Source organism: Agelaius phoeniceus, chromosome 19, assembly GCF_051311805.1.
Source record: "Agelaius phoeniceus isolate bAgePho1 chromosome 19, bAgePho1.hap1, whole genome shotgun sequence".
Taxonomy (NCBI): domain Eukaryota; kingdom Metazoa; phylum Chordata; class Aves; order Passeriformes; family Icteridae; genus Agelaius; species Agelaius phoeniceus.
The window spans coordinates 1828669-1966603 of record NC_135283.1 but is presented as its reverse complement, the minus strand read 5'-3'; the positions used below and the strand labels follow the sequence as shown (position 1 = coordinate 1966603).

Here is a 137935-nt window from a genome sequence, read left to right as displayed (position 1 = left end):
TTCTGCCTGAACAAAGACTTTCCCCTTCCAGCTTCCACCTCTTTTTGTGGAATTGTTGTTACAATGGTTTACAAAATTTCAGGTATGGGCTTGGGGAACTGATGCAAAACACGTCTCTCCTTGGGGAGAGGGGTTGTAAGGCCTTTCTAGTACTGCTGATTCTCTGGTAAATTCCAGCCCACTGTGTTTGGCCAGTGTCAACAGAGCTATTTGCTCCCTGCCCTGACCTGGGTGTGGAGGAGCTGCACACGTTCAGTGGCATCCAGAAGCTCCTGCTCAGCCAATTTCCTCGACCGCTCCGTCTGTTCCAGGGCTGCCCGGAGCTCCTCAATTTCAGCCTGCAGCAGGTTTGCTCTGCGCTCCACCATGGCCACCTGCTCCTTCAGGTCATCCTGTGTCCTGAGAGCATCATCCAGATGGATCTGGGTGTCCTGGATAGAAAGAGAAAAGAAATTAGTAGGTGTAAGTGTGCACTTGAGTGGCATAAACATCAAGGATCTCATTTTTGCTTTTCTGTTGCTTTGCTGAACGGACCTTGAGCACTCCCTGTGTATTTCTCAAGTTCTTTTGTGCCTCTGCAGCCACACGGTTGGCATGGCTCAGCTGGATCTCCATTTCATTCAGGTCTCCCTCCATCTTCTTCTTCAGCCTCAGGGCTTCATTCCTGCTCCTGATCTCAGCATCCAAGCTGCTCTGCAAGGACTCCACGACACGCAGGTGGTTTCTCTTCATCTGATCAATCTCCTCATCTTTCTCTGCTATCTTCCTGTCAATCTCAGCCTTCACTTGGTTGAGTTCAAGCTGCAGGCGCAGGATCTTCCCCTCCTCATGTTCCAGGGAGGCCTAGAAAAGTAGACACAAACATTGATAGCATTGATAAACCTACTGTTTGTTTTTTAGAAAATGATAGGATATTTCTAGAGATCTCTGCTGTCTGCACTCCCCAGACAGAAGAGAGGACAACCCAGGCCTTGTTAGCCCTATTTCCTCATTTCTTTACTGCAGACACCAGTGATTATGGTCATGTACCTCAGCTTCCTCCAGAGCAGCCTGGATTTCAGATTTCTCCTGCTCAATCTGCTTCTTGACTTTCTCCAGCTCATGAATTGCCTTTCCTTGCTCAGCAATCTGCTCCGTGAGGTCAGAAATCTCCTCTGTGGGAATAAAGATCAATGGCATGGTCAGGCACAGAGCAGAATGGGAAGGGCCCTGTCCCACCAAGGTGCCAGGCATCTCTGCAGACCTGCAGGCACAGAGCCATGAAGAATGGTGGGAATGGCTGATAGTGAGAAAGGCCAGGGAGGAGCAGAGGGCCAGGGGCTTACGCTGCAAGTTCTTGTTCTCCCGCTTCATTGTTTCCAGGTGGTCCAGGGACTCCTCATAGGCATTCTTCATCTTGAACAGCTCCGTGCTCAGAGAGCGCGACTCCTTCTGCGAGGCCTCCAGCTCAGCCTGCGTTTCCTCATACTTCTGCTTCCATTCTGCCAGGATCTGAAGAGAAACGGGGGGTGAGTAGGGCTGTGGCCATCATGGGGCCCTGCTCTGGCCAGGAGTGCTGGTGCTGGAGGCCAAAAGACCTTGTCAAAGTTCTTCTGCTTCTTATCCAGAGCAGCACAGGCAGCATTGGATCTCTCCACGTCAATCATCAGGTCCTCCACTTCATTCTGCAGCCTCTGCTTTGTCTTTTCCAGGGAGGCACATTTGGCATTGACAGCCTCAACATGCTCCTCTGCATCCTGCAGGCGCTGGGCCAGCTTCTTCCTGGGAAGTGGTAAGTACAGTTCTTAACTGAAAATGTTGGTGAATGTTGATTTTCAACTCACCAGAGCACTGAGACACTTCTTAGTATTTGGTCCTATTGCATATATTGCAGAGCCTATCTCTACCAGTCATTTTTATCCTGTTTTATTTCCCCAAGGTCTTCATAGAATCATGGAGTCACAGAATGGTTTTTGTTGTGTTGGAGGGGATAAAAAATGCACTAACTCCATGCCATGGGCAGGAACACCTTCTACTAGGCCAGGCTGCTCCTAGACCTGTCCAGCCTGGCCTTAAACAGTTCCAAAGAAGGGGCAGCAACAGCTTCTCTGCAGTCTTGCTATCCCTCTGCACTTTGCACAATCCCATATAGGTCCTTTCTCCTGCATTCTTTGTCACATAGCCTGTTTTCCTTGTGTTTTTCTGTTGCATATAACTCCTAAACCTTCTGCTAGGCTTTTGCCTTTGAAAATCTCATTGGTTTCTTTAAATTTCCCTTATTGGTGTATGCCAACCATCCATGCAATTCTCACGTACTTGGCCTCCTCAAGCTCCTCCGTGCGCTGAATCGCGTCCGTCTCGTATTTGGTTCTCCACTGGGCCACTTCACTGTTGGCCTTGGACAGGGCTCGCTGCAGCTCCCCCTTGGCCTCCTGCTCCTCCTCATATTGTTCCCGGAGCAAGTCACAGTCGTGGCGAGCAGACTGCAGGGCGTGGGCCAGGGCATTCTTGGCCTGGTGGCAAAAATATGGCGATAAGGAGTTGGTGTTTCCTGGGAAATTTCTCTCACTGGTACTTATGCACTGATAAACCTCCCAAAGAGATAGAGGTTAACTGACTGCCTCATAAAAACATGGGAGTCCTGCACTGCAAGGGCTCAGAGTGCATCATCTAAGGGGATGAACTTTTAATTGGAGCACCTTTTGAAGCCCTGAACAATTCACAAAAACCAATATTATGTCAAATATTTATTTCATATGTAATGTGAGTATCTTCACCTTTATCTCTTCCTCTAGCTGCCGCTTCAGTTCTTCAATCTGCTGGGTGAAGGCCTGTTTCCCTCTAGACAGCTGAGAAATTAAAGCATCTTTTTCTTCCACCTGGCGTCCATATTCACCTGAAAAAGTTTGCAATTGAGACAAAATTTTAAGAGCCAAGAGAGCAATTTATGGGCTTCTCCCATTTCCCAATTACAGATGGAAGGGCCGTACCAGATTCTGTCTGCAGACGAGCTCTTTGAGCACTAAGATCACTAATCATGCGCTGATTCTGCTCCTCCTTTGTTTTATATTCGCTCAGCTGGTCTTCCAGAGTGCGACACATCTTCTCCAGATTTGCCTAGATATCAATTGCACATTAAAAAAAAAAGTAAATACCTTGATCCTGCCTTTTTTTAGCAGGAAAATATGTCCAGAAGATGCAGTTGACATCTTGGGACTGTACATTCACTCAAACTTCTACATATGAGATTTAGAGAAACCATTTCTGATACAAGCTGATAAAAATTAAATCATATAAGATTAAAGAAAAAATACCACATTGCTATCAAATTCTGAATAAAAATAATTGTGTACCTTGGCTTTAGACACAGACTCTATGTTGCTGGCCAAGTCATCAATCTCCATTTTCATCTCACTTTTCTCCTTCTCCAGCTTCTGCTTCACACGTTGCAGGTTGTCGATCTGCTCGCCCAGCTCAGCTGTGCTGTCCGCGTGCTTCTTGCGCAGGGCGGCAGCCGTGGCTTCGTGCTGCAGCGTGGCCTCTTCCAGGTCACGGCGCATCTTCTGGAACTCTGCCTCACGCTTCTTGTTCATCTCCACCTGAGCTGCTGTGGCCCCTCCTGCTTCTTCCAGGCGCTCGCTGATCTCCTCCAGCTCCCTGGACAGGTCAGCGCGATGCTTCTCTGCTTTAGCGCGAGAGGTTCGCTCTGCCTCAATTTCCTCCTCCAGCTCCTCAATGCGGGCCTGCAGAACAGCAGGGACCCTTCACAGCTGTGCCCTCCCCCTGCCTGAGCTGAGCCTGAGCAAGGCAGGGCAAGGAACAGAGACTTGCCTGCAGCTCCTTGATCTTCTTCTGAAATTGCATGCCCAGAAGTTGCTCATCCTCGATCTTGCTTTGGATCTGGCTGATTTCAAAGTCTTTCCTTTGGGAACAAGTGAACCATGTTAGAACTCAAAGAAACAAGACAAGTGCTGCAGCCCAGCACTCAGGTGCCCCAGAGCCACACTTACTTCTTCAGTTTCTCTTCCAGCTGCTGCTTATCATTCTCCAAATCCATGATGCTGTCCTGGGCCAGCTTCAGGTCTCCTTCCAGTTTCCTCTTTGCTCTCTCCAGGTCCATGCGCAGTTTCTTCTCTTGCTCCAGGGACCCTTCCAGCTAAACACAACAAGACCATCAGGGCTCTGCCAGCCACGTTGGACTCCATACCTGTCCTGTTCCTGCTCTAGATCTGTGTGCTTACATCATCCACTTGCTGTTCCAGCTTGATCTTGGCCTTGGTCAGAGTATTGACTTTGTCTTCCTCTGCCTGCAGGTCATCCAGGGTTTGCTGATGGGCCTCTTGGAGGGCTTTCTTCTCCTTTGTTAACTTCACAATGGTCTCATCCAGACCTGCCATCTCTTCAGTAAGGTTTTTCACCTTTGAGAAGAAGGGAGCAAGCACAGACAGAAAATGGTGCTTAAAACTTTCTAAGACAAGATTTTCCAGAGTGTGAGTGACAGGTTCTACCTCATACCTTGTTTTCAGTGGCATGTTTTTCCTTCTCCACCTTGGCCAGTGTTAGCTCAAGGTCATCAATATCTTTCTTCAGCTCTGAACATTCATCCTCCAGCTTCCTCTTCTTGGCTGTCAGCTCAGCATTAATTTCCTCTTCATCCTCTGCTCTTTCAGTCACCTCCTTGACTTTGGCTTCCAGCTGGATTTTGGTTTTGATGAGCTGGTCGCACCTTTCCTCAGCATCAGCCAGAGCATCTGCTTCCTGGTAGGGAGATGCCATTTATAGGGATATGCTTTTTCAGGGCATATTGAGATACTTAATCTTCCTAGTGCTAGGTCTTGGATAGCAGTTTTGTAGTTTAAAATTTGATTCACGTTCCAACAGAATGACATATAGTATAAAATTGATTTTTATATTGTAACTTTTGAAACAGCCAGTTTTAAAAGCTACAACCAAGCAAATTCCTTTTCAATCTACCTGAAGATATGAGTATTTATATCTTTGTGCAGGGTATAGAGTCCAATATTATCTCATAATATCAAACATAGGATCAAAATGCATAATAAGAATAAGATATAAGAATATCTCAGCGTACACTGTAGAAAAGTGTCACCTAAGTAATATTTTGACTGCTGATACCTCACAGTCCTTATAGAAGCTAATTATACCTTTTAGAGCACCACTGAAAGAACTACAATTGAACTGAACTAAATCAATTTTCTATGTAGTTTGAAAACGTACTTGGGAATAGCAACCTGATAGTCACAGTAGAATTAGGAGAATGCCTGCTAGTGGTACTCACAGACTGAACCTGGAGCTGCAGGTCATTTTTCTCCTGTACCAGTTTCACCATTTTCTCTTCCAGCTCCTTCCGCTTTGCTTCAGACTTTGCAAGCTCCTCCTTGGTTTTCTCAAACTCCTGTTTCATGTTGGCCATTTCCTTCTCAGACTCTGCACTCTTCAGCAAGGGCTTGATCTTGAAGAACAGCTTCATCCATGGCCAGTGTTTGACATTCATGAATGCACGAATGTTGTACTGGATGCAGTAGATGGACTCCCTGAAAGATAAGTTGAATTAATATTCAATCTTTACACCGTGATGACACAGTAAGCCAAGTACAGTGAGCCTGATCTAAAGATAAGTCTACCTTCTCTCCACCATTTTCTGGTACGCCACCCTCGCCAGGAAGCCCCTGCACCTGGCCTGGGTGCGGGTGATGAGCTGTGCCAGCTTCTCATCCCTCATCTCTTCCAAAAGGCCCACCAGCCCAGCTTTGAAGAACACCTTAGGTAAGAACAAGCAAACAGATGCAGTGTCAGTAGCCTGATACCCTTCCCCCCATGACATACTCTATGGAAGTTAAAAGCAAAACCACAAAGAATATATGTAGTGGCAGACACTCTTTTATAACTCCAAGCTTCTGGTTGCTTGCAGTTGAGGAACTATAATACCCAGACATTTTTCTTTGATTTTTATTCACTCATGATTCTTTTATTTTACAACTTTGTCTTAAATAGGAACTTGATTAACCCTTAATTAAATCATCCTAATACCATGAATTTCAGTTTATTCAGAGTTGAGTAATCAAGAATCTGGTTGATTTATTTTACAATATTTCCTATACCCTATTGGATCATTTCATGTGCTATCTGGAGTATCTGAGTGTCAATATCAAACCATGCAAACCAAAACCACGTAGCACTTGAAGCAAACAATCTTTTACCTTAGTGTGACCAAATTTATATTGAGTATGGTCTATATCAATTGATCCAAGAAGTTTCTCACAAGCCTTCTTGCTGTCAATGAACTGTCCCTCTGGGATAGCACTGGCATTTAATACTTTGTATCTGAGAAAGAAAATGGAAGGACTTGCTTTGAACTCCAGAATATTAAGGGTCTTTTCCAACCTAAGTGATTCTGTGAATATGAAGGGGTCTGTTGTTGTGACCAGCTGGCAGGTACATGGCAAGAAAGAGTCTCAAGAACTATTGAGAACAAACAGTGCTTGTTAAACTGAAACTTTAGAGAAGGCTTCAGGCACAGGAGGGGAAAGTTAGATTTCAAAAGCTATCTAAGATGGGTAAGGTGATCCAATAAGAGAGTGAAGTCTGACCTCTGTTTAAAATCTGCATACAGGACTCTGTTGGGAAATCCCTTCCTGCAGATCCTGATCCCTTCCAGCACGCCGTTACAGCGCAGCTGGTGCAGCACCAGCTCGTGCTCCATGGCACCTGGCAATGCAGAGCACAAATACATGCCATGGTCTGTAATACTGTGGGGAAGAGCTGCACCACACTGAAAACCTTCAATGTACAGGTAAGTCTCTTACCAGGTGTTTTAGTTTCATTTGGAATGATGCACCGTACAAAATGGGGGTGGGTGCTTCTCAGGTTGGTCATCAGCTTATTTAAATTCTCCTGGGAGAGTCATTAAGAAAAACTGATATTAGCAAATGTCATTTCTGCTGTAGGCATCAAGTCCTCTGAAATGAGATACTGCACAAAAATTAGCAGAACCCTGAACTCAAGCTCTCTGCACCAGTTTTTCTGACTTCCCACAGATCTTTGCTATCATTAATTTAGTAATCTGAGTAATGTTTAAGACAGACTGTACTCCTAAATATACAATTTTGATACATTTCACTGACTCTAGTGGAATGCCTTCATTTGAAAAGATATCCATCTTCCATTGGATGTACCCAGAGAGATAAAGCAGTACCCCTAAAAGGCAGTGTGAAGCATTCTGCAGTAGGTATTTAGGCAGGGTCATATGGAGCACACAACATAAAAGCTTTGTGTTTTCCCTACTGAAAGCAAAAGGGACAAAACCAACAAGCTGAGTTTTAAATGTCTAGATAATACATTTATCTTGTAGGGTGTGCTGAGATGAATCCCAGCCTTAAACAAATGGAAAAACTGTGCATTCAGTGAAATGAAGTATGAGTAGATTGATTGAATTTATTCCTAGCAGAATGTGGCCCAAGAACTTCAGAATCTTTTAACAGAACCAAGCCAAAACAAGACTAGCTGCAGTAATTGGTGGGTTTACTCCTTGTCTTAGGAGGAAATAATTAATTCTTTACTGTACCCGAAAAAGAGCTGAGACAGTCTGGAAGGAAGAACCCTTCTTCTTGCCTCCCTTCTTGCCACCACCAGCACTAGCCTCAGCTAAATTGAAAATAAAACAGATTTTAGAATTTTTTTGTTGGCCTTTTTTGATTCCTTCTTGCAAGCTGTACATCAGAGAAAACATGGAATTCAAAGAACTGACCTGCATCTGCTCCACCATAGTTGGCAAAGAGTAAAGCCAGGGTCTTCACAGAAGATTTCTGGTACAACCCAATGACAGTTTCATTCAGAGGGTCCTTGTTCTTCTCCAGCCACCCAGTGATGTTGTAGTCCACTGTGCCAGCATAGTGCACCAGGGAGAAGTGGGCCTCAACCTTGCCTTTGGTAGGTTTTGGCTTCTGGAAGTTGCTGGACTTGCCCAGGTGCTGGTCATAGAGCTTGTTCTTGAAAGAGGTGTCAGTTGCCTTGGGGAACATGCACTCCTCTTCCAGGATGGAGAAAATGCCCATGGGCTGGGAGAAATCACAAGAAGAAACCAATTGATATTTATCTTTCAAGGCAATAATGATCTTCACCGAGGTGCAGTAATGGAACATAGACTGAGATACACATCAGAAAATATTATTATTTAATTCCATTTTCTTCTAGAAAGTGGGATTGATCACATTGATACCTACATTTTTGAACACAAAATTACTCATAAAAAAATAGAAATTAATTTTGTTTGTGTTGACAATGTGCTCTGTAAAATCAGGGCATACACAGATGTGTCGGACAAGTTGAACATGAGCCATTGCAACAAAGCCACCAAATCATCTTCAGCTACACCATGCTGCTAACAGCTCAAGGGAGTTAATCCTTCCCCTCTACTCAGCTCTGAGAAGAAACATCTGGAGTGATGTTCCAGCTCTTGGCTACCCAGCACAAGGGAAACATGAACATACTAGATGGGGCAATGAGAAGATTTGGAAAATGAGACCAAGATTTGGAAAATGAGACCAAGTAATTACAGAGATTCCATGCATGTAACTGATTTGAACAGGAAGGATACCTTCTCAATGAGCTCAATACAGGCAGCCAGGTCCATGCCAAAGTCAATGAATGTCCATTCAATCCCCTCCTTCTTGTACTCCTCCTGCTCCAGCACAAACATGTGGTGGTTGAAGAACTGTTGCAGTTTCTCATTGGTGAAGTTGATGCACAGCTGTTCAAAGCTATTGAACTGTAAATAAAATAAAAAAAGATGCATATTTGAAGATGCAGGAATAATTGCAAGACCTCATTTTTTTAAAATTAAGGAGTGCAGTTAATTTGATTTCCCCTGCAATTCTTCAGTCTGTTTAATGACATTATGAAAAAGAGAAAAGGATCAAATTAATTGTCCACAAGGAAATTTTTTTCATTGACAAAATTTAAAGATAAATTATACATCCTGTTTAAAATGAGGCCAAGTTACAGGGAGAAAAAACCCAAGCTTAGGACTATCGTGATTACATGTTTTTATATTCTCTTGGGCCTGATCATATAAACAATGAACTTTTTTGATTGGACCATTTTGTGCCTTTGATTTTCACATCTTGAAATAGCACAAGTCCTTTGAAAGGCCCTTTTTTACTTAAAAAAAGACAAATAGCAATAATCATATGATAATATTATGTTCTTTTTAAAAATGTGTCCTAAAGTGATCATAACATTCAGTTGTCACTCCCAAATAGCTCTTACCAAATCTTACTTACATCAAAGATCTCAAAGCCAGCAATGTCCAGGACACCAATGAAGTACTGCCTGGGCTGCTTCGTGTCCAGCTGTTCATTGATGCGAACAACCATCCACAGGAACATTCTCTCATAAAGCGCCTTTGCCAAGGCACCTACAGCATTGTGCACCTACAGAAAAAAAAAAATACTTGGAGTTACAATACAAGAGAGAGGAGAATCAAAAGGATATTCATTCTGCACATGGTTACAGGTTACAACATGTCTCTTACCTGCTGTGCTGTTTGGCCCTTGGTCACGTATTCATTCCCCACCTTGACTCGGGGGTAGCAGAGGGCCTTGAGCATGTCAGCTGAGTTCAAACCCATCAGGTAGGCAGCCTTGTCAGCAACTGAAAATCCAGAGGGAAAAGGAAGAATTTTATGTCCAGTAGGCTTTGAATCCTAGAGCATTCCCTAAAGGCTGAATGGTTCAGATTTCTGTTCTTTGAAAACTTTTGATAGACTCTCGTAGAGGGAATCTTTGTAACATCACACTTGCCATTATGCATATTGAGCTTTTCTTAAAAATATTTCTGTTTGAAATTCCTCACTGCAGCATGCAGAAAGTAATGAAGTTTCCAAAAATCTCCTGGCACAGAACTGAAAACTGAAGCTTGCTAGCCTGAATCTGTGCAGTGCACACGCAGCTCAGGAGCTGCAGAGACAACAGTCAGGTACTGATCTACATTCAGGTGATCAAAACCACAAAATAGAGAGGAACACAGAGACAATAATCTCTATTCTCCTCCAGCTCCACAGCCTACAGCCTTTTCTGAGCTTTTGTTTCTGATATTCAGTAAAACTCATTGGGCTTCATCCTGTTACCAATGGTGCTCCCCACCCACCTTGTCCTTTAACAAGGAGGCAGTGCTCACAGAGCTGAAGACAGGGATTGTAAGCCCTGTGCAAACAAAGGAAAGGAATTAAATAACACCTCTCACAGCTGACTTCCCTGAGCACCTCATAGGTGAAGGTGCATGGGAACATGGTTCCCTATCATGTTAGAACTGAATCACTGGGCTGTTTCACAATTGCAAGCCATATTCCAGCAAAGGTATGACTAAAGGAACATCCATAACTCCTTACTTCTTGAAAGAGTATGAAGACCAGTTGAAAGTATTAATTGTTCATAGCATAAGTTATGTAAATCCTTAAATCAGGGAATTTGATGTACTAAGGACAAGGGACAGCTATTTTTTCCTGGATGATTGTTTTCCTTGGAATCTGAAGCCCAACAGTGAAAAACTTTTGCTGTCTTCCACATATGTAGTGGCTTACAGAGGGTTAATTATTGAATTTGATAATACCTTCAGTGCCTTCAGGCTCTGCTTGCTCCTCTCTTGGTTTCTGCTTGAATTTCAGGTTCCCATAGTGCATGACAGCCCCTGTCAGCTTATAGATGGCTGTTTTCTCATCTGGAGTGAAGCCCAGGATGTCAATGGCACTCTGGTAATACAATGAAATATTTGCATGTTATCTGATGTATGACCTGTGTCTCTTGACCTTGGCCTCTTGTACATTACTTACATCTGTTGCCATCAACTCCTCCTTGTCATCAATGCTGGGGACAGTGATCTCACCTTGACTCACAAAAGGGTAGTCAAATGGGTTGGTGGTGATGAGGAGCATTTCTGAAAACAAATGTGTTCATAGGTTAAATTTAATTAATCTTGTAAAATAGTTGAATTATGCTCAGAGATTTTCCTCTCAAAAGCTCAGGGATGCCTCCTACCAATTAGCTCCGGCTTCTTGTTGGACATGATCTGATAAAAGATGTGGTAGCTCCTTTCCGCCTTGAGCTGGAAAGTGACTCTGGACTTCTCCAGCAGATCTGTCCAGGGAGGTAGAAAGAGTTAGACACTTGTGGGAATGTACATGGAGATGGGAATTTGGGAAGGGATGGGAGCATTCCAGGAGAATCTCTTACAAGTTTCAATATCAGCAGAAGCCAGTTTGCCTGTGGCACCAAAGTGGATTCTGATGAATTTGCCCTGTGAAGCAGAAGCAGCAGCAGGTCAGCCTGGATGTGTTCTGCTTTGCATGAAGAACTGTTCAGGCATCAGGTGTGTTGCCACAAAGGGGAGAGATTTTATGCAAAGCAAGAACTCACAAAGCGTGAGGAGTTGTCGTTCCTCACGGTCTTGGCGTTTCCAAAGGCCTCCAGCAGTGGGTTGGCGCTGATGATTTGATCCTCAAGCGTTCCCTGCAGGGACATCATTATTCAGTGACTGTGTTTGGTTGTCAGGGCAATGACATGCCAAGCATTCAGTCTGTCCTTCCTGACTCACCTGCATTTTGCCTGATGACTTCTCCTCCTTCTTCTTGTCTCCACTGGCTGCAATTGTTGCAAAGTACTGGATGACACGCTTTGTGTTCACAGTCTTCCCGGCCCCGGATTCTCCGCTGCCAAAGCCAAGAGAGAAGCAGAGGGTGCGTGGTCAGGCAGGAGGTGCCCTGGCACCGGGCAGCCCCGCAGGGACCCGCGCAGGGGGGTACCTACGTGATCAGGATGGACTGGTTCTCACGGTCTGTGAAAGCAGAGCAATGACAGATATGTTAGCAGCTGACCTGGGTAACGCTAAGCTGAATGAGAAGTAAAACAGCAAACTAAAGTTGGGGATTCTTCAAAAAGTCCAAGACTACCCAATTCCATTCTATGTCCTAGTAGTATTAAGCATAAGTTCAAACAGATATATTGAACAGTCAAAGGCATCTGGACCTGAGACAAGCTGTGTATCACTTGCCCTTCCCATAATTTTCCTCAAGAAATGAAACCAAAGTACCTACCCAAGTTCAAAACAGAAGAAAAAGTAACTTTTTCTTTCTTGTCAGTAGAAAACTGAGCAAAGTACTATTTCTGCAGTAGGAGAGTGTAGAATTTTGTACAATTAAATACAAATAATTCACCATGATAAGTTCATGAATGCTCCTATGTCAGTTTCACTTGAAATTGTTTGCTAAATAAATCGACCAAGTTCACAGTCATGCTTCTTGGTGGCTCCAGCTGGCTTCTCACATGCTCCAGTGAGATCAGCAGGGCATTTTTGATTAGATTGCTCTGAGGGAGGTCAAGCACTCACCAGTCAGCATGAACTGATAGGCGTTGTCAGAGATGGAGAAGATGTGTGGAGGGGCCTCCTGGCGCTTCTTGCCTCGGTAGGCCAACACCACCTCGGGGTTGTACACCGGCAGCCACTTGTAGGGGTTGACGGTGACGCAGAAGAGACCCGAGTAGGTCTGCAAGGAAGGGACACAGCACCTTGGCTTCCCCTGAGGCTGGCCCAGCAGCTGCTGAGGCTGCCCAGAGGAAGCTGCTGCTGCCACTTACGTAGATCATCCAGGCTGCGTAACGCTCTTTGAGGTTGTACAGCACAGCGGGTTCGTGCAGGTGGGTCATCATGGCCATGTCCTCGATTTTGTCATACTTGGGAGGGTTCATGGAGAAGACTTGGTCATCCTTCACGGTCAGGGTCTGCCAAGAAAACAGAAAGATCCTCATATGTCAGCTAAGAACCCAGTGAGGGAAACAAATGTTGTTTTTGTACCTTTTTTTTGACTCACCTCTCCCCCTTCAGTCTTGACAGTGACTTTTCCCGATTCCCTGCTCGTGATTGTCCCTTTCACAAAGGATTCTTTGGGATGAGCCACAAAGACTGATGACTTGGCATCGAAAGGTTTGTTCTGGGCTGCAATTCTCTCCTTCTCCGATTTTCGGAGGTAAGGAGCTGCCTCCCCAAAAACAGCCATCTCAGCATCTCCAGACGCCATGGCTGCCCTTTACTGAGGAGATCTCAGCAGATGAATCTGAGGAGAAAAAATATGGCACTGATTATTTATTATGTAAGATTTGGGAAAATTTCATTCTGTGCCTTGGTGTCTCTTCCTATTCAGAGTATTTTAACATGAGATAACTAGAAACTTAATTTTATGTCAAAACAAGAGGCTTTCATGATGCAGTCTAGGTCTTCAAAAATCCATTGATGACCTTTTCAGAACTGTGGATTTGGTGCTTTAATAATACTGTGCCTGTAAGACAAGAGTTTCACTAAGACATCACTATTAGGAATGGAAATAGAAGAAATTATAAAAAGGATGAACAATGAAATAAAATTACTGAAAACCTGTAGTATAGGTGACCTACAGTCTTGGAAAACAATGAATCTGTGAGATATTTACCTATTTAATGGTAGGGTAATTAATAAATTTTCCTAAGAGGTTCTCCACTGAAAAAAAAATAAAAGAGCGCAGACTTTGTGACCTTTTAATATCCTGCCACAATTAATTTGCTCTATGCATTTGTCAGACTTCACTACAATACTTAAATAATTTCAGCCCCAAAATTCTGACTTAGGTGAAATAAAATTCAGTCATTGAAACTGGAATTTCCAAGGCTTTATTAAGATCTCAAATAAATACTTATTGAAAAAATCTAGGAACACAAGAATTCTCAAAAGTTTTGATTTAATAAACTTCTATGGTATTTAAATTTAGCTAACTGACTTGAAAATCCTCTAGGCACTTTAGTAAAATTTATTCCCTCTTTATTCTTTAGGTAATAAATATAATTTTTGTCTGGAGTAAGAAAATGGATATCTAAGAAAGCTGACAATTCTGGCACTCTACAAAGGTGGTTAGAAGGTCTATATATTAGGTGATTTAATAATTAATATATTCTTAAGCAGAATACAGGAGTTTGCATTTTTCCCTGCTGTGCTTATCTGGTCCCATTCTCCTTCTGCCACAGCAAAGATGGGAAGGCAGCACTCCTTGATTTATGTAAGGTCAGTTAAGCAGAAGTGAAGAATGTCCCCATGGGGATTTTCTGCTCTTTCATCAGTACACAGTGGCTTCAAACACAGCCTTGGACACCCTCACCACTTTATACTGCAATCCCACCAGGTTTGCATATAGGGTGAACCAGTGAAACCTCCTGACACCCCACCCAAAAGGATCTGTCTCTGCCCCTAAGAATTAGTAAATCAGCTTCTTACCTCTCGTGACACCAGATGTGTGGCTTGTGGACTGGCAGCTGATCAGTGCTGTAAAACAGAAATGGCAATTCCCAAATTGCTGCTGCACAAAAATCAAGAGTGAAAACATGCAGGTGCCTTGAAAACAGATTTGTAATGGAGTCCCCTCCTGCACAGAAGCACCAGGGGCAGCAGGAATGTGGTGGCACATTAGGCTGCCATCCCCTTCCTGGCAGCCTGCAGACCCCATCCCTTACCTTGGAGCTTTCTGTGGAGCCAGGGCAGACGTGTTGCAGGGACATTTTATACGATCTCGCCTGCAGATGCTCCAGATGCCTCCTCTTTCTTCGGTCAAAAATATTTTGGCAAACCCTCTTTGGTGAAGCATTGTCTGGCAAACTGAACTAAGGGCATAATTGTCATTTGACATGACTAGATATAATTAGAAAATTTTGATGTCTTAGTGGCTATATGAATACATCTTCTATAAACAATCTTCCAAGGGTGTTAAGGAGGGAATCTGGACTAGTCAAAGCACTTAAAGAACTTGGATTCAGGACTTATGGATTTTATTGCTGCCTTTCCCACCGACTCACTGCACGACCTGGGATGGATTGCTTGGTATGTCTGTGCTGCAGCTACCCCAGTAGTTCAATAGATAAAACAGGATGTTAAAAGATAAATTAGTGTTATTAAAACCTTTTGGCAGTTTTGTTGGTTTAACCCTGAAAGCAGAAGTGCAGATATAGAAGAGGTGAGGAGGGTGGCAGGCACAGCAGGGTGGTCAGTAAACACTGCAGCAGGGAGAGGCTGGGTTCTACCTGGGCTTTTTAAGTTGATGGCTCTGACAGATGTGAGGCAGCTTTAGGGGTATCAGGGAGAGTGGGTACACACACACACACACACAGAGGCGTGTGCCTGTGTGCCTCTCTGCAGACACTTCAGATTCGAAATAAGTGGGAGATTCTCTAAAAACTGTTTTTGTGCACCCTGTGATGGGTTATACCTGCTGAAACTCCTGATCTGCAGGTTAGTGCCAATGAGCAAGATGCTCCCTGCTTTTGCTGACAACTTAACTTATCCTTAACCCTAGGAAGAATAACTGATTTGAAATGCCTTCCAAGTGAAACCAGCACACCTACTTACAAATGGTAGAAAAGTCCTCTTTTCAGTAATACCTACACAAATAATTGGATGTATGCACAAACACATCATGTCGGCATGCAGTCCCAGATGCTCTCTACCTGATACATCCTCAGCCAGGCACTTCCAGTTCATTACAAATATTTTGCACACTTAGTCCAAATCACCAGGAGCACTGGGGGTGGCAGACATGCCTGGACAATGCTGATGGAGAGGGGGGAAGGAAGGGGATTTACTGGTGGTGCTGGAGAGAGACTGGTCTTGTTTTAGGGATAGAGCACAGTCGTGTGAGCTGATTTGTGTCCTGTCAGATTTAGGCTGAAGTACTTAATACCTTCTTTGCTTCAGTCATCAACAGAAGGAGTGGTTATCCTCAGGGCAACCAGCCCCTTAAGCTGTTAGTCAGGTAGAGGAGCAGAATGGACTCCCTGCAGTCCAGGAGGAATTAGTCAACAACCTGCTGATTTTAGACACTCACAAGCAGGATTCACCTGAGGCCACTGAGAGAACTGTGTGAAGAATTTGCCCAGCCACTCTCCATCATTTATCATCAGTCCTGCCTAAGCAGGACTTTTCCTATAACCACGTGTGAGAGACTGGAAAGATTGATGTCCTGAGACATTTTGGCATGCATGAGGATATGTCAGCAGATGACTCTGAGGAGAAAAAATATGGGAAAAATAAAAATGGGAAAAATATGGGAAGGGCAGGTCAGGCCCTGCCCTGGTTAGGCAATGCACTTCCCCATGCCCCACCCCACCTACAGCCATGATTCTGTGATTTTTCAGCTGAGAGTACTGGGCTAGATCACCTGACTTTGGGGATGTTGCCTTTCCAGTGGCCAACAACAAAGCCATTCTACTCAGAGAGCTCTTTGGGTTGTTGCTGTTGTGCTGTGCAGGATGTGGCCCCAGCTGTGCAAGAGGCAGGAGTGAGGCACACTGCCAGCCAGCTCTGGGCAGGCAGCCGAGGGAAGGTCTGGTTTGAAGGGAAGCAGTCTGTGAGTTGAGGTGTCTCCAATTATTGACACTCACCAGTGATTTAGGGGTTGAATTTAGTGTCAGTGGGTCCCCGTGGACCAGTGGTAGAAAATAAAATCTTTTTTGACAATGGTCCAAATCTCAGAAGAGGGTTGTGAAGTAGAACACAGCAATGAAAGAGATTCTTTCATCCAGATGGCTTTTGAATATCTCCAAGGATGGAGATTTCACAATAGCTCTGGGAAACTTGTCCAGTGCTCAGTCACCCTTACAGGAAAAAAGTATTCCCAGATTTTCACAGGGGAAAATCTGTGTGTCAGATTGTGCCCATTGCCTCTTGTCTTGTCACTGAGCAACAATAAAAAGGACCTGGTTCCATCCTCTGTGCACCTCCAGGTATTCATATCCATGGATTCAATTCACCTGATCATTCTCTTCTCCAGGCTGAACAGTCTCTGCTCTTTGAGACTTCCCTTATGAGATGCTCCAGTCTCTCATTCACCTTACTGGCCCTTTTCTGGACCCTCTCCAGTAGTTCTGTATCTCTCTTGTACTGGTGAGCTCAGCACTGGACATCACTCCACATGTGGCCTCAGTGCTGAATTAAGGGCAGGGATCACCTCCCTCTGCCTGCTGCAGCACTCCTCCCAATGCAGACACCATTCACCTTCTTCACATAAATGACAGGTTGTTGGCTCATGTTCAACTTGCTGTCCCCCAGAACCCCCAGGTTCTTTGTTTGCAAAGCTGCTTTTCACCTGGTCAGCACCCAGCATTTACTGGTGCCTGGGCTTGTTCCTCTCCAGGTTTAGGGCTTTGCACCTGCTGTGTGTCATTGGGTCCCAGATTCACCTCAAGGTTTTGCCTCACCAGTACTCAGCTGCACACTGTCCTTAACACAGAAAGGACACACTTAATGTTAAATGGCAATTGTAGAATCACAGAGACTCAAATCTTACTGCCATGTTTATCTGTATTGCTGATTAAGTTATAAAAACAAGATAAAATGTTAAAACATCAACTACTTTCACTTGAAAGCTCTAAATTCATACCCATTTCCTTTTTTTCCTCTTTTGCATTAACGAAATAAGAACACAGAAAACAAGAACTTCTCTTTTAGTGTTTCGAGTTGTTGTTTTTGAATATCTTTTTGAAGGAAATTAGGGCTAAAGCAATGGTAGCTGTAAAAGCATGCATTGTGAATACAGGTAGTATATGAACTCTCAATATCTACAGGGGAAAGACACTAAATTTGTGGAGGCTGGAAGATGAGACAGGAGCAAGTGCAAAAAAAAAGGTTGGGCAGATAACCCAGCATTCTGTGTTGTAGTATATGACATAAAGCTCATGGAAAGTGAAGTGTTTGGTCAGCTGTCATAAGGATCCCTGAAAAGCAGTCTAAGCTACTGAGCATCTGCTTTGGATTTAGTTTAATTTATGCAGCTCTTCTCTTTCACCAGGGTACCATTTATATGACACTGGTATAGTGGTTTCTTACGAAGACGTAGTCTCTAATCTGAAATGGATGATTCAAATTTCACTATAGTTTCACTCTCTAAATCCCAAAAAATTACTTCAGGGGAAACTTTGCCATGTGTCCTCTATCCAGGTACAGCAAGGAGAAATCTGTCCAGGAAGGAATATTTTGAAAGAAATACAAGCACCTCAAAGCAAAAAAAAAAAAAAAAATAAAAAAAGAATGCAATGTTTCCTGGGAATCATTAATGTTCTGTCCATTCTATTTCCATCTCTTCAGGGTGAACTTCACAGAAGCAAAGCACAGCAGAGATAAATGGTAGGAGGCAGGCTGGAAGCCATCTCTGGATAGACTGTGCTGCACAGCAATGCAGTGTCGTCAAGGTGCACATTCCCATGGAGGAGAAAGGATTCAGTCGTGCTGAAAATAGATCCTCCTTGAGACAGAAATCAGACAGCTGCTCCCTCCCTGCCACGGCCTAAGATGTGTATTTGTTCCCCCCATCCCAGCAGTTAACTGAGAGATAAGGAGTGAGAAGGCACTTTTTAGCCAGGCTGGGGAGGGCAAGGGGAAGTTCCTGCAGGTGCTGTGTGTTGGCCACTGGGAACCTCCCCCTCCTGCCTGCTCAGACTCATCAAGTTCATAAACTGGAAACACAAGAATGGCCTGTATAGGCAACAGCAGGAAAAGGAATGGGTTTTTGTAGTCTTTATCCCTGGAAGCTATCCTCAATCTATATGGTCTGTGATTCCCTAAGACAGACAGCCCTCCAAGGTGTCCCTTCTGGCTGGGGAAGTCTCCAGGTAGCCCCTCTGTCTGGGGATGTGTCCAGGTGTCCACTCCCATGCATCTGAAGCCATGGCTATCAGTGAAATCTTTTATTTCACTTCATTCAATCAACAGACAGTTAATTCCATGGCACTTGCCCAGCACGTCCCTCCAGAGCACCAAATCCATAACACTGCTTCTCATGAACATCAGCTGAAATGTCCTCAGCAGAAAGAGCAGGCTTTTGTTGCTTTCAGTCCTTGAAGAGCAGAGTGACCTGCAGGCAGAGTCAGAGATGTGTGGAGCTCATTGGGGCAGCAAAATGCATCACATCACAGCAGGAAGGAACTCCACCAGGTGAGGAGCAGCAGGGCAGGCAGAGTACAGGAGATTCTTCTCATTACCACAGGCTGGACATATTCTCAGTGGTAACTGCATGCTGCTAACCATTTCTCCATGTCCATAAGAGGAATTTAGGGGTGTGGTTCAAATGTTTTTTTTTTCATGCCAGGCATGATTTTTCAGAAATATGTGTATGATACAGCACTATCACCTCTGTGGGTTATTTCTGACACTGAAGGAAATAAGATAGCATGATGTCCCTGCCCATGTCAGAAGGATTGGATTAGGTGAGATTTAAAGGTCTGTTCAACCCAAACCCTTCTGTGATCTGTGGGGCTCTCCGAATGGCTGTACTGGGTGAGTCCAAAGGAACAGCAGACTCTCACACCCAAGACATTTGTCATTATCCCACTCTCCCCAGACACCCAGCCTCTGCATGACATTCCACTCAGGTGGTGAAGCCTTCTAGGGAGCAAACCACCTCAAGGTGGTGAAAAATGTCATGTCAATGAAGAAAAAACAACTTACAATTGGGAAACTGTACTGAAAACCACAATGTGTTCTCTGTGTCCCTGCCAGTAATAGGAGACAGAAGCACAGGCACATTCCTACTATCTCTATATGAAGCCTAAGAAGACTTTGCCCTTCTCAGGTCTCAGTGATCTATTTGTACCCCACCTGGAGCCTGTAATGGTCATGGGATAGAGCAGATATCCTCTTCAACAGGGATCCCCTTGCACACCCTGCTAGTGAGCCCTGGGAGGCTGGAGAGAGCTCAGGGCTGCTCAGCCTCTGCTGCAGTAGGAAACCTCCTGCCTGGAGAGCAGGCTCAGGTGCTTTACACAGACAGAGGTGTGTCCTTCTGTGTGGGGACAGGTCACTGCAGCTCCTCCTTAGGTGGCCAGGGTCTCTGATGCCCGACAAGGAATTGAGATGTGCTCAGTGCCATGGGGGGCACTGGGGATGAGCAGGATCTGTTTGGATGTGTCGTAGTTGAGACAGTCGCAATACAAAGCAACACTCCATTTTCAGAAGGCTTCAAACTGTTTTTATTATAGCATGCATGCTTTTTATACACTCTTACAAAACTCATACGTTTACACTTTACTCATTGGCCAGGAAAAGATAAACAAAGTGCTAATTGGAATAGACAGATCAGGTTTCTCTTATTTATCCTTCTTTCTTTCTTGGTTTCTATGTCAATGACCTTGGTAGGAAATTCTTTCAGGCGTAAACATGGATCCTCTTCTCAGACTTCTTTCTGGCTCACAGAGGTCACTGTAAAACCTCTTCCACATGGATGTGCTGCTCCTCTGAGCACACATTACAGATAAGGTGGAAGGAAGGCAGTCCTGCATGTGGTGGGCCACTGCTGGTGATTACTCTGTCCTACTTCAACCAAACCAGCTTGCTGGGTGACTGGTGCCCAGATCCTTCCCAGATAAACCATGGAAGATATTCCATAAGATACAACCTACATCCATCTGTTCATTGTTTATATACACATTTGATGTGTTCTCAGCTCTCTTAATGCCATGTCACACAGGGAACAGACATGGTGACAAGCAGCTGTGCTTGGCCATGCTTCTCAAGTTGTGTTCCTCTTGTTAGTGTTCAGGAAGACATAATCACAGAATGTTTATATGCAGGTGCTTTTATTAAGAGCTCTGGGTGTCAGGGAACACAAACCCAAATCTGACTCCACCATGGGTTTGGACCTAACATATTTTATATTCTATCGTTATATAACTTACATATTAATTATTAAACTTACATTGTTCTATTGTACACATTGATTTCATCCAAGCATGGATTTCTCGTGATCCCCTCAAACCTCTAACATAGTTTCTCATGATTCTTTAAACAATAATTATATCTAATCACATCTAACAATTATATCATTTATCATATACTGACTATAGAGGTGCAGTTTCACACGATCTAGCAAATACAGGTCTAACATTTCTCAGGGCCTACCTTTAACATTTTCCCAGGGCCTACTAAGCCTAACTTTCTTTCTAACTCCCCGAATTTTCTGTGATTTTAAAATCTTTTACTCTCACTCTCAATGACAGTGGGTGAGACTCAGGAGTGGCACAGCCCAGCTCACAGAGCAGTGGGGAGGAAGGTAAAGCAGCAAACTTTCATTTGGGGGTGAGAACCCTCCTTTGAGTATCAGAGTTGTGCTGTTAATCAGACTCCTCATGTTCCCAGCAAGCAGCAGCGGAAGAGCTGGCCCAGGAGGTGACATTCAGGATGTCCTTTCTGTCACCCACCACAGCAGCTGAGGAGCTCCTGTTACAGAGCAGGGGAGTGGGGTGGGCAGCCTAAGACGCCTCCGGGTAAGACAAAGTCAAAACAAGGCAAGTGGCAAAAGGGGGAGGGAAGGAGAACTAGGATTAGGTGCATAATATTAGCACAAGCAGCAACTGTAGCCTAAAAAAGTCAGCAATGAGGTGGTGTCTTCCTCGGTTGGCACTCATTTGGGACAGATGCACAAATCCTACTTCTGGGCAGATTTCAGTGCTGTAAATGGAAATAAACTGGTATGGAATTTCTATAAATCTGCTCACTTTAAAAATTAGGCTTTTCAAGCTAAGACAAGCCAGTGGATTGCCACAGAATTTTCTGAGTGACACTCACTGTAGTGAAGTTGCCAACAGGATACACAGCAGACATTTCTAGTGACATTTCTGAACTAACTTGTTCTTGCAGAAAAGTTCATTTTGCTTCCTTAGGAAATTTATTAAGGGTTTCATTATTTTATATTGGAAGACAGATTCCCTTGTGGGTAAGGCTAAACATTTCTTTAATTGCTTTCTGCATTCATCTCATGTGCCAAAGAAAGAATACAATTTGCTGCTCCTGAAGCACAAATCAGTTGTACAAAGCAGAGCAGATCCAGGGTTCTTTTCCTTGGATGATCCTACATAAAACATATGTCACAGGGTGGGCTCAAAAAGAGTGACAAGCGAGGTCCCTGTGGGGTGGGGCACAGCAGCAGCTCAAAACTTGGACCAGGACCACTCTGCACCACCTGATCCACTTTGCCAGAGAGAAAAGCAGCTCCTGAGGCTGCTGGACCCCAATCTGAGCTACCTGCCCAGCCTGGGGAGCTCAGGTGAGGTCTGGATATTGGGGGCTTCCAGGCTCCACCTGTGAGTAGCCCCTGAATTCTTCAGGCCTCTGGGAAGGTCTGGATTTTCACTCTGACCCCCTCAGGACAGGCTGTGTTCCCAGGTTTGCCTGAGGATTGGTTCTCTGCAGTGCAGACAGCTCTGCACAGCACTTACACCTTCTCAGCAGTAATGAAACAACAGAATAAATGCAGAAAATTGTTTCTTCAAAACTAAAATTAGGCTTTAAAAAGAATTTCAGAGGTGGGGTATGAGTTAGTCGTTTGCAGATTATCATTGTAGTGTTTCCCAGCAGTTCCCCTCAGATTTCTCCTGACCTTTCGTCCCCAAACCTGTTCTGAGTTGTCATTTCTTCCACCCCCACATCCTCTACTGTATTATTACTTATTTCTTTTCCTTGCACACATCCATCTTGTTTTCCTCCTCCCAGACCTTTTCTGAAGTCCCCAGCACTGTTTCAAGCCCATCTCAGTTCTGTGGTTACTCTTCCACACTCTCAGCAATTTTTTTTTCTGCAACAAGAGCCACAATATATCAAGTTCAGCTGCTCAACCTCATGCATTGGGACCCAGTTCTATTTGATCTGAACAGTTCAACAGGCTGCTCCTGCTCCACTTGGCTGCGAGAGGGGACAAGACTTTCTGCAATGCTGCTGTTCCTGGAGCCTCTGCTTTCCTCACCAGGGAAGGGATTCATGAGCTGGGGCAGAGCAGAGCAGAAGATGGAGTTCTGGGTCCACAGGCATTGCATTTTTGTTGGTTTACAGAGAAAGAATGCCCCATCCACCCCAAGGAGCCCTGGCTGACTGCTGGAAGTACCAGGGCAGCTGCTGTGCTGCCCATGAGACAGCACATCCCAGCAGGGAATGGCCATGGCCACAGTGCTGGGCCCCATTCTGGTGTTTAACCTTTCAGCTGGCCATGGAGCTGTGCTGCACTGAGTCTCTCTGGGGTAAGAATAGCAGCTGCTGCCTTGGGACACAGCACACGTGTCCAGCTCCTCCAGGGCAGGCACGTTGCAGTGCCACACAGAAGGCAGCCTACCCGCCCAGGAATGTCTTCAGGCGCTATTAGTGGAAGCAGATCATCCCCACAAACAGGCACGACCCCGCACAGGAGCCTTGGGAGACTGGGGCTATTTTGGGCTTTTGACTTTGAGCATGAAAGGAGGATGGGCTGATCCTCCTGCCATGGGCCTCCTCCAAAGCTCCTTTCAGCCTTGTCCTCTCCTCCAGCAATGGCTCTTGTGGAGGCTGAGGGGCAGTTTGGTGTGGCCTGGGAGTGCAGGAGGAGAGGACAGAGGGAGCTGTGAGTTTGCTGGGAGGCAGGGCCAGCCCTCAGTGCCATCAGCAGTGCCCAGCTGTGCTCAGGGCAGGTCCTGCCTGAGGGCATGGGGCCTCCTTGCTTTATTCTCAACCACACCCATGAGAATGAGAGAGGTACCAGAGAGTATTGTAAGGCTCCAACTTGCTGAAATTGAGTATTGAAACACTAATCCTTTGCATCCAGGAGTGTATTTACTTCTTTCCACCTGAAGCTCTCCATTTCTGACTGGTTCTTCAGCACCACAAATGTCTCAGAGATCTGTTTTCCTATTCCCATTCATCACAAATTCCCTCGCTAACTTATTCCCATTAGATCCTCTTTCTGTTGCAAATTTCTTTAATTCCACATTTTTAATGTCTCATTTATTTCTGTTAAATGTGCCTTGGCCTTGCTTTGTGAAAGTTTCAGTGATTTGACAGCACTGAACCCACCACACTCATTGGTGTGTTGGCCAGGAAGTCTCAAATTAGCAAACCAAAACCACTACACTGGGGCAAGAGCAAACAGCAAACTTTGTCCCAAAAGCAGGCAAGAGGGCTGGGAGGATCACATGACAATGCCATGTAATGCCTGGATACTCTGGAATGAATAATGACAGGCTGGTAAGGGATACGAGACTTGCCTAGCAATTAGTAATTTTCTGGTGATTTTGCACAGCTACTCCTAAACAAGATACAACTGTTTTTCAGCAGGTTCAGGAAGCAGAAATTCATGTTGCACTGAGTAACCAATCATTTGACATGGTGGGCTGGGGTCAGTGACATGGCCTATGAGCACAGCAGGGCTTTGGACTGAAGCACAGCACTGTGTCATGAGCAGCTGAGAACAAGGTGCAGCTGCTCTCCTGAGAATGTGCTGCTTCTAGGCTACAGGAGCTGGAACAGAATTCCTCCTTTGGAAAAGCAAAAAGCCTGTCAAACCTCCAGGTTTTAAATTCAGGATAAAATTGGTCAAAGTGAAACAGTAAGACTCAGAACAGAAATAGAAGTAGTAAGACTCAAAGCCAGGCTTTTGACTATAATTAACTTAGTAACAAAATGAGACTCTCATTTAAACATTCACATTTGGAGCATTTGAAGTTGCAGATCTCTATTTTATTGACACTGGTACAGCAGCAGTGACAGAAAATGTTTGTGTTCTTAAACAAAGGGAAAATTACTTCCACAGCTGGAGAGGTACCTTGTAGAAGTTCTAGTTATCCCAGAGGAAGTTCATTTTTCAGTTCCTAACACCACCTAGAAAGGAGAGGCTTTGTTTAGTCTACACATGCCAAGATGAGTCTTTTGATCCCTAAAATCATCCATCTCAGGGCATCATCCAGCTAGGATGGGCAAGTGGAGCCTGAGCCAATGCAGACATGTGTGGAACCCTTAAAACCACTGTGTGAATTAAATATATGCAGATAACACCAGGATGGCCACCATCCACAGCTGAAGCATGAAGAAAAGATTAATTCCATTGTTTCACTGGCAAAATGAGGACACGTGCACTGCTAAGCTTATTCCATCTTAACAACCCCAACCCACTCAGCTTGTCTTTAAAAGCCCCTTCCTTCCAGAGCTGTCCTTTCCAAATGATGCCTGTACAAGGCACAAATCTGCTGCTAGACTCACTTGAGCAAACAGCACACCTGCAGGAAAGCCTTACCTTTGTAGCAGAGCCTTCTCTGGCCTTAGCTCTCAGTTTATTTACTTGGCTCTCAGCAATATCTGCCCTTTCCAGGGCCTCACCTATCTTATGCAGTGCATTTCTCAGTTTGGAGAGATCAGTATTGGCTTGTTCACCCTGAAATTGCAAAACAAAAATTTAAAACCATCTGGCAACATGCTGGGGCACAGAGCCAACTTTTAAACTGGCAGTCCTGGTAAATAACTATTTGCTTCACTTTAGTGACTCACAGCTTCCTCAGCTTGTTTTCTGTAGGATTTGATTTTCATCTGCAGTTGAGCTACCAGATCTTGTAACCTAACCATGTTCTTCTTTTGTTCTTCACACTGTGAAAAGAGAACGTGTAATTTTACGTCCTTGGGAGACAAAACATCAGAATTGCTTTCTATTTTTACCCACCTGAAAAGTGAGCTCTTTGAAACGCCGTTCATATTTGCAGATGTTTTTCATAGCCTCTGAGGATTTTTTATGTTCTTCCTCCAGTTCAGCTTCTAATTCTCGGATCTGGTGAATTAATCAACAATAGGCTTAAGCCCTCACACAGGACTTGGAGAAGAAAGATGTTTCTGTGTTGGTACCCACCCTGGCCTCCAGCTTCTGGATCTGCTTCTTCCCCCCCTTCAGTGCCAGCTGCTCGGCCTCTTCCAGACGGTGCTGCAGGTCCTTCACTGTCTGGTCCAGGTTCTTCTTCATCCTCTCCAGGTGGGCACTGGTGTCCTGCTCCTTCTTCAGCTCTTCTGCCATCCTGGCTGCCTTGGAAGGGAGATGACACAAGAAACTGGAAGAATGTGAAAGAACAGCACATACTGTGCACCATCACAGGATTAACTCCTGTGTCCTGCTGACCATTCCTGCCACCTCAGTTAAAAAGTTTTTTATTTTAATTCTACATAATGTATCTAAGTGTTAAGATTTCGGTTTAATCCTCTGCATCAACAATCATTAGCAGATTGGGTCCCATGACACACCAGTCCTCTTGCCTGGCTGAGCTTCACAGGTCTTGCATGGGAGGATTTAACACCAATTTTGAATGGAAATTTACAATTCTCATTTAAAAATTGGATAAATAGGATTTTTCAAAGATAACTATTAAGATACCTTAGCCACTTTACTGGTTTCAATACTGCAGGATTTCTTTGTGGATTATGTTTTCATGCAGCACTGAAGAAAGTTATTTTGTTTTTGACTAAATGTAGGTTTAGTTCTTTATGATGGCAACAGCCCCATCTGTCAGCAGGACATGTTCCCTGTTGCTCTAATCCTCCTCTGACTGAAAGCCTTTTCAACCAGGCTCACAGATGGTTCCTTGTCCAACATGTGACAAGAGTATTTACGTTAACCTCCAGCAGCAACACTGCTGGAAGCCTTGAAAATTCAAAGTGAAAACCACAGCAACATCCTCACATCTGTCATTGCCTTCTTAGCTCTTTCTTCAGCACTTTTTGCTTCATTATTAACATCCTCTATCTCTGTTTGGAGTTGTGCCATATCGGTCTCAAGCTTCTTCTTTGTATTAAAAAGGCTGGTGTTCTATGAAGTAGAGAGAGAGAGGCTTTGAGTGTCTACACATTGAGATCAACTCATCAATTCCTTCTTCCTCCATCAATCTCTGGTCCCCATAATACATCAGTCTTAGCAAAGCCAACTACCTGGGTGTGGAGGAGCTGTGCACGTTCAGTGGCATCCAGAAGCTCCTGCTCAGCCAATTTCCTCGACCGCTCCGTCTGCTCCAGGGCTGCCCGGAGCTCCTCAACTTCAGCCTGCAGCAGGTTTGCTCTGCGCTCCACCATGGCCACCTGCTCCTTCAGGTCATCCTGTGCTCTCACAGCATCATCCAGATGGATCTGGGTGTCCTGTATTTGAAGAGCCATTTTTGACCTAATGAATTTCTCGAATACTGTGCTTAAAAAATAAATCAACCATAAGGTAAAGCAAGACCTTGAGAGCTCCCTGGATGCTGTGCAGGTGTTTCTGTGCCTCTGCAGCCTGGTGGTTGGCATGGCTCAGCTGGATCTCCATTTCATTCAGGTCTCCTTCCATCTTCTTCTTCAGCCTCAGGGCTTCATTCCTGCTCCTGATCTCAGCATCCAAAACACTCTGCATTGTCTCCACAGTCCTTTCTTGGTTCTTTTTCAGCTGGTTGATCTCCTCATCCTTGTCAGCAATCTTTCTGCTGATTTCTGACTTTATCTGAGTCAGTTCTTGGTTGACACCAAGGATTTTGACTTCTTCATGCTCAAGAGCTGCCTTTAAAAGAGAAAAGGGAAAAACAAAGATGAAGGTAACATTTTAGAGAACATGATTATTGAGATGGTACTCCATGATTTCACAGAACTTCCTAAAGTTTGTTTCAATCAACCTTGCACACAGCTACTGCCAGAAAAGGGAACAGAAAGCTGCTCAGCATTCTCTTTACGATTTATGGTAATATTTAAACTAACTCACCTCTGCCTCCTCCAGAGCTGTTTGCAGACCATTTTTTTCTATTTCAGCTTGCTTTTTGGCTTTCTCAAGGTCTCTGATCATTTTGCCATTTGCAGTAATTTGCTCTGTGAGATCAGCTGCTTCCTCTGTGAGAGAAGAATGGCATCAACCAGAGGAGCTGAACTCTGTGCTTTGTTGCTGCAATCAGCACCCCTTTTGCACACATAAATATGTATACAAAAATGTACATATGTACACAATGGTACATGTGTCTGTAAATATGTACAGATAAAACCAGACACAACCAACTCATGCAGGCCAAGTGGGGCATTGGTGTGGTTTAACAGCCCTCCTTACAGAGAGCCTGGAAGGCCCCTGCATGTGTTATATCTATGGATAGGCCATCAGGGTCTAATACAGGTCCTGTCATTGTGTTCAGTCCATCTGTAAAACTCACTCTCATGAGCTGCTCAGTCTCCCACAGTCACTACCTTTGCCTGGCAATGGCACCTCAATGTCTGCAGCAGATGAGAGAGCCAGGACATTTGCTTTATTTTCTTAATCACTTTACAAACATGCTTGACAACTTTTGGTAAGGCAATGATATTCTGCATTAAGATGGAGAGCACAGGAAGGGCAGAGTGCTGTCCCTGCGTGCCCTCCTGCAGGCATGAGTGTGCTGGTGGAGCACACCTTGCTGTGCTTGGTGTGTGAAAGCTGATGGGACACAGAGCCCAACACGTACGCTGGAGAGCGGCGTTCTCCCGCTTGATCGTCTCGAGCTGATCCAAGGTTTCCTCATAGGCATTTTTCACTTTGAAAAGCTCTGTGTGCAGTGAGCCAGCTTCTTTAGAGACAGCTTCCCGCTCCAGCTGGCTCTCCTCATACTTCCCCTTCCATTCTGCCATGACCTGGAAGACATCATAGAATCATAGAACGCTTTGGGTTGGAAGGGATATCAAAGATCACCTAGTTCCAAATCCCCTGCCATGGCAGGGACACCTTCCACCATCCCAGGTTGCTCCAAGCCCTCTCCAACCTAGCCTTGGGACACTTCCAGGGATGGGGGGCACCCACAGCTTCTCTAGGCAGCCTGTGTCAGGGTCTACCCACCCTCAAAGGGAAGAATTTAATCCTAATATCCAATCTAAACCTACTCTCCATCAGTGTAAAGACATTCCCCCTTGTCCTGTCACTCCAGGCCCTTGCAAACAATTTCTCTCCATCTTTCTCGTAGCTCCCCTCAGGCACTGGAAGGCCACAATTAGTTCACCCTGAAGCTTCTCTTCTCTAGGCTGAACAATCCCAATTCTGTCAGCCTTTCCTCAGAGGAGAGGCTATCATGCTTCATTTCCTGCTGGTACTGAAAATGTTATTTGATCTCTGACTACATTTTGTACTAGATAAATAATGCAGTCTCTTAAACCAGGACAAATTCCTACTGCCATGCCCTAGAGGCTCTAGTTAGATTCACTTTGACTTCAGCACTGACTGATATACAGAGTGTTAAGTTTGGTTTTCTGGGAGGCTACTTAAAAGATACTGTGCTCATTTATGACCTTATCAAAATTCTGCTGTTTTCTGTCAAGGGCAGCTGCTGATGTGTTTGCTCTCTCTATGTCCAGTGTCAGATCTTCCACTTCCCCCTGCAGCTTAAACTTCATCTTCTCCAAGGAGGCACACTTGGAATTCAGTGTGTCTGCCTGCTGCCCTGCTTCCTGGAGACGCTGAGAGAGCTTTTTCCTTAAGGTACATAAATAAAACAAGCATATGATTAAAAAAATCATTACACTATGTGTCTCATTTTAATTAAGACTATATGCAAACTCAAAAAAAAAAGAAATTTAGGTCAGGTTACTAAAAGTGGGTCTATGTTCTGCCCAATATACATCTGGGCAGCTCATCTCATCTGTACTTGGCCTCCTCGAGCTCCTCCGTGCGCTGAATCGCGTCCGTCTCGTATTTGGTTCTCCACTGGGCCACTTCACTGTTGGCCTTGGACAGGGCTCGCTGCAGCTCCCCCTTGGCCTCCTGCTCCTCCTCATATTGTTCCCGGAGCAAGTCACAGTCGTGGCGAGCGGACTGCAGGGCGTGGGCCAGGGCATTCTTGGCCTGGTGGCAAAAATATGGCGATAAGGAGTTGGTGTTTCCTGGGAAATTTCTCTCACTGGTACTTATGCACTGATAAACCTCCCAAAGATAGAGGTTAACTGACTGCCTCATAAAAACATTGGAGTCCTGCACTGCAAGGGCTCAGAGTGCATCATCTAAGGGGATGGTTTGAACTTTTAATTGGAGCACCTTTTGAAGCCCTGAACAATTCACAAAAAACAATATTATGTCCAATATTTATTTCATATGTAATGTGAGTATCTTCACCTTTATCTCTTCCTCTAGCTGCCGCTTCAGTTCTTCAATCTGCTGGGTGAAGGCCTGTTTCCCTCTAGACAGCTGAGAAATTAAAGCATCTTTTTCTTCCACCTGGCGTCCATATTCACCTGAAAAAGTTTGCAATTGAGACAAAATTTTAAGAGCCAAGAGAGCAATTTATGGGCTTCTCCCATTTCCCAATTACAGATGGAAGGGCCGTACCAGATTCTGTCTGCAGACAAGCTCTTTGAGCACTAAGATCGCTAATCATGCGCTGATTCTGCTCCTCCTTTGTTTTATATTCGCTCAGCTGGTCTTCCAGAGTGCGGCACATCTTCTCCAGATTTGCCTAGATATCAATTGCACATTAGAAAAAAAGAGTAAATATCTTGATCCTGCCTTTTTTTAGCAGGAAAATATGTCCAGAAGGTGCAGTTGACATCTTGGGACTGTACATGTGCGCACACTTCCACACATGAGATTTGGAGAAAGCATTTCTGATACAAGCTGATAAAAATTAAATCATATAAGATTAAAGAAAAAATACCACATTGCTATCAAATTCCGAATAAAAATAATTGTGTACCTTGGCTTTGGAGACAGACTCCATGTTGCTGGCCAAGTCATCAATCTCCATCTTCAGCTCACTCTTCTCCTTCTCCAGCTTCTGCTTCACGCGTTGCAGGTTGTCGATCTGCTCGCCCAGCTCAGCTGTGCTGTCCGCGTGCTTCTTGCGCAGGGCGGCAGCCGTGGCTTCGTGCTGCAGCGTGGCCTCTTCCAGGTCACGGCGCATCTTCTGGAACTCTGCCTCACGCTTCTTGCTGAGCTCTGTTTGAGCGGTGGTGGCTCCTCCAGCCTCTTCAAGGCTCCCCCGGGTTTCCTCAAGCTCCCGAGCCAGCTCAGCACAACGCTTCTCTGCTTTTGTCCGTGTTGCTTTCTCGCTCATGGTTTCCTCTTCCAGCTCTGCAGCACGAGCCTGGACAACGAGGGAATAGCACACCAGGAATTAAATAGGGAAGAGATCATTCAGTGCTTAGGTTATTGCAGATTTTTCACAGTAGAACACCAAGAACCTTGTTTTGGAGACTGTAAGCAAAACAAACTTCCTTCAAATTTCACTGTTTTGGCGTTGTAGGTAAAGACTTACTGACAGAAAGGACCTATGGATCAACTCATTCTAGCTTTAGATCACAGCTTTCTATTGTTGAATTGAGTTTGCATGGGTTTGCACCCCTGTATCCCCCCACTATCAGGTTTTGGTAGTGTAGGTAAGGACTTACTGACAGAAAGAACCTATGGATCATCTCATTCTTGCTTTAGATCACAGCTTTCTATTGTTGTATTGGGTTTGCATCTCTGTATCCCCCCACTACCAGGTTTTGGTAGTGGGGGGATACAGGGATGGCTTCTATGAGAAGCTGCTGAAGCTTCCCCTGTGTCTGAGGGAGCCAATGCCAAACTGTGGACAAGCATTATTCATGGTACTACAATTTAAAACAAGCAAACAGTAATGATGAAGTAAAGTCTCTTGCCTGCAATTCTCTGATCTTCTTCTGCAAGTGAGTACCTGAATTTTGCTGTTCCGCAATTTTATTTTGCATCTGGTTAAAATGAAAGTCTTTCCTGTGAAGGAGATATTTTATTAAAAGAGAATAAGTCCAGTTAAAGCCAAATAATAAATTATGTACTAATTTATTTCTCATACTTCCTTAATCTTTCATCTAAATGTTGTTTATCATTCTCCAGATCTACTATGGTTTCCTGTGCAAGTTTCAAGTCTCCCTCAAGCTTTCTCTTTGCTCGTTCAAGGTCCATACACACTTTTCTTTCGAGTTCCAAAGATCCTTCAACCTGCAACATAAACATATATAAACATGACTGATGGAACAACTGAAGGATCTGCTCCTTCTCCTTGTGTTGAACATGCTCACATGGTTCACTTGCTGCTCCAGCTTGATCCTAGCTTTGGTGAGGGTATTAACTTTCTCCTCCTCTATTTGCAGGTCGTCCAGTGCCTGTTGCTGGGCTTCTTGCAGGGCCTTCTTCTCCTTGACTAACTTTGCAACAGTCTCATCCAAACCTGTCACTACTTCAGTCAGATTTTTGACCTATTGTAAGGCAAAATAGCTCAAGGTCACTAATAATTTTGGTCCTGACATTGGCCATGAATACACACAATGAACTTGCTCTTAGACTCCCAAAGAGGCTTTGACCATTTTATGGTCATACTCTACAATCTCTCTGCTTATATATCAACCCTTCAGAAGTCACAAAGAAATGCTGAACTTTAATTTTAATGCATTTTTGCATGCTTATGGGTTGGTTTCCCTGCCCAACAGAGGTGCCCAGGTTCAATACCAGGCCCATAGATCTCCTTACACTTAAGCATTCAAGTTTACTGAATCTTTACAGCCTATACATCCACAGAGCTACTGTTATTAAACATTGCAGAAGTAAAAAGCACCTTGTTTTCAGTGGCATGCTTTTCCTTTTCAGCCTTGACCAATGTTAACTCAAGGTCATCCATATCTTTCTTCAGCTCAGAGCATTCATCCTCCAGTTTCCTCTTTCTGGCTGCCAGATCAGCATTCATCTCCTCATCATCTCCCAGCTTTTCCATTACCTCCTTTATTCTTGCTTCCAGCTGGAATTTTAGTTTGATCAGCTGGTCGCATCTTTCTTCAGCATCAGCCAAATTTTCATTTTCCTTTTTACAGAGAAAAGAAATGTGTTTCATTATCACACATTGGCACTGACACTTGCATAAATCACCTTGCTTATTAAGTGGCTGGTTCATGAAATAACAGAATTTCCTTTCAGCCCTTTACTGAACACTCAAACAAAACTGATGTAATCTGAAGAGCCAAAAATTATTTAATTTACTTACAGTTTGTACTTGCAGCTGTAGGTCCTTTTTCTCTTGCACCAGAGCCACCATTTTTTCTTCCAGTTTGCTCCTGGTGGCTTCTGATTTGGCCAGTTCTTCTTTTGTTCTCTCAAACTCTTCCTTCATCATGGCCAGCTCTTTCTCAGTTCCCACACTTTTTAAGAGGGGTTTAAATTTGAAGTACAGCTTCATCCAGGGCCACTGCTTGACTTTCATGAATGCACGGATGTTGTACTGGATGCAGAGGATGGACTCCCTGAAACCAGAGTGATCCATCAGTAAATAAAGCCCATCTTTGAGCAACCAGACCTGGCAGAGGACACACACCTGTGGTCAAACATTTTTTTCAGCTCAAGTCTCCGGAGGTATCCCCTGCACAAAGCCTGGGTCCGTGTGATCATCTGTCCTAAACGTTCATCTCTCATCTCTTCCAGGACACCCAGCAAACCTGTCTTGAAGAACACCTGCAGCCAAAGAACAGACATCACTCCTTGCTGGGTTTACATTTCAATGCAATGAATGTTTTCTTATCCTATGGCAAAATGAAACATTTACCTTAGTGTGTCCGAATTTGTACTGAGTATGATCTATCTCAATGGAGGACAGCAGCTTTTCACACGCTTTCCTGCTATCAACAAACTTTCCTTCTGGAATGACACTGGCATTCAGAAGGAGGTATCTGATAAAATAAAGGGAAAAGCTCACCCATCAGTGCCATTCTAGTGCACAGGATGCCACAAGAACAGCTGTCAGTTTGAAGATACAGAGGAAGGCTGAGTCTGACTCACACCTCCAGCCTCAAATAGCAAAGCAGTAAGGAAAGCAGCAAACAGGAGCAGGTCAGTTCAGTAGGTACCAAGGATGTATTACAGCCCTCACTGAGACTGAGGGCATGCACAGTCTGTTCTCTGGACCTGAGAGACTCTGCTCATTTGTGTCACAGTCATTATCACTACTCTGGGAGTCCAGCTCATTGGGTTAGCTGAAAATTTAAAAAATTGATGGATTTTAAGAGTAGGGAAACTGCTTTTCTGGACCATATCCAGCTTCTCACATTCCTCCTGAACCATGTAACCCAGAATTAGACTTTGGATCCAGAAATGGACTTCCTAATCCTATACTGAGAGATTATTCCATACCTATTTTCAGCATTGATACACAAATCTGCCCTCCCACATCAATGGCTGGGACAATGCCTTCAGGTAGCACCCAAAACACCATTTCAGCCCTTCTCAGTGCCCTGCTCTCCAGCACACCCTGCACAGAGTTGTAAGGAGGGGGTGATTGCTTTGTTCTTAGAGATCTGACCCTACATTTGCCTTCGTTCTAACACAACAAGCAGATGACCCCAGCTGGGTTGCCCTGAATTTATAAATCTCTTATTTGCAGCAGTTCCCATGATAAGATTTTTTTGATTGTGGGGTTTTATCTATAAATGAATCTTCTAATGCTGAACAAATGTTAGCATGTAGAAATATTAACCCACTACAAAATGACAGGGTCATGTGGAACTAACTTGGATTTCCTGTTGGAGTCCCTTCTGTTACTGCAGCTCTATTTGCCAGTCAAACTTAGCATTTCATCAAGAAGTAGCATTGGATTTAACACAGTTTCCTCTTTATAAAACCATTCTAGTTAGAATTATTTAAACCACACTCTTCAAGCCTCTACTAGGCAGCAGTTAAATACAGAATGTGCATAGACCACCCTCTGTATTTTTGCTAAAACATGCTTGTGCCTAATTTGAGAATTAAAGCAAGGAATATCCAAACATTTAAATTAACAGGAATGAATTAAAAATAGGTTTTGGCATACAGTATTGAGGAAGGCATCTGGGTGGGCACTGCCCACACAGACCATGCTATTAGATATGTCTTTTGCTTTCCATGCGTGTTAAATATTAAAATAGTCTTTTCCTAACAACTGAATCATGGACTGGTTTAGCAAGAGTCTTCTTTCAAATGAGTTTGGCTCAATGCAAACACAAGAATGTTACTACTGACCTTTGTTTGAAATCCCCATATGGTATCTTGTTAGGAAATCCTTTCCTGCAGATCCTAATGCCCTCCAGAACACCATTGCATCGCAGCTGGTGCAGAACAAGCTTGTGATCCATCAGGCCTGTGACAGAGCAGCATGGGGACACACTGATTGTTCTAGCATTGCTCCTTCTGCCTCCTTCTATTCTATGTTTTAGGAATTACCTGGGGTCTTTGTTTCATTGGGAATGATGCAACGCACAAAGTGAGGGTGAGTTGTTCGTAAGTTAGACATCAGCTTATTCAGATTTTCCTGTAAAGCAGAGATCATTTCTAATCTCTATATTGTCTCAGTTCTCAGAGTAATTTGACTCTGCTGAACAGCAAAAATTCAGAACTTTCTCCTTACTCTCCTAGTGAATATTCTACAATTCTGTGTAGGCATCAGCAAAGTAAATGGCTACTACTGAAGAACTTCCCTCCTTTAAAAATGAAAGCATGGCTGTGGAGCCAGGTGTGACAGTCTCTGCCAGAGAACACACTTACCCGAAAGAGTACAGAGACAGTTTGGAAGGAAGAGCCCTTCTTCTTGGCTCCTTTCTTCTTCCCACCACCTTCAGCTGGAAAATGAGATGACAGTCCAGCTGAGGAACTGCTGCAAATCCCTTTGACAGTGTTATAATTGTGCATTTAACACACAGCACTCAAGCACTGACTCAACCCTGATCCACGTCAGGTGAGAGGTGCAGTAGGAAACCCCAAACTGGAAACATAATCCTCCAAACTTACCTTCATCTATGGAAGCAAAACTGGCATAAAGATGGCATAAAATTTTCATAGACGATTTCTGGTACAACCCCACGACAGTTTCATTCAGAGGGTCCTTGTTCTTCTCCAGCCACCCAGTGATGTTGTAGTCCACTGTGCCAGCATAGTGCACCAGGGAGAAGTGGGCCTCAGCCTTGCCTTTGGCAGGCTTGGGCTTCTGGAAGCTGCTGGACTTGCCCAGGTGCTGGTCATAGAGCTTGTTCTTGAAAGAGGTGTCAGTTGCCTTGGGGAACATGCACTCCTCTTCCAGGATGGAGAAAATGCCCATGGGCTGAACAAAAAAATGGTGTTTTCAAATAAGATCAATTCAATAATATATCTCTATAATAATGCAGAGTGAAAGACATGCTAAATTTGAAGTACTGGAGGTATTTTATAGAGAATTATCCTGGGAAGAGCAGGTAAGCAAGATTTTTGTGAGCTGGCAAGATACTTAAAAGAACTCATAAATTTTAACATACAGTTTTGAACTACCCAGACAGTGTGTGGAAAACAAGTGAAGTCAGGCAAAAACTGTGCAGTAACTTCTCAGAATACAGTAGTGACTTCTAACTCAGAAGGAACATAAAGGAAGCAGACATGAGGTTTTCTGGGATTTCAATTTAACTGAGAGAAAACCTGAGGGGAACCAATACACAAGGACAGGACAGGACAGGATGGGAGGAAGGGAGGAAGGAAGGAAAGGAAGGTTAAAATCAGTGTCTTTTTAGAAGACAGGATACATTCCCAGTCAGTGGATAATTAATTACACACATGGGTAATATTTAAAGAAACAGAGGAGGTGAAGAGACCCGAAAGCTTCCCAGAGAGATTGTATTGAAGGCAATCAGAGCAAACACTCTCAAGAACCCTCTACAGATTCAATTTCTGTGATTGCACAAGATGCTTAAGAAACTCACCTTTTCTATGAGCTCAATGCAGTCAGCCAGGTCCATGCCAAAGTCAATGAATGTCCATTCAATCCCCTCCTTCTTGTACTCCTCCTGCTCCAGCACGAACATGTGGTGGTTGAAGAACTGTTGCAGTTTCTCATTGGTGAAGTTGATGCACAGCTGCTCAAAGCTGTTGAACTAATATTTGAATGTGTGTTAATAGTGTTAAAGTGTTAATAGTGCCTCTGATCAATTTTTTTTTCACAGGGATGTCATAGCAAGGTTAGCCAGACTGACCCAAAAAGGTTTTGATAACAGTGTAAAGAATATACCACAGGTGTCCAGGCTTACAGAAAAGTTGTGCAGTGCAGCACATGATTGCTGCAGCTTGCATTGGCCATGTTTGGGTGGCCCTAATGTCCATAAATACAGACTCTGTGGGGAGAGAGAGAAAGCAGCTTCATGGCTGTGCTTCTGCCCTTTCTCTTCTCTTACAAAGTGGGTGATGGATCTACAAAGGAAGAAGCAGCTTCAGACAGATTTGCTTGAGGGCTGCACTGGGGTGAGGAGGAGGAGGAAAGGTCAGAGAAGACAAACAAACTGAAAAAAGCATTTAGAGACAGGCAGAAGTCTGAGAGTACTGCAAACCTCAAAGATCTCAAAGCCAGCAATGTCCAAGACCCCAATGAAGTGCTGTCTTGGCAGCTTCGTGTCCAGCTGCTGGTTGATGCGAACAACCATCCACAGGAAGAGTTTCTCATAGACAGACTTGGCAAGGGCATTCACTGCCTGGTGCACCTGCAGGGAGATGTCCCACACCTGTGTCAGGGCACTGCCAGTGCACCCCCAGAACAAAGCACCCCTCACCATGCCCACACACACTGCACTAACCGCAGCTGTGACCTGTGGTATTTTCAGGATCCCCAAACGAGGGAAGGAAATGATGAATCTGACTCCATGTTCTTAGAAGGCTGATTGTTATGTTATGTTATGTTATGTTTTATGTTATGTTATGCTACACTAAAGAATAGAGAAAGGATATAGACAGAAGATACTAATGAAAAACTAGTGACTGTCTCCAGAGCCCCAACACAGCTGGACTGTGATTGGTCATTAAGTCAAACCAATTCACATGAAACCAATCAAGCAATGACCAGTTGGTAAACAATGTCCAAACCACATTCCAAAGCAGCAAAACACAGGAGAAGCAAATCATATAATTATTGTTTTCATTTTACTCTGAGGCTTCTCAGCTTCCCAGGAGAAGAAATCCTGGCAAAGGGATTTTTCAGAAAATATGATGGTGACAGTGACCTGCACCATTCCTTTTCCTTAGGGAGAGGATGGTCCCTGCTGCTCCTTGATGCTCACCTGATCCACTGTCTGGCCCTTCAGCACATATTCATTTCCCACTTTCACCCGGGGATAGCACAGAGCTTTCAGCAGGTCTGCAGAGTTCAGGCCCATCAGATATGCTGCTTTGTCAGCCTCTGGAAAACAAAAGAATAATTTTAAATACTTTATTCTTAGCTCAGACACACACAGGGCATTGAAACCAGCCAGAGCTCACTCTGAACCTTGCAACTTGATTGGCTTTACCCCATCCACAAATCTTGGCTAACATTCTCCTTTACTTTTCTGAACAGCCTTATAGGACTGGTCCTCGTGACAGAGTGGCTACAGCAGCCCCATCAGATGTGGTGAAACCCAGGAGGGCACTGTTGATGGGACAACACAGACTTTTTCCCCATCAAGCCACTTCTCCGTGATGTCACCCAGGCAGAACAAGTGTGTATGTGTAACCAGGAACTGGAGAACACTACAGTGATGTGCCCCAGGCACTGGGTCCTACAGCAGAGTCATCAGGAATAAACTGGATGCACAAAGTGCCTCTATTTGATGCAGTAAGTTGAAAATCAAACCTCCTTTTTATGCTTATCAAGGAATAGTGACATCTCTCCTGGAAGACTCCCTCCATTTCCAGTGAAAAATGGCATGGAAACAGTTGGAAATACTCCTCTCCCAGCCAGGGAGGAATTACCTTCTGTGCCATCAGGCTCTGCCTGCTCTTCACGTGGTTTCTGCTTGAATTTCATGTTCCCATAGTGCAGGATGGCCCCTGTCAGCTTGTAAATCCCCATCCTCTCATCAGGGCTGAAGCCCAAAGTGTCAATGGCTGCCTGCACACCAGATAGACAAGCTGGGTTTAACAGTGGTGAGAGTCAACTGAGACTGTAGAAGTCTCTCCTTGCCAACTGTACTCACATCTGTGGCAAGAAGCTCCTCCTGGTCATCAATACTGGCCACAGAGATCTGCCCTTGGCTGATGAAGGGGTAATCATAGGGGTTGGCTGTGACAAGGAGCATCTCTGAAAGACAAACACAGGAGTGAGAGCCAGAGCCTGGCAGGGAGATGGAACAATGGCTCAGCAAGGTTTCACAGGCTCTCCTTCCTCTTGCATCCCAAACTCCTGGTTTTCTATTGAGACCAGAAAGATAGAGCAAAGCCTTTCATCTGCCTTCCCTGGCTGAGCAATCCTTCCAGTTTAATATTGTGAACTGAGAGCTGAGCACTCAGCAGGCACAGAACACAGGCCATCCACAGAAACAGCTTTTAAGAAAGAGGCTTTCAGATAAGGCTCATTTGTGCTTATCCCTCATACATGACACTCACAGAGCAGGAGCTCCACCTTGGGAAATGCTCTGTGGAGAGCTGGAAAGGATGGGCAGAGTGGACCAAGGATGAGTGTGTGGCCAAAGGGACAGATGTGGGGCATGGGTAGAGAGTGCTGTGGCAGTGGGAAGGGGGAAAAGGTCAGAGGGGTTGCACTGGAAACAGGAAATGACCTTTGCCCATGGGATGAAAAGCTCATATGAATGGTTTGTAGATCAGGGTACCTGCTCATCCTGCACCCAGAATTGCTTACCTTTCTTATTGAAGATTATTCACAGGATCTGGCCCACCTAAGTTGGAATTTCCACACCATGGATAATAGCAAGGTGCAAGGCAGAGTATATTGGTCACCCCTGCTTCTCACCTGCACACAGTTTGTGTTAGAACTTACTCAGGGAGGATAAATGGAGGTGGAGTAAAGCCCTGGTGTTATGCAGAGACACAAGTACAGCTTGGGGAACCTGGGCAGGGCCAAGGCTGCAAAGCTGAGGACATAAATCAGCACCTGATCCCTGCTCTGCAGGGACACAGGGAATTGTGCCACTGGACCCTCTGTCACCGAGCTGGTGCACGGAGGGAAATGTTTGCCATGCTGACTTTACTCAGTGCCACCAGGTGGTGGCTGTCCTTACCAAGCAGTTCAGGCTTCTTATTGGAGAGGATCTGGTAGAAGATATGGTAGCTTCTCTCAGCTTTCAGCTGGAAAGTGACTCTTGACTTTTCCAGCAAGTCTGTAATTTATATTCACATTTTAGACATTTTTCAGGTTCTTTATGTTCTAGCAAGGCTGTCAGCCCCCCTCAGTTACTCACAGGTCTCAATGTCACCAGAGGCCAGCTTTCCAGAGGTTCCAAAATGGATACGGATGAATTTACCCTGGCAAGCAGACAAAAGTGGTGGTCAGTGCAGCAATCTCTGAATGTTTTAATCTCTTCAGTCTTAGTGACAGCATCACCAGATCAGCCTGATTAACTTTCATAGATAAAGATAGATAAAGGGGAACACTTTGCTGCAGCAATGTGAGCACGAAACAGCTGCTAACACATCAGCATTTCATAAAAACCTAGAAATTGGTTAGCAAGAATATTTTTCCCAGCCCGCAGCGGGGGGGAAAGGGGGATTCAGTCACAGCTAACAAGCAGGTAAAGAGCATTAGAAACACAGGAGGGCAGAGGGACAGACGCAGGGTGACTCACAAAGCGTGAGGAGTTGTCGTTTCTCACGGTCTTGGCATTCCCAAAGGCCTCCAGCAGTGGGTTGGCACTGAGGATTTGATCCTTGAGCGAACCCTGCAGGAATAATTGAATAATTACTGAAAAACACCATGAGCTATGTGGTAGGAAGAACTGGCTCTAAGGAATGATTACATGTGCAGCCATGTGCACTTCATTTCAGCTCTGCAGTGCTACTGCTGCACCTTCTCGACTCCAGCACCAAGAACCAGCACTGGGGGTAAACAACAAATAACTCATCTTCCTCTTATTCAGAATTTCTCCCACAGTCAGAGCTCTCAGGTCTCAGCCACAGGGACAAATTGATCCATGCTAAGAAACTGGAGCCTCTGATTCTTCCTGTTTCAGCCCAGGTAAAGCTACACCTTGGCAGTGGCAGCTCTGGTGTTTGTTGTGGTCCTAACTACGCATCAGCCCCTGGTCCTACTGTCCTTCAAAGAGTGGCTGAATCTAATAAAAGACATTCTGAGGTAAGTGTGTGTCACCAGTGCTGTCCACAGGGGGATGACATCCTGAACTGCCCTTCACCAAGCCCTTCCTCCTCACACCTTCATCAGGGGCTCCTTCTTGGAGGCCGTGTCCCCGCTGGCGGCGATGGTGGCGTAGTACTGGATGACGCGCTTGGTGTTCACCGTCTTGCCGGCCCCCGACTCCCCACTGCAGGAAGAAGGCTCAGAGTGAAGAATAACCTGCCCACCTCTATAGTATTTGTAGGGATCCCCAGGGCAGGGAGGATTGGTGAGGAGGACTCCATCTTATAAGGCTAATTATTTACTTTATTTTACTATATTATTCTATGCCATATTATATTATATTACATTACATCTAAACTGAATCTGCCAAGCACTCAACCCTGCACACAACTGCACTGCACTGAAGGCTAATTAATCACTTTATCAGAAGGCTAATTAATTACTTTATTATACTATATTATTCTATACTATATTACACCATATTACATTACATCTAAACTGAATCTGCCAAGAACTTTAACCCTGCACACAACTGCACTGCACCGCACTGAAGGCTAATTAATCACTTTATCAGAAGGCTAATTAATTATTATACTATATTATATTACATCTAAACTGAATCTGCCAAGCACTCAACCCTGCACAGCCTGCACAGAATCTCGTGACTGTCAGCCCACAGTCCTGACACACACACACACACCTGGCCCCGATAGGCCAAGGAAACAAAACACCATCACTGTGGGTAAACCATCTCCATATTGCATTCTACTTCAGCACAACACAGGCACAGCAAATGATAAGAATTGTTTTTCCTTTCTCTGAGCTTCAGAGAATGTGAATCTCAGAAATATTCTTGGGAAGAATTGTGCCTTGCTTTTCTCTGTGAAGAGAAATGTGGCTACACACCTCTTGTTGGAGGCAAGTGGCAGATGCACTTACGTGATCAGGATAGACTGGTTTTCACGATCTGTTGGAGGGAAAAATACCTGGAGTCAGAGAAGCTGTAGGGAAAGTGCTGGTTCTCAGCTAGCTGTGACCTGGTGTCCATTGGGGGAATGAAACAAAATCTCTGCAGGGAAAACTGAAAATGTGCATGGTCTACTCTCCATCTCTCTGTCCCTCCCTATAGTTCACTTTTTGTCTTTTCTCCTCCTCCTTTGCTCGTCCTTGTTTGTTTTTGGTTCTGTCTTTTCCATTCTTTACCTTTCATACTATTAAATATGGGACAGGAATTTACTCAAATTAAAACGATGTGTTTTGGTGATAATATTTCTATCAGCTCTGTTCTGGATCTACCTGCTGTTCCTTGAAGCCCCATGCAGATGTCCTGCCCAGGGACTTCCCAGATCGTGTGTTCTGTCCAAGTGCAGCTGCCCTTTGCAGGGCTCTCTTTTAGGCTGCTTAGCTTAGTACTTCGACCAGAAATACAGATAATGTGCAAGCACAACAGCACACTGCTTCAAGAATAAAGAAAATATTCCAGGAGGTGGGGAAAACTGTCTGGAGCTGGTTGATAATAAAAACCAAGCAGATAATCTGCAATGTCCCACAGACCAAGCACTCTGCACGAGTTGGCCCAGGCGACTGAGCCATGGCAGTATGGAATGGCATTTGGCAGAGGCAGCAGGTCTGACACACTTTTTTACTCCAAGTCTGGTCAAAACAGAGCCACTCACCAGTCAGCATGAACTGATAGGCGTTGTCAGAGATGGAGAAGATGTGTGGAGGGGCCTCCTGGCGCTTCTTGCCTCGGTAGGCCAACACCACCTCGGGGTTGTACACCGGCAGCCACTTGTAGGGGTTGACAGTGACGCAGAAGAGACCCGAGTAGGTCTGCAGGGAAAAAACAGGGGTGGCACTGAAGTCCAGCTCCTGCAGCTGTGCTTCCTCCTTTGCCAGAAGAAGGAACTTACGTAGATCATCCAGGAGCTGTAGCGGTCCTTGAGGTTGTAGAGGACGGCGGGTTCGTGCAGGTGGGTCAGCATGGCCACGTCCTCAACTCTGTCAAACTTGGGTGGGTTCATGGCATACACATCATCAGGTTTGACAGCAACTGTCTATAACCCAGAAAGAAAGAGCCAACCTTGGTTCAGCAACTCTTGACAGTCCTTCCACAACCACAGAAAAGTAATAACATCTCTAAGGCTGCTCTAATTCATATTTTTCTTTCTGTTTAACTGTGCTAAGCAAAATATGGCTATTTCAGGGCAAACACTGCAGTCAGCCAGGAAATCTACAACACGGGTACATTGACAGGGTGTCAATATCCTGGAATTGCTGGGACCACACAGACATGATTTGGGCTGGAACAGATCTTTCAACACATTATCACTGCTTATAAACTTTAGGTCTTTGCTGCTCCTGGCTGTAAGAACCTGGGGTGCATCTTCTGGCCAGCCAACCTCCCATGACAGTGCCAGAGAGCTGGGACACAAACAGCACAGGACTCATCAACAGCAAATCCATCCTTGGGACAGACTTGTTCCACTCCTGCCTGTGGCCATTCCCAATGAAAGAAAGGCTCTGTCTCTACCAAACAGCACCGTCTGCTGGGCTCACACTGTGGGGAACCATCCTGTCCCACTGCCAGAGCGCGTGGATTTGTTCTGGGGGTGGCAGATGTTCACAGCTGGCAGCAGCTTAACTCAGCCACTGCTTTCTAAAAGCCTGGTAGCACCTACTGCCAAGATGTTGGTCATGGTTGTTCTTTGAGCTGTTGCAGTTATTCTTACAAAAGGTGTCAGGGCACAAGCTGCTAAGACATTTCAGCCTTTTGGAAGATTAACACCATGGCTGCTCCTCTGGGAAACTGCAGCCAGTGACACTGACAACTTCACATGCAAAGGCGACTTGCAAAGTTATCTGTCTGCTCAGCTACCAGTAAAGGAAGGAATTTATGAGTGGATATGACAGCGTTAGCTGAGAAAGTGTTAAAAACTAAGTTAAGACTGGCAAGGCTATGATCCAACCTGGTTTAGACCATTGCCTGATTTTTAGAGCCCAAACCAAGAATAATTATCAAATGAACACTATTATCCCAGCATCCAGAGCTATACTTTCCTGTGGAGGCTGTGCTGGTCCCAGTCAGAGGACTGGGCAGGGCAGATTTCCTGCCTGAGCTGGCCTGGTGCTGCCCCAGTTTGGCCCCAGCAGATGCCCTGGCTCCCTAAGCAGGGCTGGAGAAGGGCCAGAGGGAATGCACTTACTCTGCCATCCTCTGTCTCAACAGTTATCTTCCCGTCCTGTGCAGCCTTGATCCTCCCCCTGGTGTACTCCACCTCGGGGTCAGCCACAAAGCAGTAGGTTTTGGCATCAAAAGGCTGGTTCTGGGCTTCTATTCTCTCCTTCTCGGATTTGCGCAGGTACGGCGCGGCCTCACCAAAAATCTCCATGCCAGCGTCTCTGCTCATGGCTCTGGAAGACAGAGACCCCTGGAGCCCTGTGTGCTGCTTAGGGCAGAGAGCAGCTGAACATTCACCCCCAGCTGGCTGCTCCCAGGTCCCCCCTCCCAGCCTCAGGTGAGGGCAGAGAGATCTTGAGGGAGTATTTTGCTTTTCCAGGCTGGAGGGTACAAAGGCAGTGGAGAAGAGCCACCACCCTCCATGGCCCCAAGGAAAGGAGATCCATGTCCAAAGGAGGAGGAGGGCTCCCCAGGAAAGTGGTCAGATCTGAAGGATTCATGTAGTCCTTAGAAAAACTGAAGGCCTGAAGATTATTTTTCTTCTGGTTTTAAATTTATTACTTCCCCCACTCTCTGTTAACATGGAACCTGTCCTAATCCTCTGGTGAGCAGCCACGGTGGGCAGGAATGGACATGTGCTTAAAGGAGCTCATGGAGGGGGAAAAACAGGGACTGCCTATGGTGGGCACAGGAGAAAAGCCAGCTCATGCCAGCCTGGGCAAGCTGTTAGTGTTCATGCCTCAAATCCTCACCTTAACCATCAGCCAACAGAAAGCAGGAAGGAACCAGCTGACATCTCGTATCTCTGAAAGAGAAAGAGTCAAAGGTCAGACTTCAACTGAGCTGCAGCCTCTCCAAAGGCCCAACACCTCTCACTGCAGTTAACTGTGCCTTTTGAGGGCCAGCAAAATCCACCAGAGACCACTCCTTCCCTGCCCAAGGAATGGCCCAGCAGGGAACCTACAGCAGCATTCCCACCACAGAACTACAGCCCTGTGAGGCTGCAAGCATGGGGAGCAGGACCTGGGGTAGGAGCCTTCTGTCCCTCTGCAGGTCAGTCACAGCCTGGCCAGGACATCAGGAGCCACCAAGGGCTTTCTCCCTGAGCCTTTATAGGCTCAGCTTAGTCCCCCTGGTTCGGCCCCATCCCTATATTTGGAAGGAAGGGATCGACACTCCCGCCTGCTCACCAATTCATGTTCATTTTTTGCCATATACAGTGTGTAAAGAAAGGGCCTGCTCTTCTCTCCCAATTTTAGTAACTCTGGGATTTTGTAGGCTTTTCTTTGGTGGAGGTTTCCTTTACTGGGAACGTGCTCTCCTGCCAGTTACAACCACAGCCAGCACTTCACTCTCACCAGAATGTCAAACAAATGATAGCACAGAAGGGACCTGCCCCACTGCTCCTGCTCACAGAGTGCCTGGGCAGAGCTGCACAGTGGTGAAGGAACCCAAACCAGCTCTGTGTGGGGTGGAGAGCAAGGCCACAGGAAGGAAAAAGAGGATGAGGGCTCATGCAGGATCAGTGATTGCAATTCTTGTGGCTTACACCACTGCATGGCTCAGGGAGGACAGGATGAGAGGCCATGGCTGAAATTCAGTGTGACAAACATGGCAAATTAGAGACTAACCAGAAAGAACAACACCCAAATCTGGTCAGGGATGGATGGTTCATGGATTCAAATCATGAATACACTGCACAAGTTAAGCTTTCAATACAGCTTTGGCTGCCCACAACGTTCACTGCCCTTGCTGCCAAGAGGAGCTGCAGAAGCCCCATTACACCATGCTAAGGAGGTTCTCAGACATGTGCGACTGCAATTCCACAGGAGGATACTGGGAAGGTGGGCTTTAGATGGAGGTCTCCCAGTCCCAAACACGCTGCTTGGCTGGTACAGAGCAGGCAGGCAATGGCTGGCAGGGCAGCACTTGGCAGAACAGAGGGAGCTCCTGGTGCAGGAGAGGAAGGGTCTCCTCCATCCCGAGCTATTCTCACTGTTCAGGTCATCTGTCACTGTTGAGCAAGCCCTGTTTGCTCTCTGCCCTGCATGGACACCACCCAAGGCTGCAGGACCAGCCTTCCCTCAGCAGAACAAAGCCAACAAGCCTTGTGTGAAGCCAGAAGCCCCCTCCACCCTCCCCAGACAGCTCCTGCCAGCTCCCACAGCCCCACTCTGAGCTGGAGCACCCTGGGGCACCTGCAGCTGCTGGCACAGCCCGGGGGATGTCACCCCTTTGGGACAGGGGCTGACCCTGTTTGTGTTGGCCCGAGGGGAGCCCAGCCTGTGGGCTTGCAGCAGAGTCACTGTCCCTGGAGTTTTGAAAAACATGTTTCATGTTGCCCTTAATTTCATTTAAGGTCACTAAAAATGGACACCACGGCCACATATCTCATGAACCATGAATTCCTAGAATCCCCCTAAGCCCGGGGGATGAAGGAAAAGCTTATTTTAGCACACATCCCTTGTGATCAGCCCTTTGAACTCAGCACAGGGGATGTGCTGCAAGCAAAAAGCTGAGGCACACCAGGCCAGTGAGCGGGCTGGGGCTTTGTCCTGACACCAGATTGCCACTGGAATTCAGAAAGGACATTTCCTGCTCCCAGGCATGCTCAAGGCAAGAGGACTGGAGAGACTGAACCTCACCCACACAATCATTGGGGTTGGAAAAGACCTCCAAGATCAAGTCCACTTCTGACCAATGCCCACCTTGTCAGCCAGCCCAGAGCTCTGAGTGCCACCTCCAGCCCTTCCTTGGACACCTCCAGGGATGGGGACTCCCTGGGCAGCTGTGCCAGTGTTTGACCACCCTTTCAGAGAAGAATTCCCTCCTGGTGCCCCTGCCCTGGCCCAGCCTGAGGCCGCTCCCTCTGCTCCTGTCCCTGTTCCCTGGAGCAGAGCCCAACCTGGGGCTGTCCCCTCCTGTCAGGAGCTGTGCAGAGCCACAAGGGCCCCCCTGAGCCTCCTTTGCTCCAGGCTGAGCCCCTGCCCAGCTCCCTCAGCCCCTCCTGGTGCCCCAGACTCTTCCCCAGCTCCATCCCCTTCTCTGGACACGCTCCAGCCCCTCCAGTCTCCGTTGTCATGGGGGACCCAGAGCTGGACAGAGCACTCAGGTGCCTCAGCAGTGCCCAGCACTGGGTGGTCACTCCCCTGGTCCTGCTGGCCACACCATGGCTGCTACAGACCCAGCTCTCATTGGCCTTCTTGGCCACACTGCTGGCTAAATCCCCACACCCAGCTGTGCAAGCAGAGCAGAGAGAACCCTCAGGCAGTGAGAGCCTCTCCTGGTTTCTCCTGCTGGTTCAGGTGTCCAGAGGGAGCAGAGTGCAGGAAAACAAGTGGCACTGAGCAATGACCCATGGCAGCTGCAGGTACCTCTGCTGCTCTGTGCTGCCAGCATCACTGCACACACAGAGCTGGCCTGAGGTGAAGGTCACGAGGGTGCTGTCACCACATTGCCTTGCAAGGCTCTCTCATCCCATCCTGGGGCTGCCAGGGAGCTTTTATTGCTGCCCTTCATTCAGAAAAGGCCACACTCATAGCTCAATATACCCCTGCAAATTAAAGGTGGATTTACTGGTTGGTGTCTATCTATTTTTGCACAAAGAACTTTGGGAGAACAAGAAGGTTTTGTAAGCTGCAGCTGAGTAAGTTCCCTGGCACGCAGAAGGAACCTGCTTTATTAAACTAGTAATACACAGCTTAAAACATGGAATGACTTGGCTCTTGCACAGAGACAGGTGCAATCATTCCTGCCCAGGTCTCCCCAGCACAAATCTTCACAGCAACATGCACAACTGCTAGAAGTCAGGGGCTAGACACTCCACCACCAGTATAACTTCCTTTAAAAAACATCAGTTTCCAATTGAACCAAACCAAACTTTAAAATTCTCCTCTAGGAGGCAATTAGCTTTTTGCCTTTGCTTTTAGGCCACCGAACCTAAGAGCAGACCAGTAAAACAGGGACTTGTCAGTCACATCCAAAGTAAGGCCTGTGGCCATTCCCCCTGCAGCACAGACCAGCACATCTGCTTCACTGAGCACAGACCCACTGCCCCAGGGCTGGGGAGCTCCTGGGCAGCCCCAGCTCACCCTGCTGGAGCCACAGCTCCTGCAGGCTCCAGGTGAATCCCCTGCTTCAGCAGCACGGCTGGAAAGCCTTGGTTGCAATCAGCAACCTCAGTGCATCAGGGCAGGCTGCTCCCAGCTCTGGCTCCTCAGCACTCTGTGCTTGTTCCACCTGACTGAAAACACACACTGATTTGCAGAGAGCTGGTGAAGAGCCCAACTCAATTCTCAGCCTCCAGCTCCATCCTGCACTTCACTGAAGGCCATGTGAGAGCCTTCATGCACCCCAGATCCTGGCTGGGGGCTGATGGAAGCACATCTTAGGAATGCCAGGTCGGTGCTGGGACCAGGCAAGTCTGACCAAGTGAGAAAAGGCTCAGAAAATGTAGATATCTTCAAAGGCACTGCAGAAGGGGAGAAACAGCAACAGCATCTCCGTCCACACATAACCTTGACCCAAGCTGGAGATGAGGAAGACTTGCTTTCTTCCTCAGGCTGTGAACAAGGATGAAGAAGCTCTGGGTGACTGCAGCAGGAGGTTGGACTGCAGACTCCTGAGAGTCCTTCTTATCTGAGCCTTTCCATCATCTGGACTGAAAATGCAACACAGGGCTTTTGCAGTTGTTCAAGGTCACAGTCTCTGCACCTCTTCAGGCCCTGATTCTGCCTGTGCTGGTGCTGAGAACACTCCTAAGCAGCCAAGCTTCACCCGTGTGGCTCAAGTGTCACTCATCAGCTGAGCTCCTCCATGGGCTATGCTGGCAGCACATGAGGAATGTGCTGCCTTCCTTGGGAAGGCAAACGGAGCCAATCCTCATTCCTCAGACATCTTGTCACTGGTCCCCAGGCTGGGATGGCAGCAGCCCCTCAGAGATGCTGTTTTCCACTGCTATTGCCAGGCCAGGGCTGTGTGGGCACACACAGCAAAGCTCTGTGGGTTGGCCCTTGCCAGGACTGTGCTCTGCCCTCCCCTGTCCCTGGGGTCCCCAGGGGTCCCTGCTGGCCTTGGGGAACACAGGTTCACCACGCACAGCCCCAGGCTCTGACAAATCTGCTTTCCCAAATGAAACCTGGTGCAGCTTCCAGAGACCCACCTGGCCCTGCTCAGCCCCAGGAGAGGAGCCCTGTCACAAACCTTCCCTGCCAGAGCTGAGCTCCCTCCCTGGGCTGGGCACTGCACTTGGGCACACAGGGAATTTGGGTATGAGTACAGTTTGCTTCATTTCTAATGCTGGACTGGAAAAATACTGAAAATCCACTGACAGAGCATCTCCCAGCACCCCCAGCACTCTCCCTTCCACTCCCTGACCAGCTCTGCCTCCTCCCAGGGGAGCACTTAGCACAACCCTTGGGCCTCCTAAACACACAGAAAACACATCTGTGCTCCCTGCTGCCACTGAACAGGGCAAGGAAATCCTAACAGTTCCCTAAACAACATTTTTTGGTTTTTAATAAACCAAATAAAGAAAAAAAAACAAATGTCAAAGAACAGCAAAACCCCACAACCAACCACAAGAACAAAAATAAAACTCCTCACTTCCAAAGAAAGTTTCCCTCCTGGAAAAGCCAAGGGAAAAGTGATGGGCAAGGTCAAACTGGGAGGCTGACAAAAGCAGGACATCAGTTGCTCCCATGGCCATGAGGGAAGGGACATGTCACTCCATCTGAAACCTTCCTGGGCCTTTGCCACACTCCCCCCAGTCTGCCATAATCTTCCTGGGTCAGCTGGTTCTGCCTTTCAGGACACAGAAAAACAAGGTAAAGGACACAACAGTGCTGCCAAAACATTTGGGAGAAGCCAGGAATCCTGTATTTGTCCCTGTGGTACGAGTCAGCTGCAAATGAGCTTTAGAGAAATCAGAGTAACAGGTGACTCTTCCCAGGTCATGTGCTGATTTTGCAAAGCCTCAGGACAGAGGTTTGCCTTGTCCAAATTCTGCTTTAACTTGGCTCAGCTGTAACACCAATTCTTTCTTCTGAGCAGGTGCTTCTAACTGATTTGTTTTATTTTTACTTACCATTGCTTCATACAATCATGGTTTTCCAGACTGTCCTCTGTGCAGAAAAGGTATTTGGCCCTAGCACACTGCTGCAATATTTAAAATACAGGCCTGATGTGACAGCAGAGACCTTGAGAAGGGCAGACAAAGGCTGTTGTGCAGGGCACAGCCACAGGTTGGTAAGAGATGGGGCAGAGATGGGCCCTGAGGACTCCACAAGCACAAACAAATCACAAGGGATCAAATAAATACAGGCCTGAAGGTAAAGCCCATGGAAAAGAGCAAGTATGCAATAGATGCAAAAATTCAGGAGATGTCACTGCTCTGAAACAGGTGAAGTTTACTTGTTCTCACAATTTTGCAAAGGCAGAAATTTTCCACAGGCTTTGCACCTTCCCTTGGATGGGAATGCTCTCTTCCAACCCCCACACCCAGGAGAACCCCAGTGCTACCTGCAGGAACACCTGTGTCAGTCCAAGACCCTCTGGAACTCACACCAAGAACTGCTCTGCCTCGTCTCCTGTGGGCCCTTCTCTGAGGTTCAGCTTAAAAAAGCACATTCAGCTCCTGATGTGCATGACTAGAAATAAATACTGCTTTCAAAAAAGGAAAGCAGAGCAAGAATATGAAGTTTGACCGGTATACAAAGTTCTGATGACATTCTAGTCAAACCTAAGGAAACAAAAAGATAAATTTCTTATACAAATCAATCTTTATTTTCAAATGCTGCACTGCATAAAATGTATCTGACTGCCAGCCCTGTGCATGGACACAGCCCCCCTTCACCCTCCCCACTTCCCCTAGCACAAGCAGAGCAACTACACCATCATCTGCACCAGAAGAAAAAAACTATTTGCATCCCAATTCTCTTTTCCTTATAAGTGAACAGTGTTCACCTAGAAAAACCACCAGAAAAATACATTTCATTTCTGCCCTCAGATGAAATGATCAGGCTTGTTCCAGGGCTGGTCCCATGCGTGGAAGCAGCTGGTGCTTTCAGTGCTCTTCACCTTCTTAACCTGGATAAAGAAGCACTCTTAAGGCTCCCCTGCTTCTAACAGTGCAGCTGCCTCTCCTAGAAGGCAAAACAGTGCAGAGAAACCAGAGGGCAGAGCTCCTCTGAGAACGCCATGGCCCCATCCAGTAATGGCTTTGCATCAAGTCATCCTCCTGCAGTCACTGTTGTCCTTGCCAGACCAGCAGGGTTTTTTTACCAGCAATATTTTCCCAGCAACACACACGTTCCTCCCAAGTGAAAAGTGCTTTCCATCCTTTGCTCCCAGCATTGTTTCAGAGAAGTCCCAAATTTTATTCTGTACCCAAGATCTTGTTGGAAATGATATCCATGGGGAAGGCTCTGTAGAGATTTTTGGTAATGGGAATTTGCAGAAACTTGATTGTCTTTCTTATTTGGAAGAAAGGAGAGCTGCTTGATGGGATGTTACACTTGTGTGCTTCTGCTTTAACTCCAGTGTCCAATCACAGCCAAACCCACAGGTGACATTCACAGCAATCTTTGAGAACCACCTGTTTTAGGATCTGTATTTTCTCATGTGTGCAGCAATAGAAGAGGAAATCTCAGCACTCTTCTTATTCTGGCCATAGTAATCCACAAAATCACCATCAGGGCCGAGGAGGTACATGATTATTGTGTGATCCACCTGCAGGAGAGCACAGCGTGGTCAGAGAGCACAACAGCACAGGGCACCAGCTCAGAGGGGAAATCAGGGACGGGGATCGGGGCAGGCAGTGGGAACACAGAGAAATGCGGGATCGGGAGCGTGGCAGGCAGTGGGATACAGGGAAATGCAGGATTGGATTGGGACCAGCAGTGGGATACAGGGAAATGCAGGATTGGATTGGGACCGGCAGTGGGATACAGGGAAATGCAGGATTGGATTGGGACTGGCAGTGGGGTACTGGGAAATGCGGGATCAGGAGCAGGGCTAGAGGGAAATGCAGGATTGGGATTTGGGATCGGGACCAGCTGTGGGATACAGGGAAATGCAGGATTGGATTGGGACAGGCAGTGGGATACAGGGAAATGCGGGATCAGGAGCAGGGCTAGAGGGAAATGCAGGATTGGGATTTGGGATCGGGACCAGCTATGGGATACAGGGAAATGCAGGATTGGATTGGGACTGGCAGTGGGATACAGGGAAATGCGGGATCAGGAGCAGGGCTACAGGGAAATGCAGGATTGGGATTTGGGATCGGAACCAGCTGTGGGATACACAGAAATGTGAGTTTGGGATGGGGACTGGCAGTGGGATACAGGGAAGTGCAGGACTGGGATTTGGGATAAGAACCAGCAGTGGGATGCAGGGAAATGCGGGATCAGGAACGGCAGTGGGATACAGGGATTGGGATTTGGGATCGGGACCAGCAGTGGGATACAAGGAAATGCGGGATTGAGATTGGGATCCAGACCAACTCCCACTGGCAGTGGGAGACAGGGAAATGAGGGATTGGGATTTGGGATCGGGACCAGCAGTGGGATACAGGGAAATGCGGGATTGGGATTTGGGATTGAAACCGGCAGTGGGAGACAGGGAAATGAGGGATTGGGATTTGGGATCGGGACCGGCAGTGGGAGACAGGGAAATGAGGGATTGGGATTTGGGATCCAGACCGGCAGTGAGAGGCAGGGAAATGCGGGATTGGGATTTGGGATCCAGACCGGCAGTGGGAGACAGGGAAATGAGGGATTGGGATTTGGGATCGGGACCGGCAGTGGGAGACAGGGAAATGAGGGATTGGGATTTGGGATCCAGACCGGCAGTGGGATACAGGGAAATGCGGGATTGGGATTTGGGATCGGGACCGGCAGTGGGAGACAGGGAAATGCGGGATTGGGATTTGGGATCGGGACCGGCAGTGGGATACAGGGAAATGAGGGATTGGGATTTGGGATTGAAACCGGCAGTGGGATACAGGGAAATGAGGGATTGGGATCCGGACCCGCAGTGGGAAATGCGGGCCAGCGGCGCCCCCTGCCGGTGCACTGAAGCAGCCTCACCCAGGCACATCCCGGATATTCCAATTGCATTTATATCAAAATCAACTCCATTGCAAATTTATTTAAATAACGCTGCAAGTGCTGTCTGCACCTAACCGTGACAACATCTTTCTCAGCAAAGACACAGAGTTCTGGCTCTGGAAGCCATGATTGCTCAGGACTGAAATACAGCCATGCTCTGAATTCAGCTGCATTAGAAATGAGAAATCACAGCAGCTTTGGAACACATAGGAAAAGAGCCAGTCAAATATGTTACAGATCAGAAAGAAATTCAACCATTGCCAGGCTTGCTAGTTCCTGTGCTACTGTCTGCATTTTTGGGCTTGTTTAGAACACACTTTGGCAAGATGCTGAGCTTGTAGGAGGGCATTGTTGTTCTGAAAGGCCCCCATGCCACTGCACATGGGACTTCAGTAAAGATCCAAGAGCCGGTTTTAAAATGTACATGCTGCTCTTATCCAGTCTTTGAGTAAGCAAAGGCTGCTTTTACTCACTATGTAATCGTTGTCCTCATCCTTGGGCCCTTCGCTGTAGTACACACGGTATGCTTTAGCCACTTGGTCAATCTGTGCCTTGCTACCAGTCAATCCCACCAGCTTCGGAGAAAATTCTAGATAGAAAGAAGACATTTACACATTTTGGTGAAAAGAATCCCTTCAAGAGGCTCCTTGTTTAGTGTTCTGCACTACAAGCTATGAGGCACAGAGGAAGAAAGCAGGAATACCTTTAACATATCTGGCAATGGCTTCTTCGTTGTCCCTCTCAGGATCGATGGTGATGAAGAGTGGGGTCAGATTGGGCAAGGATGGAATTCGATCTGTGATATTAACAGTTATTATTTATTTTAGAAAACCATCTCTCATCTTCCTTCAAAAGAGCTCATAGCCATGTAACATCAATCCAAGCCCACCCCAAGTGACTAGACCACTTTGTGCAGTTTTATTTGTGTAATTTGTGAAGGAAGCAAGTGCCATGAGATACAATTCTCTGCGTCTGTGCTTCCAGACCCAGAATTCCCTTACCAATTTCATCTACCACTGCAATCATTTTCTCCAGCTCATCGGGACAGATGTCAGGGCAGTGAGTGAAGCCAAAGTAGATCAGCACCCACTGGCCAATGTAGTCCTTGCTGGTCCTGGGCTGTCCCTCATGGCTGACGAGGGAGAAGGGCCCTCCCAGCAGTGGCTTCCCAATGCCTCGGTTTCTTTCCTTCTCCAGTTCTGCAAAACACAAGTGGGAATCAAACACACCCAGGCCACAAGGCACAATGCTTCCCAAGCAAGCTGAGTCAGACACTGCTCAGGGTCATGTCAAGATCCACCAACGCCTGTCATGCAGACACCCAATGTGCACCTGCCTTCCAGAAAGCGTTCCTTTTGGACAAAATCAAATCTATCACTAAATTCCTTTGAAACATTATCTTTCATTGTTACCCAACTGCATTTTTGTTTAAAAAGGGAAAAAATAAAGACAAGATCCCTGGCCTGCTGTGAAACAGCGAAACCAGCATCCATTGAAAACTGAACAATACCCTAAAAGCTGCAATATCCCTGTTTTCAACTGTAAATGCATAAAAAGGAAATGTGTGGGCAGTTGCTGCAGGAGAGGGCAAAGCTCATGGGCGAGCCCACAACACCCAGCTCCGTGCCTGTGCTGCACAGGCTGGCACAGCGTGCGGCCAAACACAACTATTCAAAAATAGGAACTTCAAAACGCTGAACTTTTAATTACTTTTAATTCTTGAAAATTTTCTATGGCACTTCCGTAAACACAGGCAGGCCAAGCACAACTATTCCAGTCTAGGAGCTTTAAAACGCTGAACCTTGAATCGCTTTTAATTTTTGAAAATTTTCTGCGGCACTTCCGTAAACCCAGGCAGGAAGTGGCCGTGTGGAAAGCGGTACAGTGACGATGCCCAGGCAGGTAAAGTACATCTGAATGCCAAACCAGCATCACCTAAACACGACAAACGCTTCGTCTGAATACGAAACGCGACACGCCCGGTGTAAGAATCCGTGCCTGGACGGGCTGTTCGGGTCCAATCCGCCCTAGCTACCCACACGATTTTAATGGACAAAAGGCAAACAGCGCAATCCAACAGCCCGGCGCTCCTCCCGCACCCCGCACTCACTCTCCTCCTTGTGCCGCTTCATCAGCTTCATGCCGGCCAGCAGCCCCCCGCCCAGCACCACGGTGGCCGCCAGCGACCTCCACGACACGAGCTGCGGGGGACAAGAGTTTGGTGACTACCCGGGGCACGGAGCGGCCCGGCCCGCGCTCCCTCCGTCCTTCCTTCCTTCCCTCCCTCCCTCACTCACCCGCTTCTGCGCGCCCGCCCGCGGCCCGCGGCCCGGCGGCTGCTGTGAGAGCGGGCGGCTGCGGGGTGCGGGCAGCACCGCCCAGCCCCGCACGGCCGGGCCCGGCAGCGGCCACAGCCCCGCGCCCGCCCGCAGCCGCCACAGCCCCGCCGCCCCCGCCATGTTCCCGGCGGCCGCGCCGCCCCTTCCGGCCCGCCCGAGGCCGCCATGCAGGCTGCGCCGCGCCTCGCCTTCGGGGTCATCGCTGACATCCAGTTCGCCGACGCGGAGGACGGGCACGACTTCGGCGGCTGCCGGCGGCGCTACTACCGGCACAGCCTGCGCTTGCTGCGGGAGGCGGTGCGGGAGTGGGCCGGCGAGAACCCGCCGATAAACTTCGTGCTGCAGCTGGGCGATAGCATCGACGGGCAGAACGCCCGGCGCGGCGAGGCCGAGAGCGCCTTGCAGCAGGTGCTGGACGTGCTGGGGCAGCTCTCGGTGCCCGTGCACCACGCGTGGGGCAACCACGAGCTCTACAACTTCAGCCGGGCGCGGCTGGTGCACACAGGGCTGTACAGCCGGCCCGCGGGGGGCTCGGACGGGCCCCCGGACAGGGAGTGCCACGCGTATCACTGCAGCCCGGCCCCGCGGCTCCGCCTCGTCGTGCTCGACAGCTACGACGCCAGCACCCTGGGCACGGACCCCGGCAGCCCCCGCTACCAGGAGTCCCTGCGGGTGCTGCGGGAGAAGAACCACAACGATGATCTCAACAGCCCCGAAGGTACCTCCGGCTTGGCAGGGGCGCGGGCGGCCGAAGCTTCGCTGTCCGAGGCTGCCGGTGCTGACAGAGGGATGCCAGGGGCTCCCAAGCATGTGCCCCGTTGCTGCCCATTCCCTGCAGTCAGTGCGGGCACAGGAGATGCTCCCCCGTAGCCCACAGCTGGGGCTGTGCCCTGCTCTGTGCCCCGCAGTACCGGGGAGGCGGCCGGTGCAGAGCAACGAGTTGTGCCCACCCTGCCCCATGCCGGGGGGAAACCCAACAGCGGAAATGCTGTTTGGGTAGTGTGACCCAAACTACCGAAAACACTAACAAATAATCTTCTTTGTGCAAGGGGAATGCAGTTCTGACCCAGGAAGTGCAAAAATTCCTAAAGGTTCTGAGAGTAAACCAACCATCAGCAGCTTTGCATAAGGCAAATAGAGGAACCATGGGGGGTGTGTATGCATTTGTGCCTAACCTTCTTCTTCATTGCAGGGCTCAAGGAACCTCATTTTGTAGCATTTAATGGAGGATTTAGCCAAGCCCAGCTGGACTGGTTCGATGAAGTCCTCAAGTTCTCTGATGAAAACCAAGAAAAAGTTATAGTTATGGGTATGTAGATATGGAGGGGGATAAATAGACAGTCAGAATTGTTAGTGTTGGAAGGGTGCTTAAAGCTAATCTGGTTCCAACCCCTGTATTTGATGGGGGGTGTACAGAGGAAGCTCTCAGCAGCTCCTCTCACTCATTTCTGTGGGTGGCTTCTTCCTTCCTTGCCAAATATCAATTAATGCCTAACCAGCACAACTCCCATGGAAATACAAGGGGAAAAAAGTTATCTAGCCTGTGTATGTTAGCTGCAGAAAACATGCAGTTGGTCTGGTGAGGTACAGATGGAACCCCTGAAAGAGCAGAACAGCAACCACACCTCGCTCTGGGGGTGAGCTTTCTGTACTCAGTTACTGTATTTGCAGGGTGCCCTGTGGCAGGAGGAAGGAAGGAATCTGACTCCATGTTCTCAGAAGGCTAATTGATTATTTTATATAAAAGAATACTAAACTAAACTATACTAAAGAATACAGCAAGGACACTTACAGAAGGCTAAAAAGATAATAATGAAAACTCAGGACTCCTTCCAGAGTTTTGACACAGCTTGGCCCTGATTGGCCAATAAGTCAAAACAATTCAGATGAAACTAATGAAACAACCACTTTGGTAAAGAATATCCAAAAACATTCCAAAGGAGCAAAACACAGGAGAAGCAAATGAGATGATTATTGTTTTCCTTTTTCTCTGAGGCTTCTCAGCTTCCCAGGAGAAAATCCTGGGCGAAGGAATTTTTCAGAAAATAAGAATGCCACACTCACTGGGATGGCAGAACTTCCCAGCAATGAAGCAGATTTATCACAGTTTAACTCTCTTTATTTCTTTTCCTCTGGACTGCAGCTCACGTGCCCATCCATCCCTGTGCTTCCAATGGGGTTTGCCTGGCCTGGAACTACGAGGCTGCCCTGTCAGTGATACACAGACACAGGTGTGTGGTCTGTGTGCTCGCAGGGCACCTGCACGACGGCGCCTACTGCCAGGACCTGCACGGAGTCCATCACCTCACCCTGGAGGGGCTCATCGAGACCCCCCCCGACAGCAACGCCTTTGGAACTGTCCATGTCTATGAAGATAAAATGGTGTTGAAGGGAAGGGGCAGGATTCCTGACAGAGTTATGCATTTCTGAAATACCGGGCAAATAGAGATTGTTCTTCTGCAGGAAGGACTCGGATGAAAATGGAGGAGATTCAGCTGTTTGCTTTTAGAAAGCTGTGCATGGCTGATCCTTATTGCTTTAGCTCAGGCGTTTTTCTCTTGGATACAGAATTTTAGAAATTATGGTTCTGTAAGAGAGCACCTGACTTCTATTTGGAGAATTGAGAAGGCCAGTAATTGAAATTAATACACTGGAAGGCAGAGTGTTGATTTCCAACACCCAGTCCAGACTGGATTTACTGCTACTATTTACTGTATTGCTATGGTTTACTGGATGCAAACCATATAAAAAATATTGCTCAAAAAAAGCCCTAATGCTGTTCTCTCAGAGTGGATTGGTACTGTGAAAAGATGCAAACCATATAACGAATATTGCCCAAATAAAGCCCTCATGCTGTTCTCTCAGACTGGATTGCTACTGTGAAAAGATGCAAACCATATAATGAATATTGCTCAAAAAAAGCCCTAATGCTGTTCTCTCAGACTGGATTGCTACTGTGAAAAGATGCAAACCATATAACGAATATTGCCCAAAAAAAGCCCTAATGCTGTTCTCTCACTGAGCATTAAAGCATGCAGAGTTGTACCTGTTCAGCCACATCTCTATTTATTTATTTTCTGTGAACATTACAGGAAGATCTGATGTCTGGCAGAATATATCCAGCCTGTAGCCTAATTCAGTCTTCCAACTCTGCTTTAAGAGGCTGAAGTAATCCTGAGAGAAAGCTGAGCCTAAGGAGACCATCTGTGCTGCAGATGCTCAGGCTGTGCTGTGTGTGCACAGCTGGGATCAGCTGCAGCAGTGCTGACAGTGAGCTCTGACACCCATCTCAATAAAGGTGTTGTGTGTTACACCTGGAGCTGTCCTGGCTGAGTCCAGTTTATCCACCTGTGCTTCCTTCCCCAGGATGAACAGTGGGACATGCTTGCTGCTGCAGGGCTACTTGTGGGTCCTGCTTCCCAAGAAAAATTAGGTGAGCAGCAGAGTTGGGACAGTGCCCACATCTGCTGGTGACAGGCTCGAATGTGCATCTCCCAGAAAATAAAAGATATGGAGGCTTTCATTGAGTTTTCTTATAAAAAATAGTGTTTATTATTCAGTAAAACCAGTGACTTTCAGTTAAAGATAGTAGCAAAAATAATTTTTTCAGATATATTCTACATATGATTTTAGCACAGGACAGAAATATAGACTGCTCAGTTTTCCAAAAAGTCTGAAATGGATTATCCAGGCACATTACTGATAGTTCTATGGCTGTAAATAGTAATTTATTAAAACAGTATTTGCTTTATTTGTCCCTTATATTACAGAATAGTTCTCAAACTATGAGGTGACTGGAGAGTGATCCAGGGATACAGTGATATCCTGAATATACCATCAGAACAGACATTAGATCAATGGTGCTTGGAAAATGTAAGAAGCAGCAAGGTGAACAGTTTCTGTAGGAAAATTCCCCACTCAGATTTGACAGGGTTCCTCAACATTTCACCAAATCTCAGCTGGCACTGCTGGAAGCAGCCAGGTATTCTTGGGTGCTATCAAACTGACCCACCTTTTGTTAAGCACCAAAAGCAAAGGCAAATAAGGTCAGCATAGTCACTGCACACTTTCCCTCACCCAATTAAATCACGGTTTTGCAGTGTGTTGGCCAAGACTCTCGCATGTCTTTGTTCACATAAATGTACAGCCACGAAACAAAGGGGAAAAGGGCAACAACAACTGCAGCAACCAAACGAGCTCCTCCCAGGGGACTCCTGTAAGAACAAATCCAACAGAGCTGCTTCAAATCACTGAATCTTTAACGCTGGAAAAGACGTCCATGATCATCAGGTCCAACTCTGACTGCATACCACCACACCCACTAAACCCTATGGTGCAGTGCCACATCCACTGGTATTTTTTGAACACTTCCAAGGAATGGTGACTCCACCACCTCCCTGGGCAGCCTGTGCCAATGCCTGACCTCTCTTTCAGTGAAGGAATTTTCCCTAGGATCCAATCTCAACCTCCCCTGGCACAGCTTGAGGCTGTTTCCTCTGGTCCTGTCCCTGTTCCCTGGGAGCAGAGCCTGGCTGCATCCTCCTGTCAGGGAGTTTTAGACTGAAAAGCTCCCCCCTGAGCCTCCTTTTCTGCAGACTGAGCCACCCCAGCTCCCTTGGTGACTCCTGGTGTTCCAGACCCTTCCCCAACTCTGTTCCCTTCCCTTCCAGTCCCTCAAAGGCCTTTTTGAAGTGAGGTGTCCAAACCTGACCCCAGGACTGGAGGTGCCTCAGCAATTCCAGCACAGGGAACAGGCACTGCCCTCATCCATGGCTGGGACAGCCCAGGATGTCCTTGGCCACTGCTACAGCCACCACAGAACATTCACATCTGCCTGCAGCTGGAAAGAGCAGAGAGCCTTTGGCCAATTTAATGGGGCTCCTATGGATCTATCACCAGTCTTTTACTGGAGAGGCACAAAGAATTTTCAGACAACTCAGGCTACAGAAATTAGCTGGAATTAAATAAAGCACCTTAAGCAAAGGGAAAATGCCCCTATTATGGCAGGGGCCATAAAAAGTGCTTAATGTAGCCTTACATTCCCCCCTGCCCCAGCTTTTATCTGTGCAAGATCCTCCAGGCTGCTACTGCCTGGGCATCTGGAAGGGTCAGAGGGTGACATGAAACAGGAAAACAAGCTGCCAAAATCAACTGTGTGTTTTCAAGGAGCTAGTCACTAAATGGGAACATTGGAATGCATTATTAAAAAAAGAGAAAATAAAACTTACTTTGCTGAACTGCGACAAAGACTCATCCATATTGTAATAATCACCAGACCAAACAGTTCTCTAAAAAGCCAAACAAAAAACAGATCAGAAAATAATACAAACAGATGTTTATGTTCCTACAATACAAATTTTGCCTCCAAAACAGTAGTGGCTGCTCCTTTGGAGAAGTTCAATATATTTTACTAGGATTATAATTATAAAGGTATTTACAAAAAGCAACTTTGCTTCACACCACAAATCTACAAATCGACATGACAGCTAAACAGCTGCAGAAATTCCTGCCTCCACGTTTTGTTCTACTGCTGGATTTATATTCCACAGCACATTTCTCTAATTAATACAGGCAAAGCAGGCACATTTCTCTCATTGAAACAGAGCAAAGCAACATCCCAGTTTTCCAGACTGTGATTAGGTACAGAAGTAGCTGCCAGGGCTTCACCTCAGTACTTTACAAGCACCTACTTTTTAAACAACTCCTGAATGTCCAGGTGAGAAATTCTCCCTCATCCTCAATACCTTGGAGGACTCAGCAGCCCATGCCAGATTAACGTGAATTTGGGATCACCTCAAGAGTTTTTAAAACATTGATTACCACTCCCACAGCTCCAGGAAAAGAGAACAAAACTGCTTCACTGTGCTTGTGGCCTGGTGTCTGAAAGCCAGACAAATAAATCCAACTACCTGCCACAATCAGGGGGGCAATGACTGTTCCCTCCCCTGTGCCCAAGCAGTCACGGGTTTGGAGCATCTTTGGTCTGATTCCTCTGGACCAACAGCTCTCACTACAACAGCCCAGGAAATAAAGTTTTGGAAGGTGACACCAGGAGGAGATGGCCTGGTGAGCTGGATTTGGGCAGGGGCACATAAAACCCACTGCTTAATGCCTTCCTCTTCATGGAAAATGTTTCCTTGAGCATAAGCAAACAAAGAGCAAGCCAAGGCAATGGTCCCAACAACACAGCCAGCAGAATGAAGGTCACAGAGGCTCCTCCAAACACCATTGTCTGGGGGAAAAAACAAAAAGACTGTCAGCCACTATCATGAAGAATGAAGTAAACCCATCTGGGTCTGCCACAGACCTGAATGGCAAATACCCCTTGGTGAATTTACATAAACCTGAAGTTTCACAGAAGTTTTGCTATTATAATCTTTATTTTCCACAGATCTGGGCATAAGGAAAACCTTAACTATGAGTTTAACATTAACATGCAGATTCAATAGACCAGCCAATGAAATATTCAAAAAATATTCAAAACCACAAGCCTCATGAGTTCTGAACATAGGAATGCTGCCACTTTATATGCTTAAGGTGGCCAGAATGCCAAGAGACTGCAATGGTGTAATTTGTGACAATACCATGCACTCCTGAAGGTTTTCTTTTTTAAGTGTGATTTTAGTTTATTCAGCATAAGTATTCATCCAGAACAGATACAGTCACTTTGTGTACATAAAATTGCCTTATTTTAAATTATTTCCACTGAATTAAAATGCAAAAATCTTAACTATGTTCTGAAGATTTGAAACAAATCTAATCTGAATGATCCTCTGAACTGCTGTTAGCTCCCCCAACACACACCCTTGGAAACACAGCCTTAAAATGTTCCTGCCCATGGCTCTGTGGGGCAGCTGCAATACCTGGCACTGAACAAGACCTTTAGCACTTTCATGGGACCGTGCAAAGCTCAGCTGCTTTTGCACGAGGTAGATAAACAAAAACACAGATTTACAATGAAACAAAGTCAATTGCTAAGGTCAGCAATTGAGCCAGGTTCAGAGCATGCTCCCAGGCTTCTGCTCCAGAAGGCTTTAAGCTGGAACTGGGGTGCAAAGGCAGGCCCAGCGCAGCAGCTGGGCTTTCTGCTGGGCTCCTCTCCTCACCTGCAGCATGATCAGCCAACAGCACTAAAGCAATGACCAGCCACCACCTAAAGCAATGACCAGCTTGTGTAGAATTAAGTCCTGCAGTTTTTTGCCCTCAGAAGGTAGTAGGATGTGTTTCTACACAGGCTGATTTTAATCTCTGCCTCAATTAAAAAAAAAAACCAAAAAGCAAAACCACAACCTTTTGAGGGCAAAATTTGAGCAGAGGGTGTTTTGCACACCAGTATCATACCTGTTATTGAAGGGTTGATGCTGACAAGCAGTGTCAGGGCAGCTGGCACTAAGTAGACAACCTGTTAATGATATAAATCTACTGGGTATTAAAACTCAGCAAGCTCAGGAAGCAGAAGTGCCCAGCCACAGCAGCACTTTTCCCCTTTGCAGTTTGTCAGAGGCACAGAGCAGATGCCAGTCCCTCACCCTCCAGCATGCCCTGGCACTGCTAGTGCTCATCTTCACCATCACCACCCAAAATCCCGGGCCATCAGCCACAGCCAGCCCTTGTTCCTCTGCTCCTGGCTTACAGAACACTGGCTGTCTGACCAAGCACTGCAGAGCCCCTTCCCTCAATCCTGACCCTCCCCGGACCCTCCACCCGCGCTGGGGCGTTTTGTCCCCTTTGGTGCCGCTGTCAGAGGGGCTCACACAGCGCAGGGCAGCCCCTGCCCGGCCAGCAGCTCCTGTCGCACACACAGACCGTCCCTGTCGCCCGCAGTGCCCAGCCCAGGGGATGCCGAGTGCCCGAGGCAGGACGGGCACCGGAGCGGGGCTCGCTCCCCGTTCCCTCGGAGGCTCCCGCTGGAGACCCAAGGCGAGCCCAGGGCCACGGGCACAGCGGGGCAGCTCGGGGTGCTCTGCACAGCAAGCGATGCTCTGCAGGGGCAGGTGCAGATCTGGGCTGAAACAAGGCAGATCCTGGAAGCACGGTGGGATTCCAGCCGTCGCTGCAGTAGAGACATCGCTTTCCCGGCTCTGCCCGCTCCTCAGCTCGGAGCCGGACGTTTCCTCCGGCAGCCCCGGATCGGACGGGCGTTAGCGGAGCGGGGCCGGGGCCGCCGGGACCTCGGGGCAGGAGGTGCCGAAGGGGAAGGGGAGGGAAGGGCGGCCCGTACTCACCGTCCACAGCCCCGCGTCGGGGTCGTTCACCTGCAGCGGGAGGCGCGCACTGAGACCCCGCAGCCGCCGGGCCGGGCGGGGCCGCGCTCCGCGGGAGGGGAGCGGAGGGGACGGGAGGGGAGCCCCGGCCTCACCTGCACGGCGGCCGCCAGCCCGAAGAAGGCGGCCATGAGGAGGTTGCAGAGCCGCCACAGCCGTGCCGCCATGGCCGGGGCGGGACAGAGGGGACGGACAGAGGGACGGACAGAGGGACGGACAGAGGGACGGACAGAGGGCGGGACGCGGGCGGGCCACGGCCCCGATCCCGATCCGCGATCCCAATCCCCGCCTCGATCCCGATTCCCCATTCCGATCCCCAATTCCCGCCCCGATCCCCATCCCCGATCCCGATTCCCGATCCCGCTGCTGATCTCGATCCCGTTCCCGGCCCCGATTCTCATCCCCGATTCCCATCCCCATCCCGGCCCCAATCCCGATCCCGCTCCCGATCCCGGCCCCGGCCCTGATCCCCATCCCCATCCTTATCCCCCATCCCGGCCCTGATCCCCATCCCCATCCCGTTATCGATCCCAATCCCGCTACCGATCTCGATCCCGATCCCGGCCCCGATTCTCATCCCCGATTCCCATCCCCATCCCCATCCCGGCCCCAGTCCCGAACCCGATCCCGGTCCCCATCCCCATCCTTATCCCCCATCCCATCCCCGATCCCAGCCCCGATCCCCATTCCCATCCCGTTCCCGATCCCGATCCCGGGCAGCACTGCGATATTTCGAGGGAGTTAAACCCTGGCACAGGTGCCCAGAGCAGCTGTGGCTGCCCCTGGATCCTTGGCAGTGCCCAAGGCCAGGTTGGACAGGGCTTGGAGCAGCCTGGCACAGTGGAAGGTGTCCCTGCCATGGCAGGGGGCTAAATAAGATGGGTTTTAAAACAGTTTCCAACCCAAAGCATTCTGTGATTTTTGTAATGGTTTAGGAATAGTTTTGTGTTTATGAGATTCAGTCGTATTGTGTAGTCTGGAGAACCAAAAAGGATATTGTTCAGAAGAATAGCATTGTGCCATTGTTCGCTGATTATTTATGATGAAAAGTGATAATAAGTGATGAATTGAAAGTGGGTCCTTTAGAAATGTGATATTTACCAAAACCAAGCCTCTGTGAGATCATGTCTCCCACCAATTTCATACTGTTCCCTCAGCAGCCAAAAGAATCGGGTCTGGCTAAATTGTTATGTGGAGGACATATAAACGTGCCCACATTTGTGGAGAGGATTCATTCTCATCTTATTTTCAACTGAGTCTTTCCTTGAGCAGGTTACAAGAGATGAAATTACTGCAAATAAAGCCACAGAGAAGTAAGAGTTGTCTTTGTGGGAGTACCTACCCCTCACCTCAAAAGAAGCAGAGCTCGAGTAATAAATCACCTTCATGCCTCGTTTCCAGGTCAAAGATAGGCTCTTGAATGTATTTTCTAACAGAGGGGAAGTAATTTTGGGCTAGAAAATGAAAATGTCACGGATTAAAAAGTAAGTGTTGATAAAAGTGTAAGAAGAATGTAAAAGCATATCTTTCATTAGCATAATAATTATCAGCATAATATGGTAGGAAAATAAAAGCAGCCAAGCTTTTCAGGCACACCAGTTCTTTGTGTGGGAAACAAAATTATGAGTCACTGCCCTTTTTTTCCAACCATACCAGCTGATCTTCAACGTGAAAATTAATCTGTGATGAAGTCTTTGGATCTTTAATTTGTCTGATCACAAGCTATTGTGCAAATTTGCACAGCCCACCTAGTTTCTGTCATGGCTGGGCTGCTCCTTGACATCTCATGGGCTCTACAGTCAGGAGGGGAGAGAGAGCAGATGGGAGAAAGTGATAGAGACTGGGAAGGAAGCAGAGAAACAGCTGGGCAGACACATTCAGGGCCCTGCATGGTGTGGGACAGGACTCTGCTGAGGGGAAGGGAAGGCTGGCATGGCAGAAAGCAACTTCCAATGGGCACGTGGAAGGCATGGCATGGAAGGTTTGGCAGTCCTGTGAGTGACCAAAGTTCAGTGACACAAGAACAAGGGAAGGCAAAAGGCCCCTCTGTCTCTCCTGAGGATATGGTTGGAAGGAGGGAATGGTTTGGCAAGTGTGGTGCTCTTTACTGCTCTAATTCACAGAATCACAGAATATTCTGAGCTGGAAGGAACCCATAAGGATCACCGAGCAGATGGCCCATACAGGGATCACACCCACAACCTTCATGCTCACATCATGCTCTGGCCAGTTGAGCTGAATGGAATTATGGAATTCAAAAGCAATCAGGCTGTAACATGCCTTAAAATAAAAACGTCTTTCAGTGCTGGGTGTGCTTATTGCAAAGAAAAGGTCGGGGCTGTTCCCTTTAAAGCTTTCTCGAGTATCCTGAGCACTTCCTCCAGGCACCCGCTGCAGGACTGTGTCGGCAGGAGGCAATACTGACTTCTCCCATGAGAGGGAGGCCAAGAACCTTCAGTATCCCTGAGTGGAACTTGAGCTACACGTTCCTCGATATTAGCTAAAACATCTTCCCTCTTTATGACTCTCTGGATCTGCTACTCACCCCAGAGCAGCCCGAGCTTATCTTCACGGTGACAACTCCACCTGTAAAGAACAGAGGCAGCAGGGATGGGCCCTGCAGCCAAGCTGTGATATTGAGAGTCAGGACCTTTCCCAGGAGCCTGTACCAGAGATTGTGCTGCACCACAGCCATAATCACCCATCACAGTGACCCATTTCATAATGGCCTTCATCCCTGTGTCCTGAATGGTCACAAATTGGTTCAGATTGGATCAAAGGTGATTAAAAGGCTCTGGGTGAGCAGGTGAGGGGTTCAGGGCCTTTGGTGTGTTCCTGGCTGCAGAAACCTGACTGCAATTCCAATGGGGACATCTGGAGATAAATGCATGGTTGCACAGCTGATATTGCCAAAAGGGCTCTGGGTTTAGTTGCCTTAACTGGTGGGTCAGCAGCCAGGAGCAGGGAAGGATGGGGCTCACCTTCCTGAGAATGGGAGCAGCCCTGTGTTCCCTGACTGACCAGCTCCAGAGGACACATTTCTGAAGCAAAGGCAAACCCATCCCCGGGATTGTTTTTGCTCAAGGACATGGGTGCACCAGGTGAGTAATGCAGGAGGACAGGGAAACATGATACATACCTCAGGGAGATTTGATTTTTGGGTGAGAACAGTCTGTAATGTTGAGTTTCATATGTAATATTGGTTGTTGAATGACAATGCCACTGTATGGCATGGCTACCCTGAACAGTGAGTATGGACTGCTCCAGATACACCAGCCATGGATTAACTGAACTCAACAGACATCTTGGTGGGGATGGCCAGTGACCACTGAAATAATGGCTGTGCTCGTGTAGAGTTATATGAATATATATGTATATAACATAGTTGGGAAGTATAAGATATGGGCATGATGTAAATGGTACAGAATAAACCAGGATGATGTCCTGGTTGCAGAGAGAAGGGCACATCAGGAAAAAACGCAGACAAACCACTCTCATGTCCTGGTGTGGCACAATGTTTTAGGAATAAAGTGATAAGTAACAGATGTCACATATGTTGACTTCAGGAAGGTTTTTAACATTGGCTGTCCTGATCCCTTCATAAGAAGATGTAAGGACATGGTGAGTGTAAAACTGGTGAGATCATTGTACCTCAAGTGTTAATTATCAGTGTTTGTCAGAATGGAAGGACACATTCAGAGGATTTTTGCAGGGGTCTGTTCTGAATGCCAGATCTTTTTAATTACTTCAGTTAACAGCCTGGATGATTAACACTCATGACCGCCTCATTCAATCTGCTAATTACTCCAGGCTGTTGAGGACAGCAAAGACAACAGGATTCAGCACTAGATGGAGAAATGGCCTGCAATCTACAGGACAATATTCAACAGGTACAACTTCCAGCATTACTTTTATGAGCAGTGAGCAACACAGATTCATGTGAGGGAACTGGGTGGATGCAGTTTTCAAAAAAAAAACAACAACTCAGCAACCCAAAAAACACTCTCCTCCCAAAAAAAATAAAAATAAGAAGAGTCTACAGTGTAATGGAGAGCAAACTGAACACCAGCAATGGAAAAGGCAAACACCATCCTGGAGCATGTGAGCTGTAGCCTCCAAGCTGGCATAGTATGCCTAGCTAGGGATGCTGTGCTTCAAAAAATGCAGATGAACAGTGGAAAAAATCAAAGGAGGTCAGTGAGGATGCTGAGAGGCTCAGGAAACAAGAAGGAAGGCTGAAGGAAATGAATTGATGTAATGTGTGGAAGAGAAGGCTGAGGCAAGGACAAGGAGGAAAACATTGCAGTTCATCATTGCACATCATCAAGTGCCCAAGGGGTCATTCTGAAGAAGGCTATGGCCATAGTGAACAGGGCAGGATATAAAGGATTTGAAATTTAAAAAAAACCCTGAAGTTAGGCTTTTGGATGATGTTAGGATCACATGCCACATGTGTGCCAGAACAGATTGCTAGGGAATGGCACAATCCCCATCACTGGAGGTCTTTAAGGAAAGGTTTCACAAACATGTCAGAACAGGTACTGTTGATCCTTCCAGATTTGCAGTGAGGGAAAACTATGGCTTTAGCTAATTGTAAGCAAACACATGTAGGTGGCACAAAGCAGAAGTGGAAGTCAGTGTTTGTGCCAGTGTTTGCCAGCAGGCACTGGGTTTCTGCATCAAAGCCTGCAAGGTGCCAGCCCTGGACCTGCCCTCAGGGGTTAATGCAGAACAGAAAGCTTAAGCAAAACAGGGAAGAGAAAGGAAAGTTACAGAACTAGGGAAGGGAATGTTTTTTGTGTCAGGACTCAACACAAAGGGTGATGGTTTGCAGTTCCTGGAGGCACTTCCAGTGTGTGCTCAGGGCTGTATTATCACCTCCATGGTGACCTGGGCAATGGAGAGCAGGGAAAGAGTCCTCATACTTTGAATACACGGGACGTCCAGCTCTTTCCTCAGCACATCTCCATTCATAAAAGGGGTCAATATTGTCTCTACTACAAAGATGAGGACACAAGGCCTCCTGCAGGTGAAGGGACTCCCCTATGTCATGCAGCGGGCTGGAGAGGGACCACAGTGAAATTGGGGCAACAATTTCACTGCTCTAATTCCCAGCATGTGCTGCCCCTATGACTAGAGTGTGGAGGAATGGTCAGAAACCATGTGCTGGCATGAACAGCAGTGACCAAGAGAAGAAAGAAAATAATGGGGAAACTGATGGTGGCAGGAAGAGGCTGCTGCCCTGGGTGTCCGGGGAAGCACAGCACGGAGTTCTGCCCTGTGGTCCCGAAGGAGTCGGCAGAAGTTTGCAAGGGGCTGCCTGTGTGGGGGAAGCCCTAACCCAAAGGTGAAGATGAGAAATGCTCTAAAGCTGCCGGGGCCGGCTGCGGGCCCCGAGGGGATGCGAGACAGGCCAGCAGAGGGGCTGGCGGGGCCGAGCGCGGTGCGGGGTCCCCCGCGGGCGGTGCCCCCCGGCCCGGGGGAGCGGGAGCGGCTCCGCAGGACCGCCCGCGGATGCCCCGGCCCCCCGCGGGAGGCAGCGCCGCCTCCGCCCCGCCGCAGCGGTGCCGCAGGCGCGGGGCCCCGGCGGGGAGGGGTTTCGCGGCCCCAGCCGGGGGCGGACGGGCGGCGGGGCCGTGTGTCCTGCCCTGCCGGGGAGGGCCCTGCGCAGCGCCGCCGCCGCTGCTCCCGCTCCGCGCACAATGGCGACTCCCAGCCCCAGCGGCGGCTCCGGGGGGAGCGGGAGCGGGCCCGGCCCGGGCGCCGCCGGCAGCAGCAGCAGCAGCAGCATGCAGGGTAAGCACCGCCGGCCCGGGCAGCGCCGGGCCGTGCCGGGCCGCAGCCGCCGCAGGTCTCGCCCTGGGGATCTCGCCCGGGCCGTGGGGACCCCCGGGCGCTGCCGTTCGCGCCCCCCGCGCTGGGCCGCGGCCGTGCAGCGGCGCTGCCCGCGGGAATCCCCGGCCCCGGCTCGGCCCGGCCCCGGCGGCCCCGCTCCGGGCCTGCCCCGCTGGCGGCCTGGCCGCGCCCGGCGCGCTCGGCGGGAGGAAGCGCGGCCCTGGCCCTGCTCGCCGGGGCTGCCGGGGCGCAGGGCCTGCCCGGAGCTCGGCCCCGGCCGCCGGGACAAAGGCCGGGCTGGACGCGGCTCCGGCCTCTCCCGGCGGGGAACGGTTCTGCGGCCGCTGGGGGTGAGCGGTGCAGGCCGCGGCTGCAGCAGCAGCAGCAGCATCCCTGGGGGCGCCGGCCGGAGCGAAGTGCGCTGGGGGCGGCCCGTGCCCGCAGGAGCCCCGCGGGGCGGCCGGGCTGGGGCTGCGGCACCGCGGCACTGCCCCGGCCAGCCCGGCCCTCCGCCTCCGCGCTGGGCTTTTCTCGAGACGAACGCTTGAGTGAAATCAGTTCAGCGCGAACTTGCCGTTCAGTTTCATTCAGTTCCGTTCCGTTCCGTTCCGATGGAAATTTACAGTGCTGCAGCGGGTCGTGTTGGTTTCCACCGGCACTTGTTGATGGTTAAGCAGCCTTGCAAAAACGGTGGATATTTGTTTTTCAGAAAGGCCTCAGCAAACCCTTTGAGTTTCGCCTTTAAAGTTAGAGCACTGGAATGTGCTCTCTGCTTGAAAAAGATTTTAGGCCTTATTAGGCTGAGGTGGCACAGTGCTAGTTTGTTTGTTTGTTTGTTTGTTTAAATTAAATACAGGGATGGTAATATTAAAGAAGCAGTTTACCCTGTTTTGGGACCAGGAAAAGGAAAGGTTGCTCTCTCTGTGACAGAAGTGTGGGTACTGTTGTGAAATAATGTTTGTCACTGTTATTTGCCATATTCTGTGTTGTTCCTGGTATAGACTGTGCTGAGACTGGTGGGGACTTGTTTGGGCAGAGAACTGATGGTTAAACTGAAGAGCTTGGTATATTTGGAGTAAAAAGATGAATTGTGGCTCCTTGTAGCTTCCCCTGCATGAAGGATTGGGTACCTTTTGGGTACCAAAAAGGTACCCAATCCTTCATGCAGGGGAATGAAGGGCCTTGTCAAGCTAGTATTATCCATTTTTCAAAAACCTGAATCCCAGACTTTGTTCATTAAATGCATGGATTAAAAACTTTACCATGATAGGCCAAAACAGTTGTGAGTTTATTAGAACAAGCCTTGTTCTTGTAGTGCAGTTAAAACCCTCAATGTTGCCTGTTGTATTTCCACCTGGTCCATTTCTCATATTTGAGTTGTTCCTCTGAATCACTCTTCCAAGGCTGAGAGTTGGTTTTGCACCCTGGCACCTGTGATGCCCTGAGAGTTTGTGGTGATGCAGCATCTGCTGCTGTGTCCAGTGGAAGAAGGGCACTTGGTTCTGCTCTAGCTGGTTAAGGTGACTGTTTAAATACAGATTTAGGACCATGGGCCAGGGTGATGATGCCCAAGTGCTGGTGGCTTTCCCTGAGGTAACAGGTGAGTCTTCAGATGTCCCAGGAGGAGCTGTGTGTGGGATCCTGGCTGGGCTCTGGAGCAGCAGGTTGCTGGGACTGGGGTGTTCCTGGAACATGCAAGAAACCGTCCCAGGAGCAGCTGTGCTGCCCCAGCACCTGGGTGGGATGGGAAGGGGCTGGACATGGCTGCAGGTGGTGTGCAGGCTGCTGGGGCAGCTCTGGCTGCTCTCCAAGATGCACAGTGCCCTTGCCCACAACACGAGTTCCTGCTGATGCCAAGGCAAGCTGAGCTGAACAAAGAAAACCCCACAAAAGTTTCGAGCGTTCTGCAGGTTGGGAAGCCCAGCTTGTGCTTGTGGTGGGGCTGGGCAGGCACTGGAGCAAGGGAGGTGCAGGAATGCATTGCTGGGTGGGGAGAAGAGTAGGTAGGACTGCATCAGTGTCGATTTAATTGGCTTAAACAGCATGACAAGGTGGAGCAGGGAAGTCATTAAGCTGGAAGCAAGTAATTATATTTAAAAAAAAAAAAAAAGTTTTGCTCAGTTAGTTTTCAGCCACAAACACTTGACCTGGCTTGTGCAACTGCTTCTGCAAAGGAGGTGGGAGTGGGACAGGGTGGAGCTCCTGTGCCAAAGGACTGTGACAGTGCTCCCCTGGTTGCTTTTGGAGACCTTGCCCAGAGGCCATGTGCTTGGGCAAGCTCACCTGAGGTGAGAGTCCCTTGCAGGAGGTTTCTGCTCTGGTGTCAAGGCTGGCAGTTTTATAAGGAGTGTCAGCTGTCAGGGCATTCATCAGGGCCTGGGGATAGGGAAGAGTTGTGAGGATGGTGGTACAGGGGAGAAGTCTTCAGAGGAATCAAGGCCCATCACATTCGTGTCCAGGGCAAGGGCACCAGGTCCAGAAGGTCTCTGCTGCTGACCACCCAGTTTTGGTTTTAATTCTGTATCCTACACCATTTCTGATGCACACAGGCTAAAGTCCTCCAGGTGACAATGCAGTAGTGAAGGGACACTGCCCTGTCCCTGTGCTGGGCTCACTGTGCAGCCATGGCTCTCAAGCCTGATGATCAAGCAAGGGGTTGCTTCAGGCCCTATTGTTATTCACCCTTATTCTGCATGCCCCAGCTTCACTCTCATGTCTTCTCTTGGCTACCTGGATCAGCTGCCCATGCCAAAGGACCTGGAGCTTCATTTCTTCCCAGAGTCCCCTGACCAGTGCAGTTCATGGTGCTGTGTTCAAGGCACAGCTTGGAGACGAAGGAGAGCTGGAATTCTGAGTATTAAAATAGATCCTATTCAGTAATTTTTAAATGTCTGTTGCATGCACACTAAATCAAGTCTGTCCAGATGCTGGTGACTGGTGGTGTGAAGAGTTGTTCTTACTCATGTGTAATGTTGAAGTTCAGGAACAGTCCTGAGTATTTAGTGTCCTGGATGTTTTGTGCAAGAAACAGATTCTGTGAAAGTAGGATACCTTTGACGGTGATTTAAGGAAAAACCAGCACCCAAACTGTAATTGGAGTAATTTTGTGTTTCTCTCATTGCCAAAATTAGTAATAGTCATTACTGCTAACATTACTCAGAAAATGGTAATTTGAAGAATAGTGGTGTGAAATCTAGAAATGTAGTTTGTTCCAAGGCATAGGGAGAATTTTGATTCTAATTAAAACCTGTGGAGTCACTCATCCTAACTACAGTGCCAAAGAGGAACTGGAACCACTTATAACTGATGGTTATGGAATCAGCTCAGCTGCACTGGGCACTCAGGAAGACTGGAGGCAACTGGGACTTCTCCAAATACTCACTGCCTGGTTTGCTCTGATGTCTTTAAAAAGCAAAGCAGAGCTACTGCGTGTGTCTTCTCAGAGTGTACATCACGGCTCAGATGTGTTGGGTGGGAATTCCTGACCAGAATTTGGGATTCTCAGTTCCCTTCATGTGTCTGTGGTCCCATTTGCTCCCTCATTCGTGTCTTTGCCCTCTTCATCTGACTCCAGCCATTTTATCAAAAAATCAGAGGAGCTGTGTCTCTGGTGAGAGTCCTTTGTGGGTATGAGGCAGGGAGCCTGGACAGGGAGGTTGTTAAGAGGTGTCTGAGTGCATGAGGAGATGAACTAGAGTCCCTCTCTTACCCTTGGGTGCCATTCATGACATCAGGGGTTTACTGAAGTTGGGTGATCGCTTCCTATTTACAAGGAAACACTGTCCTGTACCTTTTTCCTGGCAGAAAAGAGCTGCTGGGAGGCTTTTTGAGAGGTCAGGAATTATTCATGTTTGGGATGGACTCTGTCAGTCAGTGTGGTCAGGTGAATTTGGTGTGGGTGTGTGATGTGCACAGTGGGGTAGTGGTGGCTCCTGCACACAGCACTGGCAGAAGCTGAATATTGCTTGAAACCTTTTGTGGGCTTGCTGCCACCAGACTGATCCTCATTGTGGGAATTCAGTAGAGAGATGCCACGGCTCCCATGTCCTCCTCTGTTTCTTGCTGCCTTGGTGAGTGCATGGGGTGACTGGGGCTGCTCCCCTCAGTGGAATTATCAAGCCATGTGTGTTAGCAGACAGCACTGATGCAGGCTGACTCTGGCAGATTGATGGGTGTATGTCTACTTGGACATATTTGCATTTGTTAAGAGCAATAAAAGTTGTGTGGTGAGCAAATCAGTGTATTTTAGTTCATTTGTGCCCCCAGTTTATTCCTGTATGGTCCTTATGGCCATGTCTGCTTTGAGTTTGAGTCTTGGTGTAAGCTTGTGTGTGTAGGGTTGTGTTGGTACGTGGGCAGATGGTTTTGCATTTTGCCTTTCTATTTTGTTTTACTTTTAATCAATTGATGGTTTTGATATGTCTGTTTTCCTGGTAAAGGGGCAGCCCAAAAGTATTAGTCTCCTCAGATGCTGGGAGGTTTTTTCAGTTATTTTATGCTGATTTGAGGAAGCCACGAGGTGTGGAAGTCACACTGTTGCACATCAAAATGAGAGTTATCCTGCAAGAGAAAGATGGGTTTTGTGAGGAAGCAGAAAAAGCCAAAATGTGTGCTTTCCAAACTTCATTTTGTTGAGGAGTCCCTGAAATGAAATGTGTGTGTGCAGTGAAGCACTGATTACAGGAATCTTGTGTAACCATATCAAGCTCTGAGTGTATCAAACACACATAAACAGCTTTTTTGCATCATACAGCTTTGAAGTTGGATCTCTTCTGTTGAATTTACGTTTGATAAGATTTTGTGTGGAAGAAAATGTGGAGGTCTGTTTCTTGGTGGAGGAATCACGTTACCTGTTGTAGCCTTTGGAGACTGGAAAGGAAAACTGTGTGAGGGGAAGAAGCTGTGCAGGGTATTTGTGTAGTGTTCTGCCCTGTGGGTAGGAACTGGCAGCAAATATCCATCTCCAGGCTCCACTGAAGTGATGTTTATAAAGAAGGTATAAAAATCTCTGAATGGATGTGATGCTTCTGGCATCCTCTCAAAGGCTGGAGGGCGCTGGTCTGGAGCAGCATTGGGCAGGTGCTGCTGATGTTCCCTGCTCTCATGTACCTCATTTGAAATGAGCTTCATTGCATTTAAATGCCTCCTTAGATGTGCATGTGTGTCTTGCCCTTCTGCCTTGTACTGAGACAGCAGCATCCACTCAGGAAGGTGGGGATTGCTATGCTGCAGCAGCAGGCTGAGGAAAACCTGCCTGATGCTGGCAGTTGAGCCTTTTCACTGTGGTTCAGGAAGTATCACCTTGGGATATTGGCTTCTTCATGGATGTTCTGGTCAGGATAGATTATTTTTATTATTGTACAGTGTTGTCTGCTGCCTTTGGAGAGATGAACAAATGTTTTGGGGATTCCTTTGATGATCCTGGTCATTTATGGTTGCTGGGCTGTAACATCTGTTCTGCAATGAAGAGTCCCTCTGATGACACTCATTCAAAAGAATCTTTGTCTTTAAGTATTTGCCTAGGGGTTGATGCATTTCTAAACTGTTTTTATATCAGCTTGGCTGATTCCTGGTTTTTGGTTCTGCCTGTGCAGTTCTGCTGCTGTTCCCTTGGCCAATACCTTCAGTAATGTGAATCTTCCACTGTGTTATTCCAGGCTGCTGGCGTTCCCTGCAAAGGGCTTTTGTCTCTCTTCTGGGTACTCAGGTTTCTTTTCATGTTGTGGATTTGTTTGATTGTAGAAGGGATGTGTGAGCAAGGGGTAAATGACAGCACAGTGCCTGTTGAGCACGGAAAAATGCCTTTCAAAAAGGTGTGTTACTGTAGCTTGTTTACTTAATGTGCAGTGGTTACTCAAGGTAAATCCCTGGAGAGGGACACTTCACCTGTGTTTCTTCAGTTCAGCTCATAGATAAGTTGAGTATTGTGTCTCTGCTAGGCTGAGATTGGAACAGCTATTGCATGTTCATTGTCCCTCTGGTTTGCAGGATGTCTGCAACGTGAGTTTAAGGCTCACCCCTTGCAGTTGGCACTGACTTGGCTGTCAAAATATTGAAATACTTGATTATCCAAATCAATGAGAAGGAAAGTGCCCGTGAAGGTGCTGAGGGGTTAAGCCATTGTTCATAAAGTGTGAAATGCAGGGAGAGTGGGTTTCATCTCATTCTCCTGGGACAGGATTGCAGGGAGGATTTGTGCAGCCTTGGAGCTTTGGTTTTTACTCTTGGTTATGTTAGTGTCTGAACAAGACAAAATAATTTTTGCTGTGACTCTGCACCCTGTTTTCTCCCCCCACCCACGTGTTTGTACTGCTGCTGAGTGGTTGGACAAGTTATCTCAGTTACAGGTCTCTTGCTGAGGTTTGCTAGGTGGATTTATGTAAACTGTATATGAGATGCTTGGAAAACTGCCACTGCAGGTGACACCTCATGTGGCAGCCTGTCAAAGGGGTGCTCCTGTGCTAGCAGCATTGAAGTGACTGCAAGAGCTGCTGTGGGTGGATCTTTTATATACATGAACCTTTAACACACACATCTGTTTGTTCACCTTGTAGCATGTCCCATGTTGGACCATGTTTGTCTTCTTGCCTCATGCGTGGTCCCAGCTCAGGACCTGTTTTCCCTCTTTGGAACTGTGTCTGAGTGAATTGGCCTTTTTCCTGAGACCCTGAAGCTGAAGGGAAGGATAGACTGCAGGGAGATTTGCAGTAGGAGAGACTTGAACTAACTCCTGTGATTTAACACGGTAAACTCAGAGCATCCAGAGGACAGTAGGGATGTGTTTTAAACCAAAGTGTGTAAAAGAAGACTGACAAACTTTGGCAGCCAAAATACATTTGGAAATAATGGAAAGGAGGGAAGGGAGAGTTGAAAACTTGCTCTGTCTCAGCAGTGAAGTTTTGTCAGCCTGAACATTTGCGTTTTGGAGCTGGTGTTCTGGACAGTCTGTGGTGCTGACTTTGGTTCTAAACTTTTATTTTATGTTACATTAGTCTAGTTCTTATGGTCATCTGCAATCTTACTGGGTTCACATTTGTTTGAGGGGTAGCTTTAGATCTTGAAGCTCCCCATGATGTACATTCCTGGTCTGCTTAGGTGGCTGTTTCTTCAAGATGAGTCCTGCAGTTCATGCAGGTGTAACATGTCTGTGTCTCCTCGTGGTTAGGTGGAAAGGTGCAAACGTGGTTTTTATCAGATGTCACAGGTTTGTTTAAGCACAGTCCCAGTGGAGCTCTCTGCAGCCCTGTTGGGTGCCTGCTCCATGCCTGCACAGATCCTTTGCGGGGCATGTGAGGGATCATTGGCCTGGATTTGCATCAGGAGTATCATGTGATGCTGCAGAGCATCTTCCAAAATGTGTGACCTTGACACCTCAGGCTGTACCCTCGGTGCAGAGATCTCTGCTATTGCTGTTAGTGAGGAAACACAACACAGCACGGTGTTGCCAAGTATCACTGCCCGTTTCTCTCCTGTTTCTCCTCTCAGGTGAGCTGACCTGTCGTGCACATTGGCGGTACAGTGACAGTGTTCAGTGGGTATGAGCATCAAGGGAGATGGGAGTATGTGTATTGCACAAATTGTGTATTTATTAGCTGCCAAATTGAGTTCCTCTTCTGCAAATCAAAGCCTTGGTGTTTGCCCTTTACTGGAGGCAGGGCGAGCCCTCCAGGAAGCAGACAGCTCTGCTGGTCCTGGAGCAAACAAAGAGTCCAAGCGCCAGGAATTAGTCTGTGTTTTGAATAATTTATCTGATCTTTCTGAGGTGCTTCGGGAGATGCCCTGTGGCGTAAGGAGCACAGCTGTTGGGAGCAGACAGCTGAGCTGAACGGGAGTTTATCCTTTATCCCTTTTTGTCTAGGCTTATTTTTTTTCTGTGGACCAGAAGGGTTGTGTGGTTTGCTTTGGACCTAATTCTCTGGAAGTGGGTCTCTGAAGTGAATTAGCTATCACTTTGCTTTTGGACCAGAAAGCAAAGTGTTTGTACTTTGAAGAGGTTTGTGGACAGAGATAAAACAGTTTCCTTTAAAAACATATGGCTGTGTTGTTTGACCTGGGAGGGGTTGTGGACTAAGATGAAAGCAGTGCGTTTGGAAATCTCTTTGGGGAGCAGTGGGACCATGTCCGAGTTTTCCTGTAGAGACCAGTTCCTCTCCTGAGCACTCAGTTCAGGACTTGGCCTCATGCCAGACTCTGGAAACCTCATCCCACCTTTGCTATCCTCTTGTTTTCCCTTGTCCCACTCAGAAACCTGCATGGGCAGAAAGTAGGAAGGGGGAGGATGGTCAGAATGGTTTTGTACAATGCTGGCCAGGAGATGAGGAGATGTTCTTCAGGGTCCTTTTTGCCTTGGGGTAGCTGCAGCAATCAGTGTGTGGAAAGTTGGCTGTTGGCATGTCAGCTTTTAGAGCTGGTTTGCTTTGTGATTTGAGGAAGAGGTCAGCTTTCTGATCTGATCTAGCCCAGCTGTTGTCACTAGAAAGTGTGACAGTAAGGTGTAAGTTAGTATGCAAGTTTACACAGAGGAGTTGTGAATGAGCTCAGACTTGTGTTGGAAGAAGAAAGGGTTGGATGCAAAGGTTTAGATATGTGCTGTTTTAAGCAGCAGCTTGGCTGCTGAGTTCTTTCTGCACTGGAGCCACATGTTGTGGAATATCTGAACAAGCCTGCCAGCATTCTCCTGGAAATGCAACATCTATTTTAAAATATATTTCTAATTAATGTATTTCTTTTTGAGAGGAATTGGAGTAATAGCCTGGAGCTTATCTGTCCAGCTGGTTATGCCAGAGTCATAAATAGCCAGATAGGCTTCTTAGGGGTTAAGTTTTGCCACTGTGTATCAGCGCTAGATGTCATGGGGCTAAGAACAAAAATTTACTCTCTGGCCTGTTTCTGTGGTTTCATCCCTGCTGATCCTGCTGATGAGGACTGCAGCTAAGCAGATGGGAGAAGGATCTTGTCAGCAAGTGTGGAAGTGGCAAAGATCGAGACAGGAGTGCTGGGAGCTGGTGTCTGAGGCCCATGTGTGCCTGTCTGGAGGGTCCTGGCTTCCCCATCAGGGCCATCATTTGGAATCTTCTGTGAGTTGAAGAAATTCCCAGTCTCATTTGTCAGTGTGGCTGCTTTTTTCCTGCCTTACAAAAATATGGGAAATGAAGAATGTGTGAATGCAGGGTTAATTTCAATGAAGCCCTGCAATGTTTCTAGATCTGGTAATTTGCTTTAATATAGACAGGCCTTAGTCAGGGCTGACTTGAATGGGAGCCTGGAACTGAACTGGCAGCAGGAGCCCTGCTTCACCATGAGCTGCCAAAAGTCTGAGTGGCACCCTGCCCCATAGCAGGGCACTGTGCTGCTCTCACAGCACCTGGGACACAGGCCAGGAGCCACTTGTCCACAGTGTTGTTTCCACGTAGTAAATAACAGCTTTCTGGGAAGGTTTGTGTAGGGTTTCCCTCCAGGGCTCAGTGGTACTCTGAGTTCAGCAGCAGAGCTCTGACTGCCCAGTGTTCTCAGAATAATCCTGTGCTGGCATGTCCTGACTCCTTGAGACCCAAACCAAACACAGATAGTGCTTTGTGACAACATTCTTCAACAGGTTGATGTCCTTGCTGTTGAGCAATGCAGAAATTAATGGTGTAATAAGATTGGGGTCATCACCTTCCTGTCCCTTCAGCATTGTGTTCAAGAGTTTTGGGTTTAGCAACCAGCACAGGTTGCTCCATGACAGCTGAGCTGGTGGAGGGGAAGTTTGGGTCATCTTCATCCAGGCTGTCAGGACTTGCTGCTGCTTTACTGCCCAGCAGGAGCATTGACTTGTGCCAGGAGGAAATTGAGTGCTCTTCCAACCTTGATGATTCAATCCCAAGTATTGCAGTTGTTTTAGATGACTGTGGGTTTGATATGACCTGGTCCATGTTAGGGCTCAAAGAAATGCAAGAACCTTTGGAAATCTCTTTGAAAAGAGAAAAATAATGACATATAGCAAGACAGTGGAAGAATTGTGTCTGCACTGCATGGGCACACACATTCTGCTGGGACCAGCCAGAGCCCAGCTAATGCCCTTATCCCCTGCTGAGGGAACTGGCAAGCTGGGTGCCCAGGGATTCCTATGACAAGTTTAATACTTTGTCTCCACTAGTTACCCCTTTCTACCTCATGCATAAGCATATCAGACTCCTCCTTAAAAACAGTTAGGACTTGGCTTTCAGTAGAGGATTTCAGTCATTAGCTGATAATACTCTTCCTGTTGCCACACCTTGGTGGTTTCATGGCACCTGTGTTGCTGTTGATCTGGCATCTTCAACACGCATGTGCTGCTCCCTCTGTAATCCCTGTGTCTCAGAGGTGTTTTAGGGTATGATGGTATTCCTGCCCTGGTGTGCCTTGGGCTAGGCAAGGAACCAGTCTCCTCTCCCCTTTCCAGCATATGAATGCTCTGTTCCCACTGATGGGATGTTATTTGTGCTATCTTTGGAGTTCACATTGTCTCTGGGGTTTGTTGATGGTCTTGTATGGAGCAGAAAACATGGGCAGCAAGGCCAGGTTGGTACACCTCAGCTTCCCCCCTTCTCAGATGCCTCTGAGGGCAGCAGCACCAGGAGCAGAGCGTAGCTGTGCTGGTGCCACAAGCAGAGATGACTCTTGCATTACTGACACAAAGTCATGCAGCTCCCACCTTCTCAGCAAAAGCTTGGGACTCCTGCTGTCCTGCAGAAGTTGAGCATCATAAACCATTGTGGTGAGCATGGGCCAGGCAGGCAGCAGGGCTGGCTCCGGCCACAGGCCACCCACAGGTGGCTGCAAAAGGGGAAAACTTCTTTGTGGTGCTGGGGCAACCTTGCAGGAGGCAGGAGAGGACTCGTGGTGCTGTTGTGTGGGACAGTCAGTTTGTATGCAGGGCTGGTGCACTATATGGGGTAGTCAGTTTGTAATGCAGGGCTTCCTCCTGGGAGCTTGGAGGGAGAAGGAGTTAATGGGGACAAGGGCAAGGGAAGAAGATAGCTGGATCAGAGTTGGGGCTAGTGGCTGATATTTTTGCAGCAGTCTTCTGTTACCCAGTGAGAGCACGGGGATTAGCTGGGCAGACTCTCAGGCTCCTTCCGGACTCAGGGTCCGCCTGCCCTCTGCACACCAGGAGAGCCTTTTTTACACAGACTTTCAAAATCCACTGCACTTGGGGAATTTTTATGGAGAGATTTTATGGTGCTTATTTCTTTAGCAGCGAAATTTTGTGTTTGCTCCTGGTTATTTACCCTAGTAAAAGGGTAAACAGCAAGGTTGCTGCTTCCTGAGAGTGCAGTGGTGCCAAATTCCTCATGCACATTGCTGTAGTGCCTGCATCCCAGAGCCTGCTGGATCACACCTGCCTCTTCCAAACGTTGGTGGCTCGGGTCCTTGTCACTGCTCAGACTAGGAGCTTTGCCATGACCTGCCCCTTATATCAAGCAAGGGATCTTACCCAGGTCTGTAGTGTGGTTATCTGGAGTGATCTCTCTGTGATTAGGAAGAAATTCTTTGCTGGGGAAGAAATTATTCCCTATAAGGCTGATGAAGCCCTGGCACAGGCTGCCCAGAGCAGCTGTGGCTGCCCCTGGATCCCTGGAAGTGTCCAAGGCCAGACTGAATGGAGCTTGGAGCAACCTGGCATAGTGGGAGATATCCCTGCCATGGCAGGGGGTGGAATGAGATGGTCTTAAAGTTTTCTCACCCAGTTTTGGCATTCTGTGAGTCTGGCTTGGCTGCTGGTGGGGGAGAAGAGGGGGCTGCAGGCAGAGCTGCTTGCCCAGGTTGCTGTTGTACAGGTGAGCTGTCACTGGCAGCATCTGTGGAGGAATTTCTGAAAAAGCCACTGTACACATCCTCCCTGCTCTGGGCAGGTGTCTCTGATGCAAGTGTGGAATGCTGTGCTCCACCAGGTCTGGTCTTTTGTTGTGGTGGCAGTGCTGGAGGGCTGGGCTTCTCTGGGAAATTGCCTGGGCACGAGCAGCTGGACCATCTGTTTTAAAATATTGTTTAATATGGGCAGGTTTCCTGCAAACTTTCAGCTTTCTGGGAATAAAACAATCTCTTCAGTCTTAAAGTTTGTTACTTTATGTGATACCCTGGTCCACTCCTTTCCTGCCAGATGCCAGTGTTTGTCCCCTGGGTCCTGATGATGGGACTGCTCTGTGTTCAAAGCAGTGCAGCCTAAAGTTTGATCGAAAAAATCCATTTTATTTATGATTTTAGAGCAAATGTCGAAAGATAAAAGGAGATTCTTAATGCTGGTGCTCTCCTTTGAGTGGATGGATGAGAAATGGTCTTTTACTTTAGGCTTTCAGAGAGGCTTCTGTGCAAAAGCACAAAGAGAAAGCTGTGCCTTTTTTTAGCATTATCTTTGCTTTTTTATCAATATTGGTACTGAGAATTTGCTTTTTCTTGCAACTAACCAGATACACCATTCTGTTCCTGAGAGAGCAACTGTTTCTCACATTGCTGCTGTAGCAAAAATTAATTAAGTCTTCTTAAAAGGTCACCAATTGTTGAGGTAGATCTGTGCCTTCTGCTTTGCCTGTGACATAAGGGTAGCACTATTTATTTCACTTTTTGGTTTTTTTTTTTTTTTTTTCTTAAATCTGAATTGTAGAAATCTTGTGCCTTTGCATTTCTTTGAATTTACACAAAGATTTTTTTGTTTTTACTCTGTAGGCAAATTTGTTGCAGCAATTTTAATATCTGAAGAGATAATTTTTAATGTCTTTTTAAACAGTTGATGTCTTTGGGTTTTATCTCAGAATTTTGTGACTGCTGTTCAGAGACATTGCTTCTGAGATACTGTATATAGAAAATCTTTTGTTGTCCATTTCATTTCACAGACTGGTGTTTTTCTGTCGTGGAAGAGCTGAGAGGAGCTATGCTTCACTGTTCCATCCCAGAGTGAGCCCATGTGTCAGAATAACTCCCCTAGGACAGGCTTGGAAAGCATTGATTTATTGTTAATAGCTTTCTATTAGCTCAGGATATACAGATATTTAGGAAACTTGATGTTTTGAAGCTGAAATTTCAAACCTCTTTTGCAAGCTAGAGCTCTGTGGCAGGAATTGGGTGTTAATTTATTTTTTCAAGTACTCAGTCAGTGCTTAGTAATTGTTGATGATGAAACTGGTGGCACTTACAGAGGGCAGGGGGGGTCTGGCCTGGACCTGGCACAGGTGGCACATAACTGATGGATTCTGCTGTGTCTCCACTTCTTTTCCTCAAGAAGAACATCTTTAATTGGAAGGTGTGGGTTATTTTGTGCTGAGAAGGAAAAGGCAGTTGCTGTTCTCTGTGCTGGAAGATCAAAGGTTTTTACTGGAGAGAGATGCTTTGCACATCCTCTGCTTGTTGTGAATGAAAGGAATGTAACACAGGTGTCTGAATTTCTCTTGTAAGCCATTGAGAAGTGGCAGGGTTTGATCCCCAGTGCTCTGCAGCCCTTTCATGGGAAAACAGCAGCAAGTCTCAGTTCAGGATGGCAGCTTTGCCTTAGTGAATAATTCAGCAAAACTGTGCTGTCAGGTGAGGCAGAGGTGTGTTGATGTTCTGCTAACCTAGATTTGGGTTAAGCAGTCAGGGCATTAATAAATGGTGAAATGAGGGGGCAAATATGCAATGGAGCTGCCTTGCTGCTGGCCTAAAGGGAGCAGCACAGCCTCTGCTGTGCACTGGGATGCAGCTCTGCAGAGCAGCAGGATGCAGTGCTGAGCCCCCCGTGGCTCAGGTCCCTGTCCCATGGCATTCCTTGCCCAGGCAGCAGCCCAGGCCAGTCTCAGTTTCTGTGTTTTGGGCTCCTGCCTGTGCCCAGCTCTGCCTTGTCTGTGGGAAGGGCTGTTCCCAGGGGTAGTTCCTTCCCATTTGTGTTTTGCTGACAAGTCTGTATGAAGAAAATAAAAGGGTCAGGGACTCTTCTCTTTTTTCTGTTTCTAGCAGGGTTGCAAACCTCAAAACTGTTTGAAATTTATTTTGCAGACTTTGATGTGAAGGTCTTTTCCCAATGTAATTTCATTAAATTTCACAGCAAGATCCCAGTCCTATGGTCAGGGCCTGTTAATAGTGCTGCAAGATAAACACAAAGTATAAAAAGCACTCTTTTTTCAGTTATAAAAGCTGTAGCAATAAAAAGGCAGCAGGAGTTCCCCTGCTGTGGAAATAAAGGGTTTGTGTGTCCTTAGGGGGAGCAGAACCCTTTGAGCTGGGTGGTGGAAGGAGAGCAGAGCTCTCTACAGCAGTTTCAGCTCCTGACTGTGATCCATGTGCTGGAGCCAAGCTCTGCAGAGGCTTGGGTTTGTCCTGGCTGGGAACACTGGGGTTTTACTCATCTGGAACCACACAGAAAAGGAAAACCACAAAACCCTCAGCTTCCTGCTCTGCAGGTAACGTGATTGAGCTTCTCATTTCTCTACTTTCACTTTCTGCAGTGTTTGCTTGCATTAGGAACGGCTGGATTAAGGTCTTTATTTAAAATACGATTTGTCTTTTTAGATCTGTTCTCTTTTCACTGACTGGATGCAAAGTGTTTGTCTAGAGCTGCATCAGCTGATGTTCCAAAGCCAGGCTGTTGCTCATTGCTTCAGAAGTGTCTTGCTGCAGATCCCTTGCCTGTTGCGTTCATCTGTGCAGTTCTTCCTTCAGGAAGAGGTTTCATTGTTGTCACACTTCAGTGTTATGTTCACTAGCAAGAAAGTGAAGATTTCTGCCACCTAAGTAAATACCCAGAGTGCTGTTGAGAGCAGCCAGCTGTTGGAGGCAGCTCTGTCAATCTGCCAAGCTCCTGAAGGCAGCAGCCTGTGCCCAAATCCCTTATGGACTCCAGCCTTCTTCAGTGGAGCCCTGCAAGGCCTTTGGTACCTGCTGCCTTCACTCCTTCCAGCACTGCAGCAGAGCATTCCTGGCATTCCGTGCCTTTTGTCACTTGAATGACAATGTTGGGCAGGAGTGCCATTGCTGTGTGTCTTTCTGAAGAGGGTTTGATGCTGCCAAGCTGATAAAGCTGAAAATTCTGTTGGAAACATCAGTCATTAGACAATGACTGACATGTCTCAGCAGTGGGAATCAGGGGTTCCTTCCTGTTGTCCTACTAATTTGTACTGAATGCTTCACAAGACAGTACAAAGCTGGAACTTCTATGAGTGCACAAGATTTTTTTTTTTTTTGGTAATGTTTTTCTTACCAAAAAAAAAAAAAAAAAAAGCTGCCTCCCAGCCCAAAAGCTGGTGTTCACAGAGCTGTGGTATGATGTTTAACAAAGCCTCTGAGTGTTCATTAAGTTATTTTGGTGTTGAGAAATAAGTGGCCTATGGGTGTTTCTGCTGGATTTCAGCATGAGGAAAGGTTTGAACAAAGTAATGAAAGCGAACCAAAGTTCATTTAAGTAAGCTTTTTTAGATTTTTTTGCCCTTTTTTGTTTTTTTTATTCCTTTCTATGGGAATTTTCCTTCATTTTTCTCCTCTCCAGTTCCTTGTAAAGCAGAGTAATTTAAGTGCTGGTTGGAGAGCTGTGAATGGCAGCAGGGCACCCCTGGCCATAGTGGAGAAGTGCTGGGCAAACCCTGGGGCTGGGTTCTGCCCATCCCCTGTGGCACTGAGGATCTGCTCCCCTGCAGACAGGGAGAGGATGCAGTGGGAACACCCAGACCTGTTGTGTGGCCATGGGGAGATCTGTGCTGCTGCTGTGCTGGGCAGAGTGGTGGAAATTCAGCCAACTCAGGTTGTGTCTCAAATGCAAGTCAGGGCAGGTCCTGTGTGACCAGGGGACAAAGTGGGTGGTGACAGAGCACCAGCTATAGGTGGCAGGTTTTATCTCTTCCCATAGCTGAGCTGCTGGGTTGGGTTTGTGTTGTTGAGCTTGACTTGGAGTCTGAGGGCTTCAATCAAGCGTTGGGTTGAGCTGGGTGAGCTCTTGCCAGCCTGGTAGGATGGGGTCTGGCACTCACAAAGCAGCAAGAGGATGGGATAGGACTGGGGAAGTAAAACCCAGCAACAGTCATTAAATACAGAGATACCATGGCTGACTGAGGAGGGCCTTGGGTTGGAAGTGGTTGGAGGATGAAAGAATAGCTGAAGGAAGGATGTTGTGGCTTTGCTTATCACTCTTTTCATTGATATCTTGTGCTGTGATGGAGGGCAGGATGATGTGCTAGATGGACCACTGCAGCTGTTCTTAGGCTCTTTGTCTTTGGATCTAGCCCTTACCCCTGGAATTGGAACATTTTTTTCTGAAATCCAGATTGGGGAAGTACAAAAATAGATCAGATAGATCTATCTACAGATACCACTTCTAAAGCTTAGCACAAAATTGCCTTGAATTTAGTATCTAAAAGTTCTCCAGCCAAATGCTTTCAAAGACATCTAAAAGCTTTATATACTCTCTAGATTTGCAATTTAATTTCTTGCTTAAGCAACTCTACACACCTCCATTATAATTCAGCAGAACTAAGCAAAAATGCCCATTGGGACCATGTGTTCCAAGGTGTTCTTAAGATCCAGATCAAAACCTTTCCCAGTGTAACAGTGCAGAAAGAACCTTGCAGCTGAGCCCAGGTTTTCAGAAGGGCTCAGTTCCTCTCTAAGGCTGTGAAGATACTGATCAGTTGTTCAGAACAGCACACATGGCCACTCACAAGCAAGAGACCAGTTCATGTGAAGCAGATCCAAACTTGAACAATTGGCTTGGTGTATTTTTAGTTATGCATAGATGTCAGGCTGGTAGTATTTGGAAAAAAAAAACCCAAACAACCCTTTTTGTTAGAAAGTTTGGGATCCAGACATGAAGATCTGCTACACTTGCATTGTGCAAAGGATTGTCTCTTGTGGAAATAGTGGTGAAGTGGGAAAGCAGCCCAGTGCTGGGGTCAGAGCATTGTCCCTCCCCAGGAGAGCCTGAAGCCTCTTAAAAGCCCATTCCAGTATGAGTCTCCTCACTATAGTACAGATTGTTTCCAAAATTTTATTTGTACATGTTAGTGCAACTTGAACATTTCTACACATACACTTTCTCCACTTATTTTTATTTCTCTTTCTAATTATTTAACTAGTTGGTGACAGGCAACATGTAACTATTCTTATTCACCTGCCTCGGGAGGATTTCTTATTCTTATTTCTTATTGTGTCGCTGTAGGATTCAGTCTGGGTCCAAGGTGTTTATTGGAGCCAGTGGGATGCAGGCTGTGATTGGTGTTACCACTTTGCTGGCCTAAGGTATCTAGAGGGATGATGGAAACATGCTTGTTGCTTTATCCAAAGAAATTAAATCCTTTCCATTGACCTTAAGCAAAGGCCTCAAGGGCAGATTTTTTCCCTTGTTTTTAGTCTGAGTACAGGCTCCTAAAATTAAAAAGGAAAGTAATAAAATCAATCAAACCCCTTCCCCAGCCCTCCTTCCTATGGTATATTTTATAATTGTTGCTGTGCTGTTTCATATTGAAAAAGTATCGTGCATGGCCCTTTGCATAATTTATTATTGTTGTTCACCAGGAGAGGTTCCAGGTGCTGCCCAATAAATTTCCCAGGGCAGTGTCACCCTTTGTTCCTGACAGCTGCTCCATGACAGGCTCAGCTCTGCAGGGTTATGCCGTGGCTGCCTTGGGCACAGCTTGCAGGAATATTTTGGGTGAAGCACAGTGCTGCTGTGAGAGCACACACAGTCTCCTGGTGTGGCAGCCCCTCTTGTTTGGGGACAGTTGAGGCCTGCAGGTTCTGTGCAGCAGTGTTCCACCAGGCTTGGTGCTGGGCTGTGAGCCATGTGCCAAATGCTGCTCTCCTGCTGGAAATTGCCTGAACCCCAGCTTGGGCTGGAAGCTGCTGTTTCATCCTAGTGCTGCACCCTCCTCTGGGCAGGGAGCTTTAACCCTCTTTATACAAATGGTGTTTCCATGCAGGGCAGTGTCAGGGATTATATTAAAGGTTACCAGTGGGTTTTGGAGAGGGCAGAGACTTCATCCTCAGGTTTTGCTCCTGGGAGTTTCCAGTCTGAGGGAACTAATCTTAATCCGATTGCAATTTCTTGCCCTCTAAGCTTAACCTACTTTAGCAGGCGTGGTGGTGGAGGTATTTATAGATGCTGGAAGTGCTGTTGGATGCAGCCCTTATCCTGCAGTGGTGGGTGGGTGTCTGCTGGTGCAGCTGTGAGCCACCTCCCAGCCCCAAGTCAGGCAGATGTCTCACTGAAATATTGTCTAGTACAATTGTTTTGCCATGGAGTGTGCTCATGACAGGGGCCAGTAATCCTTCCAGAGTCCTGGCTGCTCTAGGCTCGGGTGTTTGTATTCCCTAGCTGGAAGCACACTTGTGGCTGTGGGTGAATTATGGCTAAATCCTCTTTCTAACGAGGTGATTCCTAAAAATGAGCATACTTAGCTTACTCCTGCAGTGCAAAATCATCATTTCAGATTTGAATGCTGACTCTAGGATCATAGGAAATTGAAGGTTTCATTGAGTGATTAAAAAGGACATTAACAGACAGATGCACTGGAAATATTTGTACCCTTTAAAGTGAATTTCTGTGGTTGCAGCTCTTAAAACTCATAAATCAAACCCCAGGCCTCTTCTTTCATCCAGACTCCTCAAACAGAACTGCATGACATGTTGAAGTTCTTCAAGTTTTGTTGCAAAATTTGACTAGATTTTCTTGAAAAATAGTTTATCTTGAGTGTAAGACTGGAAACCTCCTTTAGTCTCAAACGAGTTGTGCTGGTGTTGGAGTAGATCCATGAGCAAGACTGGGAAGGAAGGAAATACAAGTGCAAGATGTAGTTGGAAGGGTCTGTGGGCAGGCAGAGCTGTGCTAACAGCAGCAGGAATAACCAGCTGGAAATCCTGGGAGCCTTCAGGATGTCAGCAACTGCAGGGCTGCAGCTCTGAACGCAGGTAAATGTTCTTTGCTGTCTCTACATCAAAGCAGGCATTTTGTTAGCAGACAAGATACAGCAGTTTGGTTTTTTAAAGCTGTTGGAAGAGCAGAGATCTGTGTTGCTTTTGGTTTTTTTTTCATGTCCCACCTTGGAGTTTGCACGAGCTTTGCTTGGAAGGAATCAGAGCTGATAGTTTTCTATTAAGAAAATTACCTCAAGCATTGAGCTCTGTTTCCAAATAGAGGTAAATAATCAATTTTTCTCCATTTCCTCTGTCTTTTTGTTAAGATGTTTTACTATTACAAGGGAGAGGTAGAAAGATTGCACAGTTCATTACAGATCCATTGACTTTCCTTCCTGCTGTTTGCTGTCACAGCTTGTGTTTCTGTGGTTGTATCTTTTTTTCCTGGTTACAGTAAGAGAGAGAGCAGGTTTGATTCCTGGTGTATCATCACTCCACAAGCAGAGAGTGACTTCAGCCTCTGACCAGAGAGAATATTTACCTGTGCACTGAGATTCCCTTGAACACTGTGACCTGTGCTCCCTTGGCCTTGCTCAATCAAGAGCTTGATCCTGCAGAGTTGAACGAGTGGAAAATATTTTTACAGTGATCAGTGTGTACCCTTGCAGTATAGAAACCTTGGAAAAATCCATTAAACTGCTGCTGTTTTGAAAATCTTGCTGCTTGAAAAGGGAGCATTTTGTTCTGTGTAACCTGAATGTGGGAAGCAGTGCTCTTGAGGTGTGGCATGCAGGAATGGTGGTGAGGAAATTCTGGGAAGAAGCTGGAATTGCTTTCCTCCAACAGGAAGTGACTCAGAGACTTGGAGAAATGGCCAAGGGCATCCTGTACCAGCCACAGTGTGTCCAGCAAGACCAGGACAGTGACAATCCCTCTGTGCTGGGCACTGCTGAGGCACCTTGAGTCCAACATGGCAAGACAAACTTTGAGGGGCTGGAGCGTGCCCAGGGAAGGGAACGGAGCTGGGAAGGGTCTGGAGCTCCAGGAGGGGCTGAGGGAGCTGGAAAGGGGCTCAGCCTGGAGCAAAGGAGGCTCAGGGGGGCCCTTGTGGCTCTGCACAGCTCCTGCCAGGAGGGGACAGCCAAGGGGGTCAGGCTGTGCTCCAGGGAACAGGGACAGGAGCAGAGGGAGCGGCCTCAGGCTGGGCCAGGAGAGGTTTAGGTTGAATATTAGGGATAATTTCTTCAGCTGTCAAGCATTGGAAGGTGCTGCCCAGGGATGTGGTGGGGTCCCATCCCTGGAAGTGTAAAAACATGTGGATGTGGTGCTTTGATGATGAACAAGGTGGTGGTGCTGGAGTGATGGTTGGACTCTGTGATCTTAGAGCTCTTTCCAACCTTAATGATTTTGTGATTCTGTAAATCGTAGATGTCCTAGGTGAAGTAAAAATAGTAGTACACAATCTAACTCTGGAGGAAAACTTTTGGCCTGCATGTGACCTGCTAGACAGCTGTTTCTTGTTTTGTGAGGGCTGGTTGGCTGTGGTGGTGGTGAGGGGGCCTCACAGTGATGAGAACTTAACTGCAGAGCCAAGTGCTTGGATTAAATCTGGTGACGGATAGCAGCACATAAATAATTCTGTCCTTGGCCTCACACCCATTCACCAGTGCAGCAAGGAACAAGGGCTGCTGTGAGCCCAAACTCTTCTGGAGCTGTTGTGTAGGTGCTTTTCCCAATGTCCATTTTGGCTGTGATCTATGGAATGCCAAGGGCTGTGCATTTGGGGACCCTCCTGGACCTCAGTTCCATGCACAGGCCTGGTGGTAGAAGGATGACTTCCTTTTAAAAATTGTTTTGAGGACACCACCACCATTACCACTTTAAAGCTGGGATGATTTGCAATAAAGATTGCTATCCTTATGGGTGGATGAACTTAGTTACAACCAGAAAGTTCTTTTTGGCTGTCTTTTTTCTTCTTGGAGAGCAGCCTAACATAGGATACAATCCTGTTTAGATTCCCTCAAAACATAAGGTAGTACTTAGCACCTCTGCTCAGCTGAAATCTGGGCCATCCTGGTTTCAAATATGGTCTGGGCTTGGTATAACCATTAACATGCAGCTGAACAAACCCAGTGGTCACAATTGGGAAGACCATAAGTCAAGAAACTTCATAATTTCAGGTCTGGTGTTGAGGATTCCCCTAATTTGTGAAAAAGTTATCTATTTCAGAGTTAGTTTTGGTTTCTTCCAAATCATTCTCTCTCCCATAGTCTTTACTGTAAAAGTTCTCAGAGAAGTAGATGTTCTAATGGTTGGTGATTAGAATTATGTGTTAAGATAGCAGAACCTTTAAAAGACAATTAATATAGGGTGGATATTTCTGCAGCACGTTTTCAGGCAGTTTTGGTCACCAGCCTTGGTGGTGGTGGGCATTGGTGAATTCCAGAGGCACCATAACCCCCACCCCTCTTTGTTGTAGTGAGACAGGGTGGTCTGTAAAGAGCCTGTGCATAGCAAAAAACAGCTAAACTGCACCTAAAGGGGCTCTTCTGCCTCCAGTTAGAAGGATGTGTCTGCAAGGATTAGAAACATGGAGTCAAAAGTCTTTTTCAGGATGAAACTCAAGGTTTGGAGTCCGCAGCTGAAGCTGTGGAAGGCTGCTGGGGAGCACAGTTTGCTTTGGCTCTCCTCAGACTTTGCTTCATTTGAGTCTGTTGTTTCACTTACAGTACATTTCCATGTGATCTGTGCTGGATGGAAATTCCTGGCATTTCTCAGGATGTTCGTTTTTCCCGGCCACATTCCTTGTTCATCAGCTGAGCAGAAACAAACCATCCTGTTTGCTTCCCAGGGGCAGCCTAAGCTTCTGTATTTGTTGGATTTGTAGAAAATCCAGCTTCAGATGGTGGATTGACATAATTGAAACTATCCTTAGAAACCTACTGAGGTTGAAATCAATAGACCAATATTTAAGTGAGTTACAAAGTGTTCTGTCCCTGAGTGAAAACAGGAAGAAACTTGGTGCATAAAGTTTACAAATGATAAGAATAGGAGCAGGCTGTGAAGAGATTTTCTGATGGGGGTTTGTAGTTAATTGTATCAGTTTTAATCTTGGACCATGTCAAGTCCCGTGTTCTCCTGAGCTGTATAAACATTGCTGTGAGAAAGGGAAAAATCTTCCAACACAATGTGGACAGGGGCTGGGGTTTCAGGAGTGTGAGCAAAACAGACTCAAAGGATAACAGAAGAAATCCCTGGACCCCAACAGCCATCCTGTGCTTGGAGCTCATATAAAAGACATGCCAAGGTGCCCTTTCCCTCCTCAGAGCCATCCCCCCAGGCTGTGTGTGGCAGGTGGGGCCTCTGTGCCCCGTGGGTGTACATGGAGGATGCTCAGCCCTGGGGATGGAGGTGGTGGTTGCTGGAGCCCTGGCAGGTGATCCAGGTGCTCCAGCTGTCCCAGGAGGTGCTGTGGATGCCTTGCTTTGGCAACTGCCTTGGAATGAGCTGGGGAAGACCTTGGTATGAGAGCTGGCTCTGTGTCACCATCCCCATGTCTTAACACAAGCTGTGATTTGCTAATGTTGTAAAATGTTAAATCCTTTTCTTACAAGATGTCATTTTTTTCCTGTTTATTTCCAGATGCTCTCAATATTTTGTGCTGACAAAAAGTTCACTTTATGTTCATTGTCTCCCAGGTAAACGCAAAGCGCTGAAGTTAAATTTTGCAAATCCACCTTTCAAGTCCACAGCAAGATTTACTCTAAATACTTCTGGAGTTCCTTTCCAAAATCCACACATGTGAGTATAAAGCCAATGGCACAACTAGTGGAACAACTTTGAAATTAATTAGCCAACACCCAGTGTTAGTTAAATGCAATTTGATTAGTCCAGTTATTTGTCAGTTTGTTTAAATCTCTCAGTTTTGAGTCACTGTAAAATATTTTTTTCCCAGAATTAAAGAAAAGGTTAAATTGGGATCTTCTTGGTTTACACTGGAGCTAATGCCTTCCAGAATTGATTGAATGGAGTGTTGTAGCTGATAATGCTAGATACATGTATAATTAATATCTAGACTGATTCACTGTTGTTTTCCTGTATCTTTATTCAGCTTATTACATTTTGTTAGAATTTCTTGTTTCTGTGTTACTTGTGAAAGTCATAACTGTGACAGAATTGTTTTCAGCACTAAGACAGACAAAGATTGAGGATTATTATCATTTTAGCCACAGGGAGATGTTAGGGGAGTTATGCAGAGATTAGATCTCAGTGAGTTTTCTGGCCAGTTTAGCCCCAGGATATCCCTGTCCAAAGTCTGAGAGCAAGTGTGGCACAGAGCTGTTCCTGACTCTAATAAATACCAAGCACCAAAAAAGATCAGCTTTGTATCCTCAGATCCACCAATCTAGCTGGACAGTGCTGCTCTGCAGCCAGTCCCCGTGGCAGATGCAGCAAGCATGCAAAACATGTCCCGCATTTTTCTTCTTGAAGGTCTCAGGAGTTTTGTCAGTGTCAGGTCTCAGGATCTGCAGCTGCAGCCTCCCTGCTGCCTGGGCTCTCTGGAGTGTCCCTGCCAGGCTGCTCCTGCTTGGCTCTGCATGTCACTGCCTCTCTCCTGGAGCTCAGTGCTTCCTGCTTCCCCAGGATGTACCTGCTGGGCTCTGTTCCTGGGAGCTTTGGGGATTTTCAAACAAGCTTTTAGCAGGTTAGGAACATGTTTCTGATGAGTTATTGACGGTAATTACAATATAGAGAAGTTTTGTAGAGTACTTTAGATTATTCTTAAAATCTTGAGTGACCTGTCCAGCAAGTCCTCTTCTTTCCTTCTCTTTCCTCTCTGAAATAGAGTATTTTTATTGGTTATAGAGTTCACATTTAAATACTTTTTCTGTTTCATCACATCATCAAACTCTTAAGATTTTCTGCAAAACCCCTTCTGGGGCTCTTTCATCTCTCTGACCTTGTTAGTCCATTAAATAAAGATTTAGTCTCAGCTAGTGAGTCCCCACCATCAGCCATCTATAGGGATTTGAATTTTCTGTGCTTATCTGTGTGGATTTCTGTCTCAGATTCACTGGAAGTCACAGTGGCTCCTGTCTAGCACAGAAGAGCTTTCGTTGTTAGTCTGTGACATCTTAAGTTTCATGTTTGTGCAAGTGATTGTCAACACTGTGCAAGACAGGTGCTGCTCGTTCCCTGTGGGAGCTGCAGTTGTTGGCAGGGATTGGATCCTGGGCTGGTTAATGGAGCTGGTTAATGGTCTGAGGCTTGCAGGTGTTCTGGGTTGGATATGATAGATGTTCAAGTGCCACAATTGATGGTGATGTGTCTGTGCTAAAGCTTTCTTGGGAGGCTGCAAGCTGTAATGGCCATTTCTGTTTGGAAGAGATGGATGCTGTTGGCTTGGTTGCTTTCTCTGTGGTGAGGCTGGTTGAGCTTGGGTGCAGCAAATTGTCCTCATGTCCTTTGTGTGGCCTTAGCAGATGCTGTTCCTCAAAAGGAGTGTTGACATCTTCTCATTGCATGCTTCTGTTGAGTGTTTGTCTGGCAGCTGATGTATCTCTGTCTCCTGCCTTCTTCCCCGAGATGCTGCAATGATTTTTTCCTCAGTAGGCTAGAAACCTTTTCTAGACTTTGGATTTGAGCTGGATATTTCAGACCTCCTCGCCCAGACGTGTTCCTGATGCAGAGTGTGTTCACCAAGCCACTTCTCAGCCTGGTGGAGCTGAATAGCCTCAGTATCCTCCTGAAACCAGCACTGGCTCCACACTGCTGGGGATTGTCCTGGACAGGCCCTGTTGCTTCAGATGGGTGGATCTGAAGATACAGAGAGGTTCTTTTCTCACATGAAATTTGGGGTTCTGTGGTTTGGATCCACCAATCCAGGGGTGTCCTGTTGCTTCTGCCTGAGATGGTGTGTTGAGCAGCAGAAAGCAAGGCAGGGGTTTGGAAGGAAGGTCCATTCTGGGTCAGTGACTCCATGTGATGGAGGAGGTGTGTTTGTGTCTTGTTTGGTTCAGCTGGAACTGCTGCCACCAAATCTTCTTGAGAAGTGCAAAGAGATTTTCATCTAGGCATGGTATGTTCCCTGCCTGTCTGTAGGGCATCCAGCACAGTTGTAAACATCATTTTACATGTGACCTGTACAGAGTAAGGCAGAATAGAGCCTCAATTACAAAAGTAGTTGAGGAATATAATTCATACTTGAAAGGATGGAGTCTAGAGAAGAGATAAGAGTTGTACTGGTGGAAGGATGCAGTCTAGAGAAGAGGTGAGAGTTGTACTGGTGGAAGGATGCAGTCTAGAGAAGAGGTGAGAGTTGTACTGGTGGAAGGATGCAGTCTAGAGAAGAGGTAGGAGTTGTACTGGTGGAAGGATGCAGTCTAGAGAAGAGGTGAGAGTTGTACTGGTGGAAGGATGGGGTCTAGAGAAGAGGTGAGAGTTGTACTGGTGGAAGGATGCAGTCTAGAGAAGAGGTGGGAGTTGTACTGGTGGAAGGATGGGGTCTAGAGAAGAGGTGAGAGTTGTACTGGTGGAAGGATGGGGTCTAGAGAAGAGGTGAGAGTTGTACTGGTGGAAGGATGCAGTCTAGAGAAGAGGTGGGAGTTGTACTGGTGGAAGGGTGCAGTCTAGAGGAGAGGTGAGAGTTGTACTGGTGGAATGATGGGGTCTAGAGAAGAGGTGAGAGTTGTACTGGTGGAATGATGGGGTCTAGAGAAGAGGTGAGAGTTGTACTGGTGGAATGATGGGGTCTAGAGAAGAGGTGAGAGTTGTACTGGTGGAAGGATGCAGTCTAGAGAAGAGGTGGGAGTTGTACTGGTGGAAGGATGCAGTCTAGAGAAGAGGTGAGAGTTGTACTGGTGGCTGATGGCTGGTCAGTCAGTGAGGCTGTGTGATCACCATGCTGTGCAGGCTGGGGAGCAGTCGTGGCTGTGGAGATCTGCCAGGTTAGCCCACAGCTCCTGTGAGTTCAGGCTGGCTTTGTCACTTAGACCAGATTAACAGCTGCTAACTTTGTTTTCCCTGCAGCAGACGTTGCAGAGACTGGAGGACACAAGCCATGGTTAGGGTGAGCTCTTCAAATTCCAACCCATTATACCAACTGGAAAGCATCCCACCTTTTACCTCATCTGTCCTGTGTCCAAGTAGGATTTAGGTCACAAACAAAATTAGATGACTCCGTTATCAATGTGGAAGCTTTACAGAGCTGCCTGCAGCTGGTTGCCTTTGCTAAAAGGAAATTCAGATCACACTACCAGGAGTGATGTGGTGAGGTGTGACTGTGGCTGTGCATGGCAGGATTTCTGGCTGGGCTGTGCTGCCCATTGCTCTTGAAACTAAGATGGAAACCATTTGGCTGTAGGATCGTGGGATTTTTGGTTGTCTGGAAAGCTTTGTATTCTTGTGCAGTGATACCTGGATGTTGACTAAGAGGATTTAGATTGATCTGCCAGGAAATGGGCAAGCACAGAGAATGTTGTTTGGCACGTGGTTGACAGCATGCTGCTTCTGGAGCGTTCTGTCTGCTGGCTGGGAAGTCTCTTGACTCTCAGAGTTGCCACCTCTTGAGAACCTGATTACCAGAGCATTGCAGTTTCACCTGGAAAGGTGACAGAATGAACTCATCTCTCTTACTGTGCAAATTTGATGTTTGAAGTGTCTGGTGTCCAGTTGAATTCCACAGTCTCCCTATAGCTTGTGAGTGTCTTCATGGATTTATTGGGATTTAAGCTTTCCAGAGCTGCCCTGCATGGAGCTTCTCCTTGTGACACCTGGGAGAGTCACACACTTGACAGAGAGCTGCCCCAGGAGTGTGTTGGATGTTCTGCTGGATTCTTCAAAAGCCAGTGGAGGTCCAGTTGCACATCACACTGTGCTGCTTCCTTTTTTTCTGTATAGTTCAGGGACTGTTATTCCTGGAAAGGTTTTTTTTCTGGCTGTTCCAAAGCCTCTCTGAGGTGTCTGTTGCTCTTTTAATCTCCTCTTAGGCTTTCCCATACCCTTCTGGCATGTGGGGTCAGGCTCTGTAGCTGCAGAGCCTGCAGCTGGTGGAGTTTTTTAGGAAGTAACCTGAGAGAGTTCCTACCATTTTTGAAAAAAAACCCAGAACCTAAACCCCAAAGGGGAATATTCTAAACTGTCATGTTTCCTACTACTGATGTGAATTTTCCTGTAAATATTTCTCTGTCTCTTCCTCATTTCTGTAAGTATCACTTCACATCTTTATTATTACTGGTTTCTCTTACCTTTCTGCTGTGATACCTTCCTGTGGCAGGGAGTGCTGCCTGGAAGCCTTGGAGGCAGAATTCAGAGTCAGAGGTACCAAGAATTTGATTTTTTTTCTGAGACTGATTCTGTCCTTTTTCCTGAAAGTTGCAGAACCTGGATGTAATCACTTGTGTTTTCAAGTCAGCACAAATCAAATGCAGCCTCCAAGGCCTCAGCAGAGACATCTCAGTGTCTGAAGGAGCCTGTGGTAACCAGGCTTTCCCTTCTCATACAAACATCACTGTCGGTTCAGTGCTGGAACAACCTTTCTTCTGTAATTTTTTCAGGAGCATTTTTTGCAAACTGATGAATTTTGCCTTGTGTTTAACCTCCCTCTTCCTTCCAAGAGTTTAGGAGTTCATTTGGCCAGTGATCTCTGCATGACAGAGATGATGTGGCCTGTAACACACTCGAGTATCTCTGGCTTTGAGTAGGTTTCTGCTTCAGAGAAGGTGCTGCCAGAGTCAGTGTGAGATTTTCACTGAATGTGCTGCTTTAAGGTCTGTTTTTTATTTTTTTTTTTTAACTTTCTAAGTTTTTGGTATTTCTTAAGTGCAAATCCTCTCTGCAAAGGAGCTTTTTGCTGTCTGCAGCTTCCAAATTAAACTTCTCTAGCAGCTTCCACATCCCTTGGAGCTTCACTGCCCTGGTAGGACTGTTCTTTCTGTAAGGGTTTGATATCCCAGCACTCTGCTTCTGCCTTCAGTCCTTCTGTGTCTGGAACCAAAATTTGCACCTTGTGTATCTCCATTAAGCCAATTCACATGAATTTTTCAAGGGTGCTGAGCACCTGCCTTCCTGCCACACTGCAGGGCTCCTCAGAACTTCTGGAAACTGGTGAGCCACCTGTGTGGCTAAATCCAATCCAGATGATATGTAATGACCTGACTCCCATGGGCTCCAAGTGCTCCACAGGTGCTGAGTGATTGAGCTGTGCACTTATAAATTGTTGCACAAATCTCTGCATCCTCCCTCCTGTGGATGGGAAGCTGGGACACGCTGACTTCTGGAAGAGGCAGGAGTTAGGCAGAGAGTTCATCAGGGATCTCTGGTCTGTGACCCACAGGTAGCTTTGTGTTACCTGTCCCATCTGGGCATGGTTGGGAGCTGCTGTCCTGGTTCTTGGGCACACAGCCATGGTCAGAGCTGCTCATCTGGGGGCAGAATTTGGACCTTGCAGCCTCGACCCTCTTGGTGTGCTGCATAACAGGACCCCCACCCAGGGCTGGGAATTGGCCTGTCCCCTCCATGGTGGGAAGAAAAATGATGGGTGAGAGGATGGGGATGGTGCCAAGTCACCTTCCAAACACTGAAACCTGGCCTGTCCTGCCCAGACAGGGACAGCAGCTGGGTACTGGAGTGGCAGAGGAACCATGGTGGCAGAGACACTGGGTTATCCAAGGTGGGAGAGGCTGGAGGCTTCTGTGCCTGTCCCTGTGGGCCCTCGTGGCAGCACAGCCATCCTTGGCCATGGGGCTGGGACACAGATGTGTCACACACCAAGGCATCAACATCCTGCAGTTCCTAATTCAAGGTGCAATGGCTGATGCTTGGGCTGCCTCCTCAGGGCTGTTTTCCATGGCACGTTGAGCAAAAGAAGATGGGATGGGGTAGTGGCAGAGCTGGGTTACCTGTAAGGGTATTTTTAAGTGTTGTACTCACTTTTCCAGGGACACCAAGGTGGTGTCTGGGGTAAGTCATTCGAGAGTAGTGGTTTTGAGTTGATTGCCAGATTTTTTCCTACTGAGTTGAGCTGTGTGGAGGGGGGTGAAGTATTCTGGGTCATTGGGGATGAGAAAGGCAGAGCAATGAGCTGGAAATGTTCATTTTCAAACTGAACTTGACTTCATGAAATCTCCATCAGTGTGGCCTGCTGGGACACAGAGTGTCTGGACAGAAAAGCAAAGCTGGGGATGTCTCCCTTGGGTAGGAGTTTCCCATAGACTTTCCTTCTCATGCCTGGCTTTTGGGGAGCTGTGTTGCCTCCCCTTCATCCTGGTGGCTTGTTTCAAAGCAGGGAAAGTAGGTTGAGGAGTTTCAGAGTTGACATCAGCTCTCCCCTTCATGCTGTTGTGTTACCAGAAGCAAAATTTCCCCCTCTTCTTTCCTTCCCTTTATTTTGAGGTGCTGCATCCACCCCCCAAGGACATGCTGGCTTCCTATGCAGATGTTTGGAGAGGAAAATGGGATGAAGCAGAATGATATGTGTAACATCTCTGAATAAATGTGTGTAAATATATTTGTGCATACACACAGGTTCTGTCCCCAGCCATTTTTTTTTATAAACATCTTGTTCAATAATTATTTACAAGTAGCAAAGTAGAACATGGCTTATGCATTGGGCTGAGCTTGGTGCCTGTGTGTCCCTGCTGTGCTGAGCAGCTGGTGGAGCTGGGCTCTGACCCTGAGGGGCTGCCAGTGTCACTGTTCATCTGACAGGGTCAGGCAAGGACCACCACAGTTCATATCTCCTTGGACTCCAGATGGAAAACCATGTTCCTGCAGGACACCCCAATAAACCAGCTCTCAGAATAAACTCTGCTCATTGCTGCTCTGTACTCGGGATCCCACCTTTCATCAGAGCAGGACTGGCACCTCCCTTATCTCTTCAGACTTTGATTACCAGCTCGTAGTAGAATGTCTTTTGTTTTCCTCTGGCTATGGAAAAGTGAGTCAACTCTTCTGCTTTGTGAGTTCAAACTGAAGGAATCAGTCATTGCTTTTATCTTCTGTGCACACTGAGGAATGGAGAATAAAGAGAGAAGAGTCTTCAGGTTCAAAGACAACTTCTGTCCTCACTCTTTGCACAAATGAGTGACTTCCACCATGGAGAACCTTGGGTCTGAATGGACAGATGCACACAGGAAAATCAGCTCCTGAACAGAGTGGTCATGGAAAGCATCTTGTGGTGGACAGGAGAGATGTGATGGAGGTGGGGGTTGGCCTGAGGGACTGTACTGGTTTAGCTATTCTGCTTGATTGGGGAACAGGCTCCTGAAAGGGATCTAAATTATCTGGGTTTGCTGTGTATTGTGTCTGTGAAAACTACAGACATCCTTGATATCAGGTGGATGTTCTTGCCTCATACCACAAACACCTTTCCATTTTGGGAAATGTAGTAAAAAGAGAGCAAATCATAAAATCATAGCATAAACTGAGTTGGAAAGGACCCTCAAGGACCATTGAGTCTCCTGGCCCTCTACCCTGCAAAAATCCTTCCCTGGGCTTGGGAGTGTTTTCCAAACGTTCCTTGAGGAGCCTTGGGGCTGTGACCATTCCCTGGGGAGCCTTTTCAGTGCCCCACCACCCTCTGGGAGAAGAACTTTTTCCTAATAATTAACCTAAATCCAAATGGCCAAGCCGGTCTCCAGTGGATTATGGCAATGTTAAACACTCTTCTTTGTTGAGCCTGTTTTAATTCCTTCCTTCCTAAGACGAGCTTGGAATAAATCCAGGTGAGCAAATGGTCCTTCATGCCTGGCATAAGTGGTGCCTTTGCAGAGACAAGTGTGGATCACTTGGAAGTGATTCTTTCTGATATCTCTTGCTCCAGCTCTGTGAAGGTGGTTGTCCTCTCTGAGGAGCACAGGGCTTGTGTTCTTTTCTCTCTGATATTCTAGGTGGGTATTTCACACCAGTGAAAAGGGAAAAGGTGGTTGTCTAGGAACACTGGTTTAGCTCCTTACAGCACTCTCAGTTTTCTGCTAGCATCCTTGCAGAGCTTACAGCTCTTGGCTCTGAAGGGTCAGTGAGAGCACCGTGCCCCAGCAGCCATCACAGAGGAGCCAGCATGGAAAATGTCACCACTCTACTGGAGCCTGGCAATCTTCACCTGATCTGCACGAATCTTTTGTTTTAGAGAAGGGACATTTTAAATAAAAGTCACATTTGGTCTGCTTGGTCTTGTTATAAGCTCTTTTGGTCACCACATTGAAGTAGCTGCATCTCTGAATAAGCAACTCTTGTCTTGCAGTCAGGTGCTTTCTGTGTCTCCCACCTGTCCTTGTCTGCCACAGAAAGAAATACATGACCAGCTGCATTCTTGGCAGTAAATTTCAGGTTATTTCAGGCTGTGATGCTGCCCAAAGTTTGTGAGGTACTGTGTGGTTGTATTTTTTTCTAAATTCCAAGAGAGAAGTTGGACTTCTCCACACTTGGGTTGTCATTTTTTCTCCTACAGCAGTTTAAATTCGAAAAATCACTTCTTTAGAGTATTTGAACTGAAACAATTTATTATATTTGAATTATCAGTGCTCATTATCTGCCCCTCTCAGGTGGTTCCCACAAGGAACTGAGCAGAGCCCCTGGTTCCTTTGCTGGCTGCAGTGGTCAGTGGTGCAAGGATCCAGGGATTGTTCTCCACACAATGCTTAGCAGAAGCACATCTTACCCAAGCTCCTCCAACTGCTCTGAGATAACAGGTCCTCATGTTGAGAAAGATTTCTAGAGCTGGGCAGCTTGAGGGACTCTGAGATCCAGAATACAACTTTTGTTCCTAGAGAAGTCTCATGGTGCAGAGTGGTGATTAACTTGTCAGTTGTAGGACTCTGGAGGGAGTAATAAGGATGTAGTTGTTCAATTCCTTCAGAATTATTTGGGAGAGGGGATGTGATGAATGGCAAGACCACCAGTCCTAGATTGGTGGATTCAGGATGGAAGCTTGATTTTAAATTTTTTTAAGGGAAGAAAAGTTGTTGGTATGTTCTGTCTTGGCACAAGAAAGGCAGAGCAGGGATGGACAGTGTGCCTTGAGGGAAGTAGCATGTCACTAACAATAAGTTAATAATGCATGTTTCTAATTGTAGTAATAATACAGTTGGAAGTAATAATTCTTATTGCTGTAAGAAAACAAATTGCTTGACTTAAAAGGAGTTCAAATCATTGGGTGCTGCTTTGCCCCCAAGGAGGGGAGGTAGCTTAGGTGGAAATTGGAAGGAACAGACCTGGCTGTGATCTGTGCTGCTGAGTGCTCAGTGGGCAGTGTGACCAGCTGAGTATTGTGTTGTATGTTATTGTGTCATGTGATAACAGCACCATGTTTTCCTGTCATTTCCACAACTTTTCCTGGCTGAGGTGACACACAAGCAACCCTGGGTAGTAATCACATTGTCCCGTTCAGTTTCAAAAGGAGAGAAGCGGACCTCATCCACAAACTGTCCAGCAGGCTACAGTAAGCTTTCCTGTCTGTTAGCCATTGTCAAATCTTCTCCATCCCCCAAAAATGGCATCTCTGAAAGTAATGAATTTGTCTCCGAAATAGTGTCATTCCGTGGGGTGATTGCTGTGTAATAATGATTTTGCAAACTATTTATGGTCTCTGTTGAGGTTATTTTGTTGATTCTTATGGCTGTGCCCTTGTCTCTGTTTGCTGTTCTCTCTCAGGGAGCTGCCCATGACCCAGGAGAGGAAATAAAAAGAATCAGCATTCTCAGAAGGGTTATTTAAATTAATTAGCTCAGAGTTTTCCAGTATTATCCTCAAGTTCTTGAATCCAGTTTAAGCTTTAAAATCCCACCAGTGGTGGGTTCAGTGAATGTGCTGCAGTCTGACTCATGGCTGAATCAAAATGAATTTGAGATCAATGTGCTCAGTTAAATTCAGCTCAATCTTCACCACTATGGGTGGAGAGGTTTCCTTCATGTAAGGGCAGGGTTAATCAAAATCCATTATAACTCAGTATTTTACCAGAGGAGCTTAATGCAAAATATTGACATTTTAAAAGCCTCAGCCAAGCCCCATTGAAGCCAGGGAGACTCTGAGCACGTGCTGGGCTGAGACTTGTGAACTCTGGAGGGGCTGTGCCATCTTCCACTTTTTGTTGTTATCTTTATCTTAACATTTTGGAGGAACAGAAAAAGCCAGAGCAGTCCTAAGTTGAATTTCGGCCTCTTGGTCACAAGGAAAGGGAGGAAATGTGCTTTCCTTTAATCTGGGTAGGTCACAAGTGCAAAACTATTTCCTCCTTTTGCCACATTTTCTGTATCTCTTCTCCATGTCTAGGAATCTATTCCTGAATATAATGAAGCCTCAGGACAGCTTACATGGATCAGAGCAAACCCAAATTAGTTCTGCCCCTCTTGCAAGGATGCTGTTTGTTTATGTAAAGCAATAATTTCTTCTTTTGAGAATCCAAAACCTTGGTGACAGCAACAACATTTCCACCCCCCTAGGAAAAAAAAAAAGAAACATTTCTTTTGGAGGCTTTTTCTAGTGAAATTCAAGCTAAGGTTGATATGGTTTTAGCATTGCCCTGCAGGGGCTGAAAATGGGTTTTAGAAATGACACAGACTTTGAGACAGAAGAAACAAAGCTCTCCAAAATCTCTCCAGGCTGTCTGAGAGTCTTGGTAGGAACATGTCAGCCACAGTCCTAAACTGTGTTTGTGCTCTGAAGTTTCACAGTGTCATTTGAACCCTGCAGTTTGCCTGGACGTTTTTCTGTTAGGATTTACATTTTAGCTTTGGCCGATGGACCACAAATCAGTTTTTATAACGTCAGCCTTTTTACCAAGCTTGTGGAGAAATAGAATATATTCTCATTAAGCCTAGTGAAAATAGGAGCTTTAGTGAGAGACTTCTGAGCAGAATGCAGCACCAGGCAGGCTTGGGAAGCACAGCTGGTTTGCTTGGATCTTTCTGCTTCTACAGATTTTATTCATGTCAGCTGTACCATCGAATGTGTCAGATTTTGGGCTCCTTTGAGTCCTGCAGAGCTCTCAGCAAAGTGAAACAGAGGAGATAGGCAGCTACCTACATCTTTTTGGCCTTGCTTCATGTCTGTTGACTTTCAATTTTGCTTAAAAAACCCCACCACCTTTTCTCTGCTTCTTTCAACATCCCTTCTTTTTCATGCCAAGGAAATGCTTGTTTTTAAAACTTGTGGCCTCCCTGCAGCTGGTTGTTAACAGAAGGGCTCGGGGATAAGCAGGCTCAGTTCCCAGCCTGTCTGGGAGCTTCCCAAGGTGTCTGTGGGTCTCCACAGGAGGTTTTGGGGTCCCAGGCCTTGCCATGGGTGTCCAGCTGCGCGGTTTGCGGCGAGCAGCCCCGTGGCCGTGGCGGTGCCTGGCGCCAGCGCCCGCCCGCCTCCTGCCAAGCTGGACACAGCTCTGACAAAGGACAACTGTTTGCAGGAGTTGTTGTCCTGCTTGGTGCTCCTAATCCCCGGGATAACTGCTGTGACAAGCATAGTAACCATCTGCAGTCAGGCATTGGTGCCTTTCAAGTGCAAGGATCGCAGGCACCTCCTCGGCCCCTTTTTTCTTGGCTTTTCAAAAATTTTCAAAAGCAAGATGGGGAGTTGGAAGCTCAAGCCCTGGATGAGTTGTCAGGAGTTGTAGTCACTCTAAGGTGACTTTTGGAAATGCTACTTTTAACTGTTTGAAGAGTATCTAACCCACTTCAGCTATTTATATTATTTTTTAAATCCTATATGAAGCCCCACAAGTCCATCTTACACATCCTGGGCATTTGGAGAATATATGTCCAATTTTGCCCAACATTCCCAGCCTTAGAGAAAGTTAAGATTTCACAGTTTAAAAGCAAAATGGTAGGAGAGGGCACATGTCTGCTGACTTCTGTGCAAGCTCTGATGTGCACTAATCCCAGGGACTGGGCATTAACTACTTTTTACCTTCACTGGGGCCTGGGCTGTGTGGTTGTCCTGCTGTTCTCTGAAGCAGGCTGCTGTAGTATCCACAGCACCAGGATGTAGTGCAGGGTTTAGGCAGGCTTTTTTGCACTTGGAGGCACATCCACCCTATGGATTTATGTGCTTGTACATCTGCAGCAGGACAAACATACAGAAAGATGTCCTGCATTGGCAGTTTAGTTTTCATTGCCTCACTCAAAAATTCCCAATTTAGATCAATGCAGAGAGTCTGTGTTCTAGATTTGCATTTTTTGCATGGCAATCCTTTGGGATTTTGATTTACACTAGAAAAATTTCTTACAAGTGTAGGTTTTTGACATTAAAAGCAATTATTGCATTCCAGTTATGACTCTTGAGGTGGGCCATGCTGCTTAAAGGAAAACTGCCCTGCTTGCATATGGCAAATCAGCTAAATGAGCAAAACCTCTATTCAAGTATCTGTCACTCTGTCAAACTGGTAATTTGGTTATTTGACCATTTCCCTGGGTATTTGAGAAGAGCTAAGCAGGAGCCGTGGTTGCGAGACAAGGCAGATGGCATCATAAATACATAATGGAAATGAAGCCCAGCTCCAGGAGGGAGGGTTTGGGGGTGGATGGTCTTGGTCTGTCTGGATGCAAAGCCCTGGAGGGCAGCAGAGCCCTCGGTGCAGCCCTGGGGAGGAGGGGAAATTCCCCAGCTCCCACTTTCTCCCCTGCAGGCACCATCCTGCAGCTGTGCAACAATGGCCCAGATCTGCTTTCACACCACAGCTGGGGACACACAGGCTGCTTGTGTGACAGGGAAATAATGAATTCCAATTCCCTTTCCCTTCTGGTGGAGGGTCAGAAAAGTAAGGTTTCCTACCCTGAAAAACAGAGGGAAAAGAGGGAGAAGGGTTTAATTGCTTATTTGAATAAATTGCCTTAATGTTTACATCTTTTAACTCCATGAGAACTTTGATAGGGAGTTTTATTTTCCAACAAGAGCTGAAAAGAGAGCTCAGTCTGTGAAAACTCAGTATTTCCCCTCTCTGCCGTTTTTCCTCTGCTTTTTTGAAGAGAATTTGCCTCTCAAAGATCGTGCTCCTTCATGCCCACCAGCTGGCAGGAGGTGAGGCAGGAAATGCCCATTTGTCTGTGCTTCCTTGGCATGGTGCTTCTCACCTCCCTTCCTCCCTCAAAACTAGAACTATTTTTATGGCACTGACAAAACAGGATGGTGGAGCTGTTAGACAGAAACCAGTCAGGAGCTCCCAGCAGAAGCTGTCAGTGAGACACTTGGCACATGTGGAGGTCATGTTTCTTTTCTTTTCTTTTTTTTTTTCTTCCATTTCCTTTTTCCTCTGTTCTTTCCTCTTTTTTTTTTTTTTTTTTTTTTGTCATTTTGCTGCTTTCTTTTTAATTCTTTGCTTTTTAATAAGCAATTTCCCAGGAGAACCCCACGGAATGCAGGGTTTGTTGTGCACAGAAGCTCTGAGATGGCATCCATCCCACCTGGGCTGTGTTGTAGTTCCAAAATCATTTCTAAATGCAGTGTAGGGGCACTGTAGGGAACAGCAGATGGAAATCATGAGCTGGGCAGGTTAGAGAGCAGGAAACACCACGGCAGACACAGCCCAGCAGTGGGGAGAGGAGCTGCTCCCAAATGCTTTCATCAAACAGGTCGAGAGTTCAGGACATGCAGCTGCCAACCCAAAGTGCAGCAGGGGAAGCCATTTGAACTGTAGCTGCTCCAGTCAATTGGCCTTTTGCCCTCTCAAAACCCGGGATCCCAATAAAGCCCTGTCGTGGTTGGGTCCCCAGCTGGGTGGTGTTTGCAGCTGCTGGTGACCAGTGTGGGATTTATCAGCGTGGAATCAGCCGTGACCTGTTTATTCCTCGGCTGATAAACTCAATCAGCTCCATGTGTTTGGTGGAATCCTCCATGTGTGTTCTGCTCCTTGGGCCGGACCCTGGCCAGGAAAGTGGAGGCTGGATCAAATATCCACTGGGTTTGATAGATCTCTCCTGTGACAGGGGGGTCACAAGGATTTGTGTGCTTCAAAATGTGTGAGATCAGTGTGCCTTGCAGTGGGAACTGTCTGCATTGCTTTTAATGCATCTTGAAAGTGGAAAATACGGGCTTTTGGCTTACTCTATGACTCAAGAAGTGTGAATCAGCTAATTAACTAATGAAAAACTGAAATTTTGCATGGCATTTTAAGATGAAAAGTGTTGCAAATACTTGTGCATTTCCTGCTAATTCAATGGTAGCATTGTTGCATGTGAATGAGCCATTGGGGGCACCTTTGAACTCTTCTGTTCACAAATTTTGGACATTCATCTGCTCCTTAGCAAATCCTGGTGGCTTCAGTAGGGACAGCGTTTGCTTGAGAAAGTTAATTTAGGTGCTTGATGAAGACACACCTGAACAGGCAGATTTTGTTTTCATGTGTCACAAAGAACTTGTTTTGGTTTTTATAAATTATTGGCTCTTTATTTAGTTTTGGATAAATTAAATTATTATCTATATGTATTGGATTTTGGGGGTTTTGGGTTATTTTCTTTTTTAATTGGAGTTTTACAATAAGGGCAAACTTTTCCTAAAGTCTCACTGGTTCACCCAGAAGAGCTTTGTACCTGTCTTGATGGAATCCCAGCTGGAAGGGAGGCAGGTGCTGGGATGTGGTGGTGTAGAGCAGCAGGAGCTTTGGGGAGATGGGGCTGGGAGTGCTCTTCAGGCTCTTGGTGCTGCATGTTACCAGATCCTGCTCACACCCTGATGAATTTTGTGCAAAGCAGAAAGAACTGTGTAAATGGGTGCTTAGAGTGACTCTATGAGACATATTGAATTTTATGCTGCGGCTGGAGAAACTTATCCTTAATTGAAGCTGTGGGCAAGTGTATGTCATTTTTGATTTAACATTTTCCCTCACCCCTCCACCCCCACCCCAACCAAAATCCTTCGTGGAGTCAGATTGTTGCTGTAGCTTTGTGAACCCCTCTCTTCTAATGTTTAATCAAGTGCTGAAAAGAGACATTTAAAGACTATTTAAAATGTGGAAAAATTGCTTCCCAATATTTTTGACAGAGAGAGACTGAGAACACACAGCATTGAATCATCAGGAAAATTGAAGATTTCCCCTGAGCAACATTGGGATTTTACAGCAGAGGACTTGAAAGACCTTGGAGAAATTGGACGAGGCGCTTATGGTTCTGTCAACAAAATGGTCCACAAACCAAGTGGGCAAATTATGGCAGTTAAAGTAGGTGATGCCCATCCTTACATTTATACTTTAGTCCGTTGGGATGCAGTGTGATGGAGAATTAAAGTCCTTCCATCTAGCACCCATCTACTGCTCTGTTCTATTTATTTCTGGTGTAAAGGCTGCTGTTTGCTGAAAATACAGTGTATAATGGGCATGTTTTCAGGTGATTTGTGAAGTTCTCATAATTGCTGTGCCCTTTTCAAAATGTCTATCAGGAGCCTGCTGTTCTGAGGGGATCACACGTCTCTGGAGACTGATGATGGGGCACGGGCCTTTCACCTCTGGGTCACTGGTTCAGGTACAGCCTAGGCTGGTGGTAGGCACAGCTTGACATCTCATAGCTTCTTGGTGTCTTTTGTGAAATAAGGTAATGGCTTAAAATTAGCTGTTTATGTCAGCATGTGCCGCGGTGTGGCCTCGCCAGGAGGAGCTGGAATGGAGTGGATGTCCTCTAGGGAATGTTGTGCTCTTGCTGATGTATGATGGAGTGTCTGCTTTGTGCTCACCATGTCAGACTGTCCTGGAGGTGGAAAGCCTAGCAGGTTTCTTGACTGTCCATTTTCTACTTTATGCTACCCCAAAACTCACCTTAGAACCAGGAGCAGCCTCCTCTCCCAGCTGGGCAATAATTGCCTGTCTTGCCACAGCAGTGCTGCTCACTGGGCATCTTTGAGGAGCTGCTTGTCCGTGGAGGAGGGCAGCAGCTGTTCTCTGTCTCTCTGGTCCTTTCCTTTGCTCACTGCAGGTTGCTAATGACATCTATCTTTAACTCTGTTGATGATATTAACTGTAAGTGCTCTTATGGCTCCCAAGAGAAAGCAGAATTGAGCTGTGTAGGAGTCTGTGTTGCTGTCTTTTCCAACTCTCTGTCTTCTTCAGAATATTCCCTGGAATCTGGAGACATTTGCCCCTGCTGGTCTCACATGCCAAGCAGACACATCTCAGCCCCAGCTGCTCTGAATGTAATTCCTACCTGTCTGCAGTGTGTCAGGTTACTGGAGTAACCCTCATCCCTTGATCTTCCCCAGTAAATATTGACTTCCTCACAGTGCTGGGATCACTGCTTAGGTCTCTTGAGTGTTTTTGATCACCATGCAGTGCTGTTTCAAGCTGGATTTGAGTCCCTGAAAGTCTCCAGTGGAGCCAGAGGTTGCCTGTAGCTAAAGGCTGGTTTCTTTCAGGTGCCTTTGGCAGAACTCACAGGTGTAGTTTGCAGGTGATAGGTTGTAAAACATTGGTGTAGTGAAATGATTCCTGGACAGCTCCATCTTCTCAGACTCAGGGTGTGTGACTGGGGTAGCTGTAGTTTTGCTGAGGGTGTGAAGGGGGCACACCCCCAGGGCTGAGGGGCTGTTTCCTGGAGCTCTGCAGTGGCTACAGCCATGTGGAGAGGACTTTGTTGGATTTCCTCACGTCATGGAGAAGCTGTGTCTGCTGGCACAGGGCTTCTCTTGTCCCACACTGTTTGCACAAGGGCTTTTCAGCACCCTAGGAGAGCCTTGCTGAGGGCCTGTGGTGCAGGTACAGCCATGTGGGAAGCAGAAGGCACCAGCTCTGTGTCCTTGAAGCACATGGCTGGAGATGGCACAGTGCAGCGTGTTGAGCTGGCTTTCCCAGGGGATGAGGAGTTGTTCTGGGCTTGGGGCCTCACTTTTAAACAAGTAAATCTGCTTTATTTACAGTGACTAAACTGTGAAATGTTAAAGTTGTGGGCTGCCTCGTGCTACCTTCTTTTCTCTGACCCTGTTTCTTTCAAGCTGTGGAAGAAAGGTTGGAGGGTTTGGGCAACAGCATCATTTGTAAAACAGTAGTGGTAAGCAACTGTTCTGTTTGTCCCAGTGGGGAGAAAACACAAAATTCAGCAAAGGAAGACCTATGGGTGGAACAGTGAGGCCTCCAAGGCAGCAGCAGCAATTCCCCAGACTGGATGGTGCAGTTCTTGGAGATGAGGTTTCAGGATGGGGCTGAGCTTGGGCTAGTGACTAGTTCATCCCACACTCCTCAGATCTTCCTTTCTTAGCCTCCTGATGCTTTTGGGGCAGCCATGGCTGTGCATTAATCTTCTGCTCCTTCTCTGTCTTAATCTGTCCATGCTGGGGACTGTCCCCCTCCTGCTCTCTCTTTATCTCAAACTTTGTGGTCTCTTCACTGTGGAACTGTTGCCTTCAGCCATGTGTTCTCCTTCAGCATAAAGCTCTTCTGAAAGAGAAGTTTGAGAAGGGAAGTTGTGCTTTGTGAAAACGTCTCATTTTAGTGAGGCCTTGGCTATGAGCTCTGTGGCACCTGCAGCTCTGAGGTGTGGCACTGTGCTGGGGGCAGGTGACAGGGTCCCCTTAGAGCTGGATGGTGTCTGATCATTTGGTTGAGCTGCTGTTGTTCCTGTGCTTCCCCAAGAGCAGCACCAGTGCAGCAGGCCAAGCATCCTTGGAAGGACATTCAACACAGGGAAACAGCTTTGTGGAAGCTGCAAGCCAAAAGTTAGCTGTTCTGTACTGCTCACTAGATGCAGAGAAAATTGGTGCAGGGGCCTGTCCCAACTGCTCCTCCATCCTTCTCCACCACTCCCCAAATTTCTGCTACTGTTGCTGCAAACTCCCAGTGCAGTCAGGAAATTCCTACCCCACTTCTGGAAGGGCTGTGTCCTGCTTGCAGCTACCATGACCAGGCTTGTCACCCCATTCTGCCACAGGGAGATTCAAATCCTCCTTGTTCTGCAAGTGTGCAGTTTGAAACACTGCTCATTTCCCCTGGCTGGAGTCTTCCTCTGGCTGAAGGCAGCTCCTGCTGTGCCAGGCCAGCTGGGCACCTCTGGTCACTCATCCTGCTCCCTTCAAAGACTGTGCTATCTTCAAACCCTGTTCCCAGCTCCTTTCTCTTGCTTTTTGTAGCCTGTCCTGCCTTTTCCTTGAAGTTTGCCAAGCTTTCTCCTGCTGGGGAAAGTTCAGTGTCGCAGGGCACACGGGCTCCTGTGCCCCCAGGGCTCCCCCAGCACAGCCTTTTTTCTTACCACTGAAGGAAAACAATTCCTGAGGGCTGAAATATCAGCAAAATAACTTGAGATCTGCAGGTGGAGACACTGTTTTTTTTCATTTTTCCCTGTAAGTCATTTTGGACTATCAGCCCATGCTGATGGTTGTGATTTCTGTCCTGGCAGATGCAATCCTGGTACCTTTAATGAGTCTCCTGGAATGGGCAGGGCTGCCAGGCCCTGGGTGAGTCAGGCTTTTCATCTGTGCTCCAGAGTCAGTAGAAGAGGAGGAAAATGAGCCTGAAATGAGCTTTGATGTGTCACTGGCTAAAACCACTCCAGCAAAGCTTCAGCAGGTGGAGCATGGCAGGGATGATGATGATGATGAGCTCTTGTGCCCTGTCCTGCTCCTCCCTCTCCTTTAGCCTTGGTCATTCTCTGTGAATACTTGTTTTAATTACAAAAAGACATTCTGTACCTCTTTGGGAACAGGCTGGAGTGGGCTGCAGGAGCAGGGACCTGGTCCTCCTGTTGCTGCCACCTGCAATTGTTTGTGCCTTATGCTTTCTGCCATAGAGAGCTGCTTCCTAGAGCTATCAGGAGGAGGGGGAGAGGATGTAGGAAAAAGGGGGATTTGTGTTCAAACCTTTCTCATTTTTGCCCCTAGAAAATGTTGCATTATGTTCTCCTCATCTTCCAAGTTTTTATTTCCAAATAAAAACCAATCCTTTCATTCTTTAGATCACTTCCTTTCAGATCTTCCTGGAGATGCACCTTTTTACTCCAGGTCAACTGCCATCACAGTCTTCCTGTCACTGAAAATACACTTTTCATTTTCTTCAGGATTTTTTTGGCATATGAGGTCAAGACTTTTCCAGGTGAGAAAGAGAACAGCCCAGTTTTGTCCAGTGCCAGACCTGGCTATGCAAAGCAATAAATGCAAGGCCACTTTGTATGTTGAATCCTCACTTTGTCAGGTTTCTCCTCCTGGCTCCTCATTCTCCTAGGAGAAGTCTCTTTTCCTGGCTGATGTGTGTCTGCTGCATCAGCTCTTTGTGATTTTGCCTGGTCAGGCTTCCAGTTCTACCCACTATCCTTTGATTTTGCTTCTGGTTTCTTGTTTTTGTGTTAGTCTGGTTTTCCCCAGTCCATAAGTGACTTGTGACCATTGTCCTGGGCTTCCCACTGTGCAGAGAGCCCTGGTTCCTCCTCAGGATCTGCTCCAATGCTGTCCTGGTATTGTCTGAGAGTCTCCAGAGCATGTGCAATTCTCCAGCCCTTTTTGTATTTGCCTCCAGCATCACCACATGGTGTTGTCCCAGCTGCTCCAGGGACTGTGCCTCTTGTTCTGTGAGGGTACCACAAATTAGAGGCACATGGAGAAGCCCCATTTATTTGGAGGAAATGTTTTCTTGGGAAACTCGCCCAGCTGCTGAGGGTTGTAGTTTCTGGCCTGAGGTTTCCTTCTGGCCCTGGTGATAGTTCACACAAAAAGGATGCTTTAAAAGATCCCTGGAATATGAATTTAAAAAAATAGCCCAAACTGGAATGAAAGCTGGGGAGCATTATTCCAGTTAGAGCAGGATGCTCTGCTTTGCACTGAAATGCTGTACATGGTGTGGGTTCTGTTAGCCAGGGTACTTCACAGTGCCTCTAAAGGCTGGGAAAGCTGCTTGTTTGAAAAGTTCATAAAAGAAATAAGAACACATTTAAAACAGTCAGCCTTTGATGTGTTGGGTGACACAGCAGTGGTGTCCTGAGCATCTGGTGTTCCTGGCAGTGATGTGTCAGCCTCAGGCTCAGGCAGATCTTCACTGGCTCCTCACCTCTTCTGTCCTGCAGCAGGGAACACCTCAGATACCTGGGGTTCACCATCAGCACCTTCTCCCAGTTTTGTTTCAACCAGTTCAGCTGGCTGAGAAATACATCACCAAGAGATGAGTGGAGTGGTTTGTGCTTTGGTTGGCCTTCAGGCTTCTTATTGCTGCCCCATGGAAGCATCTTGCACTTCTTTCTAATGGAATTATTTTTCTGTCAGGAATGGTTACAGCTGGGAGAGTAACCCAGCTGGAGAAGAGGGTGGTTTTGTCCACAGTATTTGATTTTCCCCCACCTCAAAAGAAAGTGATCTTCATCTGTAGGCCAGAATTTTCTGTGTCTTCCAATATCCTCAGCCTGGCTGACTTAGTCCCACTGCAGTATTGCCTAGTCCAGCCTCCTGTTACAGTCAGTGTCTTCAGCCATGGTTGCTGGTTTCCCGTTTTCTCTTTAGTTTAACAATATTTTTGACGTGCTCTACTTCTTCTCTAAACTTTTCCTAAGGAAATCAGAAGATTTTCAAGATCAGTTGGGTAATTGGAAGTGTCAAACCCACGAGCCCGTGAAAGAACCCTGTTTTTCCTGGGGAGGCCATTAAGCCATGGAGCTGTTTCCTGTTCTGAGCACAGTGTCTCTTGCACATCATTTTGGTGGTCAGGGCTTGAGCTCTCATCCACAGCTTCAAACCAGAAGTTCCTGTCTGACTTTCTCAGGTTTTTCCATGGCAGTCTCAGAGCTTAAGAAGTTTGTTAAGTGTGAAATGCCCCTGAGAGCAGAAATGAAACATTTATTTATCTATCCCTCCATGGTCCCTCCATCCTTTCCTGGATGCCTGATAGCCCATAAAGGCCCACCAGAATGATACATTAATATACTTAGCTCCATCCAGGGCCAAATTTCTCTGTTCTTTCCTTGTCCATATGACTTCCAGAGAGAAGTCTTGAGATTTTATTGCCAAACCCTCATTGTAATTCTTCACACAATTGAGTGACACCTTCAGAATTTTCTGTTTCAGTCATTTGTTTAGGTCTGCTGGCTGAGAGTTGGGCAAACCAGTGTTCCCAGTCCTGCTGGAAGGGCAGCTGGGGAGGGAGTGGATGAGTAAGATCTGGAAAGGAACGGTGAGAGAGAGTTAGAGCCTCATCACAGGAGGAGTGAAGCTGGTTGTGATCTACTTCAGTCAGCATTAAATGTATTTCAGATGGGGAGATAAATATTCCCATTTTAGCAGTGACTGGGCAAACCCTCTTTTTGTCGGGGTTTGTTGTCCCCAAATCCCTGCCATCCCATGGAAGGACACTTCTCCCATGGCACTGCCAGGCACTGCTGTGCTGAGCTTTCAGCTGAGGATGAGATGAGCTCCATGCTCAGGGCAGTTCTGGTTTCTCTCACAGCTCAAGGAGTTGAGTTTCAGTTTGGTGTTTACAGCTTTTTTTTTTCCCTTTTTTTTTTAAGATATTTTTTCAACCAGTCACTTCATGCTGCACCTGAGCCTTTCTGTGTGCATATTGGGCTGGACGATGTCTCTTCTGTTTTGGGTCAAGTTTCTGGAATCTCACTGGTTTTAGGTTTCAGGGTGGCACAATCCACAGCACAGACTGTGCTTTTGCTGTTGATGCTACTCAGAGCATGGCTTCTTCTTCCTGGTGTTGAAAGGCTTTGTCCTAACCTGTGCTTGAATAAAAAGGGCTGGAGAATTTCTCCTAAGAGGATTTGATACACTTTAAATAGGAGGCCAACAAGGAATTGTTGAAAAGGAGACTCCATAAGCTTCTACTACAAATCCCCCTTTTTCTGTCTGTGGCTTGTTTGGCTGTGGGGTCACTTAGCAGTGACTTAGCAGTGGCTGCCAGGAAGGTGACTGGGCTGAGATCTGTAAGGCCTGAGGTGAAGTCAGCCCCTGTCCATCGCTGTCTGAAATGCTGCCCTCAAGCAGCTGCCTTACCCTGTGTCTTCCTTCCCTGCCATGTCCCCTGCTCTTGGGGACTGTGCCTGTGGGAGCTGCTGCAGAGCTTTGCACCATGCCTGGGGTTTAGGAAGCAGGCTGTCTCATGGCTCAGGTGCTGCTGGGTACTGGCTGCTGTTGACTCTCCTCTCTCCCCTGTTCTGCTGCTGAGCTGGGGGTACTGGGCTGCAGCAGCTCCCTGGCACACTCAGCTGAGCAGAGCCACCCCGTGCAGCCTGGGCTGACCCTGTCTGTGTGCTGTACTGCGTGCTGCTCCTCAGACTTCTCCTTTCTCTTGACTTTGCCAGTCTCCAGCTCTGCTGTCTGACACCTCTCAATCTTCCATCACAGCATTCCTCTCACTCCCTGCAGCAGTATTTGTTGTAGTGTCCACATTGGCTTCTCAAGCTGTCCTCTGCCCTGTAGCTGACCCACTGTCTGTGCTCTGGGTGCTTTGCCAGCCCTTTCTTGATGGGGATCTCATGTTTGAGGAGTGTTTGAGTTTGGTGTTCTGGGGTGCCATTAAAATCACCTCCACCATAGTGTGTACTTCACATGGTTTGCAGTGCTGGAGAAGTAACAGCAGAGGAGCAATGTCAGAGGTGGGAGGAGATGCTTTCAGGAGAAGAGGTGGAATTTGAGGAGAATGCTATGAGATTGGCTGTGACAGGATTGTGCAGGTGCAAGGGGATTGCAGAGCAGGGCTGGGACAACTCTCAGATGACCAGGAAAGAGGCTTTTTGGAGACAGACATGGAGTGGGTCCAGAGGGAGAACACAAGTTACAATATGGAGAAAAGCTCCTGGTTCCTCACCAGAGATGACCCACACATTTTCAGTGTGGGTCATGTCTCAGTGAGAAGCTGAGCTATTGGTCATAGGTCTTACCATGGTGGCTTTGGCATCCATCACCTTCTATGGAGGTCAGAGCAGTGGCATTTCCATTTCAGTGCTGCTGGTGTGTCACTTGGAGAGAGACATTTCTTTCTGCTTGGCCTTCAGCCTCTGGGGGGATTGCAGAGCTTTGTACAGTGAGGGCACAAGAGCAGGGAACAGCCCGTGGCTGCCTGAGCTTGTGTGACACAGACCTGAACCAGTGACCTGGAGGTGAAGTGCTTTAGGTCCATTCCTGGCCCGTTCTTGCTCTGTTGGTGGCACAGAACCCCACGTGCTCAGCACATCATGGATATTATGGACTGTGGGTGCTGGACAAGTCTCCTGACAGGTCCCCAAGAACTCTAGAATTCACAGGGTGGGAAAATGGCAATATAAACATATTATTTACTGGTCTAGACCAAACTAGAGGTGCTAGAACATTAACAACAAGTGGTTAAATACCAAAATACCAGGATACACTACAGGTAAGGAAAATTACAGTGTTGATACTGTCCTTGTTTTGTATGGATCATCACAAAATAAGTCCTAAAGTACATAAGGGTGCACTGTTTCACATGTGGTGCTATATAAATGACCAACCTTTAAAGTACCTTCATTCACCTGGCCTGGGCTGGCTGTTGTGTGTGGTCCTGATGCCACCAGCAGTTGCCCACAGGGCCATAGTGTTGGTGAAGTGCTATATCTTGCAGATTTTTTCCACAAGCTTGAATAATTTTTCTTTCTTGGGTAGCCATGTAGTTTTTGTCCCTGAGGATGGTCCTGGCTACCTCTGTTGCTTTGGACTTCTTGCCAGATATTTTTTCTTGGTTTTTTTAATGGTTTTTCAACATGAGTCACAGCTTCAGGATCACGATTTCCTCACTTGTGATTCAGAGAAAGTATTAATTAGTGCAAGATGTTAAATATATCTGTAAAATCACATGAAAAACTGTATGGTCACCTCCATCCTTCATTTAACCAATTTCATGTTTGAAAATGGACAGTTTTCTGTTTTCAAATGTGCATTGTTCTTTCAAGCCCAAATGAAACTTTTCATAATATATAGTGTATATATAAAGTATAGTGTGTGTATATATATATATATATATATATATATCTTGATGTTCCCTCAGCCAGTGCTAGGTAAAGGGTGTTGGTTTTATGAGAAGAGCTCACAGGACTGCTGCCGTCATTAACATTACCAGAGAAATGTGTTCCTGGGTTATGTGGCAGTCCCTTCTCCCCAGCCATGGAGGAGGCTGTGGAAGGAGCTTTTTTGGCTTCTTAGACATTTCAAACATAATGTTCCTTGGTTAAATTTCAAACCAGTCTTCAAGCCCCTTCCAACACGGCTAAGAGCTGTGTGGGAATTTGTTTTGAAATGAAAGCCTGGATGGGGTATTTTGCTGTAGTTTTCAATGACATTTGAGCTCTTTAATTTCTTCCTGACATTTCATCTGAAAGTGTTGATGCTTACGTGAGGACTGAGGGCTTTACAGTCTGATTAAACAGCTTTAGAAGTGTTCAGTTACATTTCTTATTTGGGAGCACTGCTTGATTCTCCACAGTGTTTTTGAACATGCTTGGCTTTGGGATCCTGGTCTCCAGCAGCAGGGCTGAGGATGCAGTAATGGCATGGAAGTGATGAAGTCTCTGCCACTCTTCCTCTTTCAGAGAATTCGGTCGACAGTGGATGAGAAGGAGCAGAAGCAGCTTCTGATGGACCTGGATGTGGTGATGAGAAGCAGTGACTGCCCGTACATTGTTCAGTTTTATGGCGCGCTCTTCAGAGAGGTGGGCACCCCAAACTTGCTTCACTTGTAGCAGAGTTTGGGTTTTACCTTATTTTTTTTTCCTTTTTGTCATGTTAAATTCGTACTAAGGAGGAGAAAATTGATTTAAATTAGGTTTCTTGGTTCTCCACTTTTACTCAGGGGTGTTTAGCCAGGAGACCCAGGTATCTGGGCACTTCTGAGCAAGCATTTGGTGCCTTTGCAGCAGGAGTTTTGGAGAAGATGAATGTTGAAACCTGACTGCTGCCTCTCCTTCCTACAGTATCTCCTCTGCAGGCTTGGATTATCCCTGCTCCTGCAATTGCTTTGTTATTGAAACTGCCACAGTGTAGGGGGACAGACATGGAGCCCTTGCCTGTTTTCCATTACTTCAGCACAAATCCAGTCCCTCTCCTCAAGGGAAAGAGGAAAACAGAGACCTAAGGGCTGCAGGTGGTCTTTGGGGATTATCAGGCATAGCAGCCTGTGCAGTCTTGTGGGGTTTTACTGGAAAACATTAGAGACAGGTCAGTGTTGTAGGTAAAACCCAAAACTGTGTGTGAATATTTTAATTCCTGCTTCTGGAGAGTCTGCCTCTGTAATTTTGCCAGATCACTCCTCTGGCTTTAAATCTCATTCTCAAAAATAGGCATAATAATCCTTCCTTTTCCCATGCTCTGCTTTTTCTGTTCTTTTTGGACACAGAGCCATTTTGGGTCAGCAGGCATTGTCCATGCTCACACAGTACAAGCTCCTGCCATGTGTGGAGCCTCAGCTTGGCTGGAAATTCCCAACTTTGCTGAGATGAAGGTGACAAGGCTGTCAGCTGGTGTGAGGAAAGGTCTGTGGACAAAACAGTGTCTTAGCAGATGCTGATGAGCAACATGCTCAGAGCTCTGCAAACTCTCACCTCCCTTCAGCTCTGGCCACATCCCAGGGTGTAAATGTAAATACATAAACAACATAAAAACTTACTGTAATCAGCACTCAGATGGCAGCTTGGCTGCATTCTTTGTCATGTCCAAATTCTCATCATCCTGCAGCCAGGCAGGGCTCCTTGCCTGCTCTGTCTGGGAAAGGTTTCATTGGCATTTCCCCTTCAACATAAGGGGTGTTTGCTTCAGAGATGAATGCCTTCCCCTCTCCTTGGTCCCCACTGCCTAGGGATGCTCCAAGTCACCTTCTTCAGGGGTACCCAGGCTGAGCTGGGTGGCTTCCATAAAGTTTTCTGTCTTGTCTCATTAATTATTTGTTCCAATATTAATATTGGATAATAAAATATCTTAATATTTTAAAGATAGCAAAGTATGACGCCAGAGAAGCACAGGAAGGGAAAAAAGGAATTTCATCAGGATGTTTGGATCTGTCTCACCCCCCAGTCTGTTTATCAGATCTGTTCTCAAATAACTGTGAAAGATCCAGGTCACTGCTGCACCATCCCCTGAGGTGTAAGAGCTCATGGGACATTGGTAAAGACCAAAACTCTCTCAGGAAATCTGCAGCAAACTATATAAAACAAAGCTCTTTGTTCCAGCATTTCAAGGTGAAAAGTAAGGAAATCCTTTTGGGGTTACCTGCTCTGAGCTGGGATTCAGCTGTAGATGGAGCAACCAATGAGAAATCTTCTTTGCCTGCTCCTAAAAGGTGACAGACTTCACGTGAGCCTCTTTACAGGAATTTAAGAGGCTGAATAGGCAGCTTGTGCAGTCAGAGGGTTGGCAGGATCCAGGCAGCTCCAGGAGAAGCAGCAGGGCAGCTGGCACAAAGGGAAGGCAGGCAGCCTTCCACAACAGGCAGTGTTTGATGGGGAGAAGCAGATCTAAGCTCTGGGATCCTGACAGTTTGGGAATACTAAACCAAAAATTGGATAAAGTTATGCAAGGTCTTACTTTTGTAGCCAGACAAATGTCCCAGCTTGCAGTCAGGGAAGTAGCTGTGAACACAAGTTCCTGTGGCAGCCTCTGTGAATACCAGCAGTTTGATTTGGAAAGGCAGGAAATACTACACACAAATTTCTGTACTTGTATTTTCTCTTGCTTGTTCCACATTTTGTGACAGGGAGAGTCTTCTCTGGGTCCTGCTTGTCCCTCAGCTGGCAGCACCTGAACCTTCATCACTTGCTGCCTGTTCTTCAGTCAGGAGGGACATTTCTGTCACTGTATGTCTGTGTGTAACAGTGCAACAAGCACAGGTTGATTGTCAGGTGCAGGACTTGGCTTCAGCTCATTCTCACCCATTAGAAGAGATTAAATTGCCTGGTCAATGAAACAAGAACAAAGCTGAAAAAGTAAAAGACAGTGTTTCAGTCTATGCATGGAATCAGGGGCTTCAGTGCACCATGGCTGGCTTTTTGGGCTACCAGCTCATGTCCAGTTTTTCATCCACCAGTATCTCCCAGCCCTTCTCCTCAGGGCTGCTCTAAATCCCATCATCGTTATACTGGTGAGTGCCTTCAGCCAAGTGCAGGATCTTGCACTCACTGAGCTTTGTGGGTTTCCCCTGGCCCCCGGAGACCAGCTGGTTTTTCCATACTGCACCCAGGGGAGCCCAGAGTCCTGCTAGTGCACACAGAGCTGCCCACATCAGCCATCAGAGATCTGAGTGAAGAGTATCTTGTGCTCATGTGTTTCCTCTCAAGGCTGTACTTGATAGATGGGGGGAGAAAAAATAAAAAAGTTGGTTGACAGGGGTTCTGCAAGCATTTCACTTGAGTCTCTCCTTGTGAGAAGAGAGGAGCTGTGGGCTGAGCCCACTGGGACCCCCGAGACACCCCTGAGCATTGCTGTTTTAAGAGGTTTTTAGGTCTGAGGAAAAAAAAAGTCTTATTTTTTTGCCTGTCTGCTACAAGCTTTACAGCTGCTCTGGTTTGAAACAGTACCTGTAAAGCTGGGAATGTTTGGGTAGTTACCATGACCACACTAGTGGCTCTTGGGAGTACCTGTTCTGATTGTGCTTCTTTTTAAGAGAGGAAGAGGAAAGAAGCCTTACCTGACTTGGAATCTCAGGAGTGACTCCTACATAGTGCAAGTGTAGTTGAGCCAAGTTTAAACCAATAAGTTCAATACTTGATAAAATTATTCAATGAAAAATTCATTGCAAGTTGCAGAACGTGCTTAGGAAGCTGGGTAAATCAGCCCATGGGGAGCTTCTGCTGGCAGGGGAGAGGAGCTGGGATGGATGTGTTGGTAGCACAGTGCTGGGCTGGTGTGAATTGCTGACACAGCCTTGCTCAGTTTGATCTCTTTGCTGTTGATGCACCTCACTCTGTTTTTATGGAAATCCTTGCCTGTGCTGCCATTCCTCAGCACATCTGTCCCCATCGTCAGTCCCTGGTCTGTAGGAAAAGTGTCCTGTGTGCCATGTCAATATGTGATGGTGGTGATGGTGACATTTGTCAGTCTCTGTCACTGGTGTAGCTGCATGAAGAGCTGGCTGTCCCTGCAGTGAGCAGATGTGATAAACCTTCAGTGTTTATACAGAGTGGTGGGTGTTGGCAGGCACCCCTGAGGTCACTGTTTCCAACCCCCGTGATCAACTGGGGCCACTTGACCAGGATTGTGCCCAAAAAGCCTTTGAATCTCTCCAGGGCCAGAGTCTCCACAGTCTCCTGGGGCAGCCTGTGCCAGTGATTAATCCCCCTCACAAAAAGTGTTTCCTCATGCTCAGAGAGAACCTCCTATGTGTCCTGCTCGTGTTGCTCAGCACCACTGAGCAAACCTGGCTCCATCCCCTGTGCAGTTTCCCTTTAGGTTGATGAGGTTCCCCTGAACCTTCTCCAGGCTGAGCAGTCCTGGCTTTATCAGCCTTTCTCATGGGGAGGATGCTCCTCAGTCACCTTAGCTGCCCTTTGCTGGAGTCTCTCTGCACTGGGAGCCCAGCACTGGTCACAGCACTCCAGGTGTGCCTCACCATTGCTGGACTGAGGGGAAGGGAAGGATCACCTCCCTCCACCTGCTGGTGATGCTTTGCCTCATCAGCCCTGCAAAGATGCATTGTAGGCTCATGTTCAGTTTAACATCCACCTGGAGCCACAGGTCCTTTCCAGGTGAGCTCCTCTCCAGGTGGGTGACATCCTTGTGACACCTGCTCCCTTGTCAATGGGAATTCTCTGCATTGAGAAGCTGAAGCATCTCCAGTCCTTTTATGTCTGTCCTGGACAGAGATATTTTGAATTAAATGCACAGAGTGTTCCTGGACATTTTTTGGAATGCCTACAAGATGTGCATTAGCACCTGGTAATCTTATACCCAGTAAGGACTAAGATACATTCTTTGGAAGAGTAGCTCTAACAGGAAGAGAAAATTAAAGCACTTCTTTTGTCATTTTATGATCAGAAATCAACCTGACTTAAGAGGCACAATGTAAAGTGAAGCTCCCATTAGGGTGGTTTTGTCCTCCCAGTTCACAATGGAGCAGGACTTACCCATGTCCATCAGCACTTGTTGGTATTTGGTCAGGAGACAGCTGAGTCCCCAGCCAGTCTTCCTTTTTTCTTCCTGTTAAAATTCACCAATTTGCCAACAGATAAGGCTCTCCAAGTCCCAGGAAGAGGTAGCCGGTAGAGTTTTGGGTCTTGCCACCAGCCTTAAGTTGTTATCTTTTTCCATTGATCTTGCTGACATGAATTAATGTAGGGCAGGTAGGTTTTTATATTACCAGATCAATAAATGCCCTCATTCAGGAGTTCTGTATGGCATCTACTTCAGGACACCAGTAAAAAAAGTCTTTCCTTGAGTGCTTTTGATCATAAAAGGGATTTTTTAATGCTTAAAAGTTACCATTGGATAGAAATTTGTTGTACTTCTTTGGGGTTTCAGTACCATACCCATCCCAACCTGTGATGCAGAGTGCATGTGAACCCTTGGTTCTGATGATGGCTCTGCTCAATGTTGTTCACTTGGTTTGTTTTACTGTCCAAACAGTTTTACTGTTGTAACCTGGGCAATGGAAGCCACTCCCAGTCCTGGTGCAGCTGGACATAAATACAAGGCTGCAGTGGTCAGTGGTGTCCTGGCTCTCTGGAGCCACTGCAGTGCCCCACAGCCTCAGTACAATAGCCCAGCAATATAGCCCTGTCACAATTGTTTTATGAATCTGATCAAAACAGAAGCAGTTTTTGAATGATCCTGTGGCCAGTAGAGGCAGTCCATGAGAGAGAGGCTGCTCTCACTACAGACAGCTCATAAGCTCTGGTGGGCTTCCAGTCTCACTTGATTTACACACATCACTGCCACTGGAGCCACGTTGCTTGTCCTGAGCCACTCTCCACTGAATGCAAGTGCTTCATCTGCACTTTGCCTTTGTTGCTAATGCAGAAAAGAGAAATTTTCTACATGTACTGCCCAATTTCATTTCTATAGTTTAAATCTGAGCAGTTCCTTAGCCAGCTTCCTCCATAGCTAACGTGTGCTCTGTAGCAGTCCTGGTTCACCTTTTTCCAGGTCCCCTGAGGTGTGCTGGTCATGCCCTCATCCTGCTGTGCTGCTCTGGCCTCTTTCAGTGATGTCCCTGCTTCCATGCCTGTCACAACACTTACTCCATCTTCTGCTTTTTTTTGGGTACAATAAGAGTTTTCTGGGCCCAGGTTTGTAGCAGCCCTTGAGTGGATGGCATCAGCTCCTGCTCTGCCTTGAGCTGCTGTGAAAAGCTGATGCCAAATGAGCAGGGTAAGCTGGAGCTGCCCAAAGTCTTCTTCCTCAGCCACACAGCCCTTCCTAGGAAAGCAGCTCCCCTCTTCTGGGTGTTCCCCTGTGCCTGCAGCCTTCTGGAGAGCAAAACACTCTGTGAGGCTTGGATTCACCTGGGTTCAGGCATCTAAACTGTAATATCAGGTGTGAGCTGGGCATGTAAATGCCTCTGCTGTGAATCATTGCTAAAACTAGTCAAGCTGAATTCTATCCTTTCTATAGAATGCATGTTGCTGTTTATGTATTCCATAAGATTCAGTGGATCTCTGTATGCTCTCTGGATTTGTATTTCTCTTTTTTATCTCACATTCTTTTCTCTTTCCAGGGTGACTGTTGGATCTGTATGGAGCTCATGTCTACCTCGTTTGATAAGTTTTACAAATATGTATATAGTGTATTAGATGATGTTATTCCAGAAGAAATCTTAGGCAAAATCACTTTAGCTGTGAGTATTTTGTTAAGCCTTTTTGTTGAAGATAATTGAAAAGTTCAGATCCTTGTTTAGATCCCACTCCATGTGAAAAGCTGGTTGGTCTGTGGAGCAGAATTGCTGCTGCTGTTTGCACCACACTGGGAATGGTTCTTCAGGGTGCTCATGACTTTTCCCCAGTATGTTGCATGGTGTAAACAGAGCTCCTGGGGTCAGTAATCAGTTCATAAACAGACCCCAGGACCATCTTCCTGCTCTGTCTGCTTGAATGTGAGCACCAGCAGCACAGGCACCAGCCCAGAGCAGAGAAGCTTTGGCAGTCTTGTGCAAAGGCTCCCAAAAGCATTGGAGAACCTGGCTGATGTTTTCTGATATAACCTGGAAGTTCTGGTCTAATGAAAAGTCAGGTAATTGAAAAAGTTGTGACCTGTTGAAAAAAATAAAGCATAGGGCTTGAAATAAATTATTGCTGAGGATAATTAACATCAGAGATTGTTCTGGCTCCACCTCTGGCTCCCCTCTCCTAGAGTGGGATCTTTGCAGGTCACAGGGGATGTGTGTTCACTTAAGCCCATACTCTCCCTTATATCACCTTCTGTTTGCAGAAAAGGTTCAGAGAAAAATGTTTTATTACTTGGCATATTACAGCATTGATATCTCAATGTATTAAATGCTTTTTACCTCTGTTCTTGGAGTTTCAAAAATGTAATAATCATAGGATTCTTACGGCATCTGCTTATTTTCCATCTCTTTTTCTTTCCTAGACTGTGAAAGCACTAAACCACTTAAAAGAAAACTTGAAAATCATTCACAGAGGTGAGTTCTTCATGTCTTTTTTTTAACTTCATATCTTTTCTTCTTGTCTGTTAAAAGAATTGCAAGAATTGTTAGTGGCCTTTGGTTCACTCAAGTGTAAGCGCAGCACCTCTACCACTGTGAGTCTGAGTGCAGGTTTTGAACAAGTGTCCCAGTGCCTGTCCTGTTGCCCCTTCATGTGCTTTTTCCATGTAAGTGTGATTTCAGGGTGGCTGGGCATCTGCTGCTGCCTTTGGGCACGTGGCACCTCCGGGGCTGGCTCCATCCCCTTGTGCTCCCATGCAGGATCCAGTACCAAGGGTGACGGCGACAGCGCGGCCCTGCCGCCCTCCATCCCCTGCAGCTGCTCTGCTTGAAATCAAAACCTCCAGCCGTGACTTACTGCTTTAAATTTGTTCCCCCTGCAGACATCAAACCTTCCAATATTCTTCTGGACAGAAATGGGAATATTAAACTCTGTGACTTTGGCATTAGCGGACAGCTCGTGGACTCCATTGCCAAAACGCGGGATGCAGGGTGCCGGCCGTACATGGCGGTGAGTGGGGCGGGCTCTGGGGGATCCCACCCTGGAGGAGTGACAGAGATGAGAGATCTCTGAAGCCAGGGTGTGGAACTTGGGGTTTATTGCAAAGGGCCAAGGGCAGGGCCCTGCTGGGAGCTGCAGCCACAGCTCGGACAAGGAAAGAGAGAGGCAAAGAGAGAGAAGGCAAGAGCGTGGTAGAGGGGATGAGAGAGCAGCGTTCCTGTTCCAATACAATAAATCTTCTTCTGTGCTGAATATTCTAATTCTCACTAACCATTCTAGTACAAGATACAAATCCTATAGCATTTCCATACAGCCTATAAGAATCATTACATTACCATACTGTGTTATCCTAAAAAGCCCTAAAAACTACTCTTTGGACCCCTTATGCTAAGCCAAAAAACTACTCTTTGGAAACCCTAAAAACTAATCTTTGGAGTAGTTTTAAACCCTAGAAACTCCTCTTTGGGCCCCTTCTGCCAAGCTGTAGGGTCTGCTCTGACCCTTGGGCCTGCCTGCAAGCAGAGGGTGTTGTTCCATCAAAAGGGGATCACCTTCAGCTGGCCACACCATTGTTTTCCAGTTGTTCAGTAACTGAGGGATCTCAAAGCTTGCTTTCATTTCAATCTCACTTATAGTTTCCATATTCTCAAAATCTTTTACTGGGCAATCATATTTATAAGGCTTTCCTGTTTCATCTTCCCCAACACACCCTCCCTGTGGGATGAACAGCCCTTTTCTGGATGAAACTGAGCTCTGGATCAGGCTCTGCTGTGGCAGTGTCATCCAGGCTGTGGCAAAGTGCCCCAGTTCCTGGGTTTTTGCTGGGTTCCTCTGCTGCTGCCAGGGCTGTGCTGCTGCAGTGGAGAGGAGCTCTGTGCCTTCCAGCAGCTCCAAAACACCATTGCCCAGGGGAGCAGGGCTGTCAGAGTGTGAGTTTGTCTTGGTCTGCAAGAAATCCATTTGCTCTGGTGAGATTATGTCACAGGAGTTATTGCAGAGCAGAATTACAGTGATTTTTGTAAACCACTTTAGTTCCAAAGTGTGCCAGAACTTCATTCCAGGAGAATGTGATTCTGGAGAGCAGCAGTAGCAGAGCAGCTGTGTGGAAATTGCTGGGGCTGAGCTGTGGCTCCTGGGAGTCTGTCCTGCCCTCTCCCTCCCAGAGTGAAAAGCTGTAGTGGTGATTTTGGAAGCTGTCTTGAGGGTTTTAAACACTTCAGTGCTTCAGGGTGCTTTGAAAATGCATCTCTGTTCTCACATGAGCCAAGGGTACATTGTGCAGGGAGCTGTGCCTGCTGCTGTTCATATAACTTTAATTTTAGTGCCTGTCTTTAATTTTTGTTACATATTTATGGCTCTGTATGCTGAAAAACACTGGTTTTGGAACTCTTTTTATCTACCACCAAGTAGAAAAAAGGAAAATATCTCTCTCTCCAAGGCATGTTTCCCACCTGGCCCAGGCCATGGCTCTCAGATGGCTTTTCTCTGACTGTGGTGTCCAAGGCAAAACCTGTCTGCCCTGACTCTGATCTTTCTTTGAGCCATGGGTGGGTGGCCAGTTCTGCTCAGGCTGTTGGTGTAGTTATGCCATGACAGTTCCTGAGATGACTGTAATGACACTTAATGAGATGCCTGAGGTGTCTGTAAAGAGCTGCAGTGCTCCCTTTCCCCTGGGATGTGCTGGGTGAGTGCTTCCATAGCCCTCTGGTTTTCCTTTCTCCTGTCTGTCTGTCTGTGTGCACTCAGATTTGTGCAGCTCCAGACTTGGGTGGACTTTTAAGTGAGCAGAAGTGTTGCAGTTCAGTTTGTGTTTTCCAGAGCCTTGGCAGGGCACAGGTTTTGTGGGGCAGCCAGCAGCTGGCAAGTGATGTGGGAGATGATTGGCCTCTTCCCTGCTGCTCTGCAGCCTCAGTGACTCCTTTCCAAGTACATGAGCATTTCCACGTACCAGGGAGCCTGGGAAATGGGGAGGTGTCCCCAGTGGGCAGGCACATCTGCCAGATATTTCTCCAAGCCAGCAGAGGCTGAAGGGATGCTGTGATCAAATTGGATGTACCTAGGAAGGAGTCAGGCTGCCACACTCCTTTCAAAAGGAAAATAGCATTTTTTTAGTGTAAAATAGGCCAAGAGTAGTAGTGTTCAGCCAGGGAGGCTCTCCTTAGGGCTGCTGGATGTGTCTCACTTTGCAAGGCTCAGCAGCCCTGTGGCACTCACCCCTGAAGGAGCCTGGTCCCCGGGGAGCTGTTGGTAGCAATGGCCCTGGATGTCAGCCCCAGTCTGGCTGAGAGTGCTCTGAGGAGGCAGCAGGAGCCATGTCCAGCTGCCAAGCAAGTGCTCTGGGCTTGAACCAAAATTGTTGGAGCTGTCACAGCGAGCGGCGCCTCAGCCTTGGAGCTGGGAGGTTGTTTTGCTTTTGGCTTTCAGTTCCCCTGCAATTGTTACAGTGGGAAAAAGCCTCTGAGTGTGGGTACCTCATGTTCTCTGGAGGAAAGAAAGGCAGGACTGAGTTCCCAGGCAGTGTCTGGCCCCTGGAGCAGCCTGGGCTGCTCTGAGCCCTCCTCAGCCCTGCCCTGTGCTGCTGCCAGCTCTGGGGGTTTGCTCCAGGTGAGGTATCACAGCCCTCACCCGGCAGTGGGTGCTCCTGGCCAGCCCTGCATCCTCCCTGAGTGCTGCTCCCTGTGCTCCCTGCCTTGCCCCTGGCTGTGGGGGTGCTGCTGGGAGCGAGCTCTGTGTGACATTTCTGCTTTTTGCCTTCTGAGTGCCCCAGGGAACCCAGGACCCATGTCAGAGAGGAAGGGTGAGACTGGAAGGGCTTGGTTTAGGCAGGGGTGGAGGGGCAGACCCAGCCATTGTGAGGATGGATGTCCTGCCCTGCTCCTTCCAGAGCTCCACAGGGCTGGAGTGTGATAGCATCACCTCCATCCTTGGTCACTCAGGTGCTGCTTTTCCCAGGTCAGCTTGGAGCCTCTGGCTGCAAACTGGGGCTTCTCACTTCTCCCTGGTGAAGGTGGACAGTTGGTGCTGGCCCTGCTGTCAGGGCCAGCTGGATGTCTTTTGTTCAGGTGGTTCAGGCAGAGATCAGGCCAGGTATGGCTGTTTGTACAGCTGGGGTTTGGAATAGAGGGAGGATCTCTGGTGCCCACTGCTCACTTTTCAGTCAAGATGCTGGTGCTCAGGTGGACACTGAACTGGAGAAGCCCCATGGCAGCCTGTACCCTTCTCTGATGCCTCCATCCCCTGTCTCCTCACCCTCTCAGCACACCCAGAGATGCATCTCCACCTCAGCCATTTCCTTTCCTGCTTGCTCTTGGCATCAGGAGGACACCTGGCCTGAGCCAGGCTTTGTCTGCAGCCCTCACTCCAGGTCCCAGAGTGTGACATGGTGACTCTTCCTTCCTTGGTGTTAATTGCTCCCATGTGATCCACATGGAAAATTATCAGCATTCTTCCTGCTCTGTATTTAGATGGGATTTATTTTGATCCATCCTGCTTTCCCTTTAACTGTGCCACCTCCTGTTGCTCACAGGAGCAGGGTGCCCCTCTTGGGTACCTGAGACAACCAGCTATGTCTCACCAGTGCCACCCATCCCACCAGTCCCTCTGGGCAGCTGGGCTGCTCCCATGCAGTCCCCTCCTTCATCTGCAGCCTGGCAGCTTGCTCTGCTGTGGCACATCCCCGTGGGTCACAGCTCTGGCCAGGCCAGCATCCCCAGCATTTGAGCTGGTCCATCCCTGGTGGCAGCTCCAGACATCATGGTGTGTCCCCAGGTAGGGTTCAGGGCTGGGCCACCTCCTGCTGCACTTCTCAGCTGTGTCTGCCATGAAATTGTATTAAAATGTAGCTTACAAAGCAACCAGGGCTTTCAGAGTATTTCCTGTACCCCATAATTTAGGATTTATTGCTATGCAGGTATCTTTAGTATTGTTGTAGTCAAAACTGAATGAGAGCCTGTTTCTTTTGACATGTTAATTATTATATTTTTAACTAAAGAAGGCAGACTGAGGTTTCTCATAAAGATGACATGCAAGGCAGAAAGACGTTTTTGCTGGCTCAGCTCTCTGGATAACCTGCTCTTAGGTGTGAATCACCCATGTCTGGCTAAATACTTCTTTCTATGAAAGACATTTTGCATGTCTTAAAGCCTTGTGGCATCATAGTTGCCTTCAAGGGATGACTAAAACCTTGTTCAGAGGAGCTTTTCTTGAAGCACATTATAATAGTGTGCTTAGTACCTATATTGTATATATATACTAAGCACACTATTATAATGTTTATAATAAATGTATAATTTATATAATAAATTATAAAAATTATATAAATATTAATAAAATAGTTATAATAGTTTATAATAGTTTCTTAGTAGCTGGTTGGGGAGAAGAGTTTTGGTAGATGCTGCTAAGCCTCACTCCCCAGGATGGGGGTGAGATTTTGATTCCAGTTCTTATCATCCCTTGGGTGTCAAAACAGAGGAAGTGAGACTTGGTGCTAAAGACATCCCAAAGTTGAATAAAACTAAATGAATAAGACAGTCACAATTATTCAACATGGTTTTGCAAAAGGGAAAAAACCCCAAAGCATTGGACTGTGCTAAGTTGCCATTTCTGATCACCTTTTACACGACACCTCCATAAAATCAGTGTTTTAAGTGATTCCTTGAGATGTTTCTCTGCTGGGGTTGGATGGCTGCCCTGGCCACAGGTTTTGCTAGGAGCTGTGCCAGGCTCAGGGCTCTCTGTAGCTTTGCAGATGCTCCTCCTTGCTCCCTGCATGGCCCAGAGCCTGACAGTCCCTGTTGCCGTTTCAGCCGGAGCGGATAGATCCCAGCGCCTCGCGGCAAGGCTACGACGTGCGCTCCGACGTCTGGAGCTTGGGCATCACACTGGTGAGTGGGCACTGCTCTGGGCCATGGGCAACACTGCTCTGGGCCATGGGCAGCACGGCCCAGCTCCTTCCTGGGCTCTGCTCCTCCCTGCCTCAGGAACAGCCTGGGGGCTTCCCATGTCCGTGGTTCTCCCGAGCCCCCGTGGCTGTGTGTGCATGTGAGCAGGGAGGAGGTGTGCTGGGTTTGCAGGGTCCCCAGGATGAGGAGGAAATGAGTGAATCTGACTCCATGTTCTTAGAAGGCTAATGATATTATTACATTATATTACATTACATTACATCATACCATACCTATCATATCCATCATATCATATCATATCTATCATATCATATCTATCATATATTATATAAAAGAATACTATGCTAAACTATACTAAAGAATAAAGATACAGACAAAAGGCTTAACAAGAATGATAATGAAAACTCGTGGCTTCTCAGAGCTTCGACACAGCTGGGCCATGATTGGCCATTAAGTTAAAACAATTCACATGAAACCAATCAAACAATGACCAGCTGGGTAAACAATCTCCAGACCACATTCCAAAGCAGCAAACACAGGAGAAGCAAATCAGATAATTATTATTTACATTTTGCTCTGAGGCTTCTCAGCTTCCCAGGGGAAGAAATCCTGGCAAAGGGATTTTTCAGAAAATGTGGCAGTGACAGAGGTGTTGGCTTGTAAATGAATTTTGTGTTCAGAATCTGAGGTGAGGGTGCTGTGTGTGGTGGTGCAGAGCAGAGCACCCAGCCTGTGTGAATAAGCCTCTGGCAGCTGCTGTGCTTTGGCTGCACAGAGACTTTGGTTAATTCTGGATTCTGGGGTTGTGATTCCTCACTGGCTCAACCACATCTCTCCTAGCTGCACACATTGAGAAGCTCTCAGTAAAAAGCCCTTACTTTCTTCAGGTTGTGAAGCAGAAGAGAAAGCAGAAGCAATTAAGTATGAGCCAGTAGCTTCTGTTCTCACCACTGATGTTTAAAAAAAACTCATTTTCATTATCCTGGAGTTGGATTCAGGGATCCTTGTGGGTCCTCTCCAACCTGAGATACGATGTGATTGTCTCATTCTCATTACCCATTTTCTCTAGTGCTTGTTGGGATGCTTGGGGAGGGACTGGAGGATTTTACTCTCCTACACTGGTTTGATTTATAGTCAGTGGAGGAGCAGACATGGCACAGAAGCCTGGTCAGGGTAAATCAGAGCACGCCCCTCACACAGGCAGCAGAATTTACTGCTGGCTAAAACCTTCCTTCTATTTAGAACCATACAGGGAGTAGGATGAAAAATTTCATCTCAGTCTTCCTTCTGGGGTGGTTCAGGTTTGCTGCAGATGTTTTTTCCCCTGACTGAGCTTCCCTGATGTAAAGCTGCCTGGTGCTGTTGCTGTCTCCCTGCAGTACGAGCTGGCCACGGGGCGATTCCCCTACCCCAAGTGGAACAGTGTGTTTGACCAGTTGACACAAGTAGTGAAAGGAGACCCACCACAGCTGAGTAACTCAGAGGAAAGGGAGTTTTCCCCAAGCTTCATCAACTTCGTCAACTTGTGGTGAGTGTGTGCTGCTGCAAGCGCTGGGGCTTGGCTCCTTTTCTTGGTTGGTATTTGGCAAGGGTCGTGTGTCCAGCACTTCCCTGGCTTCTTTTCACTTTCCTGAACCAGCATAAGGGGGAGGACCTCTCACATTTTAGTGGTTTGGGTTTGTGTGGGTTGGGACTGAAGGACAGACCCTGGAAGCTGCTCTTCAGGAAAGGAATTAGGAGAAAAGCTCTGAGAGGCTGTGCTAGAGAGAGGAGACATGGTAAGGAGGGAAGTTTCCATGTGTGTCAGACACAGCCCTGCCTGCACATGGGGGTCACTCCTGTGGTCACTCACAGTGCTAGGATGGGTTTTTCAGAAAGCCAAAGGTAGTGTGTCCCCCTCTGACAGCATTATGTCCTGTAAAAATTTGTATTTGGTGTCTTGTAACATTTTCCCTGATCCCACGTTCTCCTAATTATCTCTGTGCTTTCTTTAGCCTTACAAAGGACGAGTCCAAAAGGCCAAAGTACAAAGAGCTTCTGGTGAGTCCTCAGTGCTGCACCTTTTCAATGCCTCCAACACACAGCTCACACAGGGCTGGGCTCAGGCAGAAGTGAGATGTGGAGCAGAGCCCTGGAGCTGGGCAACAGCAGGGCCTGTCCTTTAGGGGTGCCAAAGGAGAGAGAGCAGCAATGCTTTTGGCTTGGATCAGTCACATGGGGCAACTTCAAGGAGCTCTGGGCACCTGGAGGGCACCTCTTGGAGGCTCTGGTTCCACAGTCAGCCCTGGGGTTTCACATCACCCTGATGTGAAAGGGATTTGCCTGATGGCCAGAACCTCCCTGATGTTCTGTCCCAGCTGCTCTGACCTGGCTCTGGCCAGTGCTGCCTCTGGGCAGAGCAGAGGCTGGGGGCTCAGGAGAGCAGAGCTCGGGTTTGGCCTCTGCAAGGCACTCCCTGTCACTCCTGTCACTGTCCCCACTGCTGATGGAACCTCTCCTGAAGGGATTTCAGGAAATGCCAGTGCTGCAGAGGAGCTGCTGATCCTGCACCCTCACTGCCTCCTCCCTGGCAGCTCCTGAGCTCTGGAGTCCTGTCCTGCCTCAGTAACCTCCCATGTTAAAGACATGGATCTGCCAGGCTGTGTCCTGGTGTCCTCCAGCCACCACAAAGCATGTTCTTGCACCAGACAAATTCCCCTGCTCAGTTTTTATCTGAGGGGCACGTGCCAGGAGGGTGACCATAACTTTGTTTTGTTTTTTTATCTGCTTCCAGAAACATCCCTTCATCCTGATGTATGAGGAACGCACAGTGGATGTTGCATGCTATGTTTGTAAAATCCTGGATCAAATGCCAGCAACTCCCAGCTCTCCAATGTACGTGGATTGATACTGCTGCTACATCAAACTCTAGAAAAAGGGCTGAGAGAAAACAAGCTGTAAAGAATTTTCATCACATATTGCAGTGTTTTTAATGCTCGCCCAGACACCATGTGCAATAATATTGGTGTTATTTCCATCCTGTCTGTATACTGTTGTCACATATAAAGTGCATCCCTGTAATACCTGATCACACAGTGTTAGTGTTGGTCACAGAGAGACCTCATCTTGCTCTTTTGTGGACATATTCATGAAATGTGGAAATAAGTACATATATTTGTTGACTGTGATTGGATAGCACCTAAAATTCATTTCTAGACTCAAAACTTGGAGACTCCTCAGCAGCTACTGGAAAGATTTTTCTCTCAAACTCTTCCGATTGTTGTTTCAAGTAATAATAAAAAGCAAACAAACACAAGTTAGGCGTTGTCTGTCTGAACATTAAGAGACTTTGCCTGGAGGGAGAAGAACTTGCTTAACCAACGAGATGCTTTGCCTTCTGGAGCTGGAAAGGCAAAGGAGAATTTTATTCTTCACAAAGTGCAATAGATTTACTGCTATGAAATTCTGTTGCTTTACAGTCGCAGTGTAATTTCTGGGGACAGTGTGCTGAGCTGAACTTCCTGTTAAAGAGAGATCATGTTAAATATAGTGAATATGTCTTTACCAAAAATATGTTGCGTTGAAAGAGGCTAACATTAAACTATTGAGATGGGACATAATGTATTCTTCCTCCTTTTACCAAGCCAGCCACTCTTCACTCTTAACTAGGTGTCCTGTAAATTGTTAAGATAAGACCTTTGACCTGAAGAATTATTAAACTACTTGATTGAATTTAACCTGCTTGTTGACCTGGTTTATAGTGCACAGTGCTCACCACCCACTGGCTTTGCTTTGCCTTCACCCAGAGCCATCCACAGAGGCTGCAGCTGCTTGAGTGGGCCACCAGCTGATGGCTGTGAGTCCTGGCCAGTGTTTCTCGTGTCCCTGCTGTCCCCAGCCCTGCTGCTTGCACCTGTGGCACGGCCCAGCCCTCCCAGCCCCTGTCCTGAGCTCCTGAGTCCCACTCCAGACCTGAGCTCTTCCTCCTTGCTGCTGCAGGCAGGATGGAGGGGTGGCCCTGTGCCCACCACACCCTGCTGAGCTTGCTGGGGACGCTTCACCACCACCACCACCTGGAGGCTGAACCTCCTCTGGACCTGCACAGCTCCTCTGCTGCACCCTGAGTAAATCTCTGAGATTGTGGGGTGCAGAAGAGATGAGGTGGAGGTGAAGGAGCATCCAGCTCCTCTCAGCTGGCCCAAGCTGTTGTCTTTTGGTCCATTGCCAGGCAAGCTGTTGTCTCTGGTCCACTCCTATGTGAAACAGCACATCAGGCTTTTCTATTTGTTTAATTGACATATTTTTCAAAGATTAATTTTTCCCAAAACCTTTTTTTTTTTCCCCAAATACTGCAGTTTTCAGGTGTTTAGTAGCACACCAGGGATCAAATGGAAGCTGCAGGGTCTCTGCTTTCCATTCTGAGCTGTTTTAGGTGCTTGGTAGGACTTCATCAATGTTAGAGCAGTCTCTCATCAGAGCTCAGCAGCAAGCCTGGACACAGAGGGAATGAAAACACCGTGGTGCTGGCAGGATCCCCAAGGAAGGGCTCCCCACATCCAACCAAAGCCACCATGCACAAAGCAGCCCGAGGCTGAGTGAAGACCAAGCAGCACATCCCAGCTGGGAAGGAGAGCTGAGGCCCTGGACACAGCTGCTGTCTGTCTGTCTGTCTGTCTGTCTGTCTGCCATGGAGATGACACGTCCTGGGGCTCCTGCTGGCACTGTGGGCTCCCTTGGTGCTGCCCTTCCTGGATTGTTCCTCTTGGGCTGCTCCTCGGGCAAGGCAGAGCTTTCTGCAGTCCCTGCTCCTTCCCGACAGCTCTGGTGCCTCCTGCACAAAGATCGGTCAGACCATGCCTGTCTAAAGCTGCCATTGTGTCCCCACCCCAGAGCCTTTCTCAGGCAAATCCCCCTGGAGCTGTGATTCCTCTCTCCAGCCTTCAGCCCCTGGAGTGGGACTGCAGGTGCTCCAGGTCCCAGGGCTGCTGAGACCCAGACCCAGCAAGGGCAGCCACAGGTGGGGCTTCACCCCCCCTTCGGTGTCTGACTCCTCCTGGCAGCAGGGAACCCCAAATCCTCTCAGAGGGGCAGCACTGAGATGGAACCTCCCAAAACACACAGGACTGCCTTGCTCTGCCCTGTTGGGATGGCTGGGTCTGAGCTCTGGTGCTGTCCCATCTCCAGCCCAGAACCAACTTGATGGGAATGGAAATGCAAAGCTTTGAGCTGCCAGTGACAGGAGGGAGGTGCTGCTGTACAGGACAGGTTTAGCCTATTCAACACAGATTATTATAAATTATTAAGGGTGCACCATTTATTGCAATGTATCTATTAAAGAAAAAAAAGAAAAAAAAAGGTGTATAGTGTTCAGAAGCTGTGAAAATAGTGTAAGAACTGTACATTGTGAATTCTGGTTATTATTTTTTTTTCTTGTACCATAGAAAAAAATGTATAAAAATATCAAAGAGCTGATGTGCAGGGATGTTGCCTTATTGTCTGTAAAATGAAGCTCAGGAACATAACTGCTTCAAAGAGCTTCCGAAGATTTTATCCGGTCTCCTGGTTCGACTTCCTCCTCTATTTAAGCTATTCTACATGGATCAGAGTGTTTATGTAATAGTTCTATCCTTTTGCCTGCAGGTCAGTTGTAATAAAACTAAGATGCGACTGTGACCTCGTTATTTTCATTTTGTAAGGTCAGACCTGAAGGGGAAGGTTCCCTAAGAGCTGTGGAGCTCCTGCCTTCCAGGTGGAAGAGGAGAGCAACCTTCAAATCTTCTTGTGCCAAATGAAGGAGGTGAAGGGAGCTCTGGATGTGTTTTGTCTCTCTGGAATTCTGCTGGGCCCTCTGTGTTTGGGCACCTCTCAGGCCAGCAGTGTTCACAGCACAGGGAGGTGGCTCAGGACACCTTGTCCCTGTCAGGAGGGCAGGGAGCTGTGCCCACCCTGCAGGGAAGGGGCAGCTGGAGCTCCCAGCCCTGATGGTTGCAAGGTCTGCAGAACCCAGATGGACTCAGAGTCCTGGTGCTAGGAGGTCTCTTCTGCCTGGAAGCTGTGGAGGGTTTGGAATCTGCCCAGTCAGAGCTGGACCCCAGCAGCCCCTCTGGGAAGGAAGAGGAGCTGGCCAGGAGTGCCTGTCCTGCTCCACTGGGCTGGATGGGACAGGCCCAGCCCAGAGAGGGAGAGCAGAGCACCCTGCAGGGATCCCTGCCCATGGCAGACCTCAGGATCAGCAACAGTTGTGTGGGAATGTTCCTCACTCAGGGTCACCAAATGTGGAATTTGCAGGCAAACCCAACAAGGGAAGAGATGAGAATCTTGACTCCATGTTTCAGAAGGCTGAATTATTATTTTATGATATATATTATATTAAAAGAAAATTATATATTAAAACTATACGAAAAGAATAAAAGAAAGGATTTCATCAGAAAGCTAGCAAGGAATAGAATGATAATAAAATCCTGTGACTGACCAGAGAGTCTGAGCCAGCTGACTGTGATTGGCCATTAATTTAAAACAACCACATGAGACCAATCCCAGATGCACCTGTTGCATTCCACAGCAGCAGATAATCATTGTTTGCAATTTGTTTCTGAGGCCTCTCAGCTTCTCAGGAGAAAAAGTCCTAAGGAAAGGACTGACACAAATCACTCCATCTTTCCCTGGGCCCCTTACCTCGCTTTGAGCCCAGGGAAAGATGGAGTGAGTGCTCTGAGGAGCAAGGAAAGGAAAATGCTGTATTTTGCCTTTATGTTTACGGCTGTGCAAGTGCTTGGAGAACGAGATGAAGCACAAACTCCCTCTCCTGGAGACACACGGCACTTTCTGCTGGAAACAGAACAACAGGGCAGTCTGGGCTGTTCCTAGGGACATCTGCCAGAAAATCTTTGTCTTGGCATAGATCCATGCCTCCCATCAGGAGATGTGGCGTGGCCAGGCAGGAAACTCCTGCTCAAATTGAGCAGAAGAGCTGTGTGCATCACTCGGGCCATGAGAGAGGCCGGGGACAGTCGGGTGCGTTTGGGAGCCGAGCACGGGATCCGAGCTCGCCCCCAGCCCCAGCCCCAGCCCCAGCCCCAAACTGCAGCTGGCAGCTCCTGAACGCTGAGAAACGGCTCCTGCAGCATCCCTGGTCCCTTAATCCCCTACACCCCTTGTCCCTTAACCCCTTACATTCCTCACACCCCTCACACTCTCAGCCCTGGAGCTGCAGGGGACCCGGGCAGAGGCTGATGCTGCGTCCCGTTTGTCCCCTCCTCTCAAAGCCTGTCTGTCTGTCCGTGCAGCCGAGCCCCAGCCCAGCTGCACAGCCAGTAGGAGAGCAGGACAAGGCAGCTCTCCCTCCTCCAGTCCCCTGGCTCTGCAGGCAGCAGCAGCTCCAGGCTCCCCTGAGGGCCCTGGCCAAGGATAAACAGCCAGGGCAGGGGCTGCTCCTCTCCCCTCCCTCAGCTGCTCCCAGTTCAAACAAGAACTGGGCAAAACTTTGGCTACGAGACCCAAACCCCACAGAAAGATGCCCTGGCCCCTTCCTGGCCCCTTTGGGCTCTCTGCTGGAGTGGACAGAGCTGCAGGAGAGCTGGCAGTGCCACACTGGGGCACTGGGGCCCAGCCTGAGCCCCTCGTGCTCTCATTTCCAGATTTAACTGCAGCCCTGGCAGGGCTCTGCTCCCACCGGCTTGGAGATGGAGGCAGATGCTCTCCCTGGGGCTCTCACTGCCAAGGAAGAGAATCTGGAGCCCAGACTCAGCTTTCCAGCATCTCCTTGAGGCTCCCTTTGCCTGCTGGCTGCTGGGGGAAGGCTCGGCCCTGCCAGGGGGGTCCTGCCCGTGCAGGGGGGAGCACGCCCGGCCCCCGGGGCCAGTTCAGGGGTGAAACGCCTTCACTGGCCCTGCAGCGAGCGCCCATCAGCTCTGCAGAGCCCCAGCCTTTGCTGCAGCTGTGGAAGTCCAGCAGCTTCCTGGACACCACCGACTGTTTGGAGACTTCCTTGCCAACGTCACATTTCATTCTTCCTAAGGAAAGGAAAGAGTTTTCCGGAAACAGCAGCTTTTTAGATTTAGCATCTCTTTCCATCCCCAGAGTCGACTTTGGAAAAACAATCACAGGGAAAAAATAGGTGTGATCTGAGAGCCACTGCCAGGACTGTGCTCACAAACAGCCCAGGCAAGCACCTGAGGGGGAATAAGAGCAGGGAGGGCTCAGGGTACCCAAGGCAGCCACATCCAGGGAGCACAACACTGGGATCAGCTCCTTGGGGCCTGCAGCAGCCCTTGTGCTGCCAGCACTGCCACAATCCCCAAAAACCACCCAGAAACAGCCTGAGGCTTTTCCACTCTTATTTCACAGAATCACAGAATTTCTAGGTTGGAAGAGACCTTCAAGATCATCGAGTCCAAGCCATGTTCTAACACCTCAACTAGATCATGGCACCAAGTGCCACATCCAGTCTTTTTTTAAACACATCAAGGGATGGTGACTCCACCACCTCCCTGGGTAGATGATTCCAGTATTTGACCCCTCTTTCTGTGAAAAACTTCCTCCTTAATTCCAGCCTGTATCTCCCTTGGCACAGCTCGAGACTGTGTCCTCTTGTTCTGTCTGTTGCTGCCTGGAGAAAGAGACCGACCCCAGATCACCACATTCACCCTTCAGGACGCTGAAGAGAGT

General features: G+C 47.2%; 6 protein-coding genes across 9 annotated transcripts in view; 2 read left to right on the top strand and 4 right to left on the bottom strand.

Moving 5' to 3' along the window:
• The window catches only part of LOC129128065 (myosin heavy chain, skeletal muscle, adult-like), a 14885-nt gene extending 1816 nt beyond the window's left edge, over positions 1 to 13069 (bottom strand). The window contains exons 1-33 of one of the 2 annotated variants that reach the window (XM_054645147.2): positions 12863 to 13069; positions 12630 to 12773; positions 12382 to 12538; positions 11802 to 11829; positions 11590 to 11704; positions 11412 to 11504; positions 11229 to 11292; positions 11034 to 11132; positions 10829 to 10932; positions 10609 to 10747; positions 9533 to 9651; positions 9282 to 9431; positions 8597 to 8767; positions 7748 to 8057; positions 7565 to 7644; positions 6807 to 6894; positions 6591 to 6708; positions 6201 to 6324; positions 5625 to 5761; positions 5279 to 5534; positions 4495 to 4737; positions 4221 to 4397; positions 3990 to 4135; positions 3811 to 3901; positions 3333 to 3722; positions 2970 to 3096; positions 2757 to 2875; positions 2296 to 2492; positions 1578 to 1761; positions 1326 to 1491; positions 1030 to 1154; positions 535 to 843; positions 228 to 431 (exon numbers count right to left, since the gene is read on the bottom strand). In XM_054645147.2, coding sequence (XP_054501122.2) covers positions 228 to 431; positions 535 to 843; positions 1030 to 1154; positions 1326 to 1491; positions 1578 to 1761; positions 2296 to 2492; positions 2757 to 2875; positions 2970 to 3096; positions 3333 to 3722; positions 3811 to 3901; positions 3990 to 4135; positions 4221 to 4397; positions 4495 to 4737; positions 5279 to 5534; positions 5625 to 5761; positions 6201 to 6324; positions 6591 to 6708; positions 6807 to 6894; positions 7565 to 7644; positions 7748 to 8057; positions 8597 to 8767; positions 9282 to 9431; positions 9533 to 9651; positions 10609 to 10747; positions 10829 to 10932; positions 11034 to 11132; positions 11229 to 11292; positions 11412 to 11504; positions 11590 to 11704; positions 11802 to 11829; positions 12382 to 12538; positions 12630 to 12773; positions 12863 to 13069 — 5181 coding nt within the window. The remainder of the gene's footprint in view (positions 1 to 227; positions 432 to 534; positions 844 to 1029; positions 1155 to 1325; positions 1492 to 1577; positions 1762 to 2295; positions 2493 to 2756; positions 2876 to 2969; positions 3097 to 3332; positions 3723 to 3810; positions 3902 to 3989; positions 4136 to 4220; positions 4398 to 4494; positions 4738 to 5278; positions 5535 to 5624; positions 5762 to 6200; positions 6325 to 6590; positions 6709 to 6806; positions 6895 to 7564; positions 7645 to 7747; positions 8058 to 8596; positions 8768 to 9281; positions 9432 to 9532; positions 9652 to 10608; positions 10748 to 10828; positions 10933 to 11033; positions 11133 to 11228; positions 11293 to 11411; positions 11505 to 11589; positions 11705 to 11801; positions 11830 to 12381; positions 12539 to 12629; positions 12774 to 12862) is intronic. The other variant, XM_077188362.1, reaches the window with a different exon arrangement.
• An 11446-nt stretch (positions 13070 to 24515) lies between these two features.
• LOC129128074 (myosin-3-like) lies at positions 24516 to 44894 on the bottom strand. 3 transcript variants are annotated; one of them, XM_077188358.1, is made up of 40 exons: positions 44784 to 44894; positions 44057 to 44264; positions 42764 to 42907; positions 42527 to 42683; positions 41790 to 41817; positions 40926 to 41034; positions 40342 to 40434; positions 39958 to 40021; positions 39778 to 39876; positions 38737 to 38840; positions 38513 to 38651; positions 37843 to 37961; positions 37120 to 37269; positions 36499 to 36669; positions 35561 to 35870; positions 35318 to 35391; positions 34997 to 35084; positions 34796 to 34913; positions 33348 to 33471; positions 33120 to 33256; positions 32793 to 33048; positions 32370 to 32612; positions 31837 to 32013; positions 31611 to 31756; positions 31438 to 31528; positions 30492 to 30881; positions 30128 to 30254; positions 29915 to 30033; positions 29451 to 29647; positions 29095 to 29278; positions 28281 to 28446; positions 27557 to 27681; positions 27050 to 27358; positions 26761 to 26964; positions 26516 to 26641; positions 25694 to 25864; positions 25511 to 25615; positions 25342 to 25437; positions 25091 to 25228; positions 24516 to 24678 (listed from the first exon to the last, which is right to left on the bottom strand). In XM_077188358.1, exons 2-40 carry the CDS (start codon positions 44258 to 44260, stop codon positions 24655 to 24657), a joined length of 5826 nt encoding a protein of 1941 aa, XP_077044473.1. In that variant the 5' UTR covers positions 44261 to 44264; positions 44784 to 44894; the 3' UTR covers positions 24516 to 24654. The 3 variants fall into 3 exon arrangements, with proteins under 3 accessions (XP_077044473.1, XP_077044472.1, XP_077044474.1); XM_077188357.1 differs by lacking the exon at positions 24516 to 24678 and having other exon boundaries at positions 24690 to 25228; XM_077188359.1 differs by lacking the exons at positions 24516 to 24678; positions 39778 to 39876; positions 40926 to 41034; ... (3 more) ...; positions 44057 to 44264; positions 44784 to 44894 and having other exon boundaries at positions 24693 to 25228; positions 40342 to 40373.
• A 5897-nt stretch (positions 44895 to 50791) lies between these two features.
• SCO1 (synthesis of cytochrome C oxidase 1) lies at positions 50792 to 55633 on the bottom strand. Its single transcript, XM_054645038.2, has 6 exons — positions 55436 to 55633; positions 55249 to 55339; positions 54140 to 54337; positions 53842 to 53934; positions 53612 to 53727; positions 50792 to 51759 (listed from the first exon to the last, which is right to left on the bottom strand). Exons 1-6 carry the CDS (start codon positions 55595 to 55597, stop codon positions 51631 to 51633), a joined length of 789 nt encoding a protein of 262 aa, XP_054501013.2. The 5' UTR covers positions 55598 to 55633; the 3' UTR covers positions 50792 to 51630.
• A 9-nt stretch (positions 55634 to 55642) lies between these two features.
• Positions 55643 to 58341, top strand: ADPRM (ADP-ribose/CDP-alcohol diphosphatase, manganese dependent). Its single transcript, XM_054645041.2, has 3 exons — positions 55643 to 56195; positions 56670 to 56786; positions 57621 to 58341. The coding sequence occupies exons 1-3, from the start codon at positions 55643 to 55645 to the stop codon at positions 57905 to 57907; spliced, it is 957 nt and encodes a 318-aa protein (XP_054501016.1). The 3' UTR covers positions 57908 to 58341.
• Positions 58342 to 59005: 664 nt separating this feature from the next.
• Positions 59006 to 63957, bottom strand: TMEM220 (transmembrane protein 220). The gene is made up of 6 exons (XM_077188224.1): positions 63837 to 63957; positions 63703 to 63732; positions 62819 to 62879; positions 61580 to 61709; positions 60706 to 60765; positions 59006 to 59691 (listed from the first exon to the last, which is right to left on the bottom strand). Exons 1-6 carry the CDS (start codon positions 63906 to 63908, stop codon positions 59559 to 59561), a joined length of 486 nt encoding a protein of 161 aa, XP_077044339.1. The 5' UTR covers positions 63909 to 63957; the 3' UTR covers positions 59006 to 59558.
• Positions 63958 to 69312: 5355 nt separating this feature from the next.
• Positions 69313 to 133005, top strand: MAP2K4 (mitogen-activated protein kinase kinase 4). The gene is made up of 11 exons (XM_054644990.2): positions 69313 to 69537; positions 92106 to 92208; positions 107374 to 107548; positions 116832 to 116951; positions 122942 to 123061; positions 123811 to 123862; positions 124270 to 124397; positions 129194 to 129271; positions 130669 to 130817; positions 131284 to 131329; positions 132063 to 133005. The coding sequence occupies exons 1-11, from the start codon at positions 69444 to 69446 to the stop codon at positions 132174 to 132176; spliced, it is 1179 nt and encodes a 392-aa protein (XP_054500965.1). The 5' UTR covers positions 69313 to 69443; the 3' UTR covers positions 132177 to 133005.
• Positions 133006 to 137935: the final 4930 nt, after the last annotated feature.

What these genes read in the sequence shown, in the direction of transcription:
- MAP2K4 (XM_054644990.2), top strand. Translation starts at nt 69,444, where the DNA reads ATGGCGACTCCCAGCCCCAGCGGCGGCTCCGGGGGGAGCGGGAGCGGG. An exon ending in TAGGCAAAATCACTTTAGCT is followed by an intron (nt 123,062 to 123,810) that starts GTGAGTATTTTG and finishes TTTCTTTCCTAG; the next exon opens with ACTGTGAAAGCACTAAACCA. An exon ending in CTTGAAAATCATTCACAGAG is followed by an intron (nt 123,863 to 124,269) that starts GTGAGTTCTTCA and finishes TTCCCCCTGCAG; the next exon opens with ACATCAAACCTTCCAATATT.
- TMEM220 (XM_077188224.1), bottom strand. Translation starts at nt 63,908, where the DNA reads ATGGCGGCACGGCTGTGGCGGCTCTGCAACCTCCTCATGGCCGCCTTC. An exon ending in GAAGAGGAAGGCATTAAGCA is followed by an intron (nt 60,766 to 61,579) that starts GTGGGTTTTATG and finishes TTGGCTTTTTAG; the next exon opens with AGAACTGTTTGGTCTGGTGA. An exon ending in CTTTGTCGCAGTTCAGCAAA is followed by an intron (nt 59,692 to 60,705) that starts GTAAGTTTTATT and finishes TTGTTCTTACAG; the next exon opens with GAGTCCCCTGGGAGGAGCTC.
- ADPRM (XM_054645041.2), top strand. Translation starts at nt 55,643, where the DNA reads ATGCAGGCTGCGCCGCGCCTCGCCTTCGGGGTCATCGCTGACATCCAG. An exon ending in TGATCTCAACAGCCCCGAAG is followed by an intron (nt 56,196 to 56,669) that starts GTACCTCCGGCT and finishes TCTTCATTGCAG; the next exon opens with GGCTCAAGGAACCTCATTTT. An exon ending in AGAAAAAGTTATAGTTATGG is followed by an intron (nt 56,787 to 57,620) that starts GTATGTAGATAT and finishes TCTGGACTGCAG; the next exon opens with CTCACGTGCCCATCCATCCC.
- LOC129128074 (XM_077188357.1), bottom strand. Translation starts at nt 44,260, where the DNA reads ATGAGCAGAGACGCTGGCATGGAGATTTTTGGTGAGGCCGCGCCGTAC. An exon ending in AGAAGGAGCCCCTGATGAAG is followed by an intron (nt 40,435 to 40,925) that starts GTGTGAGGAGGA and finishes TTATTCCTGCAG; the next exon opens with GGTTCGCTCAAGGATCAAAT. An exon ending in TGGAGCAGCAAGTGAACCAT is followed by an intron (nt 31,757 to 31,836) that starts GTGAGCATGTTC and finishes TTTATGTTGCAG; the next exon opens with GTTGAAGGATCTTTGGAACT.
- SCO1 (XM_054645038.2), bottom strand. Translation starts at nt 55,597, where the DNA reads ATGGCGGGGGCGGCGGGGCTGTGGCGGCTGCGGGCGGGCGCGGGGCTG. An exon ending in GAAGCGGCACAAGGAGGAGA is followed by an intron (nt 54,338 to 55,248) that starts GTGAGTGCGGGG and finishes TGTGTTTTGCAG; the next exon opens with AACTGGAGAAGGAAAGAAAC. An exon ending in CATTGCCAGATATGTTAAAG is followed by an intron (nt 53,728 to 53,841) that starts GTATTCCTGCTT and finishes CTTTCTATCTAG; the next exon opens with AATTTTCTCCGAAGCTGGTG.